Source organism: Ruditapes philippinarum, unplaced genomic scaffold, assembly GCF_026571515.1.
Source record: "Ruditapes philippinarum isolate M1 unplaced genomic scaffold, ASM2657151v2 ctg675_1_1_1_1, whole genome shotgun sequence".
In the NCBI taxonomy this organism is placed as follows: Eukaryota; Metazoa; Mollusca; class Bivalvia; order Venerida; family Veneridae; genus Ruditapes; species Ruditapes philippinarum.
In genome coordinates, this window is record NW_026867036.1 from 11961 (window position 1) to 156139 (window position 144179).

Genomic DNA, 144179 nt, shown 5'->3' on the forward strand with positions numbered 1-144179 from the left:
CATTGTTAAAACTAGATTGAGAGATCAATATTTACAACAATGGCATAGTTTTGTGGCTGAGTCCAGTAAAAGCCTTAATTACAGAATGTACAAAGATTCCTTTGTTTTTGAAAAATTATCTAGATACTTTGCCTTACCATTTGTCTAATGCTATTTTAAAGTTCAGATGTACGAACCATAGATTACCTATAGAAAAGGGGAGATTCTTTGGTATCCCGAGAGATGAAAGAACATGTCATTTATGTAATACAAACTCTTTAGGGGATGAATTTCATTACCTGTTTGTGTGTGACTTTTTTAAGCAGGAGCGTCGTAAATATATTTCAGTAAGATATACTAGTAATCCTAATACTTTGAAATATTCATTGCTAATGAATAGTACAGACAAAAACGAGCTTGTTAAACTTGCTGTTTATTGCAGGAAAGTAATGCATGTTTTCAAATGATAAACGAGGTTGTGTAATATATGTATACATTTTGATAGTAAATAGTATTGTGTAGTATAATATTATGTTTCTTAAGGCTAACATGTATTTTTATCACCTATGTGTTAGGAATGGCTCAGTGTCTGATATTGCTCAAATTTTGTCTGATATTGCTCAAATTTAGTCTGATATGATAATTTTCTGTTTATCTAGTCATAGCAAATTTGTATCAGGTCATTTGTTCATGTTATATAGCAAATTTTCCTATGTGTTAGAAATGGCTCAGTGTCTGATATTGCTCAAATTTTGTCTGATATTTCTCAAATTTAGTCTGATATGATAATTTTCTGTTTATCTAGTCATAGCAAATTTGTATCATGTCATTTGTTCATGTTATATAGCAAATTTGTATTACGTCATTTGTTCATGTTTAATATGTTGTATTCTGATGCCTCTCAGAGGCCTAGAATTTGAAAATAAAAGTTCAAAGTTCAAAGTTCTTTTTGTATTTTACCTCTAAGCTTTTTTAATTTGCTAAGCAGGTCCAGGGAAGGGGTATTAGACTGTTTAATTTTTGAATACAGTCGATCACGTACGTTTCCTTATTTGGCCAATGATTTGTGGATTTAACCAGCTGTAGATCGCGACGTACGTACTTAATTAGTTCTCTTTGAGGGGATATATGGATTGAACTGATCGAGATGGGTTAATTCATTCTTAAATAAATAAAAGCCAGTATTTTCACTGATGCTAGGCGGACTAGATTCTATTTTTTTTTAATTTCAGCCAATACACAATTTCTTGAGGAAAATCTTTCAAATTGTAATGTCAAAAAGAGAAAAATGTATATCATAAACAGAAAATTCAAGTTTTTTTTCTTAAAATACAAGATTTATTTTCATCTTGTGATATGAAATTTATCATATTTTACTCGTGGCTACCACCACTAATGAACTATTTATTTTTATAGGCTTACCACTCGATACAAATACAGTATAGATCTAATAGAAAAAACTCGAATATTAATTATATACTATAACTATGTCAATTTTTAATCTGGGACAAAATAAAAAACGGAAAAAAGTTCAAAGACTACGTCACATTAGAATACAATTATTGCAGTCGTGATAGTGTGAAATAAACATCTTATCTTTAATTAGTTCGTGTCAAGATCTGTGCAAAAAAAATTCCACTTGCTTCATCACCGCATATCATTATCATAGTCGTATACTAATTCAAAATCTACTTACCAAATTCCAAAATATACGGAATTAAACTTTACTTACACTTTGACAGATTAAATGTGCATGCAAATGAAAATTTTAGAAGTCTCATTAATAAAGATTTATATATAATATTGAATTTTACACGATAACTATCAAAATAAAGAGAAAAATAGAAATCCGTATTCCTATCACTGAGGAAAAAAATAGATATTTTCGGAAACACGTGAATGTTGTTCGTTGCTGTTGAAGAATGCCCTCTGCCTCTACAAAAGTTGAGATTCCGGCCTCCTCGGAGGCCCTGGACCCTTTTAAAAGGGTCCTTACAGTTGTCGATAAGAAAGTTCGTAACTTGGAGAAGCGTAAGGTGTGTACATTGATAGGAAAATTGCTGTTTCTTAAGTTATTACGTGCTCAAAAAAGTTGTTTTTGTTTGTCAAATCAAAATTTTGTTTGAATCGTTAAAATTAAGCAATTCGATAAAATTAGTAAAATGTTGAAGAATTATGACATTTTAAATAAGTGGAGAGCAAATATTACATGTTTTTCTTACATTTAAATTTGTTGTTTTGTAAAGACGCAAATTTCCCATAGATCTAAATAGGAAATAAATTTTTTGTAACTATGGGCCAAACCAACCACTGTTTTGTCAGAGGTTCTTCATTGTTGTCTGATCGTTGTATTTTTGCCGATACTATAAAATATTTTGGATAGAGTCATGTGAATTTGTAATTATTAAAAAAATGTGTTCCTACAGTGCGTGCAAAAGCTATTTTAATATATTGCTGCCAAATTGTAAGTTGAAAATAAAAAGCCAATCATATACACCATATGTAAAACATCACTGAAACAGTGTTGTTAGTAAACATGAAATCTTAGACCCATGAATCCCCTTGCAGAGTGTTGCGCTGGAAAAGGCTGCCCCCTTGTCCCCTGGCAAAATCTGTTGTCTAGTTTAAAAAATCGGTTGTCTCATATAATAATGAAAACCCCGAGTTCTCTTATAGAATTCCAAAGACTTCCTCTAAAACTGGCTGATAAAATTGCCATCACACATGCAGGGCTCTACAAATACTATAGCCCGATGTCCGAGACAACTCTTAATTTCTAAAACTACTTTGGACTACTGACAATAATGTAAGTCCTGGACCAGTCAAATTTTGACAGATGCCTGTCTTGGAAAACTTTTAACTTATACGATCCTACTCAGCATTGTGCTTCGGTAATCTACGGTTGAAGCAATCAATTTCAGCAATTACTATGCTGATAAATTTCACATTGCCACAAGCAATAAAAAAGATAAAACACCAAAATTTTGATAAAAATTTAAAGACAAACTCAAACATTAATGATTATTATGGACATGTAATAACTGCTATTAAGTCACAGACTCGATCTTTGAAGTTGATATATTCATAATATTATTGAAACACGCTGACGGTAATTTGTGCTGAAACTTACATGTTATACTTGCATGGGCATTGACAATTTTGTGTACTTGTATTAAATATGCAGGATGCATACTGCCAAATTACTTTCTCCTGTAGTTTTTTTTTAGATTGATATTTAAAGCTGAAAACTTATAACACTCTCAAGCACATCTACAATTTTTTTTCTTTACAGTCTTAAGTGTTAAAGTAAATTATTTGTTTATGTAATTGAAGTAGAAATTTTTTTTTATTCATTATTTTTATTTTCTGTTATTTTAAAGCTAAAACTTGATGTCCTGAAGCAGAAGAAAGATTCTGGCGCAGAACTTGAAAAGGACCAACAGGTAGAACAACTCTATAGCTGTTATTATTTATGACATAAAGATCTACACATACATATTTGCTCAGTTGACTGTTTAATGTTTCCCGCAATTCACATTAACTTCTGTCATGATGTTTATGTTAAAAGGAAAAAAATGGAACATAACAAAAAGATTATTATACAGTGTTAGCAATTTTCCCTAACTTTACCGAGTACCTGGGCCTCAGTGCTAATAGATTTGTTACATCCCAATTCAAATGGGACGAGTCTTCAATTACAAAAATTTTAATGTTTACATAACTTCATAATACAATCAAATTTGTGACTGTTGATGTTTGCGGATACCATTGATAGGTTGGCCCAAAAGGAGGCCGCATCTGCATTGCTAATGACAAGGGAAGAAATCAAAATGAGGTGAAAGTCAAGTTCTTCTAATTTAATTAAAGCAAATAGAAAATCGTTTTCAATCAGAGCAAAAAAACTTAAGAGGCAATTAACCAATTATCAGGGAAAAATAGTTTTGTCCCAGGGACTTAACGGCCCTTTTTTTTCTTTCCTCCCTGGCAATTTTAGCGAGTAAATTGATATGTTTACTCAGTGAACGCGAACACTGATTATAGGTTGTTTTTTTTTTACAAAAAAAGGCATTAATGATTATAATAGCAACAACGCTTAAGAGATTCAATGAAAAGTGTATTGTAAGATGTATAGAATTTTTTTATCAAAACTGAACATACTTGTTTGTAAAAAAGTTTGAAATTTCTATGCAGGTCTTTGTTCTTTTTGATGCAATTGAAATGTATGTATGTTTATGCAACATAATCAAAACATAATAAATATTTTTGATCAGGTTGTTTTTTAGTGACAGCATAAGGAGTGAAACAATTACTCGCAGTTATGCCAGACTACATTTTCAGAGCTGACAATTTGGTTTTTGATCATCATGGTCGTATTTTGATTCCATTTGTTGTCGCCATTTTCTTGTTAATATCTCCTTTCTTATATTAAGCAAACTGAGCGTTTCTCTCAATGGTTACATGTTCTTGTTTATACAGTTAAAATGTGTGTAATGTAAACACTATAATGTGTTGTTCAAAAATGGAAGGAAATATAATGATTAAAAGACATTCTGCTTAACATGAATTTTCAGGTTGCAGTAGACCGTTATGGAGAGGTTATACAGAATCTAGAATTCGCACGTGACCTTCAGAAACAGTTCCAATCTATCAGTACGGATGTAAGTCTTTAGCATTTTTTGTAATAGTTGAACATTACTTGAGATTTTTTTTTATGTTAAAAAAAACAACAGTTAATTGTATCTCCTTTTATGATGAAATCGATCAAGTCACCACTAGATATATTTATTTGCTATAAACACTGCAAATGTGTTTTCTGTTTGTAAAATATAGTATTAGGAAACTAAAAAGATCTATTGTGAAAAAAAACATTTTATTTGAGATTTTCTCTTTTCTGAAACTAGTAGGTAGGGTTCGAGTTGACTTTATATTAAATCATTTTCTCCATTGGGGACTTCAATTCGCTTGTTTTGAGAAAACACTGTAGATTTGTCTGTAACTTTTTTCTTGTCATTATGTTTTTAAATTGGTTCTCTCATATACAATGTCTGTATGGAGTCCATTGCTGAGTTGTAAAGGCCATTGGCTTCAAATCACTTGTCCCTACTGCTGTGGGTTTGGATCACACCAGGGACTTTGGACTCTTTAATGTGAGGAAGCTATGCATCTGACTTTCTGAATGTCAGAGGTTCTACTCTGGTGTCTGTTTGTGTCTAAAATGATACAAAGATGGGCACTTGAGGTCTTCCTTGACAAGGAAAGCTGGAAAGTCACCATTTGACCTTGACTGTCGTGTGAAGTAAAACCCAAATGATATTAAAAAATTTTGATCTGTGATATAACTAGCATTTATCTCTTCTTATCAACAAAGGTTGAGAAGTTGTTGAAGAAACAAGCAAAGCGAGGGAAGTCGGAGAAACAGATGCAGGAAGTGAAGCGTGTGAAGGAAGTTTTACAGTTACAGGGTCTTCTCGATCAGATGGGCTCGGATACAGTTCGGAAAGATTTTCAGACAGGAAAACATGGCGCAATTGTAAGTGGTATTATACATACTGTTATATAATGTGTAGAATTTTAGTTTTCAAGTTGAAATTTTAGATGTAGTTTTAAACTTTCAGTGATAATTGTGTTTTAAGCAATGTCTGAAGCAATTCTACATAACCACTTTGACTACAATACAGGTTGGTTTCTTAAAGGACATGAGAAAGTTTGTTAAATGAACGGAATAATACTATTTAAAATAACTGTTCTCTTTTTTTTGTGACAGAAAAATTGATTCTAAAACAAACAAGTTATATCACATCTTCATTAACATGGTAGTTCTGCCCATTTTAATATGATTCACTGTTCTAAATAAATTTTAACAAAATTTGCATATAATTTATGTATGTGTATGATGTTAATTACGAACCATAATTTATGAAGTTTTACTCAGAAAGCTTAAAGAAAATGAATTGTTGAACAGTTTTTTTTTTTTCACAAAATATTTACAGGATTACGAGGAAACAAAGTTGAAAATGTCTCGAATTTCAGCTTGTAATTTTAAAGATGATCTTATTTTAATTACAGGTGTTAACGGAAGAAAACCTTGACCAGTTGGACGAGTTGTATAAATTGATTAGTCCCACTCGAGATAATGAGTCTGATTATTTGGAGTCATTGTCCGAAGCATCAGAACACATCGTCTGTCTGTTAGACGCCAAGGATAAACCGGTTGTCGGAACTACATCATACAAGGTAATTATTGCATGATTTCTATAAATATCCTTCCTTCACGAGGCAAGGGATATATTGTAGTTGCTAATTATATTTTACCTTTGTTTCATCATGATCCAATACATGGCTTGCCGTCAATTTCCTAAACATAGTTTTCTGTATGTTAAAATGGACTTACTGAAGATGAAGTATATATGCCTCGGTCCTTTTAAGTGACTAAAAAGAGAATAACAGCACAACTTCATATTGTGAACTGCTGTATATACATGTATCAGAATCAAACATAGTGTACATAGCATATTCTTGCCCATATTGTGATTTTTCAGATGGAGAGGGTAAACAAACCTAAACAAACACACAGGTGTATAGCATTTTTTTACTGACCTCAAATTTAATGTCAGTAGATATACAACGTAGAACTGGAAATAAATTTTCTTGAACTTAAGACGTAAAGTGATGTTTATTCTGGCTAGTGGTGTATTGTATTCTGGCCACTGGCCAGCGTTGTATTGTATTCTGGCCACTGGCCAATGGTGTATTGTATTCTGGCCACTGGCCAGTGGTGTATTGTATTCTGGCCACTGGCCTGCGGTGTATTGTATTCTGGCCACTGGCCAGTGGTGTATTGTATTCTGGCCACTGGCCTGCGGTGTATTGTATTCTGGCCACTGGCCAGCGGTGTATTGTATTCTGGCCAGTGTATTGACCAGCTTTTTGAAGTGAAGTAGCACTACAGTTTCTTTGAATGGCATTAGTGGCCATAAGGAAACAAAATCATGCTTTCTAAACTAAGCCAATGCTTTCTTAGCATTCAAATGCACCATGTCAAGATGCTCTCCTTTTCTTTTCAGGATTTAAAAGAATTATTGGATCTGATCTCACAATGTGGTTACTTCGAGAAAGCACAAGCTACTGAAGGGGTAAAAGAGGGTGGCGACGTTGAGTTTGAGGTAGTAGAACACACAGACGTACCCGCTCCCGACTCGGAGGAAGTCCAGTCATCGTTACCGCCTGATGTACAGACTGAAGAAGTTGAAACCAAACCTGTAGCAACCGGACAACAAATGATAAATAATGACACGTTAAATACACAACCACAGGTTAATAAATCATTTTTCGATTGAAATCTTGATATTGAGTGATAGATAAAAGAAAAATGAAATAGTGCATAGTGATTGGAGTCAAATTCATTGCATTGAGTGATTGAAATGATCCAGAGTTGTAAAACTGTAGAGATTTTTTGTGTTGTTTCTAATTAGAAAGTGTTGTACATTTATTAGGGATGAAGAAAATTGATTCGGCCCTATTTTCTTTTTGTAACTTGAATTGTTTTTGTTTGTTTTGTTGGATTTAATTTAATTGTAACAATACTTTATGAGCATTTACTGTATCATTGATGTTTTTGAACCTAATAATGACAGATTATTTAAAACATTGTTGGAGAATGAATGGCCATACACCTACCAAGTGCTTGAGTTAGGACTCAAATATTACAGCTTGAGGTACATATACCAAAAACACTAGCTCTTTTCGGCTCAAAGCTATTTTTGTTGTAAAATAGGTATAAAACAAAGTTTTATATTAAAAGTACAAAAAATATTAAGAAAAAGCAGAACATAGAAGTTTTTTTGTTTATTCTGTAGGTTATCACAGCGCAGGCCGATGCATTCTTTAACACACCCGTATCATCACAGACAGTAGAAGAACAGCAGCAAGCTGAGCTTGCGGCCCTCCAGCAGCAGCAGAGACGTCCATTCCAGGAAATTGTCTCCTCCGTTCAGGGAAACTTTAACTTTCTGCAGGAATCAACAATAGAGGTCGAAGCAAAAAGAGAATTCTGTAAGGAAGTTGCATTTATGAAACAATTATAAAAACTGTTTCAGATTCTGTTTCTAATGTGAAGAGATAACTTAATGTTAATGTTTTGTTAAGTTTGATATTTTAGATTGTTGAATTTAAGAATTTAAGGTACATTGTAAACATGAAGTTTTGTACAGCTGTTGAAAGTTGTGTCATTATTTTTAACTTCAAACTATTTGCCTCTCACTATCATGGGTTTGAATCTTGCCAGGGGCTTTGTAATCTTCCATGTAAGGAAGCATTCCAGCTAGCAAAGGGAATGTTGGTGGTTCTACTCTTGTGCTTGTTAGTAAGTATCTGAAAAAATGCACAGAAGGGCACCCGAGATAATTCTCCATCAGTAAAGCTGGAAAGTCGCCATATGACCTTTACAGTGTTAGTGTGAAACTCAGACTGCATGGACATGGGAAAGGCTAATCACTCTCGGTTCTATCAGGTTTGGGGAGAATGGCAGTCATACTTTACTGTATATTTAAGGTTATTGTACTCCATGCTAGTTAAACAGTACTGTATTTTCCCTTTTTTAGCTCGACTATTCGATAAGAATAAGTAGAGCTATTGCAGTCACACGAGCGTCGGCGTAACCACTTATGTTAAAGTTTTTGTAATAGTTCAAATATTTTCAAAGTCCATAGACATATGGCTTTGAAACTTTGCACACTTGTTCACCATCATGACCCCAACCTGTAGACAGGAGGAAGTAACTCTATCAAGCATTTTGACAGAATTATGCCCCTTTTTCGACTTAGAATTTACGTTAAAGTTTTTGTAATAGTTCAAATATTTTCAAAGTCAATTGACATATGGCTTTGAAACTTTGCACACTTGTTCAACATCATGACCCCAACCTGTAAACAGGAGGAGGTAACTCTATCAAGCATTTTGACAGAATTATGCCCCTTTTTCGACTTAGAATTTACGTTAAAGTTTTTGTAATAGTTCAAATATTTTCAAAGTCCATTGGCATATGGCTTTGAAACTTTGCACACTTGTTCACCATCATGACCCCAACCTGGAAACAGGAGGAGGTAACTCTATCAAGCATTTTGACAGAATTATGCCCCTTTTTAGACTTAGAATTTACGTTAAAGTTTTTGTAATAGTTCAAATATTTTCAAAGTCCATTGACATATGGCTTTGAAACTTTGCACACTTGTTCACCATCATGACCCCAACCTGTAAACAGGAGGAGGTAACTCTATCAAGCATTTTGACAGAAGTATGCCCCTTTTTCGACTTAGAATTTACGTTAAAGTTTTTGTAATAGTTCAAATATTTTCAAAGTCCATTGACATATGGCTTTGAAACTTTGCACACTTGTTCACCATCATGACCCTAACCTGTAAACAGGAGGAGGTAACTCTATCAAGCATTTTTTTTACTATCAAGCACTAGGAATAGTCGAGCGTTGCTGTCCTACCGACAGCTCTTGTCTGGTTAATTTTCACATTACTATAGTAGTTTTGTCGCTTGATATAATCTATATGGTTAATATTAAAGTTGATGGTTTGGAACTTGTATGTGACTTTTGGCGATCTCATGAGGTGTGGAAGTGCAAACATAATATCCATGAGAGCCAAATGCATCAACTATTTCAAGATGCTCTTACAATGACTATTATATTCAATATTTTGACTACTTTATTAAATGCAATACTTAAACTATATTTAACCAGAGTGTAATGCCATGTCTGTCCGCTTTAAGCTCAGTGGTAAGAACATGTAATAGAAAGAGCATCAAAACACGAGGCTATCTGATTTGTACGAGGGGGCGTAGCCCCAGAGTATAAATCAGATTGCCGAGTGTTTTGATGTTCTTTCTCTTTTGTATCATAGTCAGAAATAAAAACAGGTTCCCTGATGTCACAATATGAAACCCCAGAAAAAAGGAACCAATGAACGAGCATCTGAATATGATATTTCTATCGCTTTCCCTTTCCCCGTCGTCACAATATGTAAACCCCATACAAAATGAACCAGTCGATGGGCATGCTCTGCAGTGTGGGTATTTAATATCTGCACTCCAGTTAACGCACTGTGCATGTATATGTATACAATTTAACTCTAACACATTTTCAACAGAAAGGTCCCCAAACTATGATACAATGTCTTTATAATCAAGGGGTCACTAGTTAGAACTTTGTGTGGTGCAAGTTTCTTGGTGACATTTTAGAGAGTCCTATGGTCATTTGTCTCTCATTGCTGATTTAGAAATCATGTGAGATTGGTATTGGTCTCTATTGGTTTGCCAAGAAATTGGTAATTACTGGTTAGTTATCCAGTTAGGTGGACCAAACTGTTGCGATTTAACCATGAAATGTATTGAAATTAGCATAAAACTTGTATACAGTATTGAATTCCATTTCTGTTTGATCATGTTTTTGCATATAATACATTCAGTAAATATGGAAAACCTTGTGCTTTAAGACACAACTGTTTAAATAGGGCCATTATATAACCTGTCGAAAATCTTTTATAACTAATATTATAATACTGCACGTTTGTAACGTCGCTTTTCATTGGATAATCGTGACGTGTATATAGATTTATATACACGGCTGCTGTCGATTTATGAAGATATCTTACTTTTTCTAAACAAAATGATGCTTGCTGTATTATAAATTCGTTATAAAGATTCCTGACATGTTATATGGCCCTATAAAAACGGCTGTTTGTAATAAACCCTCCCCTAGCGGCTTGGGTTATATTTACGAACAGCCGTTTATATAGGGCCATATAACCTGTCAACAATCTTTATAACTAATAATATGCAGGTACATAATCATTTATAAAGAGTAAATATATTAAATTGCATTTGGAGTAAACTTTTGTCACACCATATATTCTTTGTATACCCAGCTCCACACATGGACCCAGCAGTTGTCGCAGCCCATCCTATGCCTCAGTCCCAACAGTCCATGGGACGACCTCCATCAAACCAGACTCCGGACACATCCGGTTTACCACAGACAGGCTTCGGCAGCGGTGCAACATTTGGGGAACAACAGTCAGCATTTGGTGATCAACAGTCATTGGACTCTGAACTTTCAGTAAGCAAAGTGAGCCATGGAGGGTCAGTTGATCAAAGTGTTTACTCAAAGGCCAATATGGCCCCCACACAGGACTTCTCGGGCTCTGGTTTCACGCAGAGCAATTTATCTCATTCTTTACAAACTGACAGTTTGTTTTCGGGCACAGTGTCTAGTGGTGATTCAAATTCTGGAAACCGTGGCGTGATTGGTAAAGGTGAAAGTGGGACAATAGGACATCCACAGTATGAAATTCCCCCACAGTTACCTATGCCTCCAAGTCATGAACAACAAGCTCAGGTGAGTTTATATATCGTGTTCTTGTATTATGCTGAAAAATGTGAGTATTATAGTTATTGAATTGGCAACTAGTTTTAATTTCATATTTTTGTTTAGGTATTTAACAGCAAAACTTTAAAAGGTATTTTACTTGCAAAGATATTTACCTTTTAAGGCATGCATTGTTCAAAATGTATGAAAATATTGCTTATTTTTATGTGTATTTACTATATTGAACTATTTTGTTCCACTGAATGAAAGTTTTGATGAGAAATCTGTAGTTGCTGCATTAATTGCATATCTGAAAGTTAAAAAGTATAATTATGTATTAAACAAACATTTTAATATCAAGGCCCTGGTGTTATGTAATGTGTATGTTAAGACTAATAGAGATTTCTTATGTATTTTCCACTTTATGTTAAGCCATGTTTTAGACTGAAATGTGCTACTGTATTCATGGCACCATCAAAATGGTTAAGATATTTTACATGTTTTGTATCTCTGTGTAATATGCTACTTGTAAGGTCAGTATGGGATGGTACTCCAACCTATACTGGTCATTTGGATGGTGTCATCTATATTGTTGGGGCCCAGAAAAAAAAGAAGGTACTAATGTATTTTATAATCAGAAACTAGAATCTCCCCCAAAATGGCTCTCTATTGTTTAATTCTCAAATGTTGAAATAGTGCTATGTATATGAATACTTTGTATTTAGATGTATAGATATGATATGTGGAATTTGTATTTGAAAGATAGGCATTTGCTGTTTATTACCAGCTGTCTTGTGCTTATTAAAGGAATTAAGTTAAAAAAAATTATATAGATCAAGTGAAGCATTTGAAAAATCTGAACAGGATTATTAAGAAATTTAGTCAAAATTAATTGTAAATAGATAGTGCAATTCTTAGTCCGACTTGAATGAAAAGCGTAACAATACTTCTCATTTTCAAGTCATTTTGCACAATGAAAATTTCAAAATGTGTCCTGATTTTTTCTGTTTTTTCATCACAACCATAAATAAGGGGAGTGAAAACTTTTAAAGAAAACCCCGAATGTTCAGCACAATTGGACCTGTAACATCTTTAAAAACTTGTGATAGTGAATAATGAATCAAATGTTTGTATTTAATTCAGGACAACCAGCATCAAAGTGATCCCGAGAAGAAAGGTTTCCCAATGAATCCCAATGCAACAGAATTCCAGTCCCTTATTTATAACCAATCTGGCGAGGAAGGTGAATCCAGTAATAAATCATCAAATGATGGATTCCAAGGTATACAATCATATAAAGTGTGGTGACTGGTTGCATATATTTCATTATCACATAAGCCACCGCTTAGAGGTATTTGGTGACTGGTTGCATATATTACATTATAACATATTGTGTCATAAGCCATTGGGCAGGAGTGTAGGAGTGTAATAAAATAATGATATTACACTAGTGTAATAACACTTTATGTGGTGTAATTTGTGTTATATACAAACATAGCATAAGCATTATACTAAAGGTATATCAATGAAAATTTACTTTTAACTGTTAACCGCTCTTATTTTAGATATGAGGTAAACAGAATATTATATTGATGTAAATTTAATAATAACTTATTGAACTTAATGAATAAAACAATATGTTCCCCAGAAGCTTGCATAACATGATTTCATTCAAAATATCCTCTATGTCATAAAAGTGTTAATCCTAAGAGTCTTTACTGTTTACACAACATACCTGCTATGCCTGAAAAAAAAATTGGAAGGAAATCTGAGGTCTTACTCCACCAGTTATGCTTACTAAAGTCATGCCAAAAAAGGCCTTCCCAACTGACCTATAAATCAATCTGTGATACAGGAATGCACATACTTACTATGCAGTTTTGCTACTGGCATTGACCAAAAATGTTGGAAGTTGGATTCTTTTTTTTTATATTATAATGTATGTTTCTTCTACACAAGACATGTGTTGCATTATTCATGTTTTTAACTATTGAAGGTGGTACATATTCCAACATGGGTTATAACCAAAGAGAGCAGCGAGGTGGTCGTGGAGGATTTAGTCGTGGTCGAGGAGGGAACCGAGGCGGTGGAGGTGGCGGAAACATGAGCAACGGTTACTCTAGAGGAGGCAGAGGGGGTAGGGATAATCTGAAATATATCTTATTAAAAGTTGCTTGACATATGTTGTTTTTAGAGTCTCGAATAAAGTTGAAAGTTTTAATTTGTAGAAAAAAGTGGTTAAATATTTGAACAGGTTGACAAGTTGTAGATAAATTGCCCAAATAAAGAAAATGGAAGTGTTTTGCTTTTAACCTTTTCTGAAGCCATATAACAGATAGCCCCTGTTGCTGGCTTTTTCTATGTCTTAAGTAACCATTTTGCATATGTCTAGGCTTCTAATTGCACATGTCTTGGCTTCTAAACAAATGCTTGATGTTCAGATTGTGTACTAAAATCAATCCACGGTTTTCCATTGATTTTATTGCAAGACATTACATCCTTTATAAATGTGATATACTTTAGTGTATTCCGATCAGTGCACTGTGAATTATGTCTTTTATGTGGATTTTAACTATAGATTGGAAGATATTTTACCAAACTTTTTTCATTTAAATTGATTTTCATATTACACTTTATCAGGTAACTACCAAGGCTATCAGTCTAGAGATAACTACCGTGGTGATGGGTTCCAGGGAGGTTACAGTGGAAACAGTTACAATAATGGAGGAGGATTCCAGAAACGTGGAGATAGTAATAGGGAAGGTGGACGTGGCGGGTCATCTAGAGGTGGAAGTAGAGGAGGTATATTATTAATGTTATTACCGTAATGTTTATTTCCCATAGGCCACTGGGAGTTATTTACACTGTGTATGCAAGTGTACCGTGGACTAAACGATTTGTACTGTTACAGGGTGACAGTATTTTAACAGTATAAAATCTGTTCACATGGTCTATTTTCTAAATAAAATAAAATAAAATCATCACAGTCATTGTTAAGGGTAATAAATAACACATGGGTTTGTGAGTAATAGTAAAAAATATCATACCTTGTAAAAATACTGTTACCCGAGTGTAACAGTATTTTCCTCAGGATGATATTTTTACTGTTACCCACTAGCCCATGTGTTATTTATATACCGTTAAAATACGACCTGGATTCCTATAATAACTTTCCAAGGGCAGAATTCTGGAAGTTTTGTCATAATCATTGAGGGATCATATTGCTGTAAAATCATATCTTTTGATTTATAAATTAAAGAACTATTGGATTTGCTCATTCTTGATAAAATTTGTAAGGTTTGTTTCCACAACAGACTGTTAGTAGGACTATTACCTAATAGATAATAATAATTCACCTTAACTGGTTACATTCATAATATTTTCCCAAAAGTTTAATTATTTCCCAAATAAGCAATGTTAGTGAAAATTCTAAACAATATCAAGAGGCTAAGGCCTGTTCCAAATTAATTGTGAGAAAACACTGAACTGCTGATGCTTATTTAGCATACTGGCAAGTATTTAATACAAATGTATTTATATTCCAATCAGTCTTTGTAATTATGTTGTCCATATTGTGTTGAAAGTCAAGCCACATGTATCAATTCTTGAATTTTATCAGTATATTCTTCAAAGTATTGACGTAAAGTGTTGTTATCGTTAAACAGGTGGTCAGCGTGGTGGAGGATTCAACCGCGGTGGTAATGCTGGTGGTAGAGGATCAGCAAGAGGAACAGGTCAAGGGTTTGGGCGCCCAAACTTCAATCAACAGCAGACGTAATAATATAAAGTGTGAAAATTGGACAACCATGGCTTGATTTCAGTGCTTTTGTACACTAAAGAATTGGGAGAACTCTTAACATGACTTTAGCTTCTCTTTTGCTTCTTCTTTCCAACATTGTTAACTGATATCATATATACATTTTCATTTTGTATTCGAAACGCACCATTTTCTTCTTACGTTTGTATGTTTCTGATAACTCTCAAGTGTGCTTGATTTAATTTTAAAGATTTAATTTACAGTTTTAAGAAACTCGAATGTTTATTTCTGTTTGTTTGCGTGTTATTTCATCTGTTATCATACTAAAAGTGCTATTCAATCATTTTTGGTGGTGTTAAAACACTGTCTTCAAGCCAATATCATTCTTTTTGTTTGTTAAGCAAGTGTTTTACAACTTGTGTAGAGGCATTGAGCAAAGTGTGAACAATTTCATATAAAAAAAAACGTGTGAATTCGGCAAATAACCAGTGTATGAAGTGTGCTGTGCATGTAGGTGTGTAGAGCACTTTTCAACAGCAATGTACGGGCAAAACTCTCAACAGTTCTGACTAGTCATAATATCATTGTCTATGGTCAAAATACAACAATTCCTGAACCATTATGTCAACAGAGGGGCATTGTGGTTTTGGAAATGACCATCTTCATCATCATCATTTAAACACTAAAAAAAAGTCGTTAACATAACGTTCCATTCAAACGGTTCACTTTATATACTGGTTACACGCTGGAGTATGCAAGGGTATCGCCTTTAAGTGCAACTAACATCAAAATTTCTTTTGAACATTTTAAGTCATTTGTTGACGGCTATTATATTCACATAGCTTTTTTTCTTTACATTTATTGATATAAATCAATTCAAGACCTATGAAGTGCTAGGATTTTTTTTTTGTGTGTGGAAACAAACTGGATTGTTAACTAGTAAATTGATCCTATTACCACTTTCCATTTTGATTATACTATTTTTGTGGTCAAACGTGAATAGGATATATTAAATACAATTTTTTCATCAATTTAATTGGGACTGATTTTCCAGCCGGTCTTATTTTACCACCTTTGTTTTCATTTAAGGCTGATATTTGGAGCTTATGACTTAAAATACAACATCTGTACGCATCTCTGTAATTATAACCTGTTTAACTGAAAAGTACCTCGTTAATTGATTGTGAAAAATATAGATATAGGTCTTGTGTTGAATTTATATTTCGCTTGACTGCCAGTTCATTTTATTGTGCTGTTTAGTCGAAAAAATATAAACATGTACAGAAAAAAGTATTTCTTTTTGAACTGTGCTATACACGGTTCGCGAAATTTTATTGAAACGTGTGAATAGGTGATTCAAGTCTGTCTAGTGTCTTTGTATAGATACGAGATCGTAAAAGATGATGCATGCATACAGTTACAGATGTCATTGCAGTGACGTGCACTTTATAGCATTAGGTTGTCTGGTAAAATGTATGTTTTCAACATTTCTAATAAAAACACGAATAAATATCAGGAGTTCAGCAGGGCGGAAAGAAAAATATACGTTACTTATTGCTGCTTCTGGCTCAAAAAAATAGAAATATGTATAAAAAAAATAGAAAAAACAAGTCAAAATAACATGTTGAAAATGTGTGAACGTACATTCAATACTTCTTGAACTTTTGCCATTCATGTATTATTGGAGTTTAAAGTTTATCATGCTTTTCAAAGTTATTTATACAGTTGGTGTAATGTGTTCAGGTGGTGTAATAAATTAATAATTCATGTTAAATTAAACGGAAACTGTAATTTGGTCTCGATAACAAGATCTATATATAGATATAGAAATAACAAGGATGAAAAAGGAGAATATCTAATATATGAATGATATATTGAATTTATATTTGTTTATAATTATCACATTTAAAATGATTGGTAATTGTTTGACGAGTATTGAGTTTTAAAAGATCTATTACAAAGAAAAAAGATTCCGAGCAAAATTTTTTCTATTAGTCTTTTCAGCTAATTTGAAAAATATTATTTTGTATTCTGCACAAATTTTGTTTCATCATTTTGTAGAGAACAAGGCAGTATTGTGAGACAAAAATTGTCACATTTATATGAAAATAAATCTTGTGATGGCATATATATGTGTCCTTGTTATACTAAGGCATTCATTGATTGTAGGTCTGGAGAAAGCAAAATTGTTCCAATGCTCTTGTAATTATGTCTACCTCCACCTGTTAAGCTTGATAGAAAACCATTTCTTACAAATCAACCATTCTTATAAATGTTTAGGTTATTCATGCTGTGGACCTTGGCCTCTTATGATGACCAGAGCTTAGAGCTTTCTGGAACATTGGTGGTTCTATTTAGGTGCCAGTTTGTGCCTGAAACAATGCATAGAGAGACACCTGAGATTTTCCTCCATTTGGAAAGTTGCCATATGACCTATACTGTGATGATGTGACGTTAAACCCAACCAAAAAATTTTAACATTTCATATGCAGATGATTTCTGTAGGGGCATTCATGATTGAGTGGTTTCAGTTGTTCCCTTCAAACCACTTGCCCTCAGTGGTGTTGGGTTTGAATCCTATATGAAATTTCTGATTCTTTCATGTGTGTGGAAGCTGTTTAGCTAGCTTACCGTATGTAGGTGGTTCTGATAGGGTCAATGTATGGAGGGACTAATTGGATCTTCCTCCACCAGTAAAGCAAGAAAGTCGCCAAATGACCTATACTGTGTTAGTGTGATGTTCATCAACTTATCACTAATGTACACTATGTTAAAACTTTGTGCCTTTAGTTGAAACCAATGATGAAATTTAAGTTGAAAGGACATTATGAGGACTTGGACATGTGATACATTTAGTCTTTACTACAGATAATATTGCTATAATACAGATGTATTATTTATTAATTTATATCTCAATATTCAATATAATTATTACATATAGATGAGTGAACATTAAAGTATAGATTTAAAAATATACATTAACATTAAAAACATGAAATAACAATAAATTATATGTAATAACAATAAATTATATGCAACAAGCTATCACAAAATAACAATAAAATTCATAATAACTTTCAAAACAAAAATCTGTAATAAAACTACTGAAACAATTTAAACAAATGTTTACAAGGCTGTTGGGAAAGATAACTGAGGTTTTATTTTGTTACTTCTGCCAGATCTGAACATTTGTACATTTATGCTTTCATTTGTTATACTCGCCTCGTTGTCTGGTAGAAATTTATTGTGAGCTCCGGAATATAACGTTCGTTTCACTGGTTTTCCTGTTGTCTTTGTCAACAACCTGAAAAAGTTTTTGCAACAGATATTGAGTCATTTTCTTTGTTAGGTTTTTACGTCAATTTTGGTCATATCTTGGTCCAACCAACTAAACAGATTTCCTGGATAACTAACCAGTTATTTCCATTATATTTCTGCAAGTGACTGACTACTAAACAGTACCCTTATGATTTCTGAAGAAGCAGTGAGAGACCAATGATCTTATCCTCGATGTCTGTGATTCAAATGTTATAAAGAAATTTAGCTTTGCCAGGGGATCAAACCAGGGACCCCTGGACAACAAATCTATTGCTTTCCCTATTGTGTTAAGCAAGGTATTGTTAATGGTTTGGCAAATATAAAGCAGTTTTATTTTGATACAATGTAGTTTAGTAAAAAAATAACATTTTTCAAAATTAATCGGGAACTAGCAGTTTTTTGCCATTATTTCTTAAACGGCAACCCGGCAGTTAGTTTTGAAATAATTTTTGTTTTTTACACCATTGTAAGCAGTACTATGGATGGAATGTAACTACTGGCCATTAAGGCCCCCACGGTTACACGTCGTTTCGATTTTCATTCGTAAACATTTATGATATTTTTTACCGTTTAATCGAAATGACCATATTGCCTTACAAAATTTCTTAATCATTGCCTCACATAATTATGGATTTTATCAATTCAAGTGGTTAATTCCAAAGTAAAAAAACCCAGAAAAATTGGTGTGTACAACCCTCCACACAGCATTACCATGCAAAAATTGCTTGTGACATACATGTAATACATTTTTGGTAAAAAATGGGGATACAATGCAGAAAATGTGTGCTGACTCAATCGTGATGAGCCCTGGATATTCTTTATTTGTACATGTATTAAAAATAGAAAGTAAGTCATCATTTGGGGACATATATATATGGTGTATATAGTACCTAGAGGTACCACCGTTTAAACGGTATCGTTTCAGTTCTTAGCAATTGTGTAAATGTTTACAAAAAATTGTAAACGTGGGAGCCTTACTGGCCATAAATGTATGATGTTTGGAAAAAAAATCCTACCTTTATGTACTTCAAACATAAAATCAGAACATGGAATATGATTATTATATGCAAGCAATTAATTCAAACAATTTAATGATTTTGAACAGGAAAAAAAACATGCAAATTAAAAAAATGACAACCTTTTGCCAAGTGGAGTATCTGTAGGTTCAATGTCATGTTGTGGAGACGTTTCTACAACAGTTGTCTTCTTATACTGTTTACTTCCCTTGCTCATTACCATCTTGTTAGTGTACACTGTTGCATTCTATAATTGAATTACATTTTCTTACCATTTTAGTGTCAGTAAATAAAAAGCCATATTCAGGGATATAATATTATAAAATAGATACAACTACTATGTCTTAAAGGAACAATCTTTAAATATCTATTGCTGCTGGAATAGGAAGGATATCGAAATGGCATAGTCCGTCTTTCCTTCTATCTGGATCCATCTCTTGAAAACTGAAACTTGGCAGGAATGTATATACAAATAAGGAAAACAGCCTCTCCAAATGCCATCTAGGTGTTTGACGTATGGCCCTTTGTAACTTAAAAAGGGCATTTTTTAAAGATTCCCCCATTCTTCAAGATATATTTTTACAATAAGCTGGTTTGCTTTAATTTTAAAACAAATATAATCCTATTTAAGAGGAAGCAAATATATAACTATAGATAAACCTGATTACCAAACAATCAACAGGTAACAACCTGATTACCAAACAACAGGTAACTATTTTCTCTATAGATTATTCCAATACTAAATAAACACAAAATTAATTCAATTCCAATTTTGCTTACATCATCAATAGGTCTTTTTTGTTGTCTCTGGGCGACAGGTTTCTTTCCCATAGTTCTCAAACTCTCAAACAGATTTGAGGAACAGTTTAATGGGTTGTAGGTGCTCAATACTTCAAGCTATAGATTAAAGTAGAAATATTTTTAAACACCAAAAAATTTGACAAATTTACATAAATGTTTCACAGAGAAAGGTTTCATCAGGTTAAATTCAAAATTTGCTAAAATTTATTTAAAGGCACATTGTGATTCAGAAAGGAAATTTTTTTCTTCTTCTAGAAAGGGTAAATATGTGTTTAGCAATGTTTAATAATGGATATAAAGCATGTTAGGTAATTTTCATTGGAAATAAGTGCCCAAGTGTAGAGCTGAATGTGAACTAATTTAATGTCATAAGTGTAACAAAGCATTAAAGCATTTTGACTTCCATACAGCATACTTATCACTTAAATATTCTGATTACAAAAAAAAAAAGAAGTGGAAAAAATGAAGAAGCAAACGAGCACCGCTAGGCGGAGCATTATATGCCCAAAAAGTGTTAATTTTTTTAGTAAGGATGAAGCATTTGTAAGACATTACATAAATTAAATTAAGTATTACCTCCTTCAAATAGCAATCCTCCTATAAAGTTTGAATATTGTGGGCCAAACGGAACTTAAGTTATGCTCTGGAAACTGTTTTCAGTTTTGAGGTAATAGCGACCTTGAACTTTGACCTTGTGACCCAAAAATCAATAGGGGTCTTCTACCCAATATGGACAATCGCCCTATGAAGTTTAAATATTGTGGGCCAAATAGACCTTAAATTATGCTCCGGAAACTGTTTTCAGTTTTAAAGTAATAGTGACTTTGACCTTGTGACCCCAAAATCAATAGGGGTTTTCGACCCAATATGGACAATCATCCTATGAAATTTGAATATTGTGGGCCAAATAGACCTTAGGTTATGCTCCAGAAACTGTTTTCAGTTTTAAGGTAATAATGACCTTTGACCTTGTGACCCCAAAATCAATAGGGGTTTTCTACCCAATATGGACAATCATCCTATGAAGTTTGAGTATTGTGGGCCAAATAGACCTAAGGTTATGCTCCGGAAACTGTTTTCAGTTTTAAGGTAATAGTGACCTTGACCTTTGACCTTGTGACCCAAAGTCAATAGGGGTCTTCTACCCAATATGGACAATCATCCTATGAAGTTTAAATATTGTGGGCCAAATAGACCTTAAATTATGCTCTGGAAACTGTTTTCAGTGTTGAGGTAATAGCGACCTTGAACTTTGACCTTGTGACCCCAAAATCAATAGGGGTCTTCTACCCAATATGGACAATCATCCTATGAAGTTTGAATATTGTGGGCCACATGGAACTTTAGTTATGCTCCAGAAACTGTTTTTAGTTTTAAAGTAATAATGACCTTGACCTTTGACCTTGTGACCCCAAAATCAATAGGGGTCTTCTACCCAATATGGACAATCATCCTATGAAGTTTGAACACTGTGGGCCAAACGGAACTTAAGTTATGCTCAGGAAACTGTTTTCAGTTTTAAGGTGATAGTGACCTTGACCTTTGACCTTGTGATCCCAAAATCAATAGGGGTCTTCTACCCAATATGGACAACCATCCTATGAAGTTTGAATATTGTTGGCCAAATGGTCCGGAAACCAAATAGCTAACGGACGGACAGATAGACAGACGGACGGTCGGCAGGGGTATAACATAATATGCCCGGGCATATAAAAATGGTTAAGCTATATGGTCAGTGAGTAATCATCTTAAAATTGTTAGCATTTTTTTTTTTTTTGGGGGGGGGGGGGTGCTTATTAGGCCTTTAAAAAATATGTGAAATGTTAGTAATATTCACATAATGTTGATAATTTAATTTCACTATTACTTGGTCCATTGATTCTGCAACAATATCCTTATATTCCTGTTCAACCTCTTCCACGTGGTTCCCGGCACTATATGGCAACACAAGCTCTCGTACTGCTAAGCTCTTCACCAGAAGGGTACCATTTTCTGAGGGAATGAGCACAAAATGTCCCAGTGGCTGGAAACTGTGTTGATTAGTATTTCTTGCTTTTGAAACAATTTCAGATGGCTGTAAATATGCAATAGCAGCTTGTTCCTGTAGGGAAAAAATACAACTGTAAGGATATTATTAATGAAGTAATTTTGTCTAAATTACAAAATTATGAGAAGAACTAGAAATGTGTCCATAGGACACGGATGCACCCACACGCCACTGTTCTGTCAATCTTATGACTCTAGGTCAAATATTTTTTGGACTACATGTGCCACAAGTTGAAAACTAAAAATCAACAAAGGGCCATAATTCTGTTAAATTTGGTCGCAGCAAAAATTCCTTCCTTTACTACCATCTACACATTAAGGTTGTTAATTCCTGGAAGTTTAAGCAAAATCTGCCATCCGGTTTAAGAGGAGTTGGGTTCACAAAATTTCTACATAGTGAAAAAATCAACAAAGGGCCATAATTCTCTTAAATTTGGCCGCAGCAAAAATTCCTTCCTTTACTACCATCTTCACATTAAGGTTGTTCATCCCTGGAAGTTTAAGCAAAATCTGCCATCCGGTTTAAGAGGAGTTGGGTTCACAAAATTTCTACATAGTATATAGTGAAAAAATCAACAAAGGGCCATAATTCTCTTAAATTTGGCCACAGCGAAAATGTCTTCCTTTACTACCATCTTCACATTAAGGTTGTTCATCCCTGGAAGTTTAAGCAAAATCTGCCATCCGGTTTAAGAGGAGTTGCGTTCACAAAATTTCTACATAGTATATAGTGAAAAAATCAACAAAGGGCCATAATTCTCTTAAATTTGGTCGCAGCAAAAATTCCTTCCTTTACTACCATCTACACATTAAGGTTGTTCATCCCTGTAAGTTTAAGCAAAATCTGCCATCCGGTTTAAGAGGAGTTGTGTTCAAAAGATTTCGGGACGTACAGACGGACGGACAAGTGCAACGCTATATGCTCCCACATTGTGGGGGCATAAAAAGTTGAGCCAAATCACTTCAGATTTTTCATTAATATGAGAAAGTATGCAAATTATCAACTTGTTTCTAAATTTTTACATTTGTTTATTTGGTCGAGTTTAAAGTCAAATGGGTACTTCAGTCAAAAAAAAGTAGAGCTAAAAATGTTCCAGAAAACAAAAATGCATATTTCAATGGGCTGTGTAAATACAACATTCACATATTAAACTTGTATGCATGGAAAACATGTTTTTAATGATCCACATACAGGATTGATTAGGAAGTAAAGGTCAGCTGAGACTGCACTGTTTCTTACACTTTTACCTTAATTAGTAAAATTTGACAGAATGCCTTAAAAAGTTGCTGATTTTTCTCCAGATCTTCCCAGTCAATCTTCCAACATGAGGTTGGTTGTGCAATCATGGGCTGTAATTATAGAATTAAAGTATAATAATTGACATATTTATACAATTGTGCCATGTATTATTGTGTATAAATGTTCTGTTAAGAACAAGGTGCCATTACTTACCGTAGCTAAGATAAGCCGAGTGAAGGTGAGGTTAGTAGAGCGTTTCAAGAACTTCTACTACTATATATAACAATTATATTTAAATGTATATAGTTTATTAAATACAGAAAAGGATGAAAAACTGAATTACAAACACTTAATATAGAAAAAGATTAAAAAAACACAACAAAACAAGACCTACCAGCAATAATTTTAGCTAAATAAAAACGCTATAAAAATCCATTAGCTACAGATGAATTAATATTTTAATTTTTCAGTCTAATTACCAGTAGTTTTTTATTTTTTATTTTTTTTTTTTTTTTTTTTTAACCTGAAACAAACATGCTAATAAAACTTATAGCAATAGTTCTTAAATGCAACGTCAATAGAGCATCTAATTGCCATGAAATTAGAAATCTTATCAACCACAACAAAGAGAATGGTCAACTTGGACGTGGAATATGCAAAAAGATAGATAGATACATTATACACATTGAGACACCCAGAAATGCCAATGACATGGTCATATTGAATCAAAATCATGATAAATGGTAAACTTATGTTGAACTTCAGAATCACGATATATCTCAAACTTCAACCTTACCATCCCAAACACTAGAGAGTCACACACAGCAGTGAGTGGTACCAGACTTGTAACACGTAATTTATAGATTGGTATAGATATTCCCATAGCTTTACTTGTACTTGGGAACACCATCTTCATAGCAGAGGAGTCACAATGGACTGTCTGAAATATATATATTGTACATGTCAAAAAAGAAAAACTTGCTAATGAAGTAGTTTGACAAAATAATTTTATTGAAAATCCCCATTATGATAGGCAGTTAATGCAAAATTATCTCCAAACAGACCAATATAAGTAAGATCAAATTAAAGGAAACAATTACCATTTTGCTAAGCCTCTCAAGAATTATTTGTTCCTTTCTTTGGTCATGACCATGTTTTTTCTTATAAAGAAGAACCAATTAAGCAGGCTAAGGGATATGCCGGTACCAAATATGGCATTTATTCACTGTTGAATAGTAATTAAATAATGAATGATTTCAACATACTATTCACAAGATTCATGCTGTAACAGTAAGACATTTCCGTATATGATGTTAAAACTTACAAAGTGGTTATAAAATGGAAGCTGAGCAGGTTGCAGGACTCTCTCATGGAGATCACATTTCACTGTCAGTGGTACACCTAGAAAATTACAATTTAACCACTTAGTAAGGCTTGATATAGGTAAATAGCAATGTACATTCTACTGTTTTGATTCAAAATTCCTGTTTCAGTATTTGATGACTGAAGCACAAAAACACGAATTTTGGAAATGTTGTGTTGATACAGAATTTGAAAATCTTTGATGATAAGAGGAATGCCTGTCTCCAGTATGCCACTTAAGTGATCCTACATTTATACATTTTCAAATGTAAGAGATATTTAGGGGAGTATAACTCAGAGTAAAGCACTTTGGCCTGCTGATTACCAAGGGTGAAGATTTTTGTTTCAAAATACAATAACTGACTACTACACAACTATATTTCACTACAGGTCTTTATTTAAACAAGAGGGCCATGATGGCCCTGAGGTCGCTCACCTGTATAAAGGCACCCGGAGCGGGGCCAGTTTAAACCCCAGGGCTTTTATTTGAACAAACTTGGAAGACACCCATTAGAAGATGTTTCATGCTAAACATCTAAGCTCTAGCTCATTGGGTTTTTTTAAAAGAAGATTTTTTAAGTTTTTACTATACACATATAGTTAAAACCAATGACACCCCTGGGGCGGGGCCAATTTTGACCCCAGGGCTTTTATTTGAACAAACTTTGTAGACAATTACTAGAAGATGTTTCATGCTTAATATCTAAACTCTACCTATTTGGGTTTTTTCAAAGAAGATTTTTAAGTTTTTGCTATACAAATATAAGGAAAATCAATAACACCCGGGGCGGGCCAATTTTGACTCCAGGGCTTTTATTTGAACAAACTTTGTAGACACTCACTAGAAGATGTTTCATGCATAATATCTAAACTCCAGCTATTTGGGTTTTTTCAAAGAAGATTTTTTAAGTTTTTGCTATATGCATATAGGGAAAAATCAAAGACCCCCTGGGGCGGGGCCAGTTTTGACCCCAGGGCTTTTATTTGAACAAACTTGGTAGACACTCATTAGAATATGTTTCATGCCAAATATCTAAGCTCTAGCTCTTAGGGTTTTTTAAAAGAAGATATTTAAAGTTTTTTTCTTAGAGTTCTGCATGGAATTAAATTCTTTGAACAATTTTTAAAGGTGATCACCAAAGGAACATTCCTGTGAACTTTGGATGAAATTGGCATAGTGGTTTATGAGGAGATGTCATTTAAAGTAAAAGTTTACGGACGGACGACAGACGGACAACGGACGGACGGACGCCGGACGAAAAGCGATCACAAAAGCTCACCCTGTCACTTTGTGACAGATGAGCTAAAATAACAAGAGCTGTCCGTAAGACAGCGCGCTCGACTTTTTTATTGCTTGCCAATAAAAAAAGTTTTTGCAGTAAAAGGCAATACAAGAATCTCTGTATTTTTAAAGTGAACAATGGCCATGAGCATTAAGATATTTAGTGAAGAATTATTTTACTGAATTGTGTGATACCCTTACAGCAATGTTTATATGACATAATTTATGGTAAAGTGAACAAGTGGATAGGAATGAATTTTTTTAGATTTTTTAAGTTTTTTAGTGCTTGCCTATAATACAAAACATTGACAGTTAAGGGCCATAATTCAAATAAAATCTTTGACAGAATTACCTTCTCCTGGACATGTTTGGGAATCATGATTGTAAACAAGTATTCCAACTTTCAAATTAATATCTCAAACAGTTCAGTCAAAAAGTGGACTGGTACTAAAAACTTAACCAAGATTCTAAGTCGATAAAAGGCCTTAATTTTTAAAACAAATCCTTGACAGAGTTACCTTCTCTTGCGTACAGATGGGGGGAATGATGTGAAATAGCATTAAAAGTTTCAAAGCAATATCTCAAAGGGTTAAGGCAATAAGTGGATTTTACCCATATTCAATGTATTTTCTAAGTCAAAAAGGGGCATAATTCTGTCAAAAACCTTGACAGAGTTATGTCCTCTTGTCTGTTGATGAAGGTCGTGATGGTAAACAAGTATGGTCAGTTTCAAAGCAATACCTCCAATGGTTTTGAAATAAAGTGAGGTGGTACAAAAAACTTAACCAAGCTCAATACACTTTCTAAGTCAAAAAAGGGCCATAATTCTGTCAAAAACCTTGACAGAGTTATGTACTCTTGTCTGTAGATGGAGGTTATGATGGTGAACAAGTATGGTAAGTTTCAAAGCCATACTTGTAATACTTCTGAAATAAAGTGGGGTGGTACGAAAAACTTAACCAAGGTGTGACGCCAACGCCGACGCCGGGGCGAGTAGGATAGCTCCCCTTTTCATAGAAAAGTCGAGCTAAAAAGCACCATAACTATTAAACTGCATTTGTGAGTTTTTAGTGCTATTTAAGTTGCTGCCATCAGTCTGTTCACATTTATCAACAATGAAAAACCTAATGATGACAGAACTTCATCAGGGCAAAAAACTGACTTTTTATTTAAATGTACAGCTATCAGACAAATGCCTTAAACTAGTTCATTTCCCTAAGATACAAAACAGAAAGTGTAGAGATATTAAACAAATACTTAAGTGTTTTCTTGGCACCTCAAAACAGTTGAAAAGTTTTGATTTTTTTTCTTTTAGTCACATTGTCTATATTTTACTTACTACTGTCAAACATTGGTGGAAGAATCAAATGCATGTGTTCACTATCAGTGCCTGAATCTACCAGCCATCCTGAGAAAATATTCTGTAAACACAGGATATCTGAAATATACAACCTGAGAAAATATTCTGTAAACACAGGATATCTGAAATATATTCAACCAGAGAAAATATTCTGTAAACACAGGATATCTGAAATATATTCAAAATGAGAAAATATTCTGTAAACACAGGATATCTAAAATATATTCAATATGAGAAAATATACTGTAAACACAGGATATCTGAAATATACAACCTGAGAAAATATTCTGTAAACACAGGATATCTGAAATATATACAACCAGAGAAAATATTCTGTAAACACAGGATATCTGAAATATATTCAACCTGAGAAAATATTCTGTAAACACAGGATATCTGAAATATATTCAACCTGAGAAAATATTCTGTAAACACAGGATATCTGAAATATATACAACCAGAGAAAATATTCTGTAAACACAGGATATCTGAAATATATTCAACCAAAGAAAATATTCTGTAAACACAGGATATCTGAAATATACAACCTGAGAAAATATTCTGTAAACACAGGATATCTGAAATATACAACCTGAGAAAATATTCTGTAAACACAGGATATCTGAAATATATTCAACCAGAGAAAATATTCTATGAACACAGGATATCTGAAATATATACAACCAGAGAAAATATTCTGTAAACACAGGATATCTGAAATATATTCAACCAGAGAAAATATTCTGTAAACACAGGATATCTGAAATATACAACCTGAGAAAATATTCTGTAAACACAGGATATCTGAAATATATTCAACCAGAGAAAATATTCTGTAAACACAGGATATCTTGGCACCTCAAAACAGTTGAAAAGTTTTGATTTTTTTTCTTTTAGTCACATTGTCTATATTTTACTTACTACTGTCAAACATTGGTGGAAGAATCAAATGCATGTGTTCACTATCAGTGCCTGAATCTACCAGCCATCCTGAGAAAATATTCTGTAAACACAGGATATCTGAAATATACAACCTGAGAAAATATTCTGTAAACACAGGATATCTGAAATATATTCAACCAGAGAAAATATTCTGTAAACACAGGATATCTGAAATATATTCAAAATGAGAAAATATTCTGTAAAACACAGGATATCTAAAATATATTCAATATGAGAAAATATACTGTAAACACAGGATATCTGAAATATACAACCTGAGAAAATATTCTGTAAACACAGGATATCTGAAATATATACAACCAGAGAAAATATTCTGTAAACACAGGATATCTGAAAAATATTCAACCTGAGAAAATATTCTGTAAACACAGGATATCTGAAATATATTCAACCTGAGAAAATATTCTATGAACACAGGATATCTGAAATATATTCAACCAGAGAAAATATTCTATGAACACAGGATATCTGAAATATATTCAACCTGAGACAATATTCTATGAACAGAGGATATCTGAAATATACAACCTGAGAAAATATTCTGTAAACACAGGATATCTGAAATATATTCAACCTGAGAAAATATTCTGTAAACACAGGATATCTGAAATATACAACCAGAGAAAATATTCTGTAAACACAGGATATCTGAAATATATTCAACCTGAGAAAATATTCTGTAAACACAGGATATCTGAAATATATACAACCTGAGAAAATATTCTGTAAACACAGGATATCTGAAATATACAACCTGAGAAAATATTCTGTAAACACAGGATATCTGAAATATATTCAACCTGAGAAAATATTCTGTAAACACAGGATATCTGAAATATACAACCTGAGAAAATATTCTGTAAACACAGGATATCTGAAATATTCAACCTGAGAAAATATTCTGTAAACACAGGATATCTGAAATATACAACCTGAGAAAATATTGTGTGAACACAGGATATCTGAAATATATACAACCAGAGAAAATATTCTGTAAACACAGGATATCTGAAATATATTCAACCTGAGAAAATATTCTGTAAACACAGGATATCTGAAATATATTCAACCTGAGAAAATATTCTGTAAACACAGGATATCTGAAATATACAACCTGAGAAAATATTCTGTAAACACAGGATATCTGAAATATATACAACCAGAGAAAATATTCTGTAAACACAGGATATCTGAAATATATTCAACCAGAGAAAATATTCTGTAAACACAGGATATATATCTGAAATACACAATTTGAGAAAATATTCTGTAAACACAGGATATCGGAAATATACAACCTGAGAAAATATTCTGTAAACACAGGATATCTGAAATATATTCAACATGAGAAAATATTCTGTAAACACAGGATATCTGAAATATACAACCTGAGAAAATATTCTGTAAACTCAGGATATCTGAAATATACAACCTGAGAAAATATTCTATAAACACAGGATATCTGAAATATACAACCTGAGAAAATATTCTGTAAACACAGGATATCTGAAGTATATTCAACCTGAGAAAATATTCTGTAAACACGGGATATCTGAAATATATAAGACCTGAGAAAATATTGTGTAAACACAGGATATCTGAAATATACAACCTGACAAAATATTCTGTTAACACAGAATATCTGAAACACACAACTTGAAAAAATATATGTGAAATACAAAACTTGACGAAATACACAACTTGACAAAAATATATCTAAAATACACAATCTAACAAAACATTCTGTGAACACAGGATATATATCTGAAAAACACAACCTGAAAGAAAATATCTGAAATACTCAACTTGAGAAAATGTTCTATAGACAGAGGAAACCCTTAAAATAAACAATAAATACGACTTGAGAAGTCATGTAAGAAAAAGGGCATATATATCTTACACATACATCTTAAGTAAATATTCTGTAAAAAGTTTTAAAAAAAATAACAAACAACCCCACACACATGTAACATCAGAATTAATATTCTGTAATACAAAGATATCAGGAAAGAGATATTTTGTTAAAGTACATCATATAATTACCAGGTTCTATGTTAATTACTTCCACCAGACCAGTACTTGTGAAACTATTATTTGCAGAGTTTTCAGATGAGCCACTCGACTGACTGTTTCCTATATCATCTAGTGTCATCATTCCAGTACTAGTTATACATAATATCTCAATTCTCTGAAAGATAGTGACATAAAATAAAATAATGTTATATCAGTCATTCTATTTCATGTAAACATTCAGTAAGATTCAATTTCATGTAAACATTCTAGACATAAGGTTTTCTGACTAACTTTATTTCTATTATGTCAGTTTCTGAATTAAAATAGAGACATGAACTTACAAAAAAATAGCATAAGCATTATATAAAACTCTGAACAAGTATTCAATTCCAAAGTTTTTGTCAGGCAAATCCTATACCACATGAATAAGAAATGCTCAAACCAAAGCTGAAATTATATGATAATGGAAGTGGTTGCTTAATGATTAAGGTATCTGCCTCTCAACCCAGTGACTATTGGTTCAAGCCCTATAGGAGTCACGACTTTGTTCTCTCATATGACACCAGTACTGGTTAATTCCAGGAAATAAACAGGAAAGTGATTAAAATAAGTTGCAAGAACTTGTTCATAAGATTTTGTAAACAAAAATCATAACAAAAAATGGTGAGATTTTGACAGGTTAAAAGATTGTTTTGGGAATATATAATTTACAACTTTACTTTTTACCTTCAGATTCTCTGTATCCAATGTTGCTAATGCTGTTTCTATTTGTTTTTGAACAAGATTTGACCTCTGACATGTAACTACATGAATTTCCAACTGGTGACATATTCCTCCCTATAAATAATGAAATGTGCAATAACAAAAAATATATATAAATTTGTACCATTTTTCCTTTTACTTTTTTAAAACATTATCCTTACATTAAAGAAAGAAAATATGATCCAATAATTGATATCAAAAAATGAAACAAGAGCATGAATTACCATGAGATGCTGCCCTATATAATAGAGGTTCACAGTGTTATTTTGAAAATGTAAGATTGCCAAAGACTTAAAAGTGAAATATGACTTAATAAAACTTGATCAAAACAGATGTACTAGTTCTGGCTACAGGTTAGCCAATACTATGATGTGAAGCAAATACACTGGCCAACTAAGGAGCTACTGAAAATTACTTTTTCATTAAAAAAATGTCCATTTACCTGGAAAGATGCCTGAAGTTGTCTGCGATATTGATTACAAGCTTCAGCAAGGCACTGATAATAACACGTTGTTGGTGTTGTGTTCCTACACACTTGAATAAGAGACCTTAAATCCGATATAGCTGTCTGAATCTTCTGGAAATTATTCCTTACATAGGAAAATGGAAGCAATACCTGAAATTTGTAGGATTGTAAAATCGTAATTGTGGGTATTAAACTATTAATGTAATGAAATAAACTGAAAAATATCTTGCCAGCTGTGACAGTTTTCCTTTCAAAAGCCCTTTGCAATTTGAAGAAAGTCCCTTCACAATTTGCAAAATGCTAGCTTCACATGAATTGAAAAAGATGCCACTATTACAATCAGAAATGTCTTCAATAACTGCTACAAGATTATATATTCATCAAAATCTCAAATTTTGCAGACTGTCACCCTGAGTCTTACCCAAAAATATTCCAAATTATCATACATGTAAATTGATGATATCAGAGTTATTTAATATTTCTTAATGTTAAGGATATTATCACTTAAAACTTCACAACTCGAAGAAAAATCATGCCTGTCTTTCACAAATCAATAAAAGGCCTGGGTACCTTCACAATTAAGGAGAAATCCCTTCACAATTAAGGAGAAAGGAGCTTTGTATTATTACCTCTGAATAATTACTTATAACCATCAGACTGAAGAAAGGTATACGAGATGGACCACTAAGTGTACAAGCAAGGGAGAAAACATTCTCTAGTGTATCACATAATTCTTCCCCTACTTCAGCTGTGAATGGTGGTGACATGTCCAATACCAACATTCGAACTGAAAAAATTTAAGGTAAAAGTATGAAGTACACATATCGTAACATATAAATTGGTGCATTATTATCATTATGAAAAATTACTAAATTTATTACTGATATTTCATGATGTTAGACACTGAAATCTGAGAACCGAACTTACCAAATTGTGCTATTCTTTTTTTATGAGAAAATAAGACTTGTTCAATATGTTCAATACTCAATGCATTTGTCAAATGTAACCAAAGACCAAACCACCTGAAAGAATGGAGATATTGGTGGAAATGAGCCAAGTGTTTTCATTTTGTCGGTCAATCCCGCACAACCTAATCAATGTCATGTTTTTATTAAATTGAAAATTTCTGTGACATCTCCAAATCCCCATGCCAGGAGATTTCATGAAATGTCTGTCATTGCAAGGAGGGTCTGCGGGCCTCCAACAGGTGTTTGAAAACCCAAAAGTCAAAGCCCCTGTTCAAATGGTTTGGTGGCGTTGTAGTTACAAACAGCTAGCTAATAGTAATGTATAGTAATGTATAATGTAATGAACTAGCACAAAATCTCTCTAAGATTCTTAGGGGCGGATACAGAACATGGTTTCCTGGGGGGGCTGACATATGGGTGGAAGATTTTGACAAAATAATGCAAAAGGCGAAAATTGTGCATGTTTGAAGATTTGGCCAATATGTTGTTCATGTGACAAAAAATTGTAATTTATGTGTTTCATAGCTCATCTGATGAGTGGCAATGTATTTCCGCTTATATATATGTATACTAATATTTTCATAAATATTTAGATGATATGTAATTAAGAAAAATATATGTAATTTGGGGTGGGCTTAGGAGGGGTGTCCCCTCCCATAGAATGAGAAATTTTTTAAATATGAGGTTGAAAATGTGTTATTTCCTTGACTGTCTAGTGCAGTTTATGGTACCTTTTGGGTGGATTTACAGGTAAGTGTTTGCAGGGTATTTCAAATAGAATTCCCCTGGTGTTTAGTTATAAGCATTTACAAAATAACAGCACACTAACCAATGTATGCGACTGTTGATAAAAATAATTTCAAACACTTGATCAATTTACTAATCTGAATAATAGACGATTTTCCAAAGTAAAGTAATATTAAAATACTGCCTTTCTATTGTACAAAAAATAATATTCAATAAGAATTTTTTCCATCAATGAATGCATTTTAGATACTAAAGAGGTCAGCACAATTTAAATTTTATTTAAAATAATATAACTGCCATAAAAAGTTATCAAAAGCAAATGACCGATCAGTTCATTGAATAAAAATCTTAGTAAAACTAATTATTTAAACACGATTCATTTAATATAATCTTTATAAAACTTGCCATCTTTTTAATTTTAATATAAATAATTACTTTCAATTTCTTAATCATAAGGCTTTTGCAAAGAAAATGGGAAAACAAAGATAGTAAAATATGGTGTACAATGTAACACTTCTATTTGCCACTATCTGTGTCTTTTAATTTCATTAGACCTTTGGAAAGCAATAAACCAATCAATTATACAGATTAAACAGTGAAGTCATTCAAGCATGTTGATAGATAAAGATCTCTGCCAAGCCCCCAAGCAGGAGATTAACAACTGGATGACAGCAATTAATGTTTTGATAACGGAGTACACTGTACAGCCAATAAAGTTTGAAACTGACAAAAATATTTTCCAGCCCAACTGGTAAACGTATCTTTGGGCCGAGCTGGGGGGGGGGGGGGGCTGCAGCCCTGAAGCCCGGGCCAGGATCCGCCACTTTCATGATGATTTAGAAATCGATGTAACTACTAACTTACCTGGTTGCTTCCCAAGTAACGTTCTTTGTGTGTCACCCATGGATATTTTGTCCAACAACAGTTTAATAATGGAACATCAACGGAAATTTAGGCTATTTTCATTCCATGGAGTATTTAAAACACATCAGACTATCTATTTCCCTACAGAACGTTCCATATAAAAAGTACAACGTTGTTACAAATATAAACTTCAACAGATGTCAAATTTGACATTTGGCGCCAAACAAACAACTCTTCAAATTGGAGGAAAACAATTCTCATAAATGCTGGACGGTGCAAGACAAACATTCTTATCGGAAGAAAAGTCCTACCACATGTGATTGTTTACAAAATCTATTTTACCATAATCCTCTCTCGTACTTTGTCATAATTAGACACATCAGACAGGAAACGAAAACTTAAATACTCATTTTAGCGTAAGTTCATATTCGTCATTAACTGTTATTTTAAAATGTAATGAAATGTTTGTCAACTTTGTGCAATGTGTTTTCGCGATTTTTTCTAAATTTTTGGAAAATTTCAATCAGATTATCTTGACAGCAATTGTATGATTGAGACAGTACTAAATTAAAAGTTCCTAAAGTATAGTTACACTTTAGAAACCTGTCCTTAGCAAAATCTTTGTTTAAAACCCTAACCCATATCCATAACCCCTAACACTAAAACTAGTAAAAGTAATCCGAGTGATTTTGTAGAGAAACATAAATACATGTAGGCTATGTATAAATCATGCACTTTATAGAGCATTGTCAGGCACATTCCAGTCACAACAGTATCCAATTAACAACTGCCTCCGTGGTCGAGGGGTAGAGTTGATGACTTCTTATCCGGTTACCTCTCTGGTGTGGGTTCATTCCCGGGGAGATGCTTCGGTAGTTTAGCATGGAGGAAGGTAGTCTAGTACTGGTGTAACTCTCCAGGAACGATGGTTAGGAAACTACCCGCCTATATGACTGAGTTACAGTTGGGAAAAGGTGTAAAATAAAACAAACAGACAAGTATCCAATTAACAATGCTTTTAGAGCTTTATAAAGTGTGCAAATTATACATAACAAAAATTAACATAAAACACAAGCTTTGTTTCCGGTTTTCCATCGTTAAATGTAAACAAACTGATTTTTAGAATTCTAGCTTTCTGTAACATCGGCAAATTACTGCTTGTCCTGCCGGATGAGCATACAACAATTTTGTACTTATCCGGCATTAATGTCTTCTCGTAAATATGAGCGGACGAGTGAAATTTTTAATACCTGTAATATTAATCTGTGACAGAAAAAACTTCTCTATTACCATGTAACCCTGCCATATTTCTTATATACAAAAACTGATAATTTCTACCATCTTAAGAAGGAAGGAACATCCTTCAGTAGTAAAAATGAGTCTATATGTTAACAATTACTTTCTTATTATCAGTTTCATGTAAATTGGGATATTGACAATTGGAAACATTATAGAAGAGGATGGTACGCAAGAAGATAGATAACCGTATTAGAGTGCTGATTGAGAATGGGGTGGCAGAAAAACACAGAACAATGTTTGTTGTGATCGGAGACCATGCTAGAGATCAGGTTTGATTGATTTTTTATTCTGCAAATTTGATATCGCATCTGAGCATCTGATAGTAATGAAACATGATTCAAAAACAATCAATTACCAAACCACATCCATAATTTCTTCTCATAATATTATGCATATACTTACTACAGTCCGACCAATGCAGAGCTAATTCTTTGCGAGACAAAAATTTTAGTTATTGCAGATGGATGTAAATGTGGTGCTCTATGGAAGTTTGATATATTTTGAAGTCTTGTTAACTTTTGGAATATTTAAAACTGTTGTTATTACTTGTTGTAAAGAGGTTACTGTTGTACATTGGGCAAATCCGTAGTGGCTGCACTCTACAGATTTAGATATCTTGCCTACATGTATATCTTTGCATTTGACCATCTTGAATACATTTTAAATGGTTTAATCTGTTTAGACCAGAGTATATGAATGTCTATCATTAACATAAAGAAACTTGACTATAGAATTGTCTTAAAAGAGTTTGATTCATAGACTATTTAGATTGAACAAATAAACTTTAAAATTATTCTTCACTTTTAAATTGTCTTGTCTGATAAAGATGTATGTTAATTACTTTGTTGAACATTTAAGGTTGTAATTCTGCATCACATGTTATCAAAGGCAGCAGTGAAGGCTCGTCCTTCTGTTCTGTGGTGCTACAAGAAAGAATTAGGATTTAGCAGGTATGAAATTTCAACATCATTTTCTTCACTCAGGCTCACTGTGTTTAAACATATAAAATGATTTTAAGTAAATTTGTTAGCTTGACTATTTGAGGAATAATGGGGTTAACCAATTAACTTGGGTATCAACATAACTCTGTAAAATTCCCATATGCACGGATGTGCAGGCTGGTCTGGCTGTATACTGCTGGCAAAGGCTGATCACTTTTAGTTCCAGCAGGGTAAGAGTTAATAACAGTGAGGTTGAAAAAAAGTAAACTGTATCATATTTTATACCTTACAGCCATAGAAAGAAGAGAATGCGTCAACTACAGAAAAAGATCAAGAGTGGTAAGATCGACATAAAGGAAGATGACCCGTTCGAGTTGTTTATCTCCGCCACAAATATACGCTACTGTTACTATGCCGAGACACACAAAATCCTCGGAAGTACTTATGGCATGTGTATACTACAGGTTTGTCTTTTTCTTTTGCAAGAAACATGTATTTAATCCATAATGTGTGAGTAAGTCGCAGATTTTAGAAAGTGAATTATTTCAGTTGAGGAGTATACATGTTTACTTGACTGGCATGTGCCCCCCCCCCCCCCCCCCCAGCAGGCCAGCACTGTGGCTAGACTCATAATACAGTTGGTTGCTTAGTTTAATCTGTTTTATACTGAAATCCCTTGGAAGTTCTAATGGACTGATCCAAATTCAAAGCAGGACAAGTCTATAAATTTAGGTTGGACAGGGTTAAAAATAGCTATATGTATTCCATGTAAGCAGTTTCGGCGGATTGAAACGGCAATGGTTACCATACTTGTGCATTGTATTATGTAAAGATAGTATGAGCGTAATTTACATGTTCTTAGATGTTAATTATGAACAATTATGAACAATTGATGATGATTTATTTGTTAAATTTCAGGACTTTGAGGCAATGACACCTAATTTACTAGCCAGGACAATAGAAACTGTGGAAGGTGGTGGAATTATCACAATTTTACTCAACTCTATGAATTCTTTGAAACAGCTGTATGCCATGACAATGGTGGGTAGAATCAGGGACATTGATAAAATTATTCTGTTAAATTAATTGGAAGTTAAAATGAGTGGCTCTGCAGCTAAATTTATTGTCTGAAATATATTTTACATTGTCCTGTAATGATGAAAGCTATTTGCACAGCACAAAACCAAAAAAAAATGAATATCTTCTTAATGACCTTTAGTAACCTTGATAATATATACTTTTATAGCTTTATGTAATTGTTTTTATTGTTCAGTTTAATATAAAACTGAAGTTTTTGATAAGTACCCATGATAAAGAATGTACAGTGCTTTGTATATTTTCGCTAGGACGTGCACTCAAGGTACAGGACCGAGGCTCACCAGGATGTTGTTGGAAGATTTAACGAAAGGTATATGTACACATCTAAATATCAGAAATAATTTTGAAAAATAATTGGGTTATAAAAATGTTTATTAAATAAGTTTTTTGTTTGATTTTTAAATTGATTGGTACAAATGTATGTGTGAAGAAATTCATGAGCATGTTTACAATTTTCAAAGACATTACTTTTTTGCTTGATACTTTTGATAATAATAGAATCATCAGTTGCTATTTTGTAACTAACCACATTATTGTCATGCCAATCTTTACCAGTACACAAGCTATGTGTCATTCATGTTTCACAAACTTTTCTTGTTGATATTGGTATGGGAAGTAGAGAATACACGTCTAGAAATGTAACATTACATGATTTTCTTTCAGGTTTATATTATCATTGGCGTCATGTAAGAACTGTATGGTTATAGATGACCAGTTTAACCTTCTACCTTTCTCCTCACATGTCCTCTCTATACAACCTGTACCAGCAAAATCTCTCGTAAGTCTGTCTTTATAACATTCCTCAACAGGTTTTTAGTGGGCGTCTTCGGCCGAGTTGTTAAGGTCACTGAGGTCATCGAATCACATACCCCTCATTACTTTGGGTTCGAATCCCGGCTGGGGACTTTGGATTCTTTCATGTAAGGAAGCTTACCCTTAGCTTTGATGGTTCTACTTAAGTGTCTACTCAAGATCACTTTGTAGTAGAAGAAATTCACTTTATAAAATTATTTGTTACAATTTTAATTTCAATTTGTTGATCCAGAAACCAGTTATAAATTCTAAATTTTTAGATAATAAAATATAAAATTAGAATTATGTATGGTTGTACTTTTCAATATCTTATTATAGGATGAATCTATTAGTCCTAAAGAGCAGGAGTTACGGGACCTGAAAGATTCACTACAGGATACACAGCCTGTTGGTGCTCTTGTCAAATGCTGTAAAACACTTGATCAGGTATATATTAACATATGTGTATTCATGTACATTATCTATGTTGTACTATTCTTATGCATTCTCACTTTGATTCATGTATTGGGCCACTATTCCATTGGTATGCGATCCGTGATGTGGGTCCATCAAAGAATTAAGATAGAAAGAAAAAAAACAAACATTAAATACCAGTTAGGTTTCTGATTTTCATCTTTTTTGCAACTGAAGACTAGATGTTTTTTATCACCAGCATGTCTTTGTAATCTGTCAGCTATGCATCATACAGTTGTGGATTCTTCTGCACTATGTCAATTAGTTTTTCAGTATTTTCTTTCAAAATCAATAAAGCAATAAATTTTGTTTGAGGTATCTCTTCGTGATGAGACCTATCTGGTGACTGTCCGCTTACTTCAAAAATCGCTGATCCTGCCGTAGCTGATGTTGATGATAAACGAACAAAAGGAATAGATAAATAAATTGGTAAAGGATCACATACCAATGGAAAAGCACCCTCAGTAATGTTTTTGTCCAGCTGATTTGATTGTTTCTCTGAAAGCAACTAACTATTGTCTTAACATTTATATTGTATATGCCAAGATTTAATACTTTGACACCAGTAACCTTTTGGTGTGACCTACTTTTTCACGTATTGAAATGTCACCTTGACCCCTAGATGACATTCACCATTTTAAGGTCAAATTTTAAAATTCTGGAAATATCACCAAAACAGCATCAGTTATGAACAGATATTGTAATGTGACATTTACAAATGTATGTTTAAAGAACACATTTTTGTTAAAATTAAAACTACCTTAATTAAATGAGACTATGTTTTAGATGAATATCTTGTAAATATAATCCCAAAAGTGCATTTAAACTTTGAAGATAGAAAAAAAAAACACTGTCAATCATGGTATTAAATTAAAGTTAAGTAAACAGGTCATTAATTTAATGAAAAATTTATATACATATTTATTTTTTTCAGGCAAAAGCTCTTCTTAAGTTTGTGGAGGGTATATCAGAGAAGACATTACGTAGTACTGTTGCCATGACGGCAGCTAGAGGGCGGGGTAAATCAGCCGCACTAGGTATCGCCATAGCGACGGCTGTAGGGTTTGGATACTCCAATATATTTGTCACATCTCCTAGTCCTGAAAACTTGAAGACTCTGTTTGAGTTTATCTTTAAGGGATTTGATGCGCTTGAATATCAGGTTTGTGTCAGTTTGATAAAAAAATATTATGTTGATAAAACCAAAAGATAAGTTAATAGAGATCTGATGGGTAGAATTGTTGTATGATACCCATTTGAAATAGAAAAACTTAATATTTCATTGTGTCCTTTCTTAATGTACATTGTAGTATATACTGTCTGGAATGTAAATTCTACCATTAACCATTATGTAAGTTTAACATGAAATAGCAGATATTTAATCTATTTGCCTTATTGATATTATTATATACCTTGTACCCCCCCCCCCCCCCAATAAAAAACCCAAAGAAAACAGCACAAAAACAAAACGAAAAACAAGATAGGCATATCCACCATCTACACTTTGTGTGTACATGCATCAAGTCCATATCTTTGCGTTTATGGGTGGATTTTGAAATAATTTTGCTTAAATGTATAGCACATTGAGACAATGTTGTGCACAAGACCCAGGTGACTAGTCTGTAACTCAAAAGTCAAGGTCATGCTTTGACCTCATAGCAATTTTTTCATAAAAGTGCACTGATAAGAGTGTACTAAGACTACAACTCATTCCTGGATATATTTTGACAGGTCTTTGTTTCCAGTGTTTTATTTGAATACATAAAGAAAGACTAACAAAAGTGTTGAAATTTTGAACATTGTGGACATAAATAAAGACAGTTGAGTTTATCTATGTTTCAATTGATTTTCATCATGCCTTAAGAACACAACACTGTAGCTGACCATCAAACATATCTGTTTTCATAATCTTTTCTTTGTAAGAGAACTATAAAAGATAAACCTACTGTATATTTGTTTCAGGAACATTTAGATTATGAGATAATCCAGTCCACTAATCCAGACTTCAACAAAGCTATAGTCAGAGTGAATATTTTCAGGGAACATCGGCAAACGATTCAAGTATGTCACATGATTTTATCTTAAGTAATGTTGAAAGTTGCAAAATATAAGCTGTCCCACAGAAAATGGACATTTTTATATGGATTTTAAGGGTTATTTAAAGTAGTTGTTAACTTGCATGGTAATGATAGTGGCGGAATTGCCAAGTGGTCAGCATGTTGGACTAGTAATCTTGGGACTTCTGGCTGCATGGGTTCAAACCACATCAGGGGCAAGCCGTTTTTTCCATGAGCTAGAAACTTTGTACTTATTGCTTAGTACTGGTTGGTTTCAGGAACGGATTCAAGAATGTTTCTGAATTTAGTTGTAATTGTTAAATGTTATTATGCCCCCATTTTGAAAAAAAGGGGGTATATTGCTTTGCACTTGTCGGTCCGTCGGTCCGTCGGTCCGTAGAACAAATGGTTTCCGAGTGATAACTAAAGAACCCTTAGGCCTAAGAACTTCAAACTTGGTATGGTGATTGGTCATGACCAGTAGATGACCCCTATTGATTTTGGGGTCAAGGGGTCAAAGGTCAAGGTCACATTGACCTTGAAAGCAAAAACGGTTTCCGATCAATAACTAAAGAACCTTAAGGCCTAGGAACTTCAAACTTGGTATGGTGATTGGTCATGACCAGTAGATGACCCCTATTGATTTTGGGGTCAAGGGGTCAAAGGTCAAGGTCACATTGACCTTGAAAGCAAAAACGGTTTCCGATCAATAACTAAAGAACCTTAAGGCCTAGGAACTTCAAACTTGGTATGGTGATTGGTCATGACCAGTATATGACCCCTATTGATTTTGGAGTCAAGGGGTCAAAGGTCAAGGTCACATTGACCTTGAAAGCAAAAACAGTTTCCGATCAATAACTAAAGAACCTTAAGGCCTAGGAACTTCAAACTTGGTATGGTAATTAGTCATGACCAGTAGATGACCCCTATTGATTTTGGGGTCAAGGGGTCAAAGGTCAAGGTCACATTGACCTTGAAAGCAAAAACAGTTTCCGATCAATAACTAAAGAACCTTAAGGCCTAGGAACTTCAAACTTGGTATGGTGATTAGTCATGACCAGTAGATGACCCCTATTGATTTTGGGGTCAAGGGGTCAAAGGTCAAGGTCACATTGACCTTGAAAGCAAAAACGGTTTCCGATCAATAACTAAAGAACCTTAAGGCCTAGGAACTTCAAACTTGGTATGGTGATTGGTCATGATCAGTAGATGACCCCTATTGATTTTGGGGTCAAGGGGTCAAAGGTCAAGGTCACATTGACCTTGTAGGTAAAAACGGTTTCCGATCAATACCTAAAGAACCTTAAGGCTTAGGAACATTAAACTTGGTATGGTGATTGGTCATGATCAGTAAATGACCCCTATTGATTTTGGGGTCAAAGGTCAAGGTCACATTGACCTTGTACATAAAAACGGTTTCCGATCAATAACTAAAGAACCTTAAGGCCTAGGAACTTCAAACTTGGTATGGTGATTGGTCATGATCAGTAGATGACCCGTATAGATTTTGGGGTCAAGGGGTCAAAGGTCAAGGTCACATTGACCTTTTAATTAAAAACGGTTTCTGATCAATAACAAAAGAACCCTTAGGCCTAGGAACTTCAAACTTGGTATGGTGATTGGTTATGACCAATCAGATGACCCCTATTGATTTTGGCGTTAAGGGGTCAAAGGTCAAGGTCACATTGACCTTGTAGGTAAAAACGGTTTCCGATCAATAATGAAAGAACCCTTAGGCCTAGGGACTTCAAACTTGAGATGGTGATTGGTCATGATCAGTAGATGACCCCTATTATTTTTGGGGTCTAGGGGTCAAAGGTCAAGGTCACATTGACCTTGTAGGTAAAAATGCTTTCGGATCAATAACTTAAGAACCCTTATGCCTAGGAACTTCAAACTTGGTATGGTGATTGGTCATGACCAGCAGATTACTCCTATTGATTTTGGGATCAAGGGGTCAAAGGTCAAGGTCACAATGACCTTGTAAGTAAAAACGGTTTCTGATCAATAACTCAAGAACGCTTAGGCCTAGGAACTTCAAACTTGGTATGGTGATTTGTCATGACCAGCAGATTACTCCTATTGATTTTGGGATCAAGGGGTCAAAGGTCAAGGTCACAATGACCTTGTAAGTAAAAACGGTTTCTGATCAATAACTAAAGAACGCTTCGGCCTAGAAACTTCAAACTTGGCATGGTGATTGGTCATGACCAGCAGATGACCCCTATTGATTTTGGGGTCAAAGGTCAAGGTCACATTGACCTTGTATGTTAAAACGGTTTCCGATCAATAATAAGAGAACCCTTAGGCCTAAGAACTTCAAACTTGGCATGGTGATTGGTCATGACCAGCAGATGACCCCTATTGATTTTGGGGTCAAGGGGTCAAAGGTCAAGGTCACATTGACCTTGTAGGTAAAAACGGTTTCTGATCAATTTACTAAAAACGCCTAGGCCTAGGAACTTCAAACTTTGTATGATGATTGGTCGTGACCAGCAGATGACCCCTATTGAGTTTTGGGTCAAGGGGTCAAAGGTCAAGGTCATGACCAATAGATACTTTATAACCCTTATTAATTGTTTGATCACTGGGTCAGACGTCATGCATAATAACCTTATCACATGACTAATTGGCTGCTGATAGGGGGCATACATGTTTTACAAACATATCTTGTTTTTGTTATACTTTGATATTTGGTTGTTTGTGTAATACATGTTTATAATGTTAAGTTGAAGAGCAATAAACACATCAAAATTTTTATCTATAATTTTTATTACATCTTACAATGATATATTTCAGTATATACACCCATCAGATTCACATAAATTGGGTCAGGCAGAATTAGTGTGTATAGACGAGGCAGCAGCTATACCCCTCCCACTAGTTAAAAACCTTCTTGGACCATACCTTGTGTTTATGTCCTCTACAGTGAATGGGTGAGTTATGAAGTCTATTGATAATGAATATTGATTTATAGATCATTTACTGCTTGGACTGCTAATGTTGATAATTACTGACCTTTGTGACACATATAGAGCTAGTCTAGGCCAGCCTGCCTTAACATATAGTGTGTGAAGGTTCTGTACTGTCGTATGCTTCATTTAACTACTTTAACATGGAAATGCCTCTATATTGAATGTCTTGCAAAATCAGTTTATAAATTTCGAGATTTTTTTTTTTTTCAGCATGTGAAAGATGTTTTGATATCTTATTTAACAAAAATATTGTATGAATAAGTTTATCAATTTACCAATTTGGCTTGAGTCAACAAAAACAATTTCTTTGGAGAATTATTGCCATGTCTTAAGATGTTCTTGATCAATTTTGCAATGTAGATTTTAAGTGGTTCAAGATGATCATAATTATTTTAAATATATCAAACTTTCAAATCACGGTAAATTCATGCAGATGACAAATGTTTATCAATAAAATCGCCTGTCATAAATTTTCTATGAAAATATTCTTGAAGTTCTGTTTATTCTGATTAATAGGTACGAGGGCACAGGCAGATCATTGTCTCTTAAACTAATTCAGCAACTCCGGCAACAATCCTCGACTTACGGAGGAGTGACATCAGAGGTGAAAAAAACTGTTTCTATGGCAACAAAATCTGAGGGAACATCGTCATCATCATCAGGCAGGATCCTGCAGGAAGTTGTGCTGAACGAATCAATCAGATACGCTGATAAAGATCCAGTCGAAAAGTGGTTAAATAATTTGCTTTGTTTGGATGCGACAGATGTACCGAGAATATCTTCTGGTTGCCCGCTACCGGAACTTTGTGAATTGTATTATGTAAACAGAGACACTCTTTTCTCCTATCATAAAGCATCAGAGGCGTTCTTACACAGAATTATGGGACTATATGTGTCATCACATTACAAGGTGAGTACTAGACGTAAAGGGACATCCATGGCTGAATGGTTAACATCGTTGACTTTATACCATATGCCTTTCCTGGCAGTAGGTTCAAGCTGCTCCAGTGTCTTTGGATTCTTCATGTGAGTAAGCTATCCAGCTAGCTTACAGAACATTGATGGTCTTACTAAGGTACCCCTTCATGCCTGAAATAATGTATAGAGGGGCACCTGAGGTCTTTGACCACAAATAAAAACTGGAAAGTCCCCATATTTGAATTTATATAAAGAACAAAACAGTAGTTGAGATAAACAAGTGACAAAGCTATTTATTATGCCCCCATTTTGAAAAAAAGGGGGTATATTGCTTTGCACTTGTCGGTCCGTCGGTCTGTCGGTCCGTCGGTCCGTAGACCAAATGGTTTCCGAGTGATAACTAAAGAACCCTTAGGCCTAGGAACTTCAAACTTGGTATGGTGATTGGTCATGACCAGTAGATGACCCCTATTAATTTTGGGGTCAAGGGGTCAAAGGTCAAGGTCACATTGACCTTGAAAGCAAAAACGGTTTCCGATCAATAACTAAAGAACCTTAAGGCCTAGGAACTTCAAACTTGGTAAATATGGTGATTGGTCATGACCAGTAGATGACCCTATTGATTTTGGGGTCAAGGGGTCAAAGGTCAAGGTCACATTGACCTTGAAAGCAAAAACGGTTTCCGATCAATAACTAAAGAACCTTAAGGCCTAGGAACTTCAAACTTGGTATGGTGATTGGTCATGACCAGTAGATGACCCCTATTGATTTTGGAGTTAAGGGGTCAAAGGTCAAGGTCACATTGACCTTGAAAGCAAAAACAGTTTCCGATCAATAACTAAAGAACCTTAAGGCCTAGGAACTTCAAACTTGGTATGGTGATTAGTCATGACCAGTAGATGACCCCTATTGATTTTGGGGTCAAGGGGTCAAAGGTCAAGGTCACATTAAGCTTAAAAGCAAAAACTGTTTCCGATCAATAACTAAAGAACCTTAAGGCCTAGGAACTTCAAACTTGGTATGGTGATTGGTCATGATCAGTGGATGACCCCTATTGATTTTGGGGTCAAGGGGTCAAAGGTCAAGGTCACATTGACCTTGTAAGCAAAAACGGTTTCTGATCAATAAATAAAGAACCTTAAGGCCTAGGAACTTCAAACTTGGTATGGTGATTGGTCATGATCATTAGATGACCCCTATTGATTTTGGGGTCAAGGGGTCAAAGGTCAAGGTCACATTGACTTTGTAGGTAAAAACGGTTTCCGATCAATACCTAAAGAACCTTAAGGCTTAGGAACATCAAACTTGGTATGGTGATTGGTCATGATCAGTAGATGACCCCTATTGATTTTGGGGTCAAGGGGTCAAAGGTCAAGGTCACATTGACCTTGTAGGTAAAAACGGTTTCCGATCAATAACTAAAGAACCTTAAGGCCTAGGAACTTCAAACTTGGTATGGTGATTGGTCATGATCAGTAGATGACCCCTATTGATTTTGGGGTCAAAGGTCAAGGTCACATTGACCTTGTAAGTAAAAACAGTTTCTGATCAATAACAAAAGAACCCTTAGGCCTAGGAACTTCAAACTTGGTATGGTGATTGGTAATGACCAATCAGATGACCCCTATTGATTTTGGCGTTAAGGGGTCAAAGGTCAAGGTCACATTAACCTTGTACGTAAAAAGGGTTTCCGATCAATAATGAAAGAACCCTTAGGCCTAGGGACTTCAAACTTGAGATGGTGATTGGTCATGATCAGAAGATGACCCCTATTGATTTTGGGTCAAGGGGTCAAAGGTCAAGGTCATGACCAGTAGATACTTTATAACCCTTATTAATTGTTTGATCACTGGGTCAGAAGTCATGCATAATAACCTTATCACATGACTAATTGGCTGCTGATAGGGGGCATACATGTTTTACAAACATATCTTGTCTACTTATGTAGAGGCTATGTGTTAATTTGCAGGTTTGAATCTGTATCTACATCAGAACAGTAAATGAGATTTACAAAATATTTGTAAAAATGATGAAATGATTGATAAAAAAAAATTAAAATTTTACATCCAATTTCTTAAGTATTTTTTACAACTTTCCATGTTTCAGTAATTCTTTTTCAGTGGTGAAAGTTTGTGTTAAAACTTTTAAAGTATATTCCTTACAATTTCACCAATTTTATTAAAGGGGTAATATATCCAAAGTTACTGCCCCTGATTTTTAAGCGAGCTATTTTGATTTTTAACTTTCTTTATTAGGATTTACAATTGTTAGATGAATTCTCTGTATAAATAATTCATGTTTTTGTATACTTCTATTATAGAACACACCAAATGACTTACAGCTGTTGTCAGACGCCCCAGCTCACCATATATTTGTACTGCTGGGACCTGTAGATCCTAACCAGTCAGCCTTGCCAGAAGTTCTCTGTGTACTTCAGGTAATTATCAGACGTTTAACCATTACCCTGCTGGAACTGTAAATGATATGCCTTTACCACAAGTATCCTGCCAGGCCATCCTCACCAGAATACGGCAGGCCGTACTGTACATCAAATTTAGTATTTTGATATTGTAATGGGTGTGATTTTATGGACACTGGATATGTAGTGCAGATTTATTTGATATCAATTTTTTCTGTAACTTTAATTTTTAATGTTAAATGCAGAATCTTCAATTTATCTGTAGGTATGTTTGGAAGGCGAGATTTCAAAGTCTTCAATTATAAACAGTCTATCTCGTGGGAAACGTGCGTCTGGAGATCTCATTCCATGGACAGTATCGCAACAGGTTAGTTCACTATCAAATGATGATGAGAAATATAGATTTGTTTAGTTAATAAGTATCTAGAAGGTAGTTCAGCATGTTAAGTTATGGATAGAAAGTAAAGGACCCTATTGTATAAATTTTTTAAAATGACAGCAGTCATGGAGGTATTGAAGGATTCCATCTGTTTCTGGTCTGCTTATTAAAAGTATAACTGTCCTAAGGCTGAGAGAAATCTGATTATTTTAAACTGAAATTTTAGGCTCAATCCATGCTTTCTTAGAAGACTTCTTTCACTGACAAAATCTTTATGTCCGAATGATCAATTCGATTATGTTTCAAAATAGAAATAAAATCTAGTTTCTGTTATTTATTAACATGTTGTATTATATGTAGTTTTGTTGTATTAGCAATAGTACCTTACTGAATTAGAGGATGGCAAACATTTTTCTGCGTACATTAGTTTCAGGACCATGATTTCCCGAGTCTGTCAGGAGCTCGCGTTGTTAGAATAGCCACACATCCGGACTATCAGGGGGTAAGTTATTTTGAGTGTCAATATTCATATTATGAACATGTACAACGCTTGTTGATCAAGTGTAGTGGTTACATTGTTTTATAAGGGAAGTAGGTTCACAATTTAATTTTAAGAAGCATATCTTATATAATGAACTTTAAAGCCATTTAAATGCTTTTCTATTTTAAATCATAGCCAATACTATAAATTCTATAAAGATCATGCTGAGGAAAATGTGAACAAGATTTCGGCAAACCGAGCAAAGTGAACACAATGTTACTATTGGCAATTAAAATTCCATTAGTGATCTCTTGATTTAGAAATACATTAATTTTATGATAACTTAATATAAATACAATTCATTCTTCCAATATGCATGTAGAAATAATTTCCATACTATAACATACTATGGAATTTTAAGTTGAAAAAGACGATCATTACTGATATTAAAACCATTATTTAAGGTTATTAAATTCATGTTTGCCCTTTCTAAAGAAGTCAAATTTTTTTTTGTCTTCTGAGGCATTATGTGGCATAATGTTCCCCTTCCTGTGAAAAAAGCCCTGTCTTCAATATAACACAGCCAGCAATGAAGTATTATTTAGTTAATTTGTGATGTATTTATTATATTGTGTAGATGGGCTATGGAATGAGAGCAATGACTCTTCTAGAGGAATATTATCTTGGAAAGATTCAGAATATCTCGGAGACGAGTCTCGAGGAGAATACAGAAGCAGACAACATTGACGAGGAGGAGGTGGGAATCCTTGAGGAGAGGGTCACACCCAGAAAACATCTACCACCAATGTTAATGAAGTTGAATGAGAGAAAGGCGGAGCAACTGGAGTATTTGGGAGTTTCATATGGAATGACTTCACCTTTACTGAGGTAGTTTCTGTTGGCTTTTGTTGATGTTTTTTTGCGCCAATTATTTCTTTCTGTTTTAACAATCTTAGATAGAAAACTAAAATAATTATTAATTTACAATATTTTGTAGTACTAGTGTATATATTTGTTAGAAAAGAAACGGGCATTTGTGACTAAAATGGTTAATGTTGCTAACTTCAAACCACATACTGCTCACTGTTGTGGGTTAAATTTACTTTTGGGACTTGGATTCTTTAATGTGAGAAAGTTCCCTTTTATCATTTTATAATTGTTACTTTCAGATTCTGGAAGAAATGTGGCTTTGTACCTGTATACTTGAGACAAACTGCTGTAAGTAATTACATAGCATTAATATGATTTTCAAATACTTATGTTAACTTAAGAAATAATTCGTTTTTATTGGATCTTAAATATAGACTACATGTATTTATATATTTATTATTTTGGTCAGATACAATGTAAGTGTATACTGAGATTTGTAATGTTTTTTGAACAACAGATGATATGAGCACTTTTGTCAAGGTCACCTTTTACATTCAAAGGTTTTCTTACAAGAAGGTTGTGTTCATTGCATAACTTTGAGTACATTATGAAATTTTGAAAAAGGTTTGGTACTAATGATGAGATAAAAGAGAACTGATATTATAGATATCAAATTATTTACAACAAACCATAATATAGTTCTCCAAAGGAGAAAGAATTCTATAAAACTTGTCTTTCCTTCTGATCCTTTTCCATTATGTAAAAACATTTTGTTTGTTGATTGTTGGTATGTGCATTATATATACTATTGGGAATAAATATGTTTAAATTAAAGAAAATTATTGTGAATAATATATTCAGGAATGAATATGTTGTCAATGTTTTCACCTATCATTAACAGTGTATTTGTTGCCATGACAGATTGGGTAAAAAAGATTGCCTCTAAGCAACATTAATTCTACTTGTAGAATGAATTAACAGGAGAACATTCATGTATCATGTTGAAGTCACTGAGTGCAAATCCTGAAGATGAGACAGAATGGTTACCTGCTTTCTGGAAAGGTTAGTTGATAAGATAGACTGGTTCCCCTGAAATTTAAATGTAAACATAAAATTTTAACTTGTTATATGTATTTTTAAGAGGGAAAGCTACTGATATCACTTATGTTGTCTGTCATTTTAATGGAAAGCTGTGGCCTAGTGGTTAAGGTGTCTGCCTCTCAACCCAGGGATCATAGGTTTTAACCCTACTTGGGTCACAACCATGTTTCCTCATGTAACACCAGTACTCGTTGGTTCCAGAAAGCAGACTGGAAAGTGATTAATTTAAGTTGCAAGAACTTGTTTCACAATCAAGTTGAATTAAATATGTTTAAACTAAATTTTGATGGAAAGCTTGATTTATAAGGGAATCTTCACCAAACTATGATCATTTTTCTTGCACAATTTTATCCTACTTGTTTGATTCATGTTATGATTTCAGTTGTAAATTTGAAGATTTATTTAGGGATGCATATATAATAAACATGTCCTGTTTAAAAGTTTTACAAGCACCATACTAGTATTTCATTGGAAAAATGCAGTTTTGTTTTTGATTTTTATAAAATCACTAAATTTGTTTTCTGACAATGGCTATGTCTTAGATACTAGCTTATAATGTTGACTGGCTTCTTGTTTTGAAAGGTCTTGCTTCTCTAGATTAAAAACACAAAATTCTTTGGTTCATAGTCTACTCAAAATTTATTCAATAAACAGATTTTTAAAGTATTTAAAGAATAGTATAAGTATAAGTACATATTTGCTTGGTGTCTGTATCTTTCACAAGGATAATTTATATACAGCTATTACCTCCATTTACAGATTTCCGACGTAGGTTTATAGCATTGTTATCGTACCAGTTTAGAGAATTTACTCCAGCAATGTCACTTAATGTCCTCCAGCAGAAACAGTTCAAATCGGACAATAAAAGTAAGTAAAAGGACTTTAGAACAAGTTAAAATCTTACAGGAAAAGTAGGCAGTTTAAGTTCATACTGATAGTATTGAAACAGTTCATATCTGATGGTAACGTAACAGTCCAGATCTGATAGTAAAATTTGTTTGTAGAAACAGTTCAAATCTGACGGTAAAATCTGTAACAAATTCATGACATACATCTTTTGAGATAAATGGTTGAAGTGCCAATTGCAGAGTTTTTCTCAATGATGCATGTAATGACCTCATTGGCCGCCCATGCATCGAAATAGTTCAGTGAATTACTGAGTTTAAAGTTAATAGGTCACCTCTTGGCAAATTTAACTTTTATGGACATGAATATTTCGGGGGTCCATAAATACTCTCAGTACCTGAAAGGATCGATGGACCATCATAGAGCCTAGAATACATACATAATACATACAACAATACAGCTTTGCATTTTACCACACTCTACACTGTTGGCTGTTTAACTTGTCAATGTCCTACATGTTAACACTTGACAGTTCTAAATTGAAAGCTGGGCAAGTCTGTTATACCCATATAGTGTGGAAAGGGTAAAACATCATGGATATGTTAATTATTACATTTGAAAGTACTTCAGCTGAAATGAACAATTTTGTAGTTTGTCACTCTTAATCCTTCTCACTTGGGGGGGGGGGACCTCCCCAAAAAACAATGTTTTCTTCATTTGCTTATATTGTTTTATTACAGAAACATTGAATGCTGCAGAGTTAGAGACCTATCTGACAAAGTATGACATAAAAAGACTTGAACTTTACTCACAGAACATGGTAGACTATCACCTGATCATGGATCTTGTACCAACACTCGCTAGAATCTACTTCCTCGACCTTATAAATGTTCATCTCAGTGTGATACAAGGCGTAAGTAATATAAAAAAATTGATGTGCTCGTGTAATATTTGTGTATTTTTTTGTGTGTTCAGTCTGTTGTTTTGAACATTATTTGTTGTTATTTGATGCATTATTCTGCAAAATATATATTTATAAATGGCTGATTTGTTTAAAAGGGCTAATTGATTTTCAAATGGGTAACTGATTTAACAAGAATGATCAGTGATCACATGTGTCGCCTTATGATAGCGATATCGGCAAAAAATCATTCAACCTATTAACCTGTGTAATTTAGCTACCGATCAATCCTGTAAAGTTTCATTGAAATTGCATTACTGGTATAACAGAAGTACTCCAGTTAAAATCATTAAAGGGCCAAGACTCTGACAATGAAAAATCAATGAACCAAAAAATGTTGATGAGATGCACAACTGGACATTGTATTGATCATTCCTCTAAAGTTTGAATGAAATTGCACCAGTTCTGAGGAGAAGTCCAGAAAAACTTCGGTGTAGCTGGAGACACACAAAAACAACACCTTTTTAATTCAAGAGCAATAACTCGGCCAAAAATTGTTGAAGCGGAAAACTTGTGTTCTATGCCTACCAATCAATCCTGTACAGTTCCATTGAAATTGCGTAAGTGGTATATGAGGAGTAGTCTGGACAAACTTTAAAAATGAAAATAATTAAAGGGCCATAACTCTGAATAAATCATTTAACTGGAAATGCTAACGTTATGCACAATTAGACTTGGTACTGATCATTCCTGTAAAGATTGGATGAAATTGCACCAGTTGTTTCTGAGAAGGAAGTCCTGACAAGTTTTGTTACAGACATACAGACAGACAACAGAGAAGTGATCCCACAACAGAGGCTCATCTGCCTGCTTTTGTGTCTCGTAGAGTCACGGTCAAGTTCAAGGCTTCTGAAACATATGCTGATAATGGCTATATGACAAGGAACTCTCAAAAATAATAGTAATCATTTTATTTTGAAAATAAAGAAAATCATGTTAATATCATCCTTTATAGATACATATATATGAATAATATATGTACAAAACTCCGATTAGATATTCTGTTGAAATATTTACGCAAAGATTTAGCTAGTTTGATCATTTACAAGTTGCATTCATGATTTGAATTTGAATAACTATTGAGTACAATTTTTTACTGAAATAGTTTAAACTTTGGTTTAAGTATTTTCTACAGGCTATTCAGATAGGAATAATAATATCTGACATATCTTGCATATTCTACCATATTCCATTATATTTTGAATTCTTTATCTTTATTTTCAATGAAAATTTATATCATTACAACCGTAACTACTTTCATTCAACAGCGTATGAATTACAAAATCATTCATAACGGTAAAATGACATCATCTTTATCGTGCCATTGTACAGCACGCAACTCATCTGGAACCCCTCATGCCAGATGAAATTTCCGGCATGGGTAAAAATAACGGAAACGCCAGTCTTATATGCAAAAATAGTTTTATTCCAGTGATAAATCATACACTTTAATGTTACCCTCATATTCTCTCACATACAATCTGTTTTCATTCTGGCAGTATGCCACACCCACTGGTCTGTTTATTCCTTGCAGAACCTTCACCTTGGTCAGTTCAGATGATAATTGATGTATATTATGTGACAAAAATCCACATACAAACACTGCCCCAGACTTGTCTACTGTCAGTTGATACGGATGTTTCAACTGGTCGTCCTTGTAAATGGCCTTGACTTTCCCATCAAAGGTTAAACCTAATACACAGTTATTATCAGCATCAGATACATATATAACTGTGTTGTCTGCACTGATTGTTAAGTAATGAGGATAGGCAAACAGACATTTCCTATATTGATCTCTATGAAATATTTTCTGTACTTTACCAGACATGTCGAGTATCTTCACTGTTGCTAGTTCATCTGTGTATGATACTAGAAGCTTGTTGTTACTATAGGCAACACAATGACAACCTTCTCCTACTTGTATATCTTCAGTGTTGGTCACTGTCATAGACTTAGAAAATGTTATCAGTCTTATAATTCCAAGTCTATTTAGTGTGACAACAGCTTTGTTATTGTCAACTCTAGCTATAGCTGTAGCTCCTACCGGCAGGTCTATTGTATCATATGATGTGCTGACTGATATATCCTTGAATATAACAAGATTGGCATATTTACAGTTGTCTGTCAGAAGACAATGTTTTGATAAAAAGCATAAAGATGACCAGGAGTCAGACGGGAATTTAATATCTGTGTAATACCTAGCAGTTCTTTGTACTTCAGACTCCTGTATTTCTTGATAGGTGAAAAATTTGTCACAGACTTGTAAATTCGTTATATTTTGTTCAGAAGCTTTGCATTCAACATTGTAATAATGAATTGAATTGTTTTGCCATTGTTTTTCTGCATCTGGTTTCAATTGATCAATGATTTCCTGCCCCTTCTTCATTACAACAAACATTTGACATCTTTGATCTGCACCTTGATGATGAACCAGTTCTGTTGATACGGTGTTTAGTTTTGTTTTCATTTTTGAGGTTTCGTCTATGATTGTCTGCAAAACTTTTGTGTCATTCTTTTTTATGATTTCAATTTTCTTCTTTATTTCATTTTCCTCATATTGTAATAATTTTTCTAATTTCCTTTGATTTTCTTGTAATTTGTTAATTTTCTCTTTTTTCTTTTCTTCAAGTTTTTGTATGGCTTCTTCTATATTTTTCTCGATGTTTTGAATTATACCTGTCTGATGTTGTTCAAACACTGACAATATTTCTTTCTTTTTTTTCATGACCATATCTAATATCTTTGTTTCTTGTGAAGCAACATACTTCATGTTTATGTTCACACGTTTTTCTGTATTTTCCAAATCTTTCATTAACTCATCAAGATTTTCAGTGAGTTCTTTGATTTCTTGGCTGTTTTCAATTCCTGGAACAAGAGCTGGCAAATGGCTGACCATACTACAGTTCCCATGGTCTTGAGTCTTGCATTCAGTACAGGCAAATTTATTGCAAGCTTGACAATAGAACTTGACTAATTCATCTTGATGAACAGAACATTTCTCCAGACAGAAATCCTGTGGCATGTTATCCTTATCCTTGATGGTATGAGAGACCAGTAATCTTTTATGGAATTTAAGGCAAGTCCCACACAAGTACTCGAAACATTCCTCACAAAATCCTTCAGCAGAAACATAATGCTTGTCATGTTTATCACAATGTTCACAAAACATTTCCTGAACTTCATCAGAGTCCTGTGTAAATGAAGCACTGAAGTCTATCCTGGATTGTGCCATGATTTTTTTATTTACATTTATATTTCAGTTTTAAGTATCCCAGCTGATCTTCTTAAGAATTATCAGTTTTCATGTTCGGCTTTTGTTCCCCATTGGAGATCTTTAATATAAATGAATACATGTAGACTTCTTTTTGACTTTAAATTGAGTTAGGGTCATACATCAGATTATGTTAGGTTGTCGATTAGATATGACGATCATGTGGTTATTTGAATTGTTGAGATTACATGTCCTGAATTTGATATTGTGCTTTACATAGTATATTGATAAGATAATAAACTGACTATTATTTACATCTCCACCATGAAGATAACATTTCAAACTGATCTAAATAACACACATTGACTGAGTGTGCACAACACTCAAATTTTTTTTAAACATTCTATATAAATTCAGTACAAGAGAAGGGCACCATTGAAGACGTCTTCATAAAAAGTCGCCATATTATCTATATTGTGTTGGTGTGACGTGAAACGTCAGACTGACGTACCTTGTTTCACTTGACAATTTCTATAAGCCTTTACCTTGATGGACGTTTAAAATGGATTAGCCCATCTTTCCGCCTGGACAAAACTATTTATCACTTTTAAGGAAAATTTCAATTAAGGTTTAATTGACTCTAAAACAAATGTTGCAGATCATGATCAAACCTCACAGATATGCTGGCTGATCTTGGTCTGCACTGGGCACACAGGTAGAATTACATTTTACATCAAGATATTCTACAGTACATTGCAGTATTGCATTACTTGCTTTGTACTTCAAATGTACTGGGTCCATTCCATATTTATTTAATGAGGGATGCTATGAAATGGCAATCAGAACTATGAATAGAAAAATCTTGTCTGGCTTTCACAGGTCAAACTGCTGGTGGGATCTTGACCAAAATTCACAAGAGTTATCTGTATCATACGTAGTTTTGGGAGACATTTGTTTTTGTGACAAAAACCTCGTCTAGTTTGATGTGTTTTTGAACTGATAAATGGCCTAGTGATGTGTCAATATTTGGTTATTTGATGTGTTATTGATTTGCAGTTCTTGAATCTATAGGTACGATTATTTCACAATTTCTATGTTTCAGGGTGTGTTATTGGGTCTAGGATTACAACATAAAACTGTGGAGGTGCTGGAACAACAACTGGATCTGCCTGCCTCACAACTTCTCGGCCTCTTCAATAAGATCATACGTAAAATGGTTCAGCATTTCACACAGATAATGGAGAAAGATGTTGAACAGGTCATGGTTGAACGACAAGAAATCGAGCTGCATCCAGTCGAGCAAACTATTGACGAGGAACTGGTATGTAACTACAATTTTTTCTTGCATATCATACCCGCCTCCGTGGTCGAGGAGTTAGAGTCGATGACTTCTAATTCAGTTACCTCTCTGGCGTGGGTTCGATCCCCGGGAGATGCTTTGGTAGTTTAGCGCGGAGGAAGGTAGTCTAGTACTGGTTTAACTCTCCAGGAACGATGGTTAGGAAACTACCCGCCTATATGACTGAGATACTGTTGAAAAAAGGCGTAAATTGAAACAAACAAATTGCATATCATACAGGATTATCTACTGTTTAGACTGGTACCAGATAAACCAGTCGTGCACCCCAATATGTGACAGGTCGCATCAATAAATAACGTCATTCACACGCACCTTTATTAATGAATTGTGTTCTTAGGATGATGTCATTTTGCAATAAACAAATAACATGTATGAATGAAGTTGTAAATTTATAACTTATTATGTTTAAGAAAAAAGAGTTCCACTGTATATGGAAATTTTAGTTTTCGTAATTTTTTTTACCGCAATAGGATTTATCTGTATGCAATAAAAGAAAAGATTCAAACACCGGCTGTTGTCAAAGTCAGGAATGGCATGTTTTCGGGTAACTGTTTAGTAGAAACCCAGCAGAACCTCATTACCATTGTTAACTGTTAAAAGCAAAGAGCAAAATATTCTGGTTTTAATTTGCATTTAGTAGTAGATTCTTAAATTCTCTTTACTTGTAATTATTGGTAATGATTTTGTGTATATAGTAAGTTAACCAGAAGAAGTAAATTTCACTGAATATAGATAATTAACACTGGATATACTACAGTAATGTTTCACTGGATATAATGCATTTGTAGTTACCAAGAACAGATTTTAAATTTCTTTTGCTTGGATACACAATTCATTGAAATAGTTATAAGCTTGTATTTTAAACATGTGGTGTGATGTTCATTATAAAGTTTGCTTACAGTTGTTATAACCATTGTTGCATGAGATCAAAAGGGCATTATATGTTAGCATTAAGATTTTGTGTGCAAATTTTGTATTCCAAGACTCTTATAAATATCAGTACTACCTATGTGTATTAGGTGTGTACTTTTAACCTAAAGTATATGTATTTGAAGCTTGTTTGTAAAATCAGAAATTTTCATGAGGGATTGATTTTTTCTAAATTTGCATGTGAAACCGAACATTCATTATGATCATCTCTCATAAATGTAACAGAACTGTAACTATAACTTCAATAATATTTAATCTTGGCAATACATGTAGTCTTAAAATGTTAATTTTCACGGAATTTTTACCTCACAAAAATATCTTATTTTACAGTATTCTTTTGCTTTAACATTTTATAGTTTGTATTAAACCTGTTAATTAATCAGATAATAAATTTTGTGATTTTAGACAGAAGCAGCTAATGAGGTAAAGAAGAAGGAAAAGAAGAAGTTAGTAGAGTTACAGAAAACAGATCTGTCACAGTATGCAATAAAGGGGTCAGAGGTCGACTGGGATCAAGCGCTGGGAGGCGGAAAACAGGGCCTTGTTAGTGTTAAAAGGTATCTATGTTGATCTTGCTTGAATTTTGACACTTGATGGTACAATGTACTGTGGAATTTAGATTCTATAGATCTATAAGATGTAGCAAGTTGTAATTGTATTGATTATTGCGTAAGTAATCAGGCATTTGTGGAGGAGTGGTTATGGTCATTGACTTCAAAACACCTGCCTTTTACTGCTGTAGGTTCAAATCCTGCCTTTGGATTCTTTCATTTGAAGAAGCTATCAAGCTAGCTTATTGAAAGATGGTGGTTCTACTCAGGTGCCTACTTCTGCCTGTAATAATGCATGGAGGGGCACCTGGGTTCTACCTCCACCAGTAAAGCTGGAAAATTGTCATTATGACTATTACAGTGTTTGTGTTGGCTTTAGACACAACAACAACAAAAAAAGTGCTAATACAATGATAGTATATGTAGTTTATCAATAAGCTACATGTTATTATACCCCCGCACAACAAAGTTGTAAGGGGTTATACTGGAATCAGCTTGTCCGTCTGGCTGTCCATCCGTTTTTAGCTCACCTGTCACACAGTTGTCATATTTGGAATGGAGGTTAGTCCTGATTAGTAGGTGACCCCTATTGATTTTAAGGTCACCAGGTCAAAGGTTAAAGTCACATGGACTTCGACTTCAAAAAGTTTGTCCGCCCATTAACTTTAGATTCCTTTGACCATTTGGCATGGAAGTTGATCATGGCCATAAGGTGACCCCTATTGATTTTGAGGTCACCGGGTCAAAGGTCAAGGTCACAGGGACCTTGACAAAAAAAGAAAAGCTTTTCCTCTCAATTGCTTAAGGATGCCTGTCCGCAGTGTATTAATTTTGACATTTTCACATTTGAAGCATGTAGAATACATTACTTAGCAATGCACTGGCTTAGTAACCTCAGGTTTGGCAGGGAGGTTGTCCTTGGGTTCTAAATGGCCACTGTTGATTCTGACAAAGTGGTATGCGGGGGTATTCACGCCATGACAGTGGCAGTTCTAGTTTATAACTAATATTTTTCTGTCAAAATATTTCCCAAAAACTAGATGTTTTATCAGTCCACCCCACTTTATGCTTTTCAGAGGTCTCTTTCTCGTTTTCAAAATTAGTTGGTATAAAAAATTTATAATGTTACAATTTTTTTTCAGCACCTTGCAAGAGAAGAAGAGGAAACAAGAAGAAACTTTAGTAGAGACTGAAAAAGAACATTCTAAATCTAAGAAAAAGTTCAAAAACAAACATAAAAAATGATGATTATTTAAGTCATGTTATATTTTTTAAAAAAAGATGAACATGTTACAGATTGCTGTTGTTTTAGTTCTCAAGCAACAGATTTTTACTATAATAAATCATGCATTTTAGAATTTTTGGGAAAATGCAAGGAAATGCTTAAATTTACATGTGCCAGTTGTCTTCTTTGTCAGTGGGGAGTGATAAAGATTTCATAATTCAAACCATTTCCACTTTACCACCGGAGGTTTGAATCCCGTCAGGGACTTTTGATTCTCTTATGAAGCTACTTGGGTAGCTTACAGAATGTCAATGGTTCTACTTGGGTGCCAGTAAATACCTGATATAATGCACGGAGGGGCCATGGGGTGCCTCCACCAGCAAAGTCAAAAAGGCGCAGTATGACCTTTAGTGTTGGTGCAACCCATCCAAGATAAAAAAAAGAATAGTATGTCAACTATATATTGTTAATAAAGTTTATGAATTACAAAGTGTAAGGTAATCACTGTTAACACAGTTCACACTCTCTAGTATTTCCTAGTTTTAACTGAATGCTACAAGTATTCTTGGTTTTACCATAAAACTCATACTTTTTCCTTTTTCCTATTTTTATTCTTCATTTTCCCTTTTTTGTTTTCATAATTATACAAATGTGTACTGTTGGAGAGCCTAAAAATTATCTACACATATACATGAAAAGAAATGATTCTATGTACTAGATTCAAAGTTTCTTTATCAACAAAGTTAATGATAATTGTATAATATGACTATGTATAAAAGCTTTGTTACTTATTGTTAAATAAATTGTGATGAAGTATGATGTGAAATTTATACACAAGAAAGAATATGATTGATTATATTTTGTTATATACGATCAAAGTAAAGTAAATTTTTAATCTTATTATTTCAATTCAAACTTGTTATCCCCCTTGTTTCGCAGTTATTTCTTGGCAATTGCTTACTGGATTTTAACAAAACATGAATACCAGGAGAGTGCATGACATCGCCATGTCCCGGTCGGACCATTCAACTTACATGTTTAGCCCCTTATTAAATTTGCATATTTTGTTTGTTTGTTTTTTTTAACTTAATGGCAGAAACGAAGACAACAGTAAATATACGGACCAGTATATTTCGTAGTAAACCAAATATAAAGAAGTTTTTTGAATGAATTCTTATGTGGCTTAAGTCCAATACGAAGCTTATAAACAAGATGGTCGCAAAACGAAATTGAGCTAGCTTGCAGCATTACTATTGAGTCTTTTTACAGGTATACAATATGTTCTAACATTTGGTTCAACTGTCAAAAGTCATAATTGTGTTTACTATCATGAAAAGCGTATTTTAGATGTACAAAAATCGAGTCCATATATTTAATTTTATATTACAACTAAATGTAACCAAGGTCTTTCAAATAGAAAGACCTTGGTTTAACCAATAAACTTCCAGCGTATTCAAGCAAAAATCATTGTTGGTTTAAAACTTATCAATGCAGCCCTTTTTCGTTTCTGAGTCCAGAAAAATCCGTATCATATTTATATTGTGCTCGAACAGAGATTTAATTCATGTTATGAAAATCTCAAAAGATCGACAAAGTTCTGTCAAAATGTTTAAAATTGGTGTGAAATAGTCATATACATTGTTGAATACAATAGATTCAACTGGATTCGTACACAGCTGCAAAACCTATATTGGACTCGGCTAGCACGGTACTCGTCCAATAGAACTCTACATTTTGTTGTATAATTTTACAATAATAACTTTTACGCTTGAATCAGTTGAAATTAATTAAAATAGATAGGCAAACATATAGACTAAATTTTAATACTCATTTAATACATAAAAAACTAATCACGTTGTATTATCATTCCAATAAAAACTATTTTCAAAAGTAGACACGATTAACCGTTAATAGTTTTGCTTTGAACTGTAAGCGAGAGACTCGGCACTGATCTGAAATAAAAATACACGTATATCTTGTATGCCATATTTTTATGAAACCGTTTCATTTAAATACGAGGGGCATATTTTAATTTGTGGCAACAACTCAATTTAATCAGGATTTGCACGTGAAAGTACATGACTGTATAATTACTGTTTGAAAGATTATTGATTTTTCTAACCAACAGTCTATTTTCGCACGATTTGCATGTGCAATAAAATTTAAGGTCATTTTTATACATGCGGTTTGTATATGATTGAGAGCCATTGTGAGCATAGAGCTTATTACAAAATTCGTGGGTAAGGTAAATGCGCGTTAGATCCCGACAATATACTCGGTAACATAATGTGGGAAGGTGAAAACAGTGATCGCCCAGTTGTTGCTCGACGTAGCAGAAACTTTAAAAGAGTTATAAACGCTCTATGTTTGACAGATTGAATAGTGGCCTGTGTCGCTGTGCCTGAGAAGGGTAGTGTCACTGGAACCTTTTACTGTGACCATGTTCTCATTACATTACAAAGAGCCCAAGGTCCGGAGTGCTCAGGATCAAATAACTCCATGGTAATGCAACTGCGGTTCGAAACCCGAAATGCCGTCGGAAGCGCTTTCTACCAGTGTAAAACCAGTACACTCAAAGAACAGTTCAAAATTCCTTTTCTGAATGGATTCTTGGGCTGGAAACGTGTGTAGAGGCCCATGGTGAATATTTTAAAGGACTCAACTAATAATCTTTCACAGGTTTGACTTATTTACAAAATCGCACGGTCGTTGCCTCCAATTAAAATATGCCACATCGTATTAATTTGAAAAGCATATTATTACTTAATATTACAAACAAAACACCATATATGTCTTCATAGATTGATAACGAATATTTAAATATTGCAACGATTGAAAATGTCGAAAAATGGTAACAGAAGGCAACACTGCCTGAAATAAAACACTGAGGACTCGGGTCTTCCTCCGCCAGAAAAGCTAGAAACTTGCCATGTTGACCTCTTCTGTTTTGGTGCGATGTAAAATCCAACTAAAGGAACATTGACGGGCCATATTTCCAAAAAAACTTTTGTAATATTTTCAGAATATTTAGCATACCCCGGGAATATATTTAAAGGGGTACATATGTAGGTGGTGGAAGACCAGGTATTAGACCAGCTGCCAAATATGTCCTACATTTTACAAAACAATTCAATATCAAAGTTAAAAAGCTGAAACACAGTGTGCTTCAGTTAAGAAACTTTTGTCGTTTGACGGGCCATATTCACATAAAACGTTTCACTTCACCACTATTGAGCATTTTGTTAGTTTACATTTTTTTCTTCTAACAATGATATGACTATAAGAGAATAAAATTATACATATAACACAATCATAAGAAAGTCATTTTTAGGCCTACACATGTATAATCTTTAGTGTCTGAAACCAAGTAATTTAGCAGAAATTTTATTTCTCAGATGAAAATTCTTCTTCTTGTCAAATTTCTCTGCAAGGACTTCGAACAAACCACGTGCACTTACTGCTGGACGCGCAGTAACAAGGGGCAGGACGTGAAGTGGTTGCACACTTGGTTCAAGCGAGCGAATTGGTTGCAAACTTGACAAAATGGCGAACACGGCGTGATTTTTCGAAACGGGTGAACGAATTATTGCCAGGCGAGTGGGTTTCTTTGATATTCTGAAGTTCATAAGTATGTCTATTCCATAATGTAATATATATGCCTCACTCGGTTAAAGGTTTCAGCATCCTAGATTCTGTTTTGACGAAGTTATTGAAGATATAAACTGATCATGTAGATATTTTGAAATTTGACATATGACTGTTCTGGTCGGGTTTTCTCCTAATTTATTCGAATTTGTAAGTTTTGAACTGCATTTAACAATAACAAAATATATTTCTGTCAATGCTGTACAAATGGTTTAGTTTGCAAGTCCGAAGATAACGTTCAACACACAAAAATATCTTGTTCAAGCACATTTGGTTGCAGACTTATACTTCAAGCATTTTTGGTTGCAAACTTATTCTTATTCTATTGAAATCCATAGTAAAACTTTTCAAAAAGGAGTGTAGAAGGTTATATTTATTAACCAATTTTTCAATGCAATTATTGACATAATTTATGTTCTGTTACTTGTTTTTGTTATAAATGTTATTTATATTTTCTTCTTTTACAACAATTATGCACTTTTTTGTTTCAAATTACATGGTTCTCAGTTCAATACTATAATCATCAGTAAAAGCCCTGCAAACAAAATAATAGCATATAGAAAAATATTTATTGTTATTTCAAATCTAAAATATATTCACCATATGTAAAATGCAAATGAAAACTGCATACAAAACAAACGTATGTGAAAGTACTGTTGTATGTAAGTGAATTATTTTCATCATAAACATAAGGACATGTGCACACACACGATGTTACTCGGCAAAATGTCCAAAGTTTATCAAAACCACAAGATATATTAATTTGTTTGTTTCATATGTAAAGATCAGTAGTTGCTTTAGACATAAAGTATGTAAATGCACTTAAAATATTTTCACAAACCAAAAGTTAAAATGACATGCTTGTTTACAATATTTCGGATTTAAGGTACATCATAATTATGTCAATTGGTATTCTAAAGATGATTTTGATTATTAGATCATAATATAAATATAAATGATATACGATTGGTTATTTACATTGACTTATACGTGACAAAACTACTTGAAGTCATTGTTCGAGTTATGGAATTTGGAAGATGTTTCGATTGGTCAATAATTAGGAACATTTTAAAGAAACATGTGAATAATGCCCTTGTGTCAATGTTAATATAGTTTTTATCTACTATATAATCAAATTTATTTCAAATCTCAAAAAAGAACAATAATGGAAGCTGTTTGTTGCCATTTTTTTCTTCTTTTCCTTTACAGTTAGTCATGCCAAGATATAAAAAAAGTCCTATGACTTTGTAAAAAAGAAAAGAATCATATCGAGGAGAAAAAATGATGAAGATAAACACAACTGAACAATTTAGCATACACTGTATTGTGTTTTATATCTATTTGAAAGACCCTGTGTTAGGATATTTCTGCACGCATGCACAATTTGTATATATATTTCTTATAAGATGAGCGGGTATTATTGCCTTAATATTGCTAATTATTTTTAAAAAAATGATTAGTTATTCCTCGCTAAAAATATGCATGCCACATTATTAACACAAAAGTTTGCAACCAAAAATGCTTGAAGTATAAGTCTGCAACTAAAATGTGACTTCAAACAAGATATTTTTGTGTATTGAACGTTATCTTCGGACTTGCGAACTAAACCATTTGTACAGCATTGACAGAAATAAATATATTTTGATATTGTTAAATGCAGTTCAAAACTTACAAATTCGAATAAATTAGGAGAAAAACCGACCAGAACAGTCATATGTCAAATTTCAAAATATCTACATGATCAGTTTATATCTTCAATAACTTCGTCAAAACAGAATCTAGGATGCTGAAACCTTTAACCGAGTGTGGCATATATATTGCATTATGGAATAGACATACTAATGAACTTCAATATAACAAAGAAACCCACTTGTCTGGCAATAACTCGTTCACCCGTTTAAAAAAATCAAGCCGTGTTCGCCATTTTGTCAAGTTTGCAACCAATTCGCTCGCTTGAACCAAGTGTGCAACCACTTCACGTCCTGCCCCTTGAGTAATGTCTGTTTCATAGAAGTAAAAGGTATAAAAAATCAAGATTTACTTTCAAAATAATTCGCCGCCATTAACCGTGACTAACTTACAAGCCTAATTTGGACATACAATGTACTTTCTTGTAAATGAAGAAAAAGTTTTTGTTTCTCCAGTAATTTTAGGTATTTAATTAATTAAAGTGGGATGACCGTGGTCTACAATGGGACACATATGCCAAATCCCCACAGCGGTTACTTCCCCTTCACAATACAGTTGCTAAATATAGATACCATATTACCATGTAAACATTCTATAAATAGAAATAGGAAAATCCCAAACGCGTCAAAACGAAACTAGAAAACTATGGGTTTAAGATGCGTCGTTTGGTGCCAAGTAAGCTTTGGAATAATTATTCCCTGGCTTTTGCATACATTCGCGGTTTTTAGTCCGTTTTGGCTAATAGAAGATGGTGTAATGAAGGGTCTTTTCTACCAGAGACTTGCTAACGGGTCGCCGTATTTGGAGGGTAACTTTTTGTTTTTCTTTAGCTGCAAATAACTGTTTACATACAGGGATCTATATACTACATGTATGTGTAATTTATACAACTCTGATACTTCACTTTCAGATCTATAAAAATGTTAAATATATGTACGACTTTATTTGTTTTCATTAGACCTTTAGGTGAACAGAATAGAATAGAATAAATTTTATTTCCAATCATGGGCCTTTACAGACATGTAATCACATAATTATGATAGTGTACAAAATGTACACAACTAAAAACACAACGTAAACTATAATGTGAGTACTGTACTAGTAAGCGACACCATTGCTCTATAATATATATAAAATATTAAACAATTGTTCAAACATGCATTGCATGTGAAGAATAACGAAGCACTGTCTTGATTTTAACTTCTTTAAAGGTCCACTATGCTACAAATATGCTATAATTTTTATTTCTCAAAAACTTTTTATTTTTTGGTATATTGTTACTGTTTCCAAAAATTACTTATTTGCCACATAATCTGAACTGTCTTTTGCTTCTTTTTCTCTGTTTGCAATTGGTACAATTAAAGTGAATTAGTATTTTGTATGGAAGTCAAAATACTTCATTGTTCACATTTTTACTACCTTTACGACACATTACTGCACGTTCAGCGCTAAAGTATTTAGTTGATTAACATCTAATATGCTCTGAATCCAGTAGTGAAACAATATGTAACACATTTTTTACATTTCTAAAGAATTAAAACAATATGGATTTCTGAGGAACAATGTGCCTATTAGTGAATTTTATATGTACTTTTATATGCATACACTATTTACATTAATTTTGTAGTTTTGGATCAAGCAACCCTGGGTTTACAGACCACCTCATTTATCTTGCTACTTTTCTGCCTCATCTCGTGTTGTATAACTGCCAGTGTTTACGGACCCGACGAGGACGGTGATATTGAAAATGAATTCAGGTCATGCTTTGGCTGTAATTGTTTATGGTTTTATTGCAACATAGGGGTTTATGTGATAACAAGTAAGTACATGTATATATTGATGATTCTTAATCTATTTCTTGTCCGCAGGATGATACAAGTTTAGGTTAACTTTTTCATCGGTCCAAAATACTTCTGCTAATGCCCTCTGCCTTCTCTATGACATGCACCTCTCAAGAGGGAGAAAGCAGCCACGTTTAATTGTTGTTGTTGTTGTTGTTTCAATCAAAGCAAACAATAAAAGATATCGAAACCAGAACTATATAAAAGTGGATTGGTCTATACTGGGCACACAATATTAATCTATAGTATTACAGATCTTCATTTATGGACCAATTCACTTTAATGGCATGTCCGCAGTTACATGACGTGAACAGTCATGTTAATCTATATTTAGTATAAGTATGTTTTAAATATAATGAATCAAAACCACGATAATATTTAGTTTCGCACCTCATCGCACATATAAATACAGGGCAAAATCAATTGTCTGTATTGCCCAAGTTGCCTCGCAGCCTGTACGGACAATTGAAAAATTTAAATTTTATAATTTATATCAAACGGACAAGTTAAGAAAAACTTGAGATAAAAACGGACGAGTAAGTCAAACTCAAATTTTACTGGCCTCGCATAACGTCACTAAACAGTAAAATATTGCTACGTGATCACAAATGATTTCATGTACAGAGGAACACTTTTGTTGACAGTGCAGACTAAAGAATTGAACTTGATATGTATCCAGGAAAATCACAGACACTTGAGGGTCAGACCCTATCCGGCTTGAACAGCCCCTGTAAACGGTCAATTAAAAATCTTTTTAACGTTTTTACACAAATGGAACATCTGTCTTAATCATTAATATTGTTTTAAAACCATTTCCACAACATTAAAAAATCCCATGTACCGTCTAGTGTCAAAAATGTATGCATTCAAGGTGGGGTTTTTATTAACCGATTACAAGGTCGGTTCAAGCCGGATAGGGTCTTGCCCCAAGTGACTGTGAGAACAATACAGCACATCCGCCTGTGATAACACAGAACGGTCAGTGCATATGATAATATTTTTCAGGAAGTTTTGTTCAACTAAAAACAAAATCTACTACTATTGCAGGTATACTTATGATGTCTGGTTGTTGGAGATTAGGGTCGTTGTTTCCTATGGAGCATATTGGTCCGTCTTTCTATCTGTGTTTATCATCATTTCTTCTCATCTGGTTAAGTGTAAGTCATATTACATATTTTTTCGTATTTGTCTCTTGTTTTTTTAGCTCACCTGTCACAAAGTGACATGGTGAGCTTTTGTGATTGCTTTTCGTCCGGCGTCCGTCCGTCCGTAAACTTTTACTTTAAATGACATCTCCTCATAAACGGCTAAGCCAGTTTCATCCAAACTTCACTATTTGAATTATTTAAAAGATGATTTTTTTTAAAGTTTTTACTATATACATAAAGGGAAAAACAATGACCCCCTTGGGCGGGGCTAATTTTGACCCTAGGACTTTTATTTGAATAAAATTGGTAGACACCCACTAAAAGATGTTCCATGCTTTATATCTATCTAAGCTCTAATAGCTAATTGGGTTTTTTAAATGAAGATTTTTTAAATTTCCACTATATACATATAGGGAAAAACAATGACCCCTGGGACGGGGCCAATTTTGACCCTAGGGCTTTTATTTGAACAAACGTGGTAGACACCCACCAGAAGATGTTGTATGCCTAAAATCTAAGCTCTAGCTACATTGTATTTTAATTTATTAAAAGAAGATTTTTTAAGTTTTTACTATATACAAATAAGAAAATCAATGAACCGCCTCCCACCCCCGAGCGGGCCAATTATGGGTGTCTACCAAGTTTCTTCAAATAAAGGCCCTGGAGTAAAAATTGGTACTGCCCCGGGGGTGAGTGTGTACAAACTTTGTTAAAATAAAAGCTCTGGGGTCAAAATTGTTCCCGCCCTGGGGGTCATTGTTTTCCCTTTATGTGTATTGTAAAAACTTTAAAAATCTTCTTTTAAAATCTCCAAGGGCTAGAGCTAAGATATTTATCATAAAACAACTTCTAATGGGTGTTCAAATTGTTCAAATAAAAGCCCTTGTGTTAAAATTGGCCCCGCCCTAGTGGCCTATATACAGGTAAGCAATTTCAGGGCCATCATGGCCCTCTTTTTTACTGCTTACTCTTAATCTGCTGATTTCTCAAATGAACTTACTCATTTTTAGCTCGACTTTTTGTTAAAAAAAAGTAGAGGTATTGTTATAGTCCTGGCGGCGTTGCCGTATCCGTTGCAACCGTCGCAAACTTGTACCTGGATCATAACTTTTTTAGTTCTTGCTGTATTGACTTCATACTTGGCCACAACAACCCTTGGGACAAGACCTTCTGTAGACCACCTACCACACTAACCTAGACCTTCATCCATAAATGACATTGACCTTCAAGGTCAAAAGTCCAAATTTTGCTTGTTCTTGCCATTATTGGCTGTAACTTTGTTATTCTGAATGGATTGTCTTCAAACTTGAACATAATAATCTTCAAGGATTTATACTTTGACAAGACAGACCGATTAAATTTCTAAAAAAGGAAATGTTAAGAAATGTTCAAACATTGCTTGTATGCTTTTAGAAAAAGTAATATGTCGAGCGTTGCCCCCGCCGTTTATTTTAGGACAATCGCAACTTTTCGGCCCTTTCCGTTAATCTTCGGATAATGATAATGAATAATCGTCGAGATGTTACTTAACGTTTTGGTTGGTTGGTTGATTGGTTGGTTGGTTGATTAGTTGTTTGTTTGGATTTAACGTCGCACCAACACAATATAATTATGTCATGTGGCGACTTTCCAGCTTTACTGGTGTCTTTGAATACAAATTTTCAGGCACAAACAGGCGCCTGAGTAGAACCACCGACGTTCCGTAAGCAATCTGGATATATACTGTAGCCTCCTCCTATGAAAGAATCCAAAGTCCCTGTCGGGATTCAAACCAACAGCGGTGAGGGGCAAGTGGTTTGCAATTATCAATTTTAGGGATATGAAAATGAAAATTTAAAGTTAGTCTGCCAACAGTGTAGGCCTGATCTAACAGCGCGGATGTGCAGGCTGGTCTGGCCCTTACTGATGACAAGGGCTAAACACTGTCGGTTCTAACAGGATAATGAACAACGTCTGAGCGTATTGTATAAAGTTTATATATCATCACTGTTGCACCTTGCTCTCTTGCAATCCATTTTTGGCTAAATGGTGTCTGACAATTATGTTGCTAAGTTTGAGGGTTCGAATCGTATCTTGTGCGAGCTATGTTGCAATTTCTACGGCATTTGAATTTTATCTGTATAATAACTAACTGGGGACTCATCCGTGATGACAGCATCTTTATCTTCTTGCATATATATTTTTTATTGTTTCGATTTCCGCTTTCTGGAAATAATCAGCCCTGGTATCATTTGGGGAAAAAGAGTAGTGACCCGAGTAGGGCTCGAACCCACAAAGTTCCCCGTGTTTAGAGGGAGACACCTTAACCACTATGGTACTGCTTCATTCTTGAGGGATTTCAGTATCAAAATGATAAAATGTGACAGCCAACAATATGGAGTATTAGTGGCTGTTACAATTTATCATCATTTTGAAGAAATGTACTGGGTGACCTTGTTATATACCATTGGCAATTAACACAAGCCAAAATCACTACTATCATAATAAGCGTTAATTATAATTTGCATTCTATTTTATTTCCAGGTGTTTATATTTATTTGTGATCACGTGTGTAAAAGGCGTCATGCAGATTCCGTGTATCACACACTTATAGAGAAAATTTACGATGGGGCTTTGGACTAAATACTAACTAGCTGTATTATAAACTGAGCACAGGTTTATGCCTTCAGGGATCACACTTGACCTACCACAGCTGACTGTGATAGCACGCGATGCTCTAAATCCGGAGACTCTGTGATTTTATTAGAAACTTGTGTAGTTTACATATACGTTTTGAGTGATTTTAGTATACCTAAACACTTACATTCATCTAAGCTGTATAAACATGTACCTCATTCACCTCAATATATTCCTTAAACGAGCAGAATACTATTTTTATATGATAAAGCACATTGTTTTGGCTACAAAGATAGATAGTGCATTTTCAAACGTATAAATGTCATCTGTACATATTTATATTTGTTGGATTTTAATTCACTCTGACATTTCCAGCTTTATTGGGCGGAAATCTCCAGATGCCCGCCCCTTCGAGCATTATTTCGGGCACGAGCAGGCACCAAAGAAGAACCACCGACCGTAAGCCAGCTAGATATCTTTATCACATGAAAGAATCTTAATTCCCTGGCGGGATTCGGGTCCATGCGGGAGGGCAAGTGATTTGAGGCCGAATAACTTTTTTTTCTGAAATCTAGCAAATAGCCACGTTTCGTTATTCATTTTAATGCATGTACCTGTACCTGTAATGTATTCACAAATGCGACACGTGGACCGCCCCACAACGAGGTAATGTTGCTTGTCCAAGCCTCGTGCTTTATTTAATACAAGTTTAATATTGTTCAATCCTTTGTAAAGTCCAGACAAAGTTAACATGATGAAAATATGAATTTTTCTGCATCATTGAGTGCATGCATGCTAGTAAAACTATGAAACATAACCACAAAGAGAAAAGAAATTGTAGGAAATTTAGTTTATTTACCATTATTTGTTAAAAATGCATCCGTAATCACGATGTACTCATGTATTGCTGAAAACGTACTTTGAAAACTTCATTTTCATGATATTATTTTTGTTATAAAACCTAGTTCTTTATTTGAAAAAGTCACGTTTGATTAATATTTCAGATAATGCAGACGTCACGTGATGTCCCACGTGATCATAATTTGCAAGAAATACCCTTACATCTATTTTTATCGACATGTCTGTATCCCATTGGTCAAATTAATCACGAATCCGGAAGAAATAAAAATTCAGCAATTTACTTACATGTTTAAGCGGATTAAAAATTGTTACAAATGAGCCACGTCATGACAAAACCAACATAATGAATTTGCGACCAGCATGGATCAAGATCAGCCTGCGCATCCGCGCAGTCTGATCAGGATCCATGCTGTTCGCTACAATTTCTCTACTTGTAATAGGATTGGTAAGCGAACAGCATGGATCCTGATCAGACTGCGCGGATGCAAACGGTCGCAAACGCACTATAATGGTTTTGTCGTGACGCGGCTCATATGTTCCGTCATGTATAATTAATTAACGTCACGGACGCATGTCCGAATCTGGTTACTCTTTGCGGATTTTAGTGACCCTGGAAATGTAACCTTTTTTATATGTATATGAAACAGTCATGTAAAAAATATTTTAAGTGATTATCTAATTAGTTATGGTGATATTTTACGGGGTTATTTTTCTTTTCTTTTTTTTTCATGTTTAATTATAGCTCACCAACAAAAAGTACACGGCGTTTGTATTAGTAATTTCAGGGATGAACAACATGTAATTGTATGTATGCCTGTTGTTGTTGTTTGTTTGTTTGTTTTGTAGTTTTAACTACATGTACTCAAAACATGTGCCTATTTTTTATATATGCAACCAGTTCACTTTTGTGGTTTATTAGGCATATTATGATACCACTGTTTTAATTTCAAATAGAAATACATTTGTAATTGTACTGTACAATATTGTTACATATTTTTGATAGTTATATTTCTGTAAACAATTTTGTGAATTCAAGATTTCTGATATATGTAGTACATATATATTTTCACAAAATGTACCTAAATAAATTGCTTAAGAAAACGATTTCTATGACTCTATTTCGTCCGATGAACCTGGGACGGATCGATTTCAACTGGACATCAACATTGGCACTGATAGGAAAGCGCGAGTTGCTTGTCCCGTGTATCTTTCTGTCCCAGGATGAACTGTCCGACTGTGCAATAACAAATTGAGATAAGTATATGTCTGTAACCTTCTAAAAATAGGCGCAGGCTCTGTAAAATCGCTTTAAAATTAGACAGTTTGATTTTTATGAGTATAAAACTAATGCTAGTGAATTGAACGTTAACCGAACAGGGCTATTATTTCCCTTCTTATCACCATCAAGAAAAGGAGAAATATGTAGCGAAATGTTTGATGTTACAGAATAGCTCAGTACCCACTGAACATTCCTGGTGAACTTTTATAAAATTGTTTTTTCAAGCCTAAGTACCTTTTCACCTTTCTAAACCAGAATCCCCAGTTCTCTGTCGCGGCGACATCAAACAAGTCGGCATCGTGTGTGATTAATTAACGGTAATTAAGTAAGCCGTTAATCTTGATAATAAGGTGGAGATAAAATATAGTTTGTGGTTGGAATCTTACAACCGTGACCATGATTTAACTGTCTTATCAAAAATTGGGGAGTTATAAATCTAGTAGAGATTTAGTTCATTTAAAGAAAAAACTGTAAAAATAGTAGAATCTGGTAGATTTGTATAGCAAAAAAAAATATTTCTTTAAAAAGTATCGAAGAGGCGGTGTAGGTAATCATATAAAAAGTCCGGCGGGTGAAAGTCGAGAACTACTTTTAATACACTTTAAATATCAGTAAATAATTTATCAACTTCATTCAAAAACTTGTTTTAGATGATGTTTAAACAAAACAGATCCGTCTTTAGTGACGTTAATAGCCCGTATCATTTTGGCCATAAAATTCAGTGCTGAAGTTTAAAGACGCAGACTATATGGAATATCTTATCTAACATTAATAATACACATTCTTTCCAAGAACATACCTATCCCATTGCATTACAAAGTAGGTAATTATTCTTTTGAAGTATGATGCGTCTAAAAATCAGTCTTTTAATCATCACTTCTGTTTATTTTCAAAAGATTACACTAAGCTGTAAGAAAACAATACGAGATAGTAGGCAAAAAAATGAGAACTATATATTGTGTTTTATTGCGCGGCATGCACTTAGAATTACGTCGCAAACATCCTTATTCATCGACAGCTATCGCATTAACAACTTTGGTTTTTTTTATTTTGTTTTAAAAACACATATTACTGTATGGCTGTATTTTCTGCGTTCGATACATTCGCTGCTGTTATAACACGTTTTTTACAAAAATGTCTGTCCACCTGTCCGTCTTTTCACGTTAGAATATGACCTATGTTAGCTTATTAAAAAGAATATCCCCATCATGATTTGGTAGATCAAATATTATCTGTTACAGACTCAACCGGCATTGGGTTTAGGGAGTGCATTTTCAACTGACTTCTAATGGTTACACTTAGATGTCGATACGTGCCAAGTACCTACGATTATAATTATTATCTTTTATTAGTATTATCTACTATCCCTATTTTTTATTATAATAACAATAAAGATAATTGTTGTTGTTATTATTATTGTTATAAATGCAATACATTCTTAAAGGCTATATGAAAATAAGATACATTTTAGTCTTCTTTTAAACTTTTTTTATTAATATTTTAACTTCTTTCAATAAATCTTAACATCATCATATTATTTATTTATTTATTTATTTATATATTTATTTAAAGGAGCCCCACTGATGTCCAAAAGCCCAAATATAAAATTTAAATTTTAAACATAGATCAAGTGAAGCAAAAAATTAAAATGGGACAAAATAGAAATGTACTTAGAATTAACTTGAATATCTATTCAAGTTGAAGTTCTCGGTTTAGACCTATATCAAATGGTACTAAAATCTGGGGGAAATATTTTCAGTCCGGTCATGTAAAAAAACCGAGTCCCTTTAATAAATAAGTAAAAACGTCGATGTAAGAGCTAAACCAAAGCATCATTGTACATCTAGATTGTTTGGCAGAAAAGCATGACTTGTACTAACTTTGATTTAGAAATGATATAAGTATATCATTAATCTTTTCTTTTCGTATTGATCAGTAATTCCTTCATGTTCTAATAAAAGGAGAAGTGCACGATGTTCACGCACTTGTTAAATCCGCCTGAACTTATTTATTACGCAACACGCGAAATACGTGTTAAAAGTATTCAGATATGACTTAAATATACAGATATAATATAAAGCTGTAAAATATTAAAACAAATAGTTTGTTATCGATCACGCCAAGTGATATCAAAGAAAATACAGATATTATATAAAAGGTGCGCTCTAATAATATTTTAACAATTTTGATGAAATAATCATTGGTTTTTATAAACCCTTTGATCATCTCGTTTAATCTAAAATGTTTCCCGTGTACTGTTATGTTTTAACACAGTATTTGTTTTAAAACTTCGGTATAAACATCATTAAAGCGAGACTTCAAACGGGGTTTATCATAAACATAAGATGCTCACAATCGCGCTTTTTTTTCTGTTCGATTCGTGATTAATGTATGTTGTATATTAAAGACGTATGGTTTTAAATAAAGAGAGGGAACAAACCAATCGGCGTTCGCACTGACCTCTAGATGTATCTCTGACTAACAGGTCAGCAATTTCAAGAGGAAGAGTTGTTAGTGCAATACTTGATTGAAATTGAATATTTTGTTAAAATATTGTAAAATACTTCCTTTGTCTAAACAATCAATTATTATATTTTTGAGACTGGAATATTTTATTTCGGTTGAAGTGAAAACAATATCTACAGCATGATCATGTTTACGCCTGAAAGTAATTTATACCGCTGGATGGCTGATATTTTATCAAGGATCTCAACTCACTCCGCCCCTGGAGTTTGAAAAGTTATGGGGCGGTAAGGGTGGGGGGAGTATACTGACCTAATATTCGCATGTTCCGATATTTTGCATTACTCATTATTTTCACAGACGATAAATGGCTAAGAATGTGTATCATCTCTCTTTCTCCGCCGCTTATTCTAATATAATCATGTGAGGAAGTTGGCAGCGGGTTGCGGGATATAGTAATTATTAGGCTATTGTTCGCTGGTACATGACAGAAATACTTAAGCAAAATGATACTTAGGAAATCGAATATACATGTACTCCAAATAGGCTAGTCTACTGGCTTTCCCGAACAAAATTTCTAAAGAAATTCTGACAGATTGTAGCCTGTAGATTCTAGAAACACAAAGTTCCGAAAAAGTTCATTAAACTTCAAACACTTCCATTGATAGTTGAAGGATAGTTTTAGCAATCCAAACGATTTTTGGGATTGTGAATCTTAGTAATTATCAACTATCAAATAAATGAGATATTTTTTACATATTAATAGATCTCGAAATGTTTTATTTTTATATTTATTCTATGGTTACATTGATTGCCAAAAAAATGTAATAATCCGGTAATCTTTCGTGATATTATTTTTGCAGCATATCTTGATCACCAAACATGCAAACCAATTCGAATTTAGAAATTATCTAACATTATCGCTCTTTTAATTAAACCTTTAATAAAGAAGCACGACCCATATGACCTTATATCTGCAATTAAATAGGCTTAAAAGTGATTCGTTTTTTGGATTAAATGATTTACCCATGACTTATGGATATAAAATATTTTCATACTTCAATCTTTTTACAGATGAACTAGAGATATGATAAAGGGTAGAAAATTCCTCTAAACATAGAAGAGAAAGTACTATCATCAATGTAACATTTTGATTGACAATATCTTAAAGATATCCAATCTCGACATTTAACCCATATTTAAGTGCGGTCAACATTATTTCAACATGGCGTACTTCTTTAAAAGAGTTGGGTAGACCGATTAAATCTATTTCAAGATTTAGAAAGTAACTTTGTGAACTGTAATAATTGCTTTTAAATAAACAGAGATCGGTCTGGTTTATTTGTGTATAAAAAGTATATAAAATATTTATATGGTGACATCAATGAAAAAAAATACGTTCCTAGTATGTAACAGATTAAATTATTATGATATATTTAAGGGTTATTCAGTTATATTTACTGCTATGATATCTAGTATTAAAAATGTTTTCACTGTGGTTGATGCACGATAATATGATATTGTATTAATTAAGAACATGAATTGATTGATTCATTCATTATTTGTTTAATTGTTTGATTAATTGTTTGATAAATTGTATGTTGATTGATTGATTAATTGATTGATTGATTGATTGCTTGCTTGCTTGCCTGCTTGATTGATTCCCTTTTCTTTCTTATTTTCTTTCTTTTCTTTCTTTCTTTCTTTCTTTCTTTCTTTCTTTCTTTTGTTCGTACGTTCGTTCATTCGTTTCGTTCGTTCGTTTCTTGTTCTTTCGTTGAAACAGTTCATGTAAATCTTTTTTTTTTATTTTTCAGAAAATTAGTATGGGGTCCATATATTTTTGTCCTAGAGCAATGTTTTCCGTTCAAAAATTTCGGAAAATTTACTTACGCTGTGCGTTTTCAAGATGTATATTCTTTTTTATGCATTAAGGTACGAAGCGATAACATTTTCATCTCATTATATTAGAGTCTAGGTCCGATCCTGTAGTCTTAAAATGTAGAATTAAGAGTATCGGTTCAGAATTGTATATATCGTTAAAGTGCATGAAATAAAATGACAAATTTCAAGGACAAAAAGAAAAAATAATGCAGTACTATGTCATATTTATCCTCATTCCTTTCTGTATTATGTTCGCTGCTTACGGAACGTCGGTGGATATACAGCAGGTGCCCGCTCGTGCCGGAAATAATGAACGACAGGACACCTAAGGTGTTTATCTACTACAGTAACTGTCAAGCCGGAAATTGTGACTATGGTAGCTGATTTAGAACACTTTTGTGCGTCGTGTTGTCGCTAGCGACAGCATGACAAAGCGTCAAACGGCGTGTTGTCGGACTTTCGTCTTGTCGCCAAAGGGCGTGCTGTTGTGCGGCGTGTTGTCGTGCTTTCACGTTGTCGCTCGGCTATAATCGAAGGATTGGCTATTTGTATATATAAATGCCAAGCGACAGGCCTTCATCGCGACAACGCGCCGCACAACAATGTGCCGTTTGGCGTGCTTCACTAGCGACAGGACAAGATAACAGTGCGACAACGATATAGGTTGCATTGTCGCGACAACGCAACTCGCAAAGTGTACCAAATCAGTCACAATGTGACTTTTAAAATGTGTAGGTGTATTTATACATAAATGTTAAAATATACACTGCCAATCTTGCTGTTTGTTGGTGGACATGGGGACATGCAATGTTTTTGACTTGTTACCTGAAAAAAGGCCTTCATTTTGATCTTAATGGGGAACAAATCATTTTTAAATACACAACTTCTGTAAGGAGTCTGCAATCTTTTTACTACAATAAATGATGAATATAATCTTTTGATTTGCAGTTGCATCTGGAAGTATATTCACTTTAACGACGATGGATATGTACATTTTACGGCGGTGAATTTTACGATGTTGGGGGCGTCATGTTAGACCACACATTTGCTGTACTTCTTTGGTGGGCTCAACATGTCATTCCATTCTTATACAATATTATAATTAATATCACTAGAATTATTTCTTTTGTATTTTTTTCTGTATTTTTATTTTTTTAATTTGTATGTGTGTTGTTGTTGTTTTTTATTGTTATGTTTTTTTTTGTTTTTTGTTTTTTTGCTCTTTTTTTTCATTGTAAGTTTTAACATTTACAATAATGCTTTGAGAAACTAGATTTTGTTCAAATATTCATTGAGGCAAAGTTGTTGTAAAAATAATGGTCATAAACTGTTAAAATTGAAAAATTACGATATTTTTTAAGACTTTACGCTATTATGTTACTTAAAGTGTTGTGAATAATAATGACAGGCCTTTAAACACAGGTTGTATACATTATTTTATCAAATGACATATTCTTTTTAAAAAAAAGTTGAACTATTAAAATCTCTATGGATTTTGCTATGACTAAATAAAAGAATACATTTTGATCATCAGTGATTAGTGTATATGTTTATCTTAAATACTTCCGAACAATTATTTAACACAGCAACAAGGCTACGTTGTTGATCGCCTCGATTCCGTCAATTTGAATTTTTCTTTTTAATGTTCCAAAATTTTGCATGATCAATCGCTGGTGTTATTGCGCAGTTGTACGTAATTAGACAAAGATACAAGATTTTTATAATTACGCCTGATTGAAGTTTATCTACAGATCTCAATTTCTAAATGAACCTTGAAAACGGTAAACGGCAGAAAAAAGTGCGTATGCTTTCTGTTCGATTACGATAGAAAAAAACCTTGGTCGAAAATGATCAAAAATAAATCGAGTTCAACCCAACCAAATAATAGTAACACCACGAATATGATGTTTTTTTCAGGAATCAGCGACAAGACGGTTCACAATTAATGATAAGGTGACTCTTTGTACAGAAATCGTCTAGACTGTATGAACCAGTACATTATTACATCATACGTTTCTGTTATAAGTTAAATGAACTTTGATAGAGAAAAAAAAATCAAGACCGAACTATTCCAGATTGAAATAGTCTGTTATATCAAAGGCCATCTTTTCATATTAAACAAAGCACAGGTAAGTTTAAATGCGAGGATTCTTTTTCTATAATATAAAACGGTATCGAAATCTTCAAAGTACAGCGCTGCTGTCCAGTTCATTAAACTTGAAATTATGTGCGGATACCGTGCGGAAACTTATAGCATTTGAGCCGCGTCACGACAAAACCAACATAGTGCGTTTGCGACCAGCATGGATTCAGACCAGCCTGCGCATCCGCGCAGTCTGTCAGGATCCATGCTGTTCGCTATCAGTTTCTCTACTTGTAATAGGGTTGGTAAGCCCTGATCAGACTGCGCGGATGCGCAGGCTGGTCTGGATCCATGCTGGTCGCAAACCCATTATGTTGGTTTTATCGTGACGCGGCTCATTTCATCTTGAAATCTGTAGCACAAAGACATCTCTTTTAGCTATTAAGGCAAAAGAATTGTAACCATAGAAAGAGGGGAAAAATAAATAAATAAAAACATACAATAAAATGGAAGCAAGTGATACGCCTTGGCACCAGTATATAAAACTGACAACTCTGTTGACCCTGCAAGACCTGATTAGAACTCCACTGAGGTTCAAAAGCCTAGAGCATTCTGGGACACTTAAAACCGAACGATACGCAAAAGATCATTAAGAAATATACTCAGAAATAAATTGAAAATCGTATTTTTTGTACTACCCCCAGCCCAATTTGAGTGAAAAATTTTGCTTTTCTTATAATTAGATTAATTATTATTCTGGAAAACAGAGTAAGCGAGTAACCTGAAATTTTGTACACAAGCTATTGGTGTAGACCTTCATCAAATGAACCATTAATCTCGGAAAAATATTTTCAGTCCCGTCAAAGTAAAAAAAAACCACTTTAATGGTAACTGAATTTGTTATTTTCAACAGATGAAGAGTAAACTCTGTTCCCATACTTTGCTACTTCCAAATTGAGATACTTGATTAAAATAATTTTTCATCATCAATACAAAGTCATTTATTTACACTTTTACTATAAAATTGGATTAAAAAAAAGATTGTTGGTTGCTATGACACAGTTATATTTTAAACAAAATGAACAAACATATATTTCTTCTTTTTATCTCATCCTCTCGTTTACAATAAGAAAACAGACTGTAAATGTTTGGAAATGTATAAAACCGTAGTATTATAACAGTTAGTAAAATAAATGTATTTCATTTCTATTTTTTTCATTCGTTTCATTTATTTATTTTTATTTATTTATTTTGTTTATTGACATTTCATTTTTTAGTTTTGTTTATTTTACTTTATTTATTATGTTTATTTACGTTTTTTTTTTAGTTTTTTTTTTATTATTATATTTTTTGGGGGGGGGGGGGGGGGGTAAATAAATTTAGTACCGTGCAACCCAATTTACTGTAGTACTCCAGTACCTTATTTGTATGAGAACTTGGTATTATAATTAATGTTCCTAGATTAAAAAATATATATATTCATCATGAAATGTGAGTATGAAAGTGTTCATTTCACGACCTTACCACCTCCTGCCTATCAATTTATAATCCTAAACTTACAACCCATCAAATGCGTTGACATTCGAAAATAATGTGCGGTAGAAAATGCACTTGAAAAAAGAGAAGTTATTTAATAGAAAGGTGACGAGATATTATAACATTTTAACGAGTTTCCCTCCTTCAAAGCCTGATCTAAACATTCGTTTTAATGAAAGTGTAACTTCAAAAAAACACCTAAATACGGATAAAATTTCACATGAAGGCGTAGCAATTACATTTTTAACTTCTATACCTATATAGCTCATATTGGGTTTAGCGGGACTTCTTTATTATATTACAAACTATATGATACATCAAAGGGTTTCAAATGTATTCACGAAACACGAGAAACTCCTACATTTCACTGTTAGTCTTTATTAACTTCTCTGTAAGCCCGTTGCAGGGGGTCACAAAAGATTAAAGCTCGAGGAACGCCGTCCGCGAAAAAAAGATAATTCGCGGAGTTAATTCACTAACATGGCTGATCCGTTAGTTTTTATATCCCTTTCATTAGATCTACTTCAAAAGTTATAAGGGTGGTAAATTGAGCATTATGAAAGTTGAGAGTGTTTAATTTATAATCAAATCTGTCAACAATTTCTATTTTCGGGCACAGAGATAAAATTACGAGACAAAATTGTCGCTGTTTTTTTACTTACATCACAGAATGATATACCGCTATATATAGGTAAATGATATAAGTTTTGCTATAGCGACTGACTCAATGGTTCGGGATGGAGAAAAAATGTGCATCATTTATAATGTTCTTGCAACAATAGCGAGTATTATACGTTAGAAATGAAAACAAGAGTGGGGTTGTAGCTAAACCCTTTCATGTTTTAACGAAACGGTTAATGACTGTAGTGATTCAACGTTTTTATTGTCATACCAAAAATAAATTGAAATATTATACTGTTAAGCGTAGGAATGTCCCATTATTTATCTTTGCACAATCAAATTTATGCATACTCATTTTAGTTATTTTCAAAGAGTGGATGGTTTCATTTTTACAGAAGTGTTAGCTTTCAAAGTTATGCAAATGTTTTCATTTGCCCATACGCGCAATACAAAGCCTTTAAAGTATGCCATCATACTTACATAAATATGAAATTACATAGGCAGCTTGATAAAAAGAACTGTAGCATATTCATTTTGAATGTAAGATTTTAAATAAGTAAGCATGGTAGTTATAGAAATAATGCACATGTGCGCTTATACGTCAAGTTGTTCTCCCTGACCATTATTCGACCATATGTAAGTTTTGGTATGCTTCTCGTACAACTGGTAATATCAAGTCATTATGCCCATCGAGTCAACTTCAGTTAACATTAAGCCATAATTTCTTTCATATTTATAATTTACTTTACGTAGCCGATAAATAACTCATATTGCCCAAGGAATATTTTGTAAATACCCATGGGAATATACATGTATCTGAAATGTCATTTTTTTTAGATAAAAAGAGTGCACTGTGGCTGTCCTTTTATTTATTGGACATGTTTTTATTTTAATCTAAACATTTTCCAAACAGTCAATCTTTTGAAATATACACGTATAGTCAATTCTGCTCAACTTGACCATGAAAATATGAGTATAATGTCACGTTAATTATTCTAATTATTCAGATACTTGTTCAATCAGTCTATATTTTTGCCCATCAGTCAGTAATGTTGTTTTCAGTCGGTATCTATCGATCAAGTATCTGTGGAACTAACTATTTGTCGATATTTGTGGGTGATAGTGTTCGAACTAACTATTTGTCGCTATTTGTGGGTGATATTGTTTGAACTAAGTATTTGTCGATATTTGTGTGTGATAGTGTTCGAACTAACTATTTGTCGCTATTTGTGGGTGATATTGTTTGAACTAACTATTAGCCGATATTTGTGGGTAATAGTGTTCGGACTATTTGTCGATATTTGTGGGTGATAGTGTTTAAACTTTCTATTAGTCGGTATCTGTGGGTGATAGGGATCAAACTAACTTTTTGTCGGTATCTGTGGGTGATAGTGTTTTAACTTACTATTTGTCGATATTTGTGGGTGATCGTGTTCAAACTATTTTTTTGTCGATATGTGTTTGTAATAGTGTTCGACCTGACTATTTGTCGATATATGTGGGTAATAATGTTTAAACTAACTATTTGTCGATATTTGTGGATGATAATGTTTAAACTAACTATTTGTCGATATTTGTGGGTGATAGTGTTTAAACTAACTATTTGTCGATATTTGTGGTTGATAGTGTTCGAACTAACTATTTGTCGATATTTGTGGGTGATAATGTTTAAACTAACTATTTGGCTATATTTGTGGGTGATAGTGTTCGAATTAGGTATTTGTCGATATTTGTGGGTGATAATGTTTAAACTAACTATTTGTCGATATTCGTGGGTGATAATGTTTAAACTAAATATTTGGCGATATTTGTGGGTGATAGTGTTCGACCTGACTATTTGTCGATATATGTGGGTGATAATGTATAAACTAACTATTTGTCGATATTTTTGGGTGATAGTGTTTTAACTTACTATTTGTCGATATTTGTGGGTGATAGTGTTCAAACTATTTATTTGTCGATATGTGTTTGTAATAGTGTTCGACCTGACTATTTGTCGATATATGTGGGTGATAATGTTTAAACTAACTAGTTGTCGATATTTGTGGGTAATAATGTATAAACTAACTATTTGTCGATATTTGTGGGTGATAATGTTTAAACTAACTATATGTCGATATTTGTGGTTGATAGTGTTCGAACTAACTATTTGTCCATATTTGTTTGTGATAATGTTTAAATTAACTATTTGGCGATATTTGTGGGTGATAGTGTTCGAATTAGGTATTTGTTGATATTTGTGGGTGATAGTGTTCGAACTAACTATTTGTCGATATTTGTGGGTGATAGTGTTCGAATTAGGTATTTGTTGATATTTGTGGGTGATAGTGTTCGACCTGACTATTTGTCGATATATGTGGGTGATAATGTATAAACTAACTATTTGTCGATATTTGTGGGTGATAATGTTTAAACTAACTATTTGTCGATATTTGTGGGTGATAATGTTTAAACTAATTATTTGTCGATATTTGTGGGTGGTAATGTTTCAACTTACTGTTTGGCAATATTTGTAGGTGATAGTGTTCGAACTAACTATTTGTCGATATGTGTGGGTGATAGTGTTCGAATTAACAATTTGTCGATATTTGTGGTGCTGGTGTTCGAATTAACTATATGTCGATATAAGTTGGTGTTAGTGTTCGAACTAACTATTTGTCGATATATGCGGGTGATTATGTTTAAACTAACTATTTGTCGATATTTGTGGGTAATAATGTTTAAACTAACTATTTGTCGATATTTGTGGGTGTTAATGTTTAAACTAAATATTTGTCGATATGTGTGGATGATAATGTTTTAACTAACTATTTGGCGATATTTGTTGGTGATAGTGTTCGAACTAACTATTTGTCGATATTTGTGGGTGATAATGTTTAAACTAACTATTTGTCGATATTTGTGGGAGATAGTGTTCGAATTAGGTACATTGTATTTGTTGATATTTGTGGGTGATAGTGTTCGAACTAACTATTTGTCGATATTTGTAGGTAATAGTGTTTAAACTTACTATTTGTCGATATTTGTGGGTAATAGTGTTCGGACTATTTGTCGATATTTGTGGGTGATAGTGTTTAAACAAACAATTTGTAGATATTTGTGGGTAAACTACATGTCGATATTTGTGGGTGATAATGTTTAAACTTTCTAATAGTCGGTATTTGTGGGTGATAGTGTTCAAACTAACTTTTTGTCGGTATCTGTGGGTGAAAGTGTTTTAACTTACTATTTGTCGATATTTGTGGGTGATCGTGTTCAAACTTTCTATTAGTCGGTATCTGTGGGTGATGGTGATCAAACTAACTTTTTGTCGGTATCTGTGGGTGATAGTGTTTTAACTTACTATTTGTCGATATTTGTGGGTGATAGTGTTCGAACTAACTATTTGTCGATATTTGTGGGTGATAGTGTTCGAACTAACTATTTGTCGATATTTGTGGGTGATAGTGTTCGAACTAACTATTTGTCGATATTTGTGGGTGATAGTGTTCGAACTAACTATTTGTCGATATCTTTGGATGATACTGTTCGAACTATTTGCCGATATCTGTTGCAACTATCAAGAAATAAGGATTCATCTTGTAATAAGATTTATATTTTTCATAACAAAAATAATTTTCAAAACGGTGTAACTACAGTGTCCAATGTATTTAGATTCTTTATTTAACTTTTATACAACTTCCCATTACTGATTTTTGTAACTGTTCTTTGATGTTGAGTTGAAAGTAAATTATATAAGAAACCATGTCAAGAATGTACATTATACTATGCAATAACATAGTAAGCGAAGTACAAAAAAACACACACGCAATGCTTTATAAATCACCTCCTGTATGAAAGTCAAGATCTCGCCATATCATATCGCACTTTTCAGATATGCCTTATATTCAAACCTAAAAACTGTGAAATTGTAAAGACATTAAATATTTATTAATTAGAACTTCAAAGAGGCCGTCTAGTCAGAAAATGATAACGATACGTAATTAACTGTCAATACACTAATGTAGATATACAAGAAACTTTGAGACTCCGTTGATCCATGTTCGTTTAAGATTACGAGTAAAAGACTAGGTGTCTAGGGGTCACTCAGGGTTGCACAGTAGTTTATCGGTCGGTTAAGTATTGATGGATAGAACCCACATTTAACGAATTCCCCTTTGACCATATTGTTACCCCCTGTTGAGAATAATATGATTCCTTCTTCAGTTTTTATGTCAGTGTCAGTTTGGTTTTGATAGTTCTTCTACTGTGTGTGTATTTCAATAACAAATTTGTTGAAATTTTGCTTAAATCAACTTTGCCATAAATATTTGCGTTTGATACGTTTGCAAAAACAAATGACGGTCCATTTTAAAAAGGTCAACAGCAGTTGTAGTAAATTCTTTCTCAAAAACTGAAAGTTTACAATGAATTTTGTACATTTTTGGATTATCCAAACCGGTAGATTAATTTATCATCCGCTAACTGTTTTTATCCTAAACATAGTGTTAAAAAATAAACATCCAAAACCCTATTTTTCTCAAGTAGTACTGGTAAATTATTAAATAAATTGATTAATAAAGACATTAACTTAAACGTAACATGTCGGTAAAACCGTACTGTGTCAGTGTAAACGTGACATGTCGGTATAACCGCAATGTGTCAGTATTAACGTAACATTTCGGTATAACCGTACCGTGTCAGTGTAAACGTGACATTTCGGTACAACCGTACCTTGTCAGTATAAATGTGATATTTTGGTACAACCGTACTGTGTCAGTGTAAACGTGACATTTCGGTACAACCGTGCCGTGTCGGTGTAAACGTGACATTTCGGTACAACCGTACTGTGTCAGTGTGAACGTGACATTTCGGTATGACCGTACTGTGTCAGTGTAAACGTGACATTTCGGTACAACCGTACTGTGTCAGTGTAAACGTTACATGTAGGTATAACCGTACTGTGTCAGTTTTAGCGTGATATTTCGATACAATAGTACTGTGTCAATATAATGAAGGAATGTCGAAAGTACACTGGTGAAAAACACGAACTTATATCGTGTTTACACCATCGTGGTTTCGTTATTTCGAATAGTAACCATCGTACTTTCGGCTATTCATTATAGAACCTTTGACTTTTCACCATTGTGGTTTCGGTATTTAGTTATTTCGACTTTTCACCATCGTAATTTCATGTTTTCGTTGTTTCGAGTTATGTGTGTGTGGCGATGGCCCTAACGGGACACCGTATAAAACAAAACGAGTCCAACAATTTATATTTTCAACTTTTTCCCTGACTAATTACCTACTATCCTTTCTTTCTTTGTATTTTTTTTCATTCGGTAAATAAATTTAAAAAAAAACAACAGCAAGTTAGTTCAAATATTTAAAATCATAAAAATTTGCAACATATATAAAGTGACAAATCTGAAGAAGAAAAAAAACGCAAATCAAAATAAAACACGTAAAAGGCCTGGACATAAACTTGTCATAAATTGGCGCTCTACTTGAATGATTAGATATGCACGCTACTTCTTATAGTTTGAAAACAATTCACTCATAAAAATACTTCAAACATAAAAAGAAATTTCTTTTGATATTTTTTTAAATAATCAAAGTAGAAGCCTATCAATTTTGATGTAATTTAGACAGAAAAAAGTGACTACAAATTTTTATACACATCCGCGATATACGACACGTGTTATTCTTAAATAAAGGTGGGTTTTCATTACAACATAAACTTGAGTAATATACCTTTTATATTTTAATTCATTGCGAAAAGAAAACTGAAAAATTCTAGTTGGTTAAATGGAGAAATTTGATTGACGTTTTAAAATGATTTTAAAATCCCGCCCCTAAATTTATCAAGTCCATGGGCGGCTTTAAGATTTAACGATAGATATTTGGATAACACAGATTTTATATACAGTAATCGGGAAATGATCACCTGCAATGATTTTGTAGCAAATCATCTCGTGAAATTTTTACAGGGGTTTACTCATACACCGAACATGGGCTGTGGTTAAGTAAAGATAATTATTTTTTTCTACATCTTTAAATGAAATATTAGACATAAAAAAAATGAAAAAAATATATAAATAAAAAATACAGCTATGGAAGTTAATCACGTGCAGGATTTTAAATAGGTATAAAAGGGAGATTGTCTATGTAACTTGGATTATTTGATCTTACTATTTCATGCAGACGACATTTTACTCATAGGCGCACTGTTCTATATCATTTGTACACGGAACAAATTTACTGCATTTATTCTGGTATTTTGTTGGTTTTTGATAGAAAAAATCACAGACGATTACTTCAAAACTATCAATTCTCTTTAAGCCTTAAGAGAATGACTGTTTGATTTTAGAAGTTTAAAGGATACTATCGCTCGAGTTAAAATGTTTTCTGTGTTTGATGCGAAATCCAGCAGTCGGAGCTTGGAGGTGTTCAGATGTAGCGCGTGTGAAAAACGTGCCGTTACTTCACTAGGTTCACAATCACATACTGTGACTCGAGTAGTCTCCAGATCACGTGCAGTTCTTGTTATTATCATATTGGGTGTTATTCATACTTTAACGGTTAAAGTCTCGGCGAGTTCGCATCGAGGCTTAGACATGTGTGAACCCATAGAGATCCCTCTCTGCATGGGTATGCCGTACAACATGACCAGGATGCCGAACCATCTTCACCATAGTACGCAAGAAAACGCGCGGTTGGCTATAGAACCGTACGGTGAACTTTTAAAACAGAACTGCAGTGCGGACTTGTTGTTTTTCTTATGTGCAATGTTTGCGCCGATATGTACACCTCACTTTCAGAAAGCTGCAATACCACCGTGTCGTTCGGTCTGCGAGCGCTCGAAGCGTGGGTGTGAGCCCCTTATGAATAAATATAACTTTTCTTGGCCAGCAGATTTGGATTGTAACCTTCTACCGGAATATGACAAAGGAGTGTGTGTTTCTCCGGAAGCTATAGTGTCTTCTATGCCGACAGGTCAGTTATTGTTTTTTTTATATATTTTATATCAATACTAATAAGTAACTGTTTTTATCTGTGCTAATCTCTGTTCCTATATATTAAGTAAATACAGTATAACCTTAACAAAGCGACTCTCTGCAAAGCAATTACCTCTTTACAACAACAGGTTCAATTCTTGCCCGTCAGATTTTACAATAAACTAATAATTAAATTTAACCTCTCTCAGGAACAACAAAAATATTTCTCTCTCAAAGTCTTAAAATAGTGTAATTATATGTATATACTATGTAGAAGTATGAAACAAAAAGATAAAATTTTCATTCTGTAAGAAAATATAACAGTCTGAAAATTCAAAGGATATCATTTGAAATCTGAATTTAGACTTTTATTTATTAATTCCACTAATATCCAAACAAATTGTGCGCCGGGGCTTTTTTATAGAGACAATGGTCGCCCTATATACAGACCGACATCTATGCAATATCAGTTTGTCAAATCGGTCGGTCTTTGAAATCGAAATATTGTGACTATTCACTGACAGCTAGTATGTTCTTTACTTTTATTAGTTTACTAGCAATTTTATCGCTAAAGACATATAGATAACATTGGATTCTTATAAGTATATTTTACTAGTAAATTAGTAACAATAGATAATGATTTAAGGGCAAAGTTAGTCTAGACGTTAAAGTGCCTGCCTCTCACTCCAAAGCCAATGGGTTCAAACCCTACTGGTGCCACGGTCGTGCTTTCCTATCATGACACCAGTGCTGGCTTGTTCCATGAAGCAGACACTATCTAGACTAGTTCAAACAAACTTTAGCGTTTATCGTTATAGAGGTAACATAAATAGCAATCCACATGTATTTAAACGCTGCAGCAGAACGCCAAAAGCGAGACACTAGTTGAAGTTAACAAGCAGTAAGATATCAACTTCTCACTACTGCTAGCAGTCAGTTTCTAGAATCCTGTATTATAATAATCTAGCGGCTTTACTATAGCACGATAAATGACTCAATTTAATATCATTTTTGGGCTTACCAATGCCTTGTGAATATAAAAAAAACAATTCCGATTGATTAAGCATAAACGAATAAGCAACTGGGCAATGATTTTACCTTTATGTTTCACTTTTGAAGTGTTCTTATGAACTATTAAAGTAGTTCACAACTTTACATCAAATAGCGTATCTCCTTACATATTGCCAAACCTAAAACATTTACATCTCAAAGAGAGATTTCAAAAGACACCGACAAAGTGTGAACTTCTTTGAATCTATCTTTTGTAAATTGGTGATGAAAGAACGCCATCTAAATTTGTGCTGATAAGTATAACAGTTAAAGTTATTTTTGGAGGGAAGTAATAAAATCCATGATTTACATTTCCATTCATAAAACAGATTTTTTTTACTAAATGTGAAACTTTAAATAGTTTTTTATCAGATGAAGATGAGAGCGATGTGAAATTATATCATTAGTAGAATTATTAGACAAGACCTTTGATGTATACTAACGGCTTGGCATTCCAATGGAAACTTTTTTAAACTAAAAGCGGTAAAAATTCCTAAGAAGAACCCATAATATTTACTTGATTTTTTTCGCAAATACATGACGGTCAAACAATGTGTGTTCATTTAAAAAAAAAAACTATGATTGGTCATTCATTTTCGTGATCACTTAAATTCTTAAATTCGTGGGCATGAAATTGCTTGGCTTGTCAAAAAAGATTTTTTATGTGTATTCATAAATTCATGGATTGTTTTTTTTGTGGGAAAAAGTAAAATGCAAATAACATAATAAAAATCATTGTACATCAGACGAAATAAGATTTCAATGAATCTTAAATTCATGGATTGACCTATCTAAGAAAACCACGAAAATTAGAACCCAACGAATAATAATGAGTATGCAGTATTGTTTAAATCAACATAATCAGTTTCTAAACGATCATACATTTCAACCTATAGTTAAGCAGATTACTGAAAAATCGATAATCCAGAAAAAACAAGATAGTAATCTATACCTATAGTCGAAATGTAAATATCATTATTAAAAAAAAAAAAAAAAAAAAAAAAAAACATGTTTTTTTTCTGCATATTCATATATAAAAGACATTTAGTTTTCTGTAGAAATTAATGTATATATTTGCGATAATAAACGAAGATAATGTGTCCATATGAAACCAGTTTCAAAGAAAAGTGATCTTTTTGTTTAAAGTGGGATGCGTTTAATATACTTGACTTTATTTCTTTAATCAGTGTTGAAGAATAAGATAATACGCACCTTCAAAAGCGAGATTCAAACAAATTACTCATTACACGAAACTTTGATGTACCTGGTTTTATTTACCAGCCGTTTTTTGTATGGACGTTAAGACGTTTGTCCTCACTTTTACCTATCAAAACATAACACTGGATGAAACAACTTATTTTCATCACAATCTCTTTACGGCTACTCCTCAAAGGAAAGAACAAAATGAGCGTCGTCACGAGAAAAGGGGGTCTTATTTCTCTAAACTATATCATTTTCATTATTAAGAACAATCTACATTAAAAAATAAATTCTGTCTCTTAGAAATTAAGGAAAAAAGCATCACAAGATATATACAAGCGCTGTAAGATCATAATTGAAATGATTTGTCGCTATTTAAAAAAAAAAAAAAAGTCAATTAGATTTAGGCAACTCTCAGAATTGTAAGGACTTAGCCCTGTGTGGCGCTCATAATTTTGAAGACTTAGCCCAGTGTGGCGCTCAAAATACTGAGGACTTGGCCCACTGTGGCGCTCCATATTGTTAAGACTTAGCCAAGTGTGGATCTGGTCTAGATATAATTTGGATATGGTATATTTCAATCATTACACTTGGCCGTTTTTAAGTTACCTTTGATGCCAATATTGGGTGTAAAACGTAAAAGAACCTCATGATTTGGCTTCAAACACTTGTGGGACGCAAGGGCTCCAAACCATACATAACAAAAAGGTGAGTTAGTTTTAAGGGCGGATCCTCATCAGATATATCAAAGAGGAGAAAGTGAGAAAAAGAAAACCAACAACCCTACTATCGTTTCAGAGAGATACATAATCTGTTTGTCAGTCAAATGAACATTTCGGTTTTCTTTTTCAGAAAACGCCCCAGCTTCTGAAGACGGGAAAACTACTCGCCCGAAACCAAAGAAGGGTAATCGTCTTACAATTTGAAATAAAATAAATTAATCACCTATAAATGTAATTCTTGGAGTTATTTTCACATTAATTTGTAACCAGTTGTTGTTCTCACACTTTCGTTAATATGAAATGTTATATTCTTTTCATTAAACATATCAGTCATTTTTTTGATCTTGTGATGAGGTGATTTATTTTACTATATTTTTTTCTTTTATTCTTTTAGACTGCAAATGTACATCTAGAAATAAACCAACGAAAAAAGCATATAAGAAAGGAAAATATGATTTTGGTAAGTAAATTGTATGTCATTTCACTTCCGGGATATTCATATCCATTTAACACTGTATAAGGGTCCAGGAAAACTTCTTCGGTACATATAATATGTAGGACTGAACTTTAAAGTAAGCACCAGGTGGAAAAACAACAAATTGAGGTAGTAATTTTGCGTATTCAATTCAACCGAAAACTAATTTGAACCGACTTTAGTCTGAAAAAAAGTACAAAGTTTGGTCCCCCGCTGACATTGTGCATTTCTAAGCTTTGTGTTTTTTGTTTTGTATTAAAGGAACTCCTCCGAGACCTAAAATCACAAAATTAGGGCCATAATTTGAGTATGTAGCTGAAAAGGGAAATCTTTATTTCAAAAAGTGACTTTACAAGTATTTATATTATGTAATAGATATTACCCCGGTATAATTACAGTGACAGTTATTTTCATATAAATCATAGTAAAGACAAGCAAACCGCGCTAAATATTTGGTCAAAATAATAAACACCCCTTTATTTTGATACCCTACCCTGTAATTAGAGTAATAAGATAGTGTTATAAGTTATACTAAAATAAGTTAAAAGCTCTTCTTACATGACATGCAATACTAATTTATGATGTCAGTTATACCGAATATTTCCTATTATCAAAGTCTGTAATCTTCAACACACGCGGAGTTTTCTAAACTAGAGAAAATAATAAACGAATAAAAGTCATATTAAAAGATCAGGAACAAAATACAGACTACCTGTAATTAATAAAAGAACTCTTTGTAGTTTAACGCTCAATTTCGGTATATCAAATACGCCTTTTTTCTCTCCCTCGTATTCAAATCTCACAGGTGACAAAGAAGTTTCGTTTTCGTCTTGTTGTTTTTTTCCGAGGCGAATTTGGCAATAGTTGGACTTGTACACTTTGCACTTTTTTCTTCTCTAAGCTTTCATGGTTTCTTTAGTTCAATTTATTATTATTAGGTAATTTCTCAAACGATAGCACCACTGGCAAAACAAACATTTTATTCAAATTAAAATGAGGACTTTTGTGCGTCACAATGCGCTATTAGAGTGTCTTTGGTCTCTTTCATCCCATACCTCTAACATTTGTTTCCTAAGTTTTATTCAGCGCACACTTACCTGAATGACCATTAGTTTTCTGGAAAAAAATAAGTTGAATGTCGTTCATTTATAAAAATATTTGTATATTTTCTTTTGGACACGAAACTCACTCATTGGTCTTAATGTTATAGTCCGGAATTTGAACGCGTTTCAAATATTTTTTTTTTACCTCTATTTCAAGCTCAATAGTACGAGCGTTGGACATAAAATTGGGCGACCAAGTCACATCCGTTGTGATTAATCATCGCCACTGAAATCCTTTCTACGCACTGTACCTCTTAAGTTATCAGTTCCTAGCGAAAATGAACTGGTAAACCGCTTCACAGCTTGCCCAGGAACGTTGCTGTGGCTGAACTGTGCTCTGGAAAATTCAATGCGGCTTACTGCCGTGATAAAGAGTGTCAATTTAAAGTCCGTTGAAATGTTCTTTCCGTCAATACGCGGACCTTGGAGTTGAATATGGTTCAATATCAATACAACATATTTCTTTTCGTTGTCATCTATAAATGAATATGAATTTACAAAATATTAAGTTAGCCTAATTTATTTACAGCAATCGGATGTATGGTAAAACGTATAACAACTATAGATGAGAACAACACGGTCATACTGGTTGTAGTGGACAAGATCTTGCAGCGTGGTAAAGTACATCTACAGGAAAGGCGGGAAATAGACTTGTGGGCGGACTCTCAGTGTGTGTGTCCAGCTTTAAAAGTGAACAGACAATATCTTATTATCGGTGAAGAAGAAGTTTTATTAAATAGACTGAAGTTCAGTGATCATAGTCTGGTTACACGATGGAAACAAAAATGGGAGAAAAAATTCAAAGTAAGTTTGTCGATCGGTTTCTTTTCCTGTAAATAAGAAAAGAAGAATAACAATTGTTTATCCTGCATCAATAGGTCACTGAATTATAAATCAAGATTTTCTATCGTGTACTATAATAGTATGCAGAATTGTATTTGCGATTGCCCAACTTTGAAATTGAAAAAATGCATTCAAAAGTTTTAGGAACTTCACAGTTCAAATATGGGGCTGTACAGGGTGACCTGGCTCTACGTTGGTGGCAAAGGGAAGTCAGTGGGTCCCAGAAGGGTTAACACTTACTAAAACTATTTAAAATATCAATTTTGGGTAAAATAAAAATTAAATTATACATAACCGTTTAAAGGACATAGAAAACGTGTAATTTAGTTCACTTACTTCATCAAAGCTGCACCTCTTGCTTAGTTGCGCCGTTTTTCAATTTCAGAGATGGTCCAACACCAAGTCAAAAAAGAGAAAGAAGGGCAAGAACCGTAAAAACACACGATGTAAGAAGGGAAAATGCCGAAAAAATAATTCCAAAGAGAAAGTTCGCTGTAGGGTTGAACAAAAAGGCGAATCTTCTATGAGAATGAAATGTGTACGGACAGAAGAAGAACCTACGGATGATAAACTGGAAAATTCATCAAAAAGAAGAAGGAAGAATAAAGACAGACGGAAGAATAAAGGGTACGTATGCTTGAATTACAAATTTGGTAAGAAATATGTGCAAGTCTAACTGAGCCTTTAAAGGGACTCCACCGGGGTTATTCGACATGACGGGGCTGAAATCAATTTTTCGAGATTAATATACAATTTGATGTAAACTGTAGACCCATAACTTGGGTGCAAAATTTCAGATAAATAGCTTACTCTGTTTTTTCCAGAATAATTATTCTTATTGTGAAAATGACCCAAAAGGGAAAAGCGTGACAACGCTTTTCACTCAAATCATCTTTTGCATATCTTTCTGTTTTAAATGCCCCATTTCGTCTATGTTTTGTGTGTTTTTAGGCTTTTGGACCTCAGTGGAGTTCCCAAATAAACACACACGAGCTGACGGATTCTTCACAAGTAATTTACCCTTACCATCCTTTATATCATAAATGGACTTGCCCATCTTTCATTTTGGACTAAACCATTCTTTAAATTTAGGGAAAATTTAAAAATACATATTAACTGAAAGGCGAACAGTGCGGGTCATGATCAGCCGGCACGCACAGTTGTGCCGGCAGATTTTGGTCTGAACTGGTAGCATGGGAAGATTTAGATGCTGTAAGCAAAGCAGACTAGCGGTTTAAACCGTCACCTTTGTTTAAGACATTTTACAAGATCTAATGTCTTCAATTTCAGATTTACTGTAAAGTTAAATATAAATATGCATGTATGTACTTTCTCTAAACTATTTTTCTTCTTTCATTTTTCAGAAAGAATAATCCAAACAGTACTGGTAAATGAAAACTGTGCGTTTTCTGAAATAGTCATCTTGCTCATTGAACACGTGAAATTCGTGCATTTTATATAATGTTACATGAATAAAGACCGTTAAACGCCGTGCCTAAACGGATATATTTAACTGCGTCACGTGAAAATAACACTCCGTCAGTTTGTGATAGTTTGACGTCACTTAACGTCACGTGTTGAAACAAAGTTACATGTTGCAGAGTGTATAAATGTATCAACTAAACTGTTGACAGAGAGGATGGAAACTTTTAACTGTGATTAAATGTATTTATTTTATAGAAAATGTTCCAAGTGTGTTTCCTAGAACAGAAACTATATGTAATAAGTTTCTAGTTAAAGGACATGGAAACTTGCTGAATATATTTAGGAATGCAAGCATCATACTAAAATCATCGTCTTCCATAACGATACATGTACATTTTTAAAAATGATTTCAATCAAATTTAGTCTTAGATTACTCCATTTAAGTTAATCTCATTTAAACTTAATATATTATTGAATTAATTTAGTAAAGTTATGGTTAACATTTTTTTATGGTTGACACTTTTTTTAACATTGAAAACATTTACCAGGCACTTTTCATGCTATACTTGTATATGGATTTGAGTGAATCCGGGTCAACTCGATCTAAAAACTAACCCGGTCATGGGTCATCTCGGCCCTATGCCAACTCGACCCATATTATGGACTACTTTTATAACTTTTTATATATTTTCATCATAACTTTCATTGTTTAACATTTTCGCGTTTAAACTGAATATACTAATATTTAAAAAAATTCTTGTTGTACTTTATTGTATATTTATTTACGCCTTAAAATTTTTATCAATTAAACAATCTATATTCTAATAGGTTTTTATTGTAAGGTCGAGTTGACCTGTGCCGAGTTGGTATAGGGCCGAGTTGACTCTTTTCCAATTTGAATGGCGCCATATTTGAAAATTCTGTTGTAAATGCGTGGGTTTTATAATCAGTCCATAAATTAAGCAGTCTACAGTATATAGAGTCAGGTCGATAAGTGTAGACTGATCTGGTCCTATACAGGCGGAATAGAAAAATCATTATTACCATTGGCTTTCAAGTAGTTGACAGTTGATCTTTTGCCACCAATATAGAGCCAGGTCAGTTTACCATTGCAGTGAGATCACGGGCTATACTGCTGGTAGCCTTTTTCTTAACCTGCTGTAACTGAGTGGCCTAGTGGTTAAGCTGTCTGCCTCTCAACCAAGGGATCATGGATTCGAGCCCTAATCAGATCACGACAATGTTTCTTCATATGACACCAGTACTGGTTGGTTCCAGGAAGTGGACTAGAAAGTGATAAATATAAGTTGCAAGAATTTGTTTCACAATCGAGCTTAAATAAATATGTTTACACTAAGTGATTCGCCTTTGCCACCAAGAGAGCCAGGCCAGCCTGCATATCTATAGTCTGACCACACTTTATACTGCTGGTAGCTCATTATTTTTGTATGTTTCATTACACAAATTCAGAAGGTTAAAGATTAATAAATGGTAGAAGATAGGGACTTAAGAAGACATCGACGTATGTATGCATTTACATGAAGTATAGTGAACCATGTATAAAAACATTTTAGAAAATAAAACAGATATAAATGAGCTTTAGTTGAAATTATATTATTCCCTGATGTTTGGTATGTGTACTCACAAAAGTACTTTAGTACCCTTTTACAGGTCTAGAAATTTGATTTTATTAAAACACAGCTTTTTGCTTAAACAAAAACAAAAATGTTTACATTAGTTTATCATTAGATATATATTTGAACATTCAGCCATTCAGACGGTTTTACTTTACTAAAGTAAGTCCGATTTTCTCCCCAAGAAACATTCTATTTATGGTCTAATTCTTGAAGATCAGTACCTTTCTGTCAAGGTCATATTACAATGTTAAAGTTCTTATCAAAAAGTATGCTGTGTTCAAGTAAATACTCTACTCACAATGTACATAACAGAAATTTTATGACTTAAGTTAAAGTTTTATCCTGGCAAAGAGACATGACAAAAGCAACATGCCCTATGATCTTTAAACTACCTATCAGTAATAAGGCCGACAGAACAAAATGATGACAAGCAAGAAGAAATTAAATAAAAAGACAGCACATACTTTATTCTTTCATAAAGATTATTTGATTGCACTTTTACATTTATAACACATGTGTCTGGTCAAAGGGACACAACTTACAAAAAAACAATAAGCAGAATAATGAAGTCAGCCTTCCTTTTCTTGCAATCTCAATTATTTGTCATGAATGAGATAAACAAAACCAAATAACATAGCTTGCCTAAAATATATGTTACAGTAGTCTCAGTAAATTATATAAACGTTAACTACACATAATAATTTATGTATAGTGTCTATAATCATATTGCTAACATGTTCATTGAGTATATTTAAAATCATTACAAAAATGTGAAAATAAAAAATTATTAAACAAGAAAGAAAGTCAGATTTAATTTGGCTAGTAAATTTTTAACAAAAGAATTTTACAAGTTCTGACAAAGTGTAAAAATATCTACATAATATGAATGTTATTTTTGCTGTTCATATTAAAGTTAAAAGCTACATTTGATTTTGACATACATTTGTATATATCTACATGTATGTATCTCCCTATAACATCTGCTATTACAAACACTGACCAAGGCAAATACCCTATAAAGAACTAACCAGTAGTATCAAAAAAAAACAACATAACATTGATTATAAGGAAAGTGACAAATTAGCCCAGTTCTTAAGGTTATAAAGAAATTCTCTTTAGCTCAAACTCAGATCTTAGGTATTTGATTGGTCAGAAACTGCCACAGAGTGTACACTGACCAATGAAAATCATGAGATTTAAGACAGAACTCAGAAAAAATGTTTATATAACATCAAGGTGAGACCTCTCTTTTATGATGGCATGTCCCTCATTCATTACTCAACACAATGTTTGTCAGTTGTTGAATTAGTTTTCAGTTATCTATGTATGAAAACTGTCAGCCATAAAAAAGGCAACAGTATTTAAGCTGTAAAAATATTCTTGCTTCAAAGCACTTCTCACAACCTGATTTGTTCACAAGAAGTCCAGCAAGTAATCTGGAATTTACTTGACTGAAATTTATAAATAAAACCATGTGTAAAAAACTCATTAAAAAAGCACTGAAACTATTTCTGTGATAAAGATGGCGCTGTGTATTCCTGTAATTCTTCAAAATGTCTTTTCTTTGATAAAAGTTCCAGTTCAAATTTGTCCATTCCTTGTTCTAAATTGCCTTTTTCTTGTATTCTAACATTTGTTGTGTTTGCCTAAAATAATAAAAAAATCAAATAATGAATACATGAAATCTAAAAATAAGGTTGAATAATGCAGGAAATGATGAAAACTAATATTGGAAGAAGAATTAATCCAGTACAAATCAATTTACAATACATATCCTTAAAGATGGATGCTTTCCAAACCAGCAAATTCATCAAAGTGTAAAATTCTAATTTTGGCATTGGTGATCTTTACCAATGACTTCAAACTTCATCTAAAGTTACAGGACCACCCAAGGTTTATACCTACTAAATATGTGAGTTTAATAAGGGTCAACTTTGACAGAATCATGGAAGGATGAAGAGGTGAGCATAAAAATATTTGTACTGGCAATCACAGTTCTTATCTCAAAGCCAGCCTGCCTAGCTCAACCAGTTAGAGCACAAGACATTTTGGTCCGATTCCCGGGCCGGCCAACTAAAATTACTAAAACAGTCTTTGGATAGGTCCTATGTATGAGTGGGTAAACACTAGGCACAATAAAGAACCATAAGAAGCTTCTATGATGGGGCATCTGTCTGTATCTGTATCTTGCACTATTCTCCAAAAATCTAAAATGACATACTCTTCTGTAGGACTCGCCGATATGGACAACCAGTGGCGAGTATAAATAAACTGAAATACACAATCTGATCTCAATTGTGTACAATTACTTTACAATCAGTTTTTTATTTCTTGTTCTTTTCATTACTCATGTATAGATTTTATCATTCTATAACAGAAGCTTTAACAAAATTGAAAATAAACTCTTACCAACATGAGTGATGCTAAAAATGTCCGACAAATCTCAAAGACAGGTTTTCCCTGAACGAGTCTCTGGAATTTTATTACATTTCCTTTATCTAAATTGTCTATGACAGAGGAGCCGTATGTATTAATATCAAAAGGTTGATGAGTTTCCTCTTCCTGTAGCCGTGGTAACACTTTGTCTTCCCATTCCGACACTCGCCTCGATAATTCTGTAATCTGCGCGTACTCCTGAGCACTTTCCATGTATTCTTCCTAAAATAGAAAATATGTTAATATGAACTACTAGTATAGTCTGCAACTAATTCAATATATATCAATTACAGTAGTAAGTTTATTTGTTTCGTCTGGCTTTGATGCCAATTTCAATACAGTTTTTCGTCATCTCAGTCGTCAGTCCACCTAGCCAGCTTTCCTGGATAACTAACTATTATCACTTATTTCTCCACAAATGACTGACTACTTATTGTCAAATTTCGCCTTGACCGTATAATAAACATGCTTTGAATTTGAAACTTTTAACTAACAGCTTTTAGGGATGTCGTAATTAAAATAATACTATTGATCAACAAACAGTGCTATCAACATCAGACTACAGACAGATATGCATAGGCGAGGAATGATCATGGCAAGCAAACAAAGGCATATTAAATATTGGCCAACACGTACTTGTAGCATGTCATTTTCAAACAAGATTGATTATATTGACTTAACCTAAACAAGTCAATGAATGGAACAATAATATATTTATCATTTTAGGCATTTAAACAAATGTTACATATTATATTATTCATATAGTCATGTCACACTACAATATGTTAGGTAGTAAGAACTTTGTGTTTACAATATCGTTGATGTAAAAGTACATCTTAATTTCCCTTCCTATAATTTCTTATTCAATGTGAAACAAGACTGTTAAATAGATAGGTGGATGGCCAGAGGCATAAAATGAAACCTGCTTTAGGACATAAAATATAAGTTTAAACTTCTTTATGTAACTTAGTTTGTTTTGTTGGGATCTAAGTCACAATGACACTTTAAAGGTCATCTGGTGAATTTCCAGTTTAACTGTTTGAAGAAGACTTCAGATGCCCCTTTATGCATTATTTCAGACACTAGTGGGCACCCGAGAAGAACCATTGATGTTCTGTAAGCTAGCTGGATAGCTTCCTGACATGAAAGAATCTAAAAGCCTGTCGAGGTTCGAAGTCACTCAGCCACCGACACCCCTATATATCTAAAAAACAAGACAAAATTTGTAAGAACAACTATTTCAGTTTTGATAATAACTTACCACATATTTACGGACAAGATCTTCGTAACTGTTTACAATGATGCCCTCATCTATCGTCTCTGAAATACAGAACATCGTGGTTCTCACAAAATACTTAATAATTTTAACAATCATTACAAATAAACTCCTACATGTATATGTTACAGGGAAAGTGTGTAATCAAGGATTACATGTAATCCCTGAAACTTTGAGGAATTCATAAAATCCTCAAATGTGTTAGGGAATCGAGTTATTCCTAAAATTTGCTAGCGATTCAATGATAATACACTGGCCATGTTAACAAATACATGCAAAAAAATCTAAGACTTGTGTTTTCAAATCTAAAAAAGTATTTTCAATTTGGTCCAAGAATGGATGAACAAACAAACTGAGAAATAATACAGCTTTAATTATGGCTGTGGAAATATTGATCTTGCATTCAAGCTCAAATGAAACATACGAAATTTTTCTCAACCAAACCTACAATAAAGCAAAGCTGTTAATCATATGGTCAAATCAATTATTCTCTGACAGAGCTTTTTAGTAAAACAAGAACCTTGATGTAGGATATTTTTGTGATATGTAAAGGAAATACTTCAGTGAAAATTACTACCATTGTTATGGTTCTTAAGCAGTAATGTACAATTATATTCCAATAGATATTTTTGTGAGGTTTCAAGAGACTCACAGGCTGGTAGGATAGCACCACATTCTATTTAGTAGTGTAGCTAAAAATATCAGACTATTTTCAACAATTTTATACAACTCACCTGCCCACGTTTTATGCTGTTGATCATTCATATATGTTTCATTACTCCTTACAGCATTGTCTATAGCGTTGAATAAATTATCATCAACCAAATCATCTATATCGTCATCATTATCATCATTATCTCCAGCATCTATAAAATATACATCATGTAACTACAAGCTTTTACCAGCCACCTTTCTTATAATTTCTTACAACAGAGGCATATGGATGGCACAAACATGATAGTTTCTCTTTCTGCCAGTATCATCTTTTACCAAAATAATATTATTTGCAAGAAAGAATATGTAAAAACAAATAGAAAAAGAAGTAATTACAAGTTAGAATAGTGTTCACTTATTGGAGGGTATAATGTGTAAGCAGCCCAGTAACTGAAACTGAAAATGATTAGCCTTTGCAATTGCACAGTCAGACCAGGTTCTACACCGTTGAGACCTTAATTTTTACACTTTGATTTTGATTAAGAAATCCCTTAAGCTTTACGTGGACTGTTCCAAATAATTTAAATTTAATTTAAATCTGGGCAAATCCATTACCTTAATCACTTTATCAATTTTTTTTTTTTGGTTATAAAATACCTTGTAAAGGTAAATCCTCCACACCTTCGTCTTCTTCTTCTACCATATTGTCTATAACAGCTTCTTCTCTTCTCTGTAACAATAAATAAATCCCAGAAATCTTAAAGTAACCTTCTCTCTAATGTCGAAGTAGAAAAAAAAAATCCAACCACAACAGAAAAAGTACATACAAGTTACATCATCAACTTCAGATATTGATCTTATCTTATGATTGTCAGATTGTTCATTCAAATACATCATCTAATTCTGTTGATCAAATACTATAGAAATGCTCGTCCATGCAGTGTGACACCAAACTTTATACTGTTGTCTGCACTATTTTCCATTATATTTACAAGTGACAGCAGTTTAGGTCCATCATACGCATTTTACCATGCAAAGGGGATGTAAAATTCAAATGTTTTTGTTTTTTGTATTATTTTTTATGGTATTTGGTTTCAAGTCATATCAACATTGTTCATGGATGTATGGCTATTTTCCAGGTTTACAAGTGAAGGAAGACCTCTAGTTCCACTTTCTTGCATTATTAAAAACACAAGGAGACAACCTAGTCAATCTGCCATTCTACAGTAAGCTAGCTGGATAGCTTCATCACATAAAACAATACAAACTCCCTTACAGGATTCATACTCACAACAGTGAGAGCTGGAGGGGCAAATGATTTGAACCTAGCAACCTTAATAGCACTTTCATGGAGGCCCAAGTTTTAAAAGTAACACAAGCAACTAATTTTGAAACTAAAGACACATAAAATACACATCACTCATATAATTATACCGCAAAATAACAACTATAAGTAAAATATAACAGAATATAACCTTCTTTTGTTGTTCTCTTTGAATGGTTTGCCTCCTTTTAAACTCTTCCCAATACTGTCTTTCAAAATCCGGAAAAGTTGGCACTTTCAGCTGATTCTTGGGAAACTTATGTGCAGGGGAATACACTGAAATATCATTTGATTAATCAGAATTTTATCAAATAGGAGTATGCCATTTGTCACAAAATATGCCCGTCACAAAAGCTACAGATATCAGACATTGTTTGGACTGTCTTGTGAATCATCCACTGCTGAAATTATATTGCATTGATATGTGTAGCTTACATTGATGATATCAGGTGATACATATGTGTAATAACTAGTAGGTTATATACATCTTAGTCTGGTAATTTGCACAAAAACCAACTTCTAATGGCATCAAATTAAGCAACAACAATATAAATATCTTTGTTTTGTTGGTTTAAAGTCACACCTACACAGTATAGGTCATATACCAACTTTCCAGCTTTGGAAGAAGACATGAGGTGCCAATCTGGCATTATTTCAGGCACGAATGGGAACCCGAGTAGAACCATCGAAATTCCTTAAGCTAGTCAGGTGACTTCCTAACATGAAATTCCAAAGTTCCTATCGGGAATCGAACCCACAGCGGTAAGGGACAAGTGGTCTGAAGTCAACAACCTGAACCACTAGGCAACAACAATATACATATATACAGGTATCATTTGGATCAAATCAAAAGATAATTCTAATTCAAAATATAGATTATCTTTTAAAAGCACTCTTCAAGAGATAAGCTGTTAAAAAGAGTCCCTACAAATTTATGCCAATCTGGAATATCAAATGAAAACATAATTACGTATAATGAAATAATTTTGATGTCATCTTTTTTTACTTACAAACTCTTTTAATATATTTTGACAGTATCTCTTCTGGAAGTTGTTTATTTTTAGATCTCTTCCTTTTCTTTGATTTGTCTTCAATTCCTGGGCACATTTTGTAAATTGTACCTAAATAAATTAAACACACATATATATAAAGATTATAAAATTATCATATATTAATATAAAAATCTGATTTAGAACTTTCAATCTATTGGTTAAAGGACATTGAGATCAAATGATTCAATTTATTCAGACGGTTAATACACATCCAGTTGAATAAAGTGTGACCAATAAAAAAAGAGAAAATAAGGAATAAACTAAAAATAAAAATATCACTTACTTAAATGTGACTTATTAAATGTGCCGAAATTATTTCTGAATTTTGTATACATGTAATTTTTTTTCAATTTGTTTTCAGCTATTGCTAAACCACAACTGAAATAATGTAAATGTTTTTTGGTTTTTGTTTAAACTTTTATGTCTGTGTAAACTTTGTTTAAGATTTTTTAATTACCATTATTATTATCATTAAGGATTACAGTAACCAAGGTAACTCTCACCTTTTTTAGACACAGGCTTCACTTTACCTGTTTCTTCATGAGGATCTAAATATTTCCATGGATCTATATTCTAAATGAAAAAACCCCAAAAAAACAACATTAAAAGGCAGAAACCTAATCTACAAGGCCAAAGCTCCTCTAAATAGTGCAATTAAAATTCACGTAACAAGCGTTATAACTTCTAGGCATTAATTACTTTTAATTAATCAAATGTAATTAAACAACCATTATAAAAAGAATCATGATACTTCATAAATAAGATTGTTAAGTTTTCCTTTGCATACTTCACTATACACTTACTGGTTTGTTATTCAAAGTTATTGGCTTTTTCCCTTTGTTTCTTTCTGATCTTCTCAAACCATCTTGACCAACATCCTGCAAAAAATATGTATTGTTTTATATATCCATTCCATAAAGCTAAAGCTCCCAGGCTAATTCATTTTATACCATCTAGTTAGCATAATACTGGAAAACTATCTGATGATAGTAAAAGACATTTCTATAATTTTGATATAGAAATCCCTACTACTGAACTGTTCCAAATTCAGACCCGGGAAAATCTATTATAAAATTCATTATGAAAATGGTCAATAGCCAAACTTTTGTTTAAACAATTTGACCATTATTTCAACATTGCTGAGCTAATTTAAGTAAGCGACATGAAATATTATGGAATAAACATGCCAGGTCTGGGAAAAAGAATCCAGGAACATTGGTTATGTTCAACTAGATCTCTGGGACTGAGGTACTATCTGTGTAACACTTAACAAATCATTTAAAGTCTTGCAATACAGACTTGTCAATACAACTGTTGTATTAAAAGCTTTATCTGTACAACACTTAAATCCACTGCCAGGAAGTAACAAGACATTGGAGGTTATAAAACTTTTTTTCTGAGCACTGGCTCAAGTCTCAGGAATTTTATTGCTCAGTGTATATTCTTCCATTTCTTAATAACCTCGGACCTAGTACTGTTGTGTGAAATGAGGAAAACTTGTTCATGATTCAAATAAGGTTGAACCAACAACACCTGTGTTAAGAGGTAGACGCCTATACAACAAGGCAACCTTTCCCTTAAAATATAGTATTGTAGCATTCAATTTTGCAAGATGAATGAAAAGTATATTATAATCACACCCAAGTTCAAACTATAAAAGATTTGAAATAAGAAATGCCTATTTTAGCATATCAGCAGAAAAAAGCAACAAACCACATGCTCTGTTTCCATTGGTTGATTAACTGAAGTGTCAGCCAATGGGAGATCTCCATCTGCTTCATCTGCCATATTGTCATCGTCATGGTAACTATCTCCACCTGATAAATATTTATTTTGTAAAACATAATTTTTTTCAAATTTTTCATCAGCTACAGCATACAAATGTTTAAAGTATTTAATTTCATATATATAGTGCCATGACTTATATTTCCATCCTGTAGTTTTAAATTCTGTAACATGATATACATCAAATATTTGGTCAAAGTGTTCTGAATAAACAGAAACCCTTTTTAAGTTTTATTCAGTTTCAAGGCTATAAAATCCTCATGCTTTATTTGCCATCTTAACCTATCTATCTCAAATTTGTTTTTAGTGTTTTTGTTTTGTTTTTTTTTGGTTGAATCTTAAGAAGCACAAACACTGTAAAAGTCAACAGCTTTACTGGTGGAGGAAGACCTCAGGTGCCCCTCTGTGCATTATTTTAGCCAAAAACAGGAATCTAAGTAGAACCACTGAAATCCCGTAAGTCAGCTGGATAGCTTCCTAACATGAAGTAAATACAAAGTCCCAGGTGGGATATGTTACAGCACAAATATTAGATTTTGAGTAAAGTTATAACAAAGAGTTGGGATAAGAGAACAGGTGGAGAAGGTGAGTGCAGAAAAAAAGCGGAAATGTCAGTGTGACTGTATAATATCTAATGATAACATTACCTGGGAGATTATGCATACTGTTTTCTGCTACAGGTTCATTTGTTGTAACTTCTCCATCTTTATCATTAGGCTGGTCTCCTGCAAAACAAAAAGAGTTTAAAACTCACTACTTGTACACCTTTTAACTTGAATTTCTTCAATAGACTGGTCCAGTTTCCAATTTTGGAACTGTCCATTATCAATTTTGGGGACATCAAGATGAAAATTTAGTGCATCAACTTCAAGACTTACAAAACTGTTATCAAAAATATTAACAGTATAGAGGGAAGTCAGACTGACCGAATGTTCAGATTCACCTGGTTCTATACTGGTGAGATAGACAAATCATCAATGCTGAAAGCCTTAAAGGGATTAAAGTACCCTTATTCTTGATAACTCTAAAACTGTATTGCTAACAAATGTTTTACTCAATTTCAGTGGGGCAAAAAGATGTTATACAATCAAACTTTGTTTGCAATTTGAGAAATTGGTAGTATGAGCCAACCGAACGGTGAGTTTGAGCCAAGGTAGGTTATTTCAGTGACCCAAGTTCGAAAGAACAAAGTTTAACTGAAAAATCTAACCAAAATTCATTAACAAAAAAAAAATCCAAAAAAATCCACTTTTCAAGTACTAATTTATAAACAGAGGCACATATATAAAGTTGAAAGAAATATCTACTAATCAGGATATTTATTTCAAGTACAATACAATTTTTACAAATCAATTTCTTTAAAAAGAGGCAAAACAATTTACCTCGATTACATTCAGACATCTCAGCAAGTGTTTTTAGGGCCTGTTCATGTAAACTCACATGAGAGAGATCCAGGAGTAGTGTCCCTTGGCTGTGCATATAACATGTATTCATCTTGAAGTCATTGCGACTGGCCAACACTTCACCTGTTTTACTGAAATGTAAAATACTTTGTGATAGTAAACAAACTAATTATTCAAAGTAAGGCATTAAGTATCATTAAGAATTATGAGAATATTAGGTTTCTAAAAAATTTAAGCATTTTTGAAACACTGAAATATTCTTCTTATGTAGTGATGATCTTTAACACTAAACAGCCAAATTTTTATCATGCATTCATTCTGTTATAAACAAAATAATGCAAGGGAACTAATCTATGTGCTTAGTTGACTACTAACCTGAGTAATGGATTTTCTCCCTTGTCTCCCTCGTCTAATGGTAACAAACATAATGGCATTTCTGATAATAACTTGAATTCCTTAAATGTTCATGAAAAAATATACTTATTTTCATGTAAAAGTAAAAAAACAATGTAATCAGCAAAGCAAAATAGTTGTAGATAAACTCCATATAACACCAATCTGGCTTACTTCATATAACACCTATCTGGTTTGCTTCATATAACACACATCTGGTTTACTTCATATAACAGCCTGGTTTACATAATAAAACACACACCTGGTTTACTTAGATAAACTCCCATCTGGTTTACCATATATAACACACGCCTGGCTTACTTCATATAACACCCATCTGTTTTACTTCATATAACACTCATCTGGTTTACTTCATATAACACCCATCTGGCTTACTTCACATAACACCCATCTGGTTTACTTCACATAACACACATCTGGTTTACTTCATATAACATCCATCTGGTTTAGTTCATATAACACCCATCTGGTTTAGTTCATATAACACCCATCTGGCTTACTTCACATAACACCCATCTGGTTTACTTCACATAACACACATCTGGTTTACTTCATATAACACCAATCTGGCTTACTTCATATAACACCTATCTGGTTTACTTCATATAACACCCATCTGGTTTAGTTCATATAACACCCATCTGTGTGTTTAGTTCATATAACACATATCTGGTTTAGTTCATATAACACACATAAAATTTAGCTTACTTTATATAACACCCATATGGTTTACTTCATATAACACCCATCTGGTTTAGTTCATATAACACATATCTGGTTTAGTTCATATAACACACATAAAATTTGGCTTACTTTATATAACACCCATATGGTTTACTTTATATAACACCCATATGGTTTACTTCATATAACACCCACCTGGCTTACTTCACATAAAACCCGCCTAGTTTACTTCATATAACACCCACCTGGCTTACTTCACATAAAACCCACCTAGTTTACTTCATACAACACCCACCTGGCTTACTTCACATAAAACCCACCTAGTTTACTTCATATAATACCCATCTGGTTTACTTCATATAATACCCACCGGGTTTACCTTATATAACACCCAACTGGTTTACTTCATATAACAGCAACATATCCAGCTTTATACCCTTTAAATATAACATTTACCAGATTTACATCTTACAACATTTGTCTTGTTTACTTTATATTACACTCACCTGGCTTACATCATTTAACTAACATACACCAGGCTTACTTCATTAACACTTACCTCCCCTTCATCACATTCATCATCAGGATTGTTGGACTCTTTGATATCATCTAAAGTAAGAAACTGTTCTTCTGTTTTATCATCAGAATCATCAACATCTTCATCATTTCCATCATCATCAACAGATGACTTTTTGTTCCTTTTACTATAACATATAAAGAAAATGATCCAGTATGTAGTTAAAATACTATTTTTGTAAAAACACACTATTAAAACAGAGCCCAAATATTTGAATTTCACCCTTATCACCATAGATATCTAAAAAGACTTTTCCATCTTCAATCTGGACATGAGCATTGATAAGTAAGGGACAATAGGGGAGCGGTGGCCTAGTGGTTAAGGTGTCTGCCTCTCAACCCAGGGGTCACAACCATGTTTCTTCATATGACCTAAGTGTTTCATATAAGTTGTAAGAACTTCTTTTGCAATCAAGCTTAAATAAAGTTAAATAAATATGTTTAAACCAGAGAAAATATTTAAGTAATGTGAATGAATAGCTAACAGTGCAAACCATGCTGATCCTATGACACTGTTGAAAATTTGGTTGCTGCCAGCAGGCTTTGATTAAAGGTCCAAAACATATACAAGATCTTTACACAGCAATGTTTCCAAAATCACATTTGATAAAATTAGTCATAGTCAATCGTTGAAATAGAAGATCAATTTTGACCGTGATATAATAACTTACTTCTTGTCAGCAAGCATTTCAAGCACCTGATGTACAAGATGGTAAAAGTGCTCAACTTTCTTGCTGTAAATACACGCTGAACTTTGAACCAGTAATGCTGCCTGTGCAAAATTCATTGTTGTTACGCCCCCATCAAATGATATTGTCATATGCTCCAACTGTTATTTATAAAAAAGATATTTAAATATTTTGTTGTGAATGTTTTGTAGTATAATTTTAACTATCATGAAACTGTGTAGATTTAAAACCTGTTATCTCTTCACATGTCATAATGAATATAGATCTATTGGGAAGCACTTCCAATGCTTCTTGCACTTATCTTCAGCTGATATAAAAAAAAACTGATACAAGATAATTACATTAGTTTGAAACTTTTGGCGCCATGATTTTTGTACAAGCTGCGTGTGTTGCATTTTTAAAAAAAGCAGTGTTAAAATAATTTCTTTTGACAAAAATTCTATGCTAAAAAGGGGCATAACACCAAAAATAACTTTAAGAATTATGCCACTTGTCTAAAAACTGCAACTTGTTAAGATTATCAGCATGACAAGCTTTCCAAGTTTGATGTTGAAATTTAAATATTTGAATAATGGGCTACATTAAAGTTTTTGCATGACAATGATGCAAAAGTTATAATAAAATAGCCCAAACAGACAAGCTAAAAATAGGAGAACAAAAAGGTCACCACTAGCAACTTATGACTACATAAACATGGCAATGTGAACTACTTGAAAAGTTTAGTAATGCAAGGTTTACGAAGGAAAACTGACTTCTTCCAGATAGTCTTCCAAATAGGCTGCAATATCAACATCCCAATTCTTGGTGAGGTCCTTGATTGGTTGTAGAATATGTGCATAGCGAGCCTCCAATCCATCAAGCTGACTTGATGAGACCACCATCTTGAAACTGAAAAACAATGGTCATTGCATTAATATATAATATCACATAGTCATATACTTTATTATACACAGTGATTCTTTTGCTTTAATAGACCTGAAAAAAGGGCTTTCCCATTTGCTGAAACTGTTGAAAATTTCCATTTTAATAATTTCTGAGTAAATATACTGAGGTAGGTAATTTGGTAAAAAAGTTGATAGGTAAAAAAGTTGATATTTTCAAGCAACAGTCAAAAGTGCCTTTTACTGTCTTTGTCTACATTTTAAGTATTTTCTTTTGTGCATTGATTCTTTTCTATTTATTTTTGAGTTTAATTAAATTGATTGACTTACAAAAGTGTAAAATTTTATATGTTAATAATCAGGGCTGGCAAAATCTGATTTTGACTTACTTGTCCGTTTTTATGTGAAGCATTTTTTAACTTGTCCATATGATATTTGCATAGTTAATTCTTGAAAATTTTCACTTGTCTGTACAGGCTGTGGAACAACCTGGGCAATACAGACAATTGATTTTGCCGGCCCTGTTTAGTGTTAATATTAAATTAGGCAAAGCCTAAGAACGGGGAAGTTGGTTAAAATAATTGTTCATTTTTCATTTTAAGGTGTCATTCGATTATTATTGATCCGAAAAGTTGCGATTGTTTGTAATCAGATTACCGCACCTATTATCTGTTATCATTGCGTTACATTGAAAATGGTGGCGCCCGACTATATATAGAACTGACACTGAAAATTTTATTGATATAGAATTCTATACTGGTCAGGGACCATCAACCGGACACTTTTTGAACATTTTTCTATGCAAATTTCATAATTTTAAAGCTAAAGGTACGAAAATTTGACACAGTACAGCTAGGTTCTTCTCCTAACTAACAAACTAGTTAGTTCTGATTATGTTGACACTTATATCCGAGGCCCGTCAAGGAGGGTATCAAAATTACCTAAATTGTACATACTACAGTACCATGTGTCCGGACAGATATGTAATAATGTTGGTTTAATTCAGATAAAAGCTTTGGTGTTCTTTTTTTTATTTTTAACATGACACACAATATTTCAGCAGCAAATGCTGAAGTTTTGGATATTCTATTGTTTACTTTGCAAATAATTATTGCTGTTATATGAGGTCAGGCATTGCTTTCTTGACCCCCAAATTTCAACGTCAACATTCTTGAAATAGACATTAAAATATTACCATTTACGGAGGTTGAAATAAATTTATTTACCTAATTATAGAAGAAACATGCATTTATTGTTGATAAAAAAGTGACTGACAACCACTGAACAAAGAAAATTCTAAATCAAGCATTTTCGGGGCCGTCCGGGTTTGGTGGTTGTCCGGTTTTGGTGGTCCCCAACCAGTATATTATTCTTTAATTATTTTTAATTTAATTTTAATATAGACGTGTAGTCTTTAGCAGGGCAAGCCAAAGCCCGGGACAGCAAAGCTAGCCCCGCCTTAGAATTTCCCATATAATTTTTTTAACAGTTTTATCAAGAGAATAAACTGTGAAAAACGTAATTCATATATACTGGAATGCTAAGTGCCCTACATCAATTTGACATTATTCTGATAAACTGTCAAAAAATGACATTGTTATTTATAGATGTCTTGGCAGACTGTCTGAAAATGGGCGACTTAAATGATGGCGAAACGTTAAAGGGCGAATAATTTGTTAGATAATACAAGAACATCTTATGAAGTTCTAGTCAAATATTTCAAGTAGCAAAAGAAGTTAAATAAATATCTTTTTAACATCGTTAATCAAGATAAATAAATGAGATAATAGACAATTGAAAGGTTTTATTTTTGTTCACACTTGCCCAAAATCTCTAATTGATTCTACTTCCGTGTTTTGAAACTCCCGCGACCTATTTTGTTACTTGCGATTTGATTGGACAAAATGTGACAATATGAAAAGCGAAAATATCTTTTACGCGAAAAGAAATTTTTATAAAGTAATAAAATATATATACAAAGTCATTTAAAGATCAATTAGATAGCTTAATTGTGGTCGTTTGAATTTGATAGAATGCCTTCAGTAGTTAAAGTTCAGAACATGCTTACAAGACCTTAATCAGGAATTCACAAGCAAAATTCAGCAAAGAATACATCATGGATCTCGGTAAGCAAAATACAATAACAACACCGAAGGCATTACAGTAGCGAGGCCTCAAGTAAACACAGTCAGTGATTGTAGATATAGGACATGCAGACTCAACCACAGACAGTAACTTTCTACGGAATATAATTCAGTAAAAATCATGTCAGAATTTTGATCTAAAAGGCAGTTTAAAGTTTCACACAAATAAACTAAGATTCTAATGAAATATGAAACTGCATGGAAAACTTACTCAAATGGTATGTAATTATAAATGACAATGTTCTGCCAGACAACATGATAGAATTGTTAATCTAAAATATCCCTTTTAACCCATCTTAGAGACGTGCAATAAGATGGGTTAAAAGGGATTACTCCCCTCATTCTAGTGTCACAGCCATGCAGGAAGAACTGGGCTGGCGATCCCTTGAACATCGCAGATTGGACTGTAAACTGATAATGTTTTATAAGATATACCATAACCTAGTTGCAATTAATCTCCCAACATATGTTCAAACCCCACATAGATTAACCAGACATATGCACCCCTTATCCCTACGTACGCCAAATACAGGTATCCTCCGACTACCATACCTACTCTTTCTTCCCTCATAGCATTATACTATGGAATAAATTTCCTAGTAACATTGCCACCCTTCCCAACTTGAGTCAGTTCAAACAGGCAGTGGTGGGTTTGCAGTACTAGTCTTACTCCCAGTGTTTTTAAACTATTTTATCTCTTATCATCTTGTTTCACTATTAACATTTTAACCATGACTAGAATACATTTTCAGTCTCACCTTCCAAGCATGTCAATGTTTGGAATTTTCTTTTTTACCTTTTCTTTTCACCTTTTACTAACAATCCGACGTGCACTAAATTCCTGCCTTTAACACTCGTAAGAGGGGTTGGCAGTATCCAGAGATAGATAGATAAATAAAAATGCTAACCTTGCATATTTCTAAGAAAAAGAAATAATACACAAACTCTTTCTTGTAAATTTAAAAAGAACGCTTGTTACGTACATTATAATTTGTGTTTCACAATATCCATTTAAAGTTAAAAGCCCAACACTTATCATTTCATTCAAGGTAAAGATAAGTTTACTTTGGATCATAAAATTGAATGTACGACTGAAAACATCCCCATATATCGACTCGATAAAAATTACACATACATCCGACTTTATATTATTCTAAAGGACACTGATTTGCTTTAATTTGTAGCTAATAATTCATGCATAAGCATTTTCAAGAGTAAAATCTGGTTAGGTAGGTGATAAAACTTATCTTGCCATACATTTCTCTAAGCAGGGGAAAAGAGAAAATATCTAATAAAACCATATTACATGTGATAGGTCTAATTTAATAGTTAAAGGTCAAATAATTTAAATGGATATATAAAAACGGTACTAGATAAGATGTAGTCCAACTAATTGTACTGCAAGACGATATATTGTGATATTTTGTATCTGGACAATATTTCGCCTCTAAAAGCGAGATTCTGACCCAGAACGAAAATATCTCGGAATCTGGCTTTGGCACATCAATATATTTTGACTAGCGAATAGTCACGGTAGTCATATGCACGTGTATCTTTGGACTTGTTCAATTTTATATATTTATGTTTGATTACAGCTTTATATTGATCTAAAGAATTTTCATTATCCGTCTTGTCATGCAACAAATGCTTTTTGGTCGTAGACAGTGTTTGTTCTTTGCGACTATTGGTGTGATTTAACGAAAAAAGTCCTTTTCGCTTTTAGATGTCACCTCCTTTCGGTAATTAAACTTTTCGTGGTTGCTGCGTGCTTAGCAACCCACGTAAATACTCGCGGAAAAAATTGTGATATTTTCATTAAATCTGTTAATTTATTAATAAAAAACTTTTAACATTTATATAGTTTACACGGTCATATTATGGCAATGGAAGGTAAGCTTAATAAACGGTTTATAATGTCTAAATTGAAAGTTTTTTTGACAGATCATTTAACAGTTTAAATATCCTACCATTTTGCTAAACATCCCTTTCAGTTGCATTGTGCCTGGCATGATTCCCCTTAATCTCTGAATTTCATAAAAATTGAAATATTTTTTTCAGATATCTACGGATTAAGTAGGCCGCAATTTCAGCTTTGGTGCCGATTTGGTTTTGGGCCGAAATGTCCTGTTTCCGTATACTCAACGGAATTTGGGTTTCAGCTAATATTGCATTTTGATCTGCCAAATGCTAATAAATTTGCAGAAGTGGTAAATTATACAGTAGCATGCTACCTGTGAACTTGGCAGATTTACCTTCTATTATTTACTTTGATCATTGACATAAACTTTGGTGGACACCTGTATATTTAAGAAAAGATGCAACAATCATTACCAGTAAATTTAAGTAAGTCCATGAAAGCATATATCCATATTTAATTATTATAAATTCACAGAAATATTGAATACAAAGGTACCCAATGGCACTAACTCTATTTAGGCAGTGTCATTTCAAGAGATATAAGTTTTAATAGTAAATCATTTTAATATATTTTTTTTAATTCAATGCTTCCTCAAAGACGAATGTGTTTTATTAAATTTGACACAATCTGCAGAACACTTGAGTGTTTTGCATGGACATGAAAATAAAGAAGGTATAAGAATATTGTAACATGTTGTTGACATTTGTTGTATATGCTTTTTATTTCTTTATTTTATATTTAAAAAGAAAGCAAAACATTTAATCAGAAAATATGATCACTTTTTCATCAGAGAATTTGAAGATTCATTACTAATAATATTATTTTTATCAACCATTTTTTTGTTGGAATCAAACAACATGATAAGCTGTAATGAAATTAAAGGAACATAATGGTAAGGTGAAGGCTGTTCAAAACCTTCATCAGTATATACATGAGAGGAAGAGATACGTGCATCTAATATCAAGCTAAGTAGAAGATTTGAAAGGATCAAATCCAATTATGTGCAAATTCAGCTGGCACTAAAAATAATATTAATTATCAGAAATCTTTTGTGAAAATTAAGCTGACATCAAATTTTTATTTAAAAATTCTCAAGGATCAAATTATTTCAAGCGTAAACATAGATCTGTGAATTTTTTTTTAAAAAGTCAAAGTTCCAACTTTTTCCCAGTTGCCCCTTTTCCCCAATCACAGTGGCCGGTGCATTTTGAAGTAATTAAATAAGACCTTTTAATTTGAAGTAAAAATTGCAACAGGTACTATTTTTCAGTTGTTGACTGTTTGTTTTTTAACACACCATACATCTGTGTCTTAGCACGATTGTGTAGGTTTCTTTAGCTTTCTGTGATTCAGTTATTTAAATACATGTATCATTTAGTATGCTATCAATGTGTTTTTAATTATTTTTTTTTACTCGAGAAAGATTTTAGCCTAGTTTTATTGTATGTTTTGTAAGATTTAACAAGAATGTTTATTTTTCTTCAGTCGACTCATTTGGTAATTATTTCTGAATCTTTATATAATGCACACTTTTAAATCTTTCACTATTTGTTTAAATCTGCACCCTTTCAGATCCACAACTATTTCCTCACTAACAACACGTTTTTCATTTTCAAGGCTAAAGCCTTATTTATGCCTCCTTCAAATAAGCAGAATATGTCTATATTTTAATAACTTATACAACTTTTCCAGCAATAACAACTAGTGCACTTGAAACGGAAAATTATGCAAATAGATAAAATATAAATATACATGTACTAGGTGTTCAATTAAAATCACTTTGTATGCGATATATTTTGCCAGATTTGAGTGAAAAGTGTTGCAACACTTTCAATTTGCCCAACAAAATTGGTTTTCTCTAGGAAAGTAAGTGGTCTAGACCAGCACATCCAGTCTAACAAAAATTTTGAAAAAATGTTTCTAATCCCATCATGTTAAAAAACCTCAGTGGAGTCCCTTTAAGAAACTCTTGTTGATTTGAAAGAGCCATTATTTCTACCTAATTGAGATTTCAGTGGAAAAAAAGTTTTTTTTCCCCCGACATTTTTACATACTGGTAGCTACTGTTTTCCACCAAGTACACACAGGGGTGCAACTTGGTTAAAACAATTTTTTTAAAACTCTGGATTGCATTTTTGCTTATAAGTGAATATACGTTATATATAGATTTTAGCATTTACATAATGTAGAAAAAATAAATGTTTTCATGGGGATTATAAACAAGTTTTATAGTTTACTTTTCCGAGAGAAAAAAAAACAAAAAAAACAAAACAACAAATCCCAAACAATAAATTTTGTTAAGGGTGTAGATACCTAGAAGCCAAGGTCTATAAAAAGTTACACCTCTTACAAAATTTATTGCTGACAAATTACTAGATTGTTTATTTGCTGTAATTCACTTGTTTTCTTCTACCTCAGTGTGTTATTTACAGCAATTTTACATTCAAATCTCATAATTATTTAGTGTGTTTCTGTACTGTACACTGTTCTGTTTTCAGTATTTTTGTTGTTTTTATTCTATTCACTAGTGCTATTACTAATATATCACTATACTGTTGTGTGTTTGTAGTGGATGCTTTTTCTATAGCTCATAGATATACTAACTCTACACAAGAAATAAATGACTTAGCTAGATGCCAAAAAGAACCTGCAGGTAAATTAATTGCTCATATCAGATCTAACAATTTTCTTCTGTAGAATCCCTATCTATTCTCATTCATGTATAGATATCTGGTGTTACTTTGTTGCTCATTATATTGAGGTCCAACTTGTTGAGAAGTTTCATACACGCTTCCATTTAGTATGGTGCTTCACAAACATGAAGCACTTTCACAGTACAGAGAATCATGTGGACATATTTAATTTTTACACTATAATGTACTTTGTGAAAAAGGGGCAGATGTGTACACCAGCTAATGTCACTGAAGAAAGCTAATGTGTACTGTTTGTAAATCATCATCGGGACTTAAAAGTCCAAAAGCATAAAAACATAAAGTTTGAAAATCATACTGTGATCAACTGGGCATTTTAAAGTGAAAAAAAAAATGATAAAAGGTTAAAAAGAGCAAGTAAAATAATGCTTCCATCTAAAATAGGACAAGTTAGTAAAAAGGAATTTGCAGGTCTTCTGACTGAAGGTATAACAGGTTTTGATATCATATTTCATAATTTGGAGATCACAATTCAAAGTCCATTAAACCCTAGCATGGACTTTGGCTGAGTTGTAGCCCTTTGTGAGCTGCAAGTTAAAGTATTGTGTATAAGATCAATATCAAGTACTGAAGTTACTTTATTCACTTGAAACTTCACACATAACTGAAGTTGCCTATCCAAGAACCATAACTCTAGCATAAAGTTTGACTGAATTATTCCCTGTTTAATTTGAAAACTTAAAAAAAATCATGGGTAACGTTTTCTTGCCTGAAAAAATACACAGAAATTATCCACTTTAGACTGAAGATCATTTTACAACAACTATAACTTAGACTTTGATTTTTACAGAATTATTGCCCTTGGTGAAAGAACTTTGCTGGGTAAAGTTTTGTACACTAAAACTGCTGAAGATAATTATTTTAAACTTCAAACATGTCATTGTGATTCACCATTCAAGACAGATAATCCTAACATAATTCATTTGAATCTTCACTTTACAGAATATCTTGTTTAATATCACTTGCTCATAAATCTGGCATGGATTTTGGCTGAATTACAGCCCTTTGTAAATTTAGGAAATTACTGGTGCAAGGCAGTATTCACCCTAACAGAATATGATATTCACATAAAAATTTGCATTTGTCTTATGATTGTTATTTTTAGGTTGATAAAAAAGACCCATAACTCTGGCATGGATTTTGACTAAATTATTGCCCTTTGTAATCTTAGAAAATTATAACTCTGTCTTGGATTTTAATGAAACTCTCCTATTTGTCAATTCATATTTTATCCAAGTTCTTGCTCTGATAATACTCAAGCTTACTGTCATTCTGGCAGCTCTTGTTATTGATATTCGATCAGCACAGTTAAACCTACATCTATTCATTAGTTATTATGTCATTATTTCCTACTTAAATTAAACACAAGATTTTAGGCATTTAGTATGGTGTAAAGAGTAATAAAAAATTCTGAATGTTACAAATTTAGTTGTTTTTTTTTTTTATTAATTTTTGGTAAACATCTGCCCTTTTTTTAAATTCATTATTTCATGTAATATGATTCATGTCAAATTAAAATAGCCATCATTTTGTTTATAATTTTAGATCGCAATCATAACTGTAATCATCATAGTTATTTGGCTTGAAATTATGTTGACGTAATCGTTTGCTATGCTGTTAGTATTAATAGTTTAGTTAAATCTTGCTTCACATTCATATATAACATTTTGAGTGTTTACTCATGAAATAAGATGAGGGTTTTGAAGAGTTTTGAGCAAAATATGACATTTGTTGTTGTTTCTTTTTCAGTGGAAAAGGGGCCAAAGGTGTCATTTATGACTACCTTAGACAGGGAATTGTTCCCTGTAAAAATGCCCCAGAACAGGTTTGGAAATGAGATCTGCCCACTGAGAGGGGCTCCACACAGAGGTCCAGGCTGCTATGAGAATGAAGAGGTATATTTTAAGCTTTTGACTCCCAAAATATTTTTTTCTTCATAAATAAATCAGGATTGTTTTTTTTCCCAAACATACATGTCTCCATCCCTTTACTTGTGATACGTAAAAGACTCCTGTTCAAATAATGCATGCCAAAATACACCAATTTACAACCACAGGGACTGCACCTGACTGTACAAGTTGGTACTTCCAAATACTGCGAAAAGAAGTCACATACTTATACTTAATATTGGCAACATATTTTTTTTTTTTTCAGAAAACAAATTTTTGGTATGAAATTGAACACAAGATCAACTCCAGCAAAGGTTACACTTTGGGAGCAAGAACAGGTCCAAGACTTCCCAAAGATAACATAGTAAGTTAATGAGGCACTGAGGCCATATCTAAATATTTTGCTTTTTATTTTTGCTTACTAAATAAGCTTGAATAATAATGACAGTTTTCATATTTTCAACCTTAAGTCTGCAATTGCAGCAACTGACTACCCATGTGACCAGTGCAGACCAAGATCAGCTGGCACATGTATACATGTTGCCTGATCATGGTTTGCACTGTTTGCAAAGTCAGTTACATACATTGTACATGTAATTTGGTATTTTCCTTGAATCAAATGAATGATTTTGTCCAGATTGAAAGATGGATTAGTCAATTTAAGACATTCAGCTTGTATTTATACAGTATACTAGTAATTATCTTTGTACTTTAAAATCTTACAGATGGACTAGAAAATAGAACAACCCTTGGAATAAATAAGAGACCACTCTGTGCTTAAGAAGTTAGGACTATGACTTAATCTTTTTCAAGCACTTGTTTTGAATTTTAAAGTATTTAAAGGAGGAGAATGTAGCATTTATGACAAAAACTTTGATGTAATTGGAAATATACATTTGCTTGAATTAAAAGCCTTATCAATAGCTGCGAACTAGATTATTAGAAAAAACTGATCACAACTTTTTGAAACATATGTTAATTGTATTGTCGTTTAAATACTTTGAAGATGATCATCTTTTATTACAGGGAACTTTTTTCAAAAGTAATACGAATCCTGAACTACGGGACTCTGATATGAAATTAAATGTTTTACAAAGGGCAAATACTACTATAGGGGTAACAAACTGCACACAAAAAAGCATGCACAATATCTGGGCAGGTGTTTCATAATGCTCTGATTTTCATATGTCACTAAGGCTAATATAAAGTAATGTTTAAGCTTAAACATGCACATCTTGTAACCTTAGTGCAGTAATGGGTTAACTTTAATAGGAATTAACTTGTTACTGCAGTATAAAGGTTATGAAATTATTATGTGCAGTCTTCTGGCAGTATGTATGATTTCAGTATTTTGAAATGAAACCCCTTCATTTAATAAGGGGCGTCCGTGGCCAAGTGGTTAAGGTTGTTAACTTCAAACCACTTGCCCCTCACCGCTGTGGGTTCGAATCCCGACAGGGACTTGGATTCTTTCATATGAGGAAGCTAGCTTACGGAACATCAGTGGTTCTACTCAGGTGCCCGTTTGTGCCGGAAATAATGCACTGAGGGGCACCTGAGGTCTTCCGCCACCAGTAAAGCTGGAACGTCGCGATTTGACCTATACTGTGTCGATGTGACATAAAACCCAATCAAACAAACAAATTTTTAATAATGTAGAATTCCTGATTCAAAAAAGGGAGATTCCATTGCACAAATTTAGGATAGTAAAATTAATTATCACCTAAAATTATCATATCTGGAATATAATTAGCTTTCAGCACAATTATTCTGGAAGTAAATGGGACATAAGAAGCATGAGTTTAAAAAAAGATTTCTTTCTAGCACTGGCTTTGGAATTGGAAATTTTTGAATGCTGTGATTTGAGAATTTATTGCATGACCAATTTTGTTGTTCACACATGTATTAAATTGGGTGCATTGTTTATTATACATGTATATGACAGCCTTTGTAAAAGAGTCAAGGGTATTTATTAATATGGAAAAACTTGTTTTTGACAACCAGTCTAGGTAGGTAGTGGGAACATGGATTATATGTTAACCAGTCTTAAGGTAGTGGAAAAATTGTATATATATGTTAACATTTAGTCAACAGGGTGTGTATAATAAGTAAACCATTCTAGGGTAGTGGGAGCATTGTATATATAGATATAAATCTCTATTAATAAAAGGTTTTAAGTGAATTATTATGATTTGTGTTTGCAGTATCATTCTGTTTTTTAATGAAATATTTTTCATATAAATTTTAACTGACCTTAACCATACATAATATTATTGAAGTTTCAAGTAATAAAACTGTTTATCATTATGTTTACAGTTCCAAACACCTAGTCCAACAACTTATCAGACAAAATGTACAGACCTAATGGAGTTTGATAGGTCCAAGAAACCTTTCTTAGTTGGTGCTGATAGATTCCCAGTTTACAGAAGAGATATAAATGAAGTATTACCAGGGTAAGTGTCAGACATATTTAAAAACAAAAACAAAAAAAACCCCACTAAAATATGTGTGTGTTGAAGCCAAAGCTAAACTACTGCAGCAAAAACTGCAAAGCTTTTGTCACACTAGTAATTAGAGCCTGTCCAGCTGCCATGTATGTTTGTATGTAGTCTATATTAAATGAGGGTCCATCCTCCCAGTAAGGGACAAAAAACAGCTTTTGCTGTTGAGTACAGACCCCGGACATGTTGCCAGTTATGCCCTTATCGCTTTATTTTGAAGCACAAGGTGATGATAATTTACCTTTATGCAATTTCCACGGAGTATTAGCCAAAGATATGAATTTTGAGCCAAAAGTATGTCACTGTATGGCAGTCAATGAGAACCTAAATGTACAATAACCTGAGATAATAATAAAAGAAGGCCTTAAAAGGTGCCAAAGATGAGATGTGAATCATGGTCAGCCTGCAAAATCACAAAGAATATTTATATTATTAAGATGAAAGCTGGACAAATCGGATCCATTGAAGCATTATTTAGCAACTTAAACAATCAAAGTAGTTTGCTTTAATCTAATTTAATAGATTAAATTTAATAGACTTCAGTATTGTGTTTTGGAAGTTGATTTTGATTTTAGGTGCATAATGATAAGATATATTGTATGGTTTCTGGGTAACAGAAATGTGTATGTATGTAACATATATATGATAGAGGAATGATTTATTATATTTGTTTTATTATGCAGACCAGGGGTTTACGAGCATGATATAAGAAGAAACAGACGCGTACAGTGGCACCAATCATTTGGGGGTACCCCAATTGCCATGCCTACTATACAGGTCCGCAGTATTATTGACCAGAACACAGAAAAGGTATTTGACTATTCATATGATTTAAATACTTCTTATATATTCTCTTTTATTAGTTTAGGGAGAGGCTGTGCTTTCACCATGACTATTTGAAGAATAGGGAGAGCTATTATGTACCAAGGCATCAGCATTGAGCTGTCGCCATCACCCTTTGGTTGCAAGTTGTTTTCTCCAAAACTACCCGAGTAAATGGGTTGAAACTTTTCAAATTTGCTCTCTATCATTATTAAAGGTCCCATAACTCAAGTTACCTTTTTTCTTACCACCAAGCATTGAGAATGGCCGAGCTTGCTGTCTTATGGACAACTCTTATTAGTCATATTATTATCACTGTCAAGGTTTAAGGGGACTGTACGTTAACTGGTTGGGGAAAATTAGGGTTTTTTAAAAAATCAAACACAATTACACCCAATAAAAATATTGTTTAAAAAAGTATCCCTAATGTGGGAGTATTCACTTTTTTTCATATCATATAATACATGGGGGCAATTTTGATGGGAAATTAATACAAAAAAACAATCACTGAAAAATGAAAACAAAAATAAAATTTATAAAAATTTAAAATTTTAAGTTTATTTAAATATTATAAATGAATGTGAGCTTTTTTCACTGGTTCTTTTGGTGGCAAAAGGTTTAAAAAAAGAAAAACCCAATATACCTAAATACCCCTGATATTTGCAAGCTTAAAATATACATGAACCTTTTGGAGAGCTGCCCTCAAAAGGGGCAGTCACCTTTTACCCAAAAAAATCGTTTTTTATTCACAATAAAATTTTAAACCTCTGTAGAGTAACACGTCTGAGCAGCAACCAAAATCTATGTCTTTCAAAGGGTGATGCTTTACCGAGGTTTTACTGTATAACATTAAAAAATTTCTGTATTATAGCTAACCATTGATCATAGTATAGAAAGAAGAAAAGGTTATTAAGTAAAAAAACTTTACTACGCTCAATTTGACATTTTAATGAATAAAATCCAAAATTTTTCAACCGTTTTCCTAAAACATGTAATTTTTCATTTCTTTTCAGCTTTACAGCACAAAAGAAGAAAAGAAATACAACAGAAAATTGGCATATATGAAGTTGTACTATGAATGAACTGTGATATTTTGTTATGATTTAAATATGCCTATTTTATTAAAAATATAAAAATATTACATAATATTAGTGTTTTATATGAAATATACATAATAAGAACTAACTCCATTTTGTAGTTATTCTGAAAATAGTTTGATAAATTGATAGAAGAAATATTGCAATCTGGAGGAGAATTGGAAGGTGTATTACAAGTGACGTAATATATTGAAATGAATAAATCATTTTTGACACAAATTCTTAGTGGATTCTATAAGCCTATTGTACACTCTCCTTTTTTCCCGATCACTTCCTAAGAGAAATAAATGCATCTTTTTTCAATGAACAAGTTTAGTTAACCATTTACCAATAATGCAAAGTCAATGCTATTGTTTTGATATGCCTTTTCCATTGTTGTTGTATGTTTTTGTTTTGTCTTTAAACCTTTTTTTATTGCCCTACTGCTCATGAAGTAGGGGGATATAGATTTGCCCTTGTCCGTTATGCTGTCTGTGTCAGCATGCATCATTTTTTTACGGGGGCTTTCTAGTATTATTAAAAGAATTTGAAAAATTAATTTAATTTTTAAAACAAAAACCCAATTTTTGAAAAAGTCACTTTTTTTTCAAGAAGTTTAGATTTAAAAGTTTTTATAAACATTTTAAAATTTGGTTGTACATCTGATATAAACTGCATGTTAATTTATTTTTTGAAAGTATTTTTTAATGATGCTTTTTACAGAGGTTTAAAATACATGTAAATTAAGAAATAAATCTGAAATCATATTAAAAATTGTTTACATTATATTTCTTGAGACCATTTATCCTTAACCCATTACTTCATGAGCATTTTGTGAAAAATGGCTGTTTTCATTGAAAAGTTTCCCGTTACAAGTTCAAATTGCTATAATACTATAAAAACTGCTTCAACACTTATCAAACTTGGCACAAATGTTGACTGGACCATTGCCCTTGCAACAAAATGCTCAGGCTTAAATTTTCTGTTACCATGGCAACGAGGGGACATCTCAAAATTGCCAAAAATCACTATTTTGCGTTGATTTTTTCCATCAAAATTAATTTCAAAGTGCTGCAACTTTTCAATGGATTGAGATAGAGTCAAATGCTTTTCAGCGTTGGTTACACGTTACCTTATGATCAATCTGGGGTCATTTACAGCCTGTCACAAGTCCAAAATTTTCTTGGCGATGAGGGGGACTCAGCCCCCCTTCAAACCCCCCAAACAGAAGGGGGCACATCCCCCTTCTGGCAACCCCCTGATGTATCTTTTGGTTGGGGGGCCGCGCCGAAAAAGAGGTCACTTTTTTTAACAACATTTCTCAAACAAAAACAAGTGTTTGGGGCCTAAATAAGGCTTTTTTTCATCATTTGAGACAACAAAAAGGGGGGGGGGGTGATAAAGGCGTTAAAAGGCGTGTATATGAAGTAATGGGTTAAATGACGAAAATTGAGAAAAATTTGTACAATTGCCCAACTGAAGCGCTGGCGAAATATTCTAAACATTTGTAATTTTAACATTGTCTTACGGAGCTAAATGGACACAGAATTCAACATGGAATGCTACTTAGAATTGTTATCTTTAGCCTTTAGTCTGCTAGTGGTAAAAAAGTCTACCAATGGAACCATTGTTGACATTGATGCCATCTGATCATGGTTTGCAGTGTTTACGATCCTGTCGGTAAATACTTTGAATCTTTGCTAAAATGATGAATGATTTTGTCCAGATTAAAAAAAATGGACATGTCTATGGAGGCAAGAGTTATTTTATATCAATTATTTCAATAAAAAGATGTAAATGAACAAGTGTTGTAAAATATCTGTCACCGTAGTGGAGGCATTTATATACCTGCTGCAGTACTGACAGCTGTCCACATAGAACATTCCTGCATAACACATGCTTTTCTACTGCATGGTGCATGCTTTTCTATCACTAGGAAAGCATAGAAAAAAGATGGATACAGGCACAAAAATATATTGCAGAATATAAAAAAGAATGTCATATTCATATTGTTGGTAGGACAAGAAAGGCAAACCCTGTATCTGTTAGCTTTGCTGGAAGGACAAGATTTAAAGGCAAATCTGTATTTGTATGCTTTGTTGGTGGGACAAGCTAGGCAAACCCTGTATCTGTTAGCTTTGCTGGTAGGACAAGGTAGGCAAACCCTTAACTGTTAGCTTTGTTGGTAGGATAAGAAAGACAAACCCTGTATGTGTTAGCTTTGCTGGAAGATCAAGAAAGGCAAACCCTGTATCTGTTAGCTTTGTTGGTAGGACGAGAAAGACAAACCCTGTATCTGTTAGCTTTGCTGGAAGGTCAAGAAAGGCAAACCCTGTATCTGTTAGCTTTGTTGGTGGGACAAGAAAGGCAAACCCTGTATTTGTAAGCTTTGCTGTAAGGACAAGAAAGACAAGTCTGAATATCTATGCTTTGTTGGTGGGACAAGATAGGCAAACCCTTTATCTGTTTGCTTTATTGGTAGGACAAGAAAGACAAACACTGTATCTGTTAGCTTTGCTGGTAGGTCAAGAAAGGCAAACCCTGTATCTGTATGCTTTGTTTTTGAGACAAGATAGGCAAACTCTTTATCTTTTAGCTTTGTTGGTAGGACAAGAAGTCAAACCCTGTATCTGTTAGCTTTGCTGGAAGAACAAGAAAGACAAATCTGTATCTGTATGCTTTGTTGGTTGAACAAGATAGGCAAACCCTTTATCTGTTAGTTTTGTTGGTAGGACAAGAAAGGCAAACGCTGTACCTGTTAGCTTTGCTTGTAGGACAAGAAAGGTAAACCCTTATCTATAAAAGAAAGGCAAACCCTGTATCTGTAAGCTTTGCTGGTAGAACAAGAAAGGTAAACCCTTCTGTAAGCTTTGCTGGTAGGACAAGAAAGGTAAATCCTTATTTGTAAGCTTTGCTGATAGGACAAAGAAGGCAACTCCTGTTCCTGTAAAATATGATAAACAAGATCAACAAGGAAAGGCGGCGTTCAATGAACGCAACCCCCATATGACCCAGCAACAAGAACCAGTGGCAAGGAGCCAAGGCGGACCCCAAACAAAAACAGGACAGGGCAAAGACAGAGCACGGACAAGTTATGATAACTAATTTGTAACTGATTAGGAATTCAAAGAAAACAAATAAATGATTGAATAATAGGCCCACAAAGTCAAAGGGGAAAGGGACAGGAGACCGGGGGGAAGGGGGGGGGGGGTTAATCAAAGAAATAAAAACTAGGGGTAATGGGGAAGATACTTACCGTAGACGAGAAAACAACAAGGGACACAAGCAAAAGTGTCACCAAAACAGTATGAAACAACATAGACATACATCTGAGGAACACAGAGGGGCGCCGCCTTGGAACGGTCAGCAGCACAATAATGACTGCTGGGGAGTTTAAACCGGTTAATGGTGCACCAAACCTCACTCTTAGCCCCACCATGTTCCTATAAACGAGACAGTGTAAATAAAATGAATCCCCGGCAAATGAAATTCTAACAGTTGTCATGGTTACAAAAGGTAAATAAGTAAAACACTAAAATGATCATGTAGAAACATATAAAAGTAAACCCAATGACCATAACAAAAGTACTCAATGTCCTAAAGGAAGACAGAGCAACAAGAAAATTACCTACAAGGGCCCGACGAAGCAAGGCAGAAGACAAACATTAAGACAATTCAGTCCCAAAGGGCTTTAAGAACTATCCATCATAGAGTCTTCCACTTGGTCCGTCAGATATAATCAAAAGAGGAAAGCGTAGTGTCCAACTGTAAAAGGGTTGAACACTAAACATGCAGTATGTCTTAAAATAGTAGCTTTTAATAAAACGTTTAATGATTTTAGTAAAAACAGCAGAAAAATTACCATGACCCAAAATCTTACTAAGTTTGTAAATCACATCGCCATAAAAACCAGACTGGCTAATCCCTTGTCGCAGAAGAGTTTTTAAATCACTATTGAATTTAGAAATTAAATCAAAGTTACGATTGTAAAATTTAGTAAAATATTTCCGTAATTTATGATAGCGGTAGCCCTGTTTTAGAAGCTTGCTGGTAATAAAAATATTCCGCTCGTTGAAATCCTTTACGTTGCTACAAGCTCTAGCGAATCTTATTAACTGAGAAACATAAACCCCGTAAGATGTTGCATGCGGTTCGTCTGCATCTAAATATGGATAATTAACTATACAAAAGTCAAAGTCATCTCGTTTATCATAGATTTTCGTGTGAATAGAATTGTTGTTGATAGTTATATGAAGATCCAAAAATGATGTACTAAAATTTCAAGAGTGCGTAAGTTGTAGTTCATGCGGATAAATGTCAGACGCCATTTGATCAAAATAAGAATTATCTAAATTAAAAATATCATCAAGGTATCTTGAAGTGTTATTAAATGCGACTATAACATCATGTTGTTTATCTTTAGAGAGACTCAACATAAGGTCTCTTTCATAGCAGTACAAAAACAAATCAGCGACCAGGGCTGCACAATTAGTACCCATAGGAATTCCTATGATCTGTTTAAATAGGGTATTACCAAACCTGACATAAATGTTGTCTAAAAGAAAAGAGAGTGCTCTTCAAACCTCGTCACAGGTCCACATAGTATAATGTTTAACAATACAGTTAGTAAAAAAAAAGCTTTGTTAGAATTACATGCTAGAAAGGTAACTTTTTTCCCGTGCAAAAGTTTTCTGAATTAAGGAAATTAGTTTATCATTGATTAATTTATGTGGCAAAGTTGTATAAAGTGAAGAAAAATCGTATGTACTGACAGTTGAAGCTTGAAAGTTCTTAATTTTGAATTTATCCAAGATTTCACCAGAATTTTGAATTGACCAAAAGAGATGTTTGCCTGTGTTTTTATAGACTTTATCACAATATCTAATTAAGTTTTGCTGGAAGGACAAGAAAGGTTAACCCTCTATGAACTTAGTGGGTAGAACAGAGTACAAACCCGGTGTTGGGATAACTTTGCTAGGAAAAAAAGGAAACCCTGTAAATTGTGAAAGCTTTGTTGGTAGGACAAGAAAGGCAAACTCCTTTATCTGCTAGCTTTGTTGGTAAGACAAGAAGGCAAACCCTTTATCTGTAAGATTTGCTGGTAGGACAGAAGGCAAACCCTGCATCTGTTAGCTTTGTTGATAGGACAAGAAAGGCAAACCCTGTATCTGTTAGCTTTGCTGGTAGGACAAGAAAGGCAAACCCTGTATCTGTTAGCTTTGCTGGTAGGACAAGAAAGGCAAACCCTGTATCTGAAAGCTTTGTTTGTGGGACAAAAAAGGCAAACCCTGTATCTGTTAGCTTTGCTGGTAGGACAAGAAAGGCAAACCCTGTATTTGTTAGATTTGCTGGTGGGACAAGAATGGCAAACCCTGTATCTGCTAGCTTTATTTGTTGGAAAGATAGGCAAACCCTTAATCTGATGGCTTTGTTCGTGGGACAAGATAGGCAAACCCTGTATCTGTAAGCTTTGTTGGTGGGACAAGAAAAGCAAGCACTGTATCTGTTAGCTTTGCTGGTACGGCAAGAAAGGCAAACCCTGTATCTGTTAGATTTGCTGGTGGGACAAGAATGGCAAATCTGTATCTGCTAGCTTTATTTGTTGGGCAAGATAGGCAAACCCTTTATCTGATGGCTTTGTTCGTGGGACAAGATAGGCAAACCCTGTATCTGTAAGCTTTGCTTGTAGGACAAGAAAGGCATGTCCTGTATCTGTAAGTTTTGCTGGTTGGACAAAAAGGCAAATGCTGTAGTTTTGCTGGTAGGTTTAGAAAGACAAACCATTTCTGTAAGTTTTGCTAATAGGACAAGAAAGGCAAATGCTGTAACTATATGCTATGCTGGTAGGACAAAAGATAAACCCCGTTTCTGTAAGCTTTACTGGTCGGACAAGGCAAAGCCTGTATCTGAAATCTTTGCTGGTAATACAATAAAGGTAAACACTTATATGATAGCTTGGCTGGAAAGGTAATAAATGATACCCTGTATCTTAAAGTTTTGCCAGAAGGTTAAGACTGACAAGCCCTGTACCTTTATCTTTACTGCTAAGTCTAGAAAGGCAAAAATTGAATTGGTAAGCATTGCTGGTAGGATTGTTTGGTTTTTACTCCAATTTCAACACATTTTAGTCACATCTTGGTGGCTTTCCTTGATAACTTATCAGTAATTTCTCTGCAAGTAACCAAATACTTATCCCGCATGATTTCAGATCAGTGTTGAGTGACAAATGACAATTGCACTCAATGTCCAAGATCGATGGTCTTGACAAAATTTTGATTCACCCTGGATCAGTAACTTTGTTGGTAGAACAAAAAAGGCAACCCTGTATTTATTAACTTTGATATTAGAACACCATATGCAGACAATATCAAAGAAAACAATAGCCAATTATTTTATACATATTTATTGTATCATCTTATCCTTCAAAATTATATATATATAGTTTATAAGGTGGAAACTTATATATTAAACACATAAAAATCACCTATCACATTCCACAAACAGTATCAACACTTAAAGCTAAAACTTTAAACATAAAAACATCAAAACTTTCTTAAAACGTTACTTTTTTTTTATAATAGATCTACCGAGAAGAAAAAATAAAAACACGATAAATAAAATGGCATCCTAGACAAGACAGATTTTCAAATGGATATTATTATAAAATACACTAAGCACCCTGTCGGCATTTTGCATGCCCCCCTAACGGCTTGTATTTGGCGAAATATGGTAGTTAAAAGGAGCAGGATGTCCGACTATATTCTAGCAGCATTACTGCCTTTTGTACTCACAAAGATATTATAGCAATATTTCAAGAAAGTTGAATTAATATTTTTTGTCTCAACTCCATAAAATGCCAACTATTGGCGAACACATTTCTCTCTCATTAAAAGGTTTAAATGTACCTAGTTGTAATTTTTTTAATTTGTTCAATTCAGCCCTGAATGAAAAATCCTCTTTTTGTTCTGGCAAAACTATAAGTAGAATATGAACTGACATAAAAGATTAGGCCAGTCTGATGATTTAGGTAACTGCTCCAAATAGAACAAACCTGAGATGACAACATGCATATCTGTGAAAAAATTATTGTGTATGAATTCCAACTAGCATTCAGAAAATTTAAACTTTGGGAATTAACAATAAAAGGAATGGTCAAATTGAAATCTGGTTCATAGAACCTTCACTGGAACATGAAACTTTTTATGAAGCATGAATCCTTCTATGGAGCATAAAATCTTCTTTGGAGCATGAAACCTTTTAATAATCATTTAATGGAAGATGAAACATTCCAGAGCATGAAACCTTCTGTGGAGCATGAAACCATTTTATGACCTTTAATGAAAGATGAAGCATTTCACAGAGCATGAAACCTTATAGAAACCTTTCATGGAATATTAAAAGAATGAAACCTTCTAAGAACCTTAAATGGAAGATGAAACATTCCATGGAGCATGAAACCTTCTATAAAGAATTCTATAGAACACGAATTTTCCTGTATGTCATAGAATATATATATAGTAACACTGTTTTTTCCTCTCAACACTCACATTTTAACCCGACATGATAATTGATATATCACCGCACCATACACGTAAGCCCCCAATAATATTTCCCTGTTTTAAATTATACTCAATATCACACTAAAATATGGAAACAAAGATGAAAATATTAAGTAACAAGATATAATTGTGCTATTATATGTGAGACAATCTGCATATTTATTATAAAATATAAATGATAAAAATATTACCCTTGTAGACAATGCTGCTGATACAACTATGCTACATGTATAAACTATCTGTCTAAATAGTGTAAGGGGCCTTACTATGAGCTTTGCACAATGTAGGCTTCCATAAGTTTACCAAAATTGAGTAAGATATTACCTTAAAATCAACTTTCCTCTTACTTTTAAACTACTGAATTTCTTGTAATGGATTTGCCCTGCTTTGAATTTGGAACGGTCTATTTAAAGGGGATTTTGGTATCAAAGTACAAAAACTGAAATACCAACAAGCAACAAATAAAATCTGGTCAGACTGCACATGGATATGCAGGCTGACCTGGCTCTATACTTGTGGCAGAGGCATATCACTTAACAGTTTCAGAATGGTCAGTGCTATGGAAAAGGTTCCAAAAACATTACAACAATCACCTGCTGATATCCAGCCTGCCCTTGTTGTTGGATATATCACATATATCATCCTCAATATACATAATGATGTAAATATACTTTAATACAGTTTTTGCACTGATTACACATAAACAAACTGACCAACAAAAATTCAATTTGCCATTGTAAATTTTCCTCTATAAAACACTTCTTCTTTGAATCAATGAAGTTTCAGTCCAAGCTTTTTTAGTTGAAGAGAAATGGCCCGGACAAAATTAAAGTATAAAAATAACAAAGGGCAATAACTCAAAAAATAAGATCTGCACCGGTCCTTGTGCACTGCAACTTCGGGTTATTGAAAGAAGCATGCATACCAAGTTTGAAGTCAATCAGACTTATAGTGACTGAGTTATGCTCCGGACAAGCTTTAGGGGACGACGACGCCGACAACGACACAGACGCCGCCGCCGCCGACAAAAGTAACCCCTATATGTCACCTTTTCAAGGCGACACAAAAATATTACCCTTGTAGACAATGCTGCTGATACAACTATGCTACATGTATAAACTATCTGTCTAAAAAGTGTAAGGGGCCTCATTATGAGCCTCACATGAAAGAAGGCTGTCATAAAATCATAAAATTACTAAAATAGAGGTAAAACATTATCTTAAAATCAAATTTCCTCTAACCTTTTACCTAATGAAATCATTTAATGAATTTGACTTGCTTTGAATTTGGAACAGTCCATTTGAAGTTAAAGGGATTTTAAATATAAAGATACAAAAAATTAACCATCTATAGCATAAAACCTAGCCAGACAGCACACATGAGTATGCAGGCTGACCTGATTCTAAACTGGTGGCAAAGGCATATCACTTAACAGTTTCAGAATGGTCAGGGCTATGGCCAAGGTGCAAAAACATTACAACAATCATCTGCTGATATCCAGCATGCCCTTGTTGGATATATCACGAATATCATCCTTAATATATATGAGGCAAATATACTTTAATACAGTTTTTGCACTGATTACACATAAACAAACTGACCAACAAAAATTCAATTTGCCATTGTAAATTTTCCTCTATAAAACATTTGAATCAATGTCAGTAAATATTCCATAAAAATGTACACAGCCTGTACATCTAAGAATTACAATGGTTTTTTTTTATCCAAATAAATTTTTTTTGAGAGCCTTTGACACTGCTTTTTTTCTTTTTCCTTTTCTGCTTTTTATACAATATTTCCTGGCCCCTATCACTATTAAGACAGAGAGTTAATATATTAAGTCATGGTGAAATGCTTTACAAAAACTATCATAAAATGTAACATACATGCATAACATAAATAATGTGACAACTAAAATGTACTTGCATTTTCCAGGAGTTATATGGATATCTAGCATGCTTATTTCAAATATTAGTATACATATTAGTACTTATCCATACAGCAAACAGAAAATAACCCTCCCTTCTTCTTGTACCCTGGGATTAGATAGGGAAATAAGACCCTAAATTGACCGAATCCCAGAGTATCTCTATAAATATAAGGTAAACAAAGGTAACATCAGCAAAATCAGCTAGTGAAGCATAGAATTGCAAAAAAATAATTGTTTTCCTTGATAATTTATTTCTGTTGCAAGGGTAGATAATCCTAAGAAACATATTTCTTTTACATATTTCTTATACATGACAGAACTGTCTTGATTTTCATCCAAAATTAATTTTTCAAGAGAATACAAATCATATATGCAACAGTTATTATATTCTAATTTCTTTTATCAAAAAAAAAAAATGTAATTATAAAATTTAGATTATATGGCCAAAAGAATTTATTACTTGCAATCTGCTATTATCATAGACCTTCACATGGGAGCTAAAATTTCGCCAGAAAAGCACACTTTTTACAAATTAAGTTTTCTTTATCCAGGTTATTGAAACTATATTGAACATATATGAAAGAAGCAGCGACTATCGACAAATACATTTTGCACATACATGTAGTTATAAAAGCAAGAAAGAGTAAAACTAAAATCACAGTAAAGTAATAGAGCAATAGTTATAGCATGAAATAAATTAAACCAGAATAAAACACAAATATTACATAATGTGAAAATTTACCACCGGTCTGTTATGCTGAATATGTCTTATGATACGCTACATGAAATATGAAGTACTAGAATTGAAATGGAAATACATTGCTTGCCTGTAACCCTGAATACTATGTTTAATCTAAAACTGTGAAATATTTGCCACCAGTATAGAGCCAGGCCAATATGCATATCAATGCAACCTGAGCACATGCTCTATACCTAGCTGACTGACAAAAGTTTCCAACTTTTACTGTGATACCTATAAAATGGCACTTATCTTATGGGTAGAATCTGGTGCCTACAGCAGGCTCAGTCATTTAAATTACTAGTGTATTGATTAAAAGTACCCGGTAGCAAACTTCAATAATAAAACATAAAAGTATAATAAGTGACAAAACTAAATTTAAAAATTCTCACATAAAAAGCAATGCAAAAATAGTAATAAAGTGTATTTCATCATCAATAACGTATTTGCATTAAAAACAAAAATTTAAAAGAAAATGTATAACGTCAGAAGTTACTTATCCGTTAACCTGCTGGAACTAAAAGTGATAAAATCCTTTGCCACCAGTATAGAGCCAGGCCAGCCTGTATATTTGTGCAGTCTGACCAGGCTCTATACTGTTGGAAAACAAAATAAAAATTTATTTTGATTTCCCCAAATTTATTATGGACTGTTCCGAAGATAAAAGACGGACATGTCCATTTTAGAAATTCAGCAGGTTATGGGTTATATTGTATGTCAACAGATACGCAGCGAGAAAAATAAAGCGTAAAACAAAATGGAATTACATGTACAAAGATAAAATTTGTGGGAAAAAGCACATGGCCTATAAGCTTAATATAAGCAGAATATATAGTATATAAAATCTGTTTACATAACACATTCTTCAAACAATAATATATGTACATGTATCGATTTAAAGACATAGCATACTCTACAGTCACTTAAAATAAAATAAAAATGTACATCTTGAAATCTTCTAACGGACGTCTTCAAACCATATATCTGATGACGAAACACTATTTCACATCTATTATGGTCGACGACTAGGGCTTATCACATTTTGCCTTTGTTATAAAACTACAATTCTATGAAAAACCGTTTTAAAGCACATCTCAGGAAAAGAAGTTTTGCCATTTTGGTTTACAGAGGTACATGTACATTAAAATGTTCAACCCACTGCCGTCATAAATTTGTTTATTTGCCTAACAAAATTTATTTAATACATCTTTAAACATTAAGCACATTTGAAAAACTTGAGACATTTCGTTTTGTGATACAAAAAGCAGCTAAAATATTTATTTCTAATTTTTATATATAGGTACATGTATCTACAAAATGCCTTATTATTCATAAAAGAACCTTAAAAACTGGCCATAATTCAAAATATCTTGAAGTTTAACATTACAAAAAGAAAAAAGATTACAACAAGCAGGAAATTTTATGTTCTATGATAAAATGTGTGGAAAATCCCATTCAACATCATTAAAATTAAAACATGTTGAAAATAAGTTTGTTTACAAACTGTATTTATCAATTTAAAATCACTCTTCTAAGTATTTCATATGTGTGAATGATTTTTTATAGAAACTTGACTAATGTTCCGTATCAGCAGACTAAATTTTAACAGCTAATGATGATAAGATAGTGACAAAAGGCGATCAAAATATAACAGTTTTATTACTCAATGTTAATGGTAAGTTAAATGACTTTATTTTTATCAGTATACAAAACATACAGTAATAATAACAGGTGCATTCTTGAAAATGGATTTTATGCAATTTTTAGCCAGAGCTGCGTTTCATGGAAGGCCCAAAGTCTGAAATCAGTCTTAACACCAAAATTGAGAGAATTTTGTGTTTCAAAGAAAAAATGTCCTAACTTATGACTCCTATGTTATCACTCAATTTGGGAATTTACACAATGCCATAAAAGGGTATGTCATTGTATTTCTTAACTTTTCTCATGAAAATGAATTTATTTACATTCCACAGTATTAGACTGAAGATTAAAATGATTACTGAACAGTCTTAAGTCCTAAAGTTCGTTTTATGTGCTAGGACTTACACTTAGAAACTTCTATGAAAAGCAGCCCAGTAGTTAAGTATACTGTAATGTGAACTGTATGTGAAGGAAAAACACTTAATGTATATGATTGAATAACATAATGTTGGAAAACTCAAAAACATACAAATTAATAAATTAAAACTTACATACATATGAATGATATATAATATAAAATTTAGCACAAAATGGGAGTCTGGGCATATAAACAAAAATCTAGGCTCTACTTTATGAAAGATGCCATTTTTTTACAATTTATTTACAATTTCAATGATATTCTGTCACACAAAGTTGATGTAAAATTCATTCATAATTCTAGTCTAGTACCTGGAAGAATTGATTTCTCTCTAAATTCTGCTCATTTACCAGTATCTATTTATATCACACAAGTTTAATTAATTCACATCATGTGCAAGAAGCCAGTTGTGTCCCAGCACTAATTAATATCTTACACACGTAGCTAGGAATTAAGGAATGCTGTGTTCCAACATTAATTAATTACTTACATATATATAGCTAGTTTATTTTATAAGGAAGAGCATTATGTGTAGATAGAGAGCACCTGCAGATCTGTTGATGTCATCACAAGAATTTAATTAAACATCATAGGGTAACACTGATTTCTTGATCGACTGAGTATTATTATGTTTCTGACCTTAACATCAAGTGGTTTAAATTACACAAAGCCTACCCTCCTTGTTCCACAGGATTTCTCACAAGTTTGACATAATGTGTTATAATTAACTCAATTTTCATCTCATCCCTAAAAGTCTGAAAGATGTGATTATTTGAAGTGATATACATGACAAAAAGATGCTATAAGGTCATGTGATAGAACTGTTAGTTTGAGTTTCACACAAGGGCAAATAACTCTGGATATCCTATAAATAGAACTGTAACTTAGATTGTCAAACAAGGGCAAACAACTCTGTATATCCTATAAATAGAACTGTTACTTAGTCTCTCAGAAGGGCAAACAACTCTGTATATCTTATAAATAGAACTGTCACTGAGTGTCACACAAGGGCAAATAACTCTGGATATCCTACAGGTAATATTGTAGATGCACAATAAGATTCAAATTAAATGCTCTCTCACTTAAAGCCTTATTCATCAAGAAGCAGTTCAACTTAACAATGAAAAATAATGAATTAAAGTGTAATGATTATTTAAGATTACTGATACACCTGTCAACTCATCTGTAATTTACCAATGTCACTGATGTCAAAATCAAATTTCATTTGTTCAGCTGTTAACAATCCCTACTCGCCAGTCTTGTCTGTATGTTTTGTAGCAAAGATTAATACTTATTGCCTGTGGATTCATCACAAACTATGATAACTTGGATTGAAATTTAAGATATATTCCCATAGTTTTATTTCTGACAATAATATGTATAATTAACATTCTAAAACAGTCCTTTGTCAAAACTCAAATGGACAAAAATAAATTAAAACACTGGAGGTATAAAATGTACTGGACCGTAGTTAACACTGAAAGTACATAGCGCCAAAAAAAACAACAAAAAAAAACTCATAATGGTTGTAGTAAGACATTCACTAAACGTTAGGTAACAATGGTGGTACAGAGGGCAATTAATAAACGATGGAATTATAAAATACCAGGCCAAAAACATAGGGAGTGAGATCGCAGAAAATAAAACCCACTCTATTCTTTATCACACAGTTTTACAACGTCATTGTTAACAAATAAAGTTTTGCTGAAAAATGTTGCATTGTTTCTATTGTGACCAGTTTATCGTATTTTTCGGCTGTCTGAATTTTTCCGCTCAGTCTTTGGCGCACTCACTATATCGAAGCAGTAGATATTGAGATGATCACAGATTTCCTGACACACCCTCAAACTGTACATTATCCAGTTCTGTACACTGTATATCTGTAAGTACATTAGTAACAACATATTGTACAATTGTATTAATATATGGTCATGTTCCCTATATTCTATTGTTTGTTGACAGTTTTTTATAAATCTTTATCAAACATTTTACAGTATGATGTTCAACATGATTGAGTTGATAAGCTGATACTATAAGATTATAATATTTTCTGTGTATGAACCTTCACTTTTCTTTATTTTCAGAATAAATACATAAGACTATGATGGTTCCAATATAGCATCTCACAAAGGGTATTATAAAGTGACAGCAGGATTCCAAGCAACAAAAACGAAGAGAAAGTGGTTGGCTGGAGGCTCTAAAATACATGTCTTCATACAATGAAGTATACAATTAGACAGGTGGCAAAAAAAGGAATGTTTTAATTTGCAAACTACTACTACTTACACACACTATCCAAAGCAGGAAATATTCTGGAAACTTTGAATTAAAGTACTGGTTCATAAACAACATCATAGGGCCGAGTAAACTCCAGTCTAATAATGGCATTTCACTTTTTGTCATGTGGGCTACCTATAACATGGAAAATAAAGACATTAACTACAGTATAACAATATATAATTCTGATTAGTTAAAGAGTGGTACAATCAGAACAACAGCTATAGCTGATCAAATCGATCTATATAGGATGGATAATGAAAATTACACATATATAAAAGGGAACTAGGTAGTCTGGCTAAATCAAGAATTTGACAAGGGTCTGAGGTTATAAAGAAATTCTCTATAGCATTTGACTGGTCAGAAACTGTCACAAACTGCTCATTGACCAATGAAAATCCTCAGATTGGAGACTGAACTCAGGAAAAAGTTTTATAACCTCAAGACCATGTTTCTACATATGACTTCCTGGAAACAGACTATAGACTAGTTTAGAAATTAGCTTCGACATTTTGTCACAATAAAGCTACAGGATTACTCAGGCTGAAAATTTTTTTTTCTATGAAAATTTCAAAATCTTTATATGTTCTGATACAGTTTGCAAATGGTTCTGATACAGTTTGCAAATGGTCACTCATTGGCTATAAAGCTCTGTGGCCATTAGTAATGTTATATTTATTAAGTACTTTTTGTATGAAAGACAAAATACCACTTTGTTTACATTTTACTACTATTTCACAATCAATGCCGTTTTTGTCATGTCATAAGTAACTAAGATGCTTTAAATCCAGGGGCTGCATGGCCGAGTGGTTAACTTGTTGGACTAGTAATCTAATGATTGCTAGCTGTATAGGCTAAAACCCCATTAGGGGCAAGTTGTTGTTTCCTTGAGCAAGAAACTTTACACTCTTTGCTTAGTACCAGTTACTAGTTCTTGAACAAATTCAAGAGTGTGTCTATAAGCATACAGCTTCCATCAAATAAAACTAAAATAAATTCTGTATAAACCAAATCCAGTCTTAGACCATTTTAAAACAAAGTTTTGCCTGTTCATCAGAATATACTAAATACACTCGTATATCATTCAGATAATAACACAACAATCTTAGAAAAAAAATCTCCTAATAACACAACAATCATAGAAAAAAAATCTCATAAGTAATTTATACATATAATTTTTGACAGTGTTCCAGTCCATACTTAGAGAAACAAATATACTTACCACTAAACTGTTTGTTATTTTGGATGAAACAAATCCAAAACTGACTAGATATAAACATGGCTGGTCAGTATATATAGATGTTTTAGTTGCTATTATCACTTGTAAAGCCATCACTAACCCTATAGGAACTATGGGAAATATAGTGCTGGAACCCTGAAAATAATAAAATAAAAGTTATGAGAAGAATCCCAACAATTAAAAAAAAAAAGTTCATTTTTAGTTTCGCAAATGAACTATGAACACAACACTGAATGTCAAACTTAAATCAAGGTAAATAGTTTAAACCACTACAGGACTCTGTGAACAAAATCCATCTAAAGGAGAGACCAGGCATAGATAGCATTTATAGACAAGTGGTCTTTATTTGGAGGTTACTTTGCTAAATTTAATCTATGAAGAATTGTTGAAGTTTGGCTTTATTTACAGGAGGATCTTTAATTGAAGATGGTCTTATCACAGGTTTGACTGTAAAATGAAACTGCATGTTTTTGTGACACATCCCAATCTCTGTGGAGCAGTAACCCAGGGGTTATAGTGTTTGCATCTCAACAGAGGGATCACGACAAACGCGTCTGTTCAATTTCGCAATATTCAGAAACACTATTCAGTACCAGGGGCAGATAACTTAAGAGATGTTCCTCCACTCAAATTCCATTCCATGGCATGAGTGTTTTGGCAGTTGTTACAGAATTCTGTAGCTGATGAAGCCTATATCATTTAACAAAACTATCTATTCTTTTAAACAAGAGCAATCAGTGATCACATGTGTCGCATCATGATGGCCAATTTCATGTTGGGACAAGTTTTGTGACAGACGGAGAAGTGATCAGAGTAGTGGCGACATAAATTCCTGTAAAGTAAGGATGAAATTGCCCCAGTAGTTTATGAGGAGAAGTGGGGACAAGTTTTGTGACAGATGGACAGACAGACAGTGCACAACTAGACTTGGTACTGATCATTCCTGTAAAGTTTGGATAAAATTGCACCAGTAGTTTATGAGGAGTAGTCCGGACAAGCTTTTGTGTATCTGGCAACACACAGAAAAAAACACCTTTTTATCAAAGGGCCATAACTTGGTCAAAAATCATTCAACCAGAAAACCTGTGCAATATGGGCAAGGACTTGAGCTACAGATCAATCCTGTGAAGTTTCATTGAAATTGCATTAGTGGTATAAGAGAAGAAGTCCGGACAAACTTTAAAAATAACAAGAGCTGTCAGTAGGACAGCAACGCTCAACTATTCTTAGTGCTTGATAGTAAAAAAAATGCTTGATACAGTTACCTCCTCCTGTTTACAGGTTGGGGTCATGATGGTGAACAAGTGTGCAAAGTTTCAAAGCCATATGTCAATGGACTTTGAAAATATTTGAACTATTACAAAAACTTTAACGTAAATTCTAAGTCGAAAAAGGGGCATAATTCTGTCAAAATGCTTGATAGAGTTACCTCCTCCTGTTTACAGGTTGGGGTCATGATGTTGAACAAGTGTGCAAAGTTTCAAAGCCATATGTCAATGGACTTAGAAAATACTTGAACTATTACAAAAACTTTAACGTAAATTCTAAGTCGAAAAAGGGGCATAATTCTGTCAAAATGCTTGATAGAGTTACCTCCTCCTGTTTACAGGTTGGGGTCATGATGGTGAACAAGTGTGCAAAGTTTCAAAGCCATATGTCAAGGGACTTTGAAAATATTTGAACTATTACAAAAAAACTTTAACGTAAATTCTAAGTCGAAAAAGGGGCATAATTCTGTCAAAATGCTTGATAGAGTTACCTCCTCCTGTTTACAGGTTGGGGTCATGATATTGAACAAGTGTGCAAAGTTTCAAAGCCATATGTCAATGGACTTTGAAAATATTTGAACTATTACAAAAACTTTAACGTAAATTCTAGGTCGAAAAAGGGGCATAATTCTGTCAAAATGCTTGATAGAGTTACCTCCTCCTGTTTACAGGTTGGGGTCATGATGTTGAACAAGTGTGCAAAGTATCAAAGCCATATGTCAATGGACTTTGAAAATATTTGAACTATTACAAAAACTTTAACGTAAATTCTAAGTCGAAAAAGGGGCATAATTCTGTCAAAATGCTTGATAGAGTTACCTCCTCCTGTTTACAGGTTGGGGTCATGATGTTGAACAAGTGTGCAAAGTTTCAAAGCCATATGTCAATGGACTTTGAAAATACTTGAACTATTACAAAAACTTTAACGTAAATTCTAAGTCGAAAAAGGGGCATAATTCTGTCAAAATGCTTGATAGAGTTACCTCCTCCTGTTTACAGGTTGGGGTCATGATGGTGAACAAGTGTGCAAAGTTTCAAAGCCATATGTCAAGGGACTTTGAAAATATTTGAACTATTACAAAAAAACTTTAACGTAAATTCTAAGTCGAAAAAGGGGCATAATTCTGTCAAAATGCTTGATAGAGTTACCTCCTCCTGTTTACAGGTTGGGGTCATGATATTGAACAAGTGTGCAAAGTTTCAAAGCCATATGTCAATGGACTTTGAAAATATTTGAACTATTACAAAAACTTTAACGTAAATTCTAGGTCGAAAAAGGGGCATAAATTCTGTCAAAATGCTTGATAGAGTTACCCTCCTCCTGTTTACAGGTTGGGGTCATGATGTTGAACAAGTGTGCAAAGTATCAAAGCCATATGTCAATGGACTTTGAAAATATTTGAACTATTACAAAAACTTTAACGTAAATTCTAAGTCGAAAAAGGGGCATAATTCTGTCAAAATGCTTGATAGAGTTACCTCCTCCTGTTTACAGGTTGGGGTCATGATGTTGAACAAGTGTGCAAAGTTTCAAAGCCATATGTCAATGGACTTTGAAAATATTTGAACTATTACAAAAACTTTAACGTAAATTCTAAGTCGAAAAAGGGGCATAATTCTGTCAAAATGCTTGATAGAGTTACCTCCTCCTGTCTACAGGTTGGGGTCATGATGGTGAACAAGTGTGCAAAGTTTCAAAGCCATATGTCTATGGACTTTGAAAATATTTGAACTATTACAAAAACTTTAACGTAAATTCTAAGTCGAAAAAGGGGCATAATTCTGTCAAAATGCTTGATAGAGTTACCTTCTCCTGTCTACAGGTTGGGGTCATGATGGTGAACAAGTGTGCAAAGTTTCAAAGCCATATGTCAATGGACTTTGAAAATATTTGAACTATTACAAAAACTTTAACATAAGTGGTTACGCCGACGCCGACGCTCGGGTGACTGCAATAGCTCTACTTATTCTTATCGAATAGTCGAGCTAAAAATTATTAAAGGGCCATAACTCTTACAACAAGAACCGGTTGAACAGGGTGATGCTCCCCGAGAAGGTTCTGGACACAGGAAAGTACCAAAATTAGGCAAAGCGGAGTTATGTTTTTTTGCACTGCACTTCTATTCAATGAGATCTATCCATCTATAAAGTTTCCTGATGATATCAGAGTTATGTCCTTGGTAAAAGTCAAAGTGTAAAAATGAACAAAGGGCAATAACTCCAAAATTAGACCAAGCTTCGTTTAGGTTCTTTAAGCATTGCAGTTCTATCCAATTATATCTAGCTACCTACAAAGTTTCATGTTGATATCTCTAATAGTTTTAAAGTAATGTCCAGGACAAAAGTCAAAAAGTAAAAATAAACAAAGGGCAATTTCTTCAAAATAAGGCAAGGCAGAGTAATGATTCTTAAGCACTGCACTTCCACCCAATGAGACCTATCTATCTACAAAGTTTCATGTTGATATCTCTTATAATTTTAGAGTAATGTCCCAGACAAAGTTCAAAGTGTCAAAATGAACAAAGGGCAATAACTCCAAAAGTAGGCAAGACAGTGTAACAGTTCTTGTGCACTGCAAACTTACTCAATGAGATCTATCTACCTACAAAGTTTCATGTTGATACCTCTTATACATTAAGAGTTATGTCCCGGACATAGTTCAAAGTGTAAAAATAAACAAAGGGGGATAATTCACAAATTAGGCAAGGCAGAGTTAAGGTTCTTGTTCACTGCACACCTACTCAATGAGATCTATCTACCTACAAAGTTTCATGTTGATACCTCTTATACTTTTAGAGTTATGTCCCGGACAAAGTTCAAAGTGTAAAATAAACAAAGGGGAATAATTCAAAAATTAGGCAAGGCAGAGTTACGGTTCTTGTGCACTGCACACCTACTCAATGAGATCTATCTACCTACAAAGTTTCATGTAGATACCTCTTATACTTTTAGAGTTATGTCCAGGACAAATTTCAAAGTGTAAAATAAACAAAGGGGGATAATTCAAAAATTAGGCAAGGCAGAGTTACGGTTCTTGTGCACTGCACACCCACTCAATGAGATCTATCTACCTACAAAGTTTCATGTTGATACCTCTTATACTTTTAGAGTTATGTCCCGGACAAAGTTCAAAGTGTAAAATAAACAAAGGGGAATAATTCAAAAATTAGGCAAGGCAGAGTTACGGTTATTGTGCACTGCCTACCTACTCAATGAGATCTATCTAACTACAAAGTTTCATGTTGATACCTCTTATACTTTTAGAGTTATGTCCCGGACAAAGTTCAAAGTGTAAAATAAACAAAGGGGGATAATTCACAAATTAGGCAAGGCAGAGTTACGGTTCTTGTGCACTGCACACCTACTCAATGAGATCTATCTACCTACAAAGTTTCATGTTGATACCTCTTATACTTTTAGAGTTATGTCCCGGACAATGTTCAAAGTGTAAAATAAACAAAGGGGGGTAATTCAAAAATTAGGCAAGGCAGAGTTACGATTCTTGTGCACTGCACACCTACTCAATGAGATCTATTTACCTACAAAGTTTCATGTTGATACCTCTTATACTTTTAGAGTTATGTCCCGGACAAAGTTCAAAGTGTAAAATAAACAAAGGGGAATAATTCAAAAATTAGGCAAGGCAGAGTTACGGTTCTTGTGCACTGCACACCTACTCAATGAGATCTATCTACATACAAAGTTTCATGTTGATACCTCTTGTTGTTTCAAAGTTATGTCCCGGACAAGAAAAGGGGACGGACGGACGGACGGATGGACAGACGGACGGAAAGACAGACGGACGGACGGACAAGGCGGCGACTATATGCTCCCCCGAAATTTTTTCGGGGAGCATAAAAATCATTGAACCGGAAAATGCTGACAATATGCACAACTAGACTTGGAACTGATCATTCCTGTAAAGTTTGGATGAAATTGCACCAGTAGTTTATGAAGAGTAGTCCGGACAAGTTTTGTGACAGACGGACAGACGGACGACAGAGAAGTGATCCCTATATGTCGCCACTACTCCGTAGAGGCGACACAAAAATGAAGAAGTGAAAAAAATTATCCTACAAAATATTGAAAAATCTAGAAGAAACAAAATCAATGAATAAATTTCAACTTACTGCAACTGTGGATTTATTTTTCCCAACGCCTCCTTTTAAGATAAGATTACTAGTTTTAAACATGAAGAATAATGATGGTCCCAAACTACCAAGTACAGCTATCATACGCAATGGTATACCAAACACTGGTAACTGAAATGATAAAAAAAATTCAGCCATTTTATATATAAGCTTTTACACATGATCAAATGACAGAATGTTATGAAGTATAAAGCTGAAACTGTTACAATATATACTACAATACATAAAAAATCAGAACTTGTTATACTACAATCATAGTGGTTTTATATGTTTATGGTCAAATCTGGAGACAGTCCTTACAAAAAGTGGCTCAGTAATTAAAACACACATAAATTACAAAAGAATAGTCTTGAAAACTCAAAAAAAAAATGAAACATTCCCTAACAAAAATATTCATCAGCTATTTTCAGCTAGACCTTA

General features: G+C 33.4%; 9 protein-coding genes across 12 annotated transcripts in view; 5 read left to right on the plus strand and 4 right to left on the minus strand.

Moving 5' to 3' along the window:
• Positions 1–1845: 1845 nt before the first annotated feature.
• On the plus strand, positions 1846–17235 carry LOC132734595 (caprin-1-like). The gene is made up of 12 exons (XM_060721372.1): positions 1846–2015; positions 3360–3422; positions 4551–4637; positions 5348–5509; positions 6046–6213; positions 7044–7292; positions 7836–8031; positions 10911–11380; positions 12494–12632; positions 13347–13487; positions 13991–14152; positions 15016–17235. The coding sequence occupies exons 1-12, from the start codon at positions 1902–1904 to the stop codon at positions 15126–15128; spliced, it is 2064 nt and encodes a 687-aa protein (XP_060577355.1). The 5' UTR covers positions 1846–1901; the 3' UTR covers positions 15129–17235.
• A 785-nt stretch (positions 17236–18020) lies between these two features.
• On the minus strand, positions 18021–34524 carry LOC132734597 (meiosis 1 arrest protein-like). Its single transcript, XM_060721374.1, has 13 exons — positions 34316–34524; positions 32366–32523; positions 31713–31886; positions 31235–31345; positions 30539–30683; positions 28454–28552; positions 24853–24929; positions 24325–24468; positions 23537–23638; positions 22110–22343; positions 20222–20338; positions 19564–19688; positions 18021–18411 (listed from the first exon to the last, which is right to left on the minus strand). Exons 1-13 carry the CDS (start codon positions 34353–34355, stop codon positions 18234–18236), a joined length of 1704 nt encoding a protein of 567 aa, XP_060577357.1. The 5' UTR covers positions 34356–34524; the 3' UTR covers positions 18021–18233.
• A 71-nt stretch (positions 34525–34595) lies between these two features.
• LOC132734596 (RNA cytidine acetyltransferase-like) lies at positions 34596–59575 on the plus strand. Its single transcript, XM_060721373.1, has 23 exons — positions 34596–34731; positions 35729–35883; positions 36473–36564; positions 36848–37019; positions 37474–37596; positions 37902–37963; positions 38317–38431; positions 38785–38892; positions 39854–40081; positions 40882–40980; positions 43776–43912; positions 44468–44861; positions 47190–47306; positions 47554–47655; positions 48095–48169; positions 48786–49036; positions 49318–49366; positions 49987–50080; positions 50879–50986; positions 51706–51878; positions 56240–56458; positions 57833–57984; positions 59121–59575. The coding sequence occupies exons 2-23, from the start codon at positions 35776–35778 to the stop codon at positions 59221–59223; spliced, it is 3081 nt and encodes a 1026-aa protein (XP_060577356.1). The 5' UTR covers positions 34596–34731; positions 35729–35775; the 3' UTR covers positions 59224–59575.
• LOC132734590 (uncharacterized) lies at positions 53346–55232 on the minus strand. Its single transcript, XM_060721365.1, has one exon. It carries the CDS (start codon positions 55156–55158, stop codon positions 53350–53352), a length of 1809 nt encoding a protein of 602 aa, XP_060577348.1. The 5' UTR covers positions 55159–55232; the 3' UTR covers positions 53346–53349.
• A 5554-nt stretch (positions 59576–65129) lies between the features above and the next one.
• On the plus strand, positions 65130–72107 carry LOC132734585 (uncharacterized). The gene is made up of 4 exons (XM_060721359.1): positions 65130–65345; positions 66165–66356; positions 67426–67535; positions 70050–72107. The coding sequence occupies exons 1-4, from the start codon at positions 65183–65185 to the stop codon at positions 70146–70148; spliced, it is 564 nt and encodes a 187-aa protein (XP_060577342.1). The 5' UTR covers positions 65130–65182; the 3' UTR covers positions 70149–72107.
• Positions 72108–86753: 14646 nt separating this feature from the next.
• On the plus strand, positions 86754–96260 carry LOC132734582 (secreted frizzled-related protein 3-like). Of its 2 annotated transcripts, XM_060721356.1 has the most exons (7): positions 86754–87844; positions 90949–91002; positions 91213–91278; positions 92926–93200; positions 93625–93866; positions 94191–94250; positions 94604–96260. In XM_060721356.1, the coding sequence occupies exons 1-6, from the start codon at positions 87250–87252 to the stop codon at positions 94219–94221; spliced, it is 1263 nt and encodes a 420-aa protein (XP_060577339.1). In that variant the 5' UTR covers positions 86754–87249; the 3' UTR covers positions 94222–94250; positions 94604–96260. The 2 variants fall into 2 exon arrangements, with proteins under 2 accessions (XP_060577339.1, XP_060577338.1); XM_060721355.1 differs by lacking the exon at positions 94191–94250 and having other exon boundaries at positions 86755–87844.
• A 482-nt stretch (positions 96261–96742) lies between these two features.
• Positions 96743–109523, minus strand: LOC132734583 (condensin-2 complex subunit H2-like). The gene is made up of 16 exons (XM_060721357.1): positions 109347–109523; positions 108577–108734; positions 107889–108033; positions 106607–106686; positions 106211–106362; positions 105476–105553; positions 104757–104860; positions 103847–103921; positions 103547–103616; positions 103002–103112; positions 102143–102267; positions 101325–101397; positions 100748–100879; positions 99999–100057; positions 98711–98959; positions 96743–97947 (listed from the first exon to the last, which is right to left on the minus strand). Exons 1-16 carry the CDS (start codon positions 109473–109475, stop codon positions 97807–97809), a joined length of 1881 nt encoding a protein of 626 aa, XP_060577340.1. The 5' UTR covers positions 109476–109523; the 3' UTR covers positions 96743–97806.
• Positions 109524–113355: 3832 nt separating this feature from the next.
• LOC132734587 (ciliary microtubule-associated protein 3-like) lies at positions 113356–122776 on the plus strand. 3 transcript variants are annotated; one of them, XM_060721361.1, is made up of 8 exons: positions 113359–113509; positions 116107–116190; positions 117998–118143; positions 118403–118501; positions 119164–119253; positions 120454–120590; positions 121322–121448; positions 122474–122776. In XM_060721361.1, the coding sequence occupies exons 1-8, from the start codon at positions 113497–113499 to the stop codon at positions 122540–122542; spliced, it is 765 nt and encodes a 254-aa protein (XP_060577344.1). In that variant the 5' UTR covers positions 113359–113496; the 3' UTR covers positions 122543–122776. The 3 variants fall into 3 exon arrangements, with proteins under 3 accessions (XP_060577345.1, XP_060577344.1, XP_060577346.1); XM_060721362.1 differs by lacking the exon at positions 116107–116190 and having other exon boundaries at positions 113356–113509; XM_060721363.1 differs by lacking the exon at positions 119164–119253 and having other exon boundaries at positions 113360–113509.
• Positions 122777–134059: 11283 nt separating this feature from the next.
• The window catches only part of LOC132734581 (choline/ethanolaminephosphotransferase 1-like), a 19904-nt gene continuing 9784 nt past the window's right edge, over positions 134060–144179 (minus strand). The window contains exons 5-8 of the mRNA XM_060721353.1: positions 143739–143870; positions 138323–138475; positions 137110–137235; positions 134060–136703 (exon numbers count right to left, since the gene is read on the minus strand). Coding sequence (XP_060577336.1) covers positions 136563–136703; positions 137110–137235; positions 138323–138475; positions 143739–143870 — 552 coding nt within the window. The 3' untranslated portion in view covers positions 134060–136562. The remainder of the gene's footprint in view (positions 136704–137109; positions 137236–138322; positions 138476–143738; positions 143871–144179) is intronic.

Excerpts from the sequence above, each read along its gene's own strand:
- LOC132734590 (XM_060721365.1), bottom strand. The coding sequence starts at position 55,158 with ATGGCACAATCCAGGATAGACTTCAGTGCTTCATTTACACAGGACTCT.
- LOC132734582 (XM_060721356.1), top strand. The coding sequence starts at position 87,250 with ATGTTTTCTGTGTTTGATGCGAAATCCAGCAGTCGGAGCTTGGAGGTG. Across the intron at positions 91,279-92,925 it reads GAAAGGAAAATATGATTTTG|CAATCGGATGTATGGTAAAA; the intron begins GTAAGTAAATTG and ends ATTTATTTACAG. Across the intron at positions 93,867-94,190 it reads GACAGACGGAAGAATAAAGG|GCTTTTGGACCTCAGTGGAG; the intron begins GTACGTATGCTT and ends GTGTGTTTTTAG.
- LOC132734585 (XM_060721359.1), top strand. The coding sequence starts at position 65,183 with ATGGGTTTAAGATGCGTCGTTTGGTGCCAAGTAAGCTTTGGAATAATT. Across the intron at positions 65,346-66,164 it reads CGGGTCGCCGTATTTGGAGG|TTTTGGATCAAGCAACCCTG; the intron begins GTAACTTTTTGT and ends TTAATTTTGTAG. Across the intron at positions 66,357-67,425 it reads AGGGGTTTATGTGATAACAA|GTATACTTATGATGTCTGGT; the intron begins GTAAGTACATGT and ends CTACTATTGCAG.
- LOC132734583 (XM_060721357.1), bottom strand. The coding sequence starts at position 109,475 with ATGGTGGTCTCATCAAGTCAGCTTGATGGATTGGAGGCTCGCTATGCA. Across the intron at positions 108,735-109,346 it reads TGGAAGACTATCTGGAAGAA|TTGGAGCATATGACAATATC; the intron begins GTCAGTTTTCCT and ends TATAAATAACAG. Across the intron at positions 106,363-106,606 it reads GGAGAAAATCCATTACTCAG|TAAAACAGGTGAAGTGTTGG; the intron begins GTTAGTAGTCAA and ends TTTACATTTCAG.
- LOC132734587 (XM_060721361.1), top strand. Across the intron at positions 118,502-119,163 it reads GACTTCCCAAAGATAACATA|GGAACTTTTTTCAAAAGTAA; the intron begins GTAAGTTAATGA and ends CTTTTATTACAG. Across the intron at positions 120,591-121,321 it reads ATAAATGAAGTATTACCAGG|ACCAGGGGTTTACGAGCATG; the intron begins GTAAGTGTCAGA and ends TTTATTATGCAG.
- LOC132734597 (XM_060721374.1), bottom strand. The coding sequence starts at position 34,355 with ATGGGTGACACACAAAGAACGTTACTTGGGAAGCAACCAG. Across the intron at positions 31,887-32,365 it reads TTATAAGTAATTATTCAGAG|GTATTGCTTCCATTTTCCTA; the intron begins GTAATAATACAA and ends TACAAATTTCAG. Across the intron at positions 30,684-31,234 it reads TGGATACAGAGAATCTGAAG|AGAATTGAGATATTATGTAT; the intron begins GTAAAAAGTAAA and ends ACTATCTTTCAG.
- LOC132734596 (XM_060721373.1), top strand. The coding sequence starts at position 35,776 with ATGGTACGCAAGAAGATAGATAACCGTATTAGAGTGCTGATTGAGAAT. Across the intron at positions 38,432-38,784 it reads CTGTACCAGCAAAATCTCTC|GATGAATCTATTAGTCCTAA; the intron begins GTAAGTCTGTCT and ends ATCTTATTATAG. Across the intron at positions 40,082-40,881 it reads TTGATGCGCTTGAATATCAG|GAACATTTAGATTATGAGAT; the intron begins GTTTGTGTCAGT and ends TATTTGTTTCAG.
- LOC132734595 (XM_060721372.1), top strand. The coding sequence starts at position 1,902 with ATGCCCTCTGCCTCTACAAAAGTTGAGATTCCGGCCTCCTCGGAGGCC. Across the intron at positions 7,293-7,835 it reads CGTTAAATACACAACCACAG|GTTATCACAGCGCAGGCCGA; the intron begins GTTAATAAATCA and ends TTTATTCTGTAG. Across the intron at positions 12,633-13,346 it reads ATCAAATGATGGATTCCAAG|GTGGTACATATTCCAACATG; the intron begins GTATACAATCAT and ends TAACTATTGAAG.